Source organism: Pteronotus mesoamericanus, unplaced genomic scaffold, assembly GCF_021234165.1.
Source record: "Pteronotus mesoamericanus isolate MK-2021 breed Mesoamerican mustached bat unplaced genomic scaffold, CSHL_Meso_final scaffold_232, whole genome shotgun sequence".
Taxonomy (NCBI): domain Eukaryota; kingdom Metazoa; phylum Chordata; class Mammalia; order Chiroptera; family Mormoopidae; genus Pteronotus; species Pteronotus mesoamericanus.
In genome coordinates, this window is record NW_026555311.1 from 18834738 (window position 1) to 18978916 (window position 144179).

Below are 144179 nucleotides of genomic sequence, written 5' to 3' on the forward strand. Positions count from 1 at the left end.
TTTCAGAAATAATTCTATCCTGTTTCTGAAAGGGGTATATTGACCAAACAAATAATCACAACCTGAGTCAAATCTTCTAATAAATCTAATTCAAATAGGTAATATGTACTTGGTTGTATTTAATTATTATGACAGCTTCAATAAGCAATTTTGAAGCCACAGTTTTTAGTTTTGCTGCTTGACCGAGTCTTCCTTTTGATTGTTAGAGCACTTTTGGTACTGTCCGTGACCAGAAAACAATATACGCAATAGTTAATTTTATGACTTTAACTCTAAAAGAAGAATCTATGATCAACTGGGTTCAACAAAATTGACATAAGGTGTTTCAGAGTATAGAGATTGGAAAACAGGAGATGTGGAAGACAGCAAACCAAGAATAAAAATATTGACTATTCTGTGTCCTATCAGGGCCTCCCTACCTTTGTTTGTCAGTAAATTAGGACAATGGTTTTGGAAAAAGTGCTCTAAAATTCCAAGTTCAAATGAAATATTTGCATCCATATTTGATTTTCTGACACAAATAATAAATGACACTATAAATATAGGATTTCTTCAAATTTAATAGATAATTTTTTTCTCTTTATGGGCCTCACAGTACAAACTCTCATGGATGAACATTTTAGTTTCCCAATGATGATCTAAATCTTCATATTTTAAATTTTGGATCAATTGTTCTCTGTGCAAAAAAATGTCAAAGATTTTGTAATGCAGTCCTATCATGTTTTCCTCCACCTTTCATTAAGCTTTTAAAATCCTTATTATGAATAGACTTTTCTCTCTTGGGGCCTTTTAATTTTTAATCACTTGTCTCAAATGCTGATTATATTTATGAGAAATTACTTTATTTAAAAGATGTAGTAAGATAGAGTTGCCACATACCTTTTTATCTTCTCTGTGAAATTATTTGGAACTAAAGTTGTGGTGGTTACAATGTTGCTTCCAATAGGTTCTGTTGCCATGGAAGCAGGCTATTGAAATAGCAAGACCCACGATTCCAAGTCTTTGCATGTTTGTATTCATACTTACAAATATACAAATCTTAGCTTTAGGTGGCAAAATGTATACAATGACACTTTCTGACCATGCAGCACTTTTCACAAACAAAAATTATAGATGCTAATATAACAGAGCTGAGCTAATCATATTCATTCAGGATTCTTTTACACAGTAACTTGATGTGAAGTAAATTTTTAAAAAATTTAGGAGCGAGGGAGAAGTTATCATTCAGGATCTGAAATGAAAGAAAGAAAGAAAAAGGAGGGAAGAAAGGAAAGATGGAAAGAAGGAAGAAAGAAAACAGAGCCAACTATTCACCAAGCTCACATATCAAATATGTATGTGAGCTTATAAGGATAAAAATCAATGTCTATCATGTTTTCTTTTTGTGTTGTCATTGCTTAACCCAGTACATTACACATAATATTACAATTTATTTCTTGAATGAAGACATAAGCGTAATAAATACTAATGCTGGTAGCAAAGGGATTGATCAATAATGGTGTGGAGAATCCAAGGAAGCAAGTAGTAGTTTTCAAAGTCTCATGTGTGTGAAAGCAGCGTGACTCAACTAGCTCCTACAATAAGCAGGAGAGAGGTGCATGGGGAGCTGACCCACTGCAGGAATTACAGCAGAACTCACAATGCGCGGTGTTATTGGCCGCCTCTGGCACTGGTTCAGGCAGTCAGCTTAACAGGAGCTTAACATGAGGTTAACATGGAGCAATACAATCACCCATCATGTGGGTAGGCTCTAGGGCTGCAGGGAGTCCAGGCACCTAGTCACAAGCAATCTGACAACCATTAACAAAATGTGTTCCATGGGAAGGATATATACCATAACAGAAGAATTTCTACACAAATGTATAGATGTCTTTTCTTAGCTATTGCTGAGTTGTTTAAGGATTACTTTTTGACATGGTCACTCTTCACAACATAGATATAGTTTTTAATGGGTACATCAAAGAAGGGCATAATCTCTTTACAAATTTTTAACATTTATTTTGAAATAATTTTAGACAAAGTGGGAAAATAGTCGAGAGTTTCTATATAACCTTTGCCCAGCTCCCACTAGTGTTAGCACCTTACATAACCATAGCACAATGATACAGACCAGGAAAGTAACATCAATACAATAATGTTAACTAACCGAAACACCTTCTTCAAATTTCCTTGTGTTTTTTTCACCAACATCATTTCTCTGTTCTAGGACCTTACATTGCATTTAGTTTTTATGGCCCCTTACCTTAGTCTTTTCCAGTTTGAAGTCACAACCTTTTAAGAGGAAATTTTTACTTTTCATCAGAATGATATGTTAAAAATTAAATTTCAACTACTATTATTGGTGTTTCCAGGGTCATCCTCGATTTCTAGAGCACAAGAAAAGGAAATAAGAGGTTGTTTATTTGGGGGAAAACTTACATCTCTTTTCCTACAACACAGATTCTCTGATAATCACTTTGCATTGTTTTGCTTCATGGTTTTGAAGAATTGTTAGAGGACCATTCAAAACCACAGAACAACTTATGTATTAGGTAGTTACAAGAAGCATGAATGAGAGTAGATGAAAGTAGATGAGCAAAGAAGAAATCAGGTGGGTTTATTCAACGGGACATTCTGCTGGTGAGAACTGTATATATTCTAGTAAATAACCTAGTAATAATAAACTAGCAAATATTCTAGAAATAAGCTAGAATAGATATTACAAAAACCATCCAAAGGACAGAATCTAAGACAGAGCTCATGGGCTCCAGCACTAGACAGGTATTGTAAATAAGTGGAGTGGGTATAAAAATTAGGACGTGTTAGGCCAAAAAGCACAGTGTGTGATAAAAGTGGCAAATGTCACCCTGGCTCAAAGTCAGGAATGAAATGAGGGTATTAGCTACATTTAGAATTCACAACCAGAATGTAAGCCCAGTGTTGCAAGATCCTCAAATCTTTTATTCAAGAAAACTTTTCTTCCCCTAAGAAAATTTTGTGTAAAAATTCTTATTAAGTGTTAGTCACTAACTGGCCTGTGTGTGCCAATTTAACAGTCTTTCTTAAAACTCCCTTAAGTCCCTTTTTCAGTCAATCAGGGTATATTCTTCAAAAGCTGTGAAGATGAATAAAACCTGGAGTTTTATCAGTCTTCTCTTGCTTTTACTTCTCCCTGCCATGGAATTAAAGACAGATTTGAAAAGGTGCCGGTCTTTTGCTGTTGAGTGGTCCCTGCTGATCCAGATCTAAGGCCACACACAGCTGTCTCACTGAGTTCCAACTTTACAGCTCTCATTTCACGTTCCCATACTCACTCGTTGTTCTCCAGTGCCCAGGAACCACATTAGACTGACGATGTCCAGCAGAACTTCCAGCATCAGCTAGAAGCTGTTCCCATGACAGTTTTCCTTGACAAAATCTTTGCCATTTTGCAGATCTCTTGTTTTTGGGCCAGAATCCTTCCTTTATTAGGGTAGTTTTACTTCACTAGATCCTTTCATCTGTCTGCTGTCTACCAGTAAGACTCCTTAACTCTGTATTTTGAGAAATAGGGACAGCAGGGTTTGGAACTTCTTTTTTTTTCCTCCCAGGAAGCTCTACTAGGGTAGTTTTGCTAAAACAGTAAATAAACAAATAAATTGGCTAGTTACAACTTCTCGGAGGAAGAAGTATGCAGGTCACATAACATTTACATAACATTGCATTTATATAATGTTGCATTTATATAATGCTACTACTGAAAGTCCTGAAACTAATATTCTCTTTCTGCGTTTGCCTTTACCTCATTTGTAAAAATAATTTCTAAGTTCTCTTCTAGTTCTATAATTCCATGATTCCAAATAGCTTTCATATTTGGAAAATAATAAGAACACAAAATTTAAGAGCTACAACTTTAAACCTCAAGAAGATAGATAAATAGTGATTATCTAGCTATTGTATATTTGCTATTTCTGTCTTTTTGCTGTATTTCTTTCCCTTTCAAAACCTCTTGCTTTCTTCTCCAAAACCCTCAAATGAGATAAAAGCTCAGAAAAATATTAAACAAAATACAAAAGAACTGGTGATGGGGCAATAGCATAGGGGAGATTTCAATAAGTTGTTGAAAGCTGCAAATTAGATGGAGAAATAGTAAGTGAATTAGTTGAGCTCCACCTAAGTGCTTATAGTTGGGGGCCTACTGATGTGAGCTAATCACCATGCAGAGCCTATTAGAGATTTATCAATCAAAGGTACCAGGTATTATAGAGAATAAATGGGGACCCTTTCTCATGTCTCAGCAGACGAGAGTTTTATTCATGACTAGGAGACATCTGACATTAAGAATTTAGGGGTGAGGTTTAAGGACAAAAACATTATATTTAGTGAAAGTCTTCATGCTGAACTGAAGCAGCTTTAGTCACCTCCTTTATTCCTAGCATTTTTTACAGAAAACTCTGAGTCACCTAGAGAAACACCTTGAAGTACTGAAATTTGAACTTCTTCCCATGGAAAATGCCTAATCTGCTGAAAACCCATATCCTAGCACACTGTCATAAACATTCAGAAGAGCAATAAAGAAAAAAAATTGCTAAAGTCTTCCTGAAGGTAAAACAGGTCATGAATAAAAGATCAAGAATGGTGTTAGACATCTCGAAAACTACCCTCACGATTAAAGAAAGAGTAATTCCCACTTAACTAAGTGTGGGGATAAAGATATTTTCAAACTTTCAGGATCTCAAAATGTGACCACCCATTTTTCTTTTTTCCCCCCAGGATTCATTTGGAGGATATGTTCCACTAACATGAGAAAGTAGACCAAGAAAAAGGAAGAAGCAGAGTCCTAAAGAGAGGGAAGGCATTGTGAAGGGAATTATCAGTGTTACGGCTGTGTACCAGATCCCAAGAGCAGCCAGTCTGTATTTGGAACAGGAGAATGGAGGAACTGAACTGATAGATTCTCTGCAATAATAGAAAATTTGGAAAAATTTTTGCTAGGTCTGTTTGAATTTTGGGGTAAAATTAGGGATTGGCACATAACAAGCAAACAAAAGAACAAAATCATATGAAACATCAATGTAAAGTGTAGTATACTTGGCAACAAACAATATTTACACAGTCACAATACTGTAAACTCTGACAACTGATTTAACCAAACAATTGTAATACAAAAATAGTGGAAAGTAGAGGCTGGGGTGGCCTATGTCTATGAGATTAATAAATCTTTAACTATCTCAAATGCTATTTTATTTTTAAACTATGAATGTGGATTTCCATAATAAAATAGAAAATAGTTCTTAATATGGATATATCCATACTTTATACTGAGTTTCCAAAAATTTTCTTGAAAGGATCTTTTTAACTTAGAACTGTTACTTATGCTTTCAGAACTGATCAATACTGATCCAACTGTAAGAGCAAGAGCAAAGCAGCTATATATTTTAAGATACTGTAGGTAGATTTCAAACTTTTAAAAGAATTCATCTTTAGGTCCAACTCCATCTTGTTTAGATCAATATTCTTAAGCCACTGGTTTTCAGTGACTATGAAAACAACTAAAGTTCCATAGAGTCCTTGGTAACAGGTATCTTTAGCCTACATAAAATGGAAAATAGATAATGTGATGAATAAGGGTCCACTTTAAACAGAATCAAAGAGAGTTACATATCACATTTTTATTGTTTGAGCATGTTCTATGTCTTTTAGCAATCATATTAAGTTGCTTGCTCTTTCTTCTAACCCTTTGTTCTCCAGAGGTCTTGTCATGCTCTCTGAATAGAATATCTTTCCCCCTATTTGTCTCTCGATCCATATTTGTGCCTTTATCAAACATCCATTTAAAATAAGTTTTATACATCAAGTCCACTTGAATAGTTCTGCTCCACACTGATCATTCCATTATTCCATTTCTCTGAGCACTGATGTTTTGTGTTACATTAATTTGTACCTGTTTTCATGTCATCTTTGCATGTGTTGTTATATCTTTTCATCTGGATTGTGTTCCCCTATTATATTGTAAATTCCTTGAGAATGAGGACAATGTCTAACTTCATTTGCATATCTCCATGACATCCAGTAGAGAATGCTACTTGAAAGCAGCACTCATTAAATCACATTTTCACTGACAGAATCATGTTTAGCTTTGGAAAATATGGATTATAAAGCACTCAGTATAGTTGTTATATATATTTTCTCTTTAAAAGTCTTTAGGAAATATATATTGTATACTTACAATCCAGTGTACTGAAATATTAATTTCAGATAGCATGTAACAAAGTAACATTGATTGATATATATAAAACCGAAGGTTAGAAAAATAAAATTAATTCATTCCATTGATATCTTTTTTCCCCTTATAAAGTGATCAGCCTGACTGTATATTTTTATATAAAAATGTATGTTCAGAATGATAAAATTTGTAACAGACTTTGGCTCTCTATAGTATCCAGAATATATATATATATATATATATATATATATATATATATATATTTTTTTTTTAGCTTGTTATTTTTTTAAATAAGTTTGTTTCAATCTCCTTTTTAAAATCATATAAAATTGCATCAAATTCTCTGTCTCAGAATTCTGCTTCTTCCCGTAAACACAAAATCTTAAAATATAAAAACTGGAAGAGGTCATTTAGTTCTAACAATTTCTAAATATTCCAAAGCAAAATCAGGAAAGAATTTAGAAAACTGAATATCCCAAGCCCCATTCGCAGCAGTTACCACATATAAGGCAGGGCCTAGAAATTTGTTTTAACAAACACCCTACAATTTCCTGATGTATTGGCAAATCAATGAGTTAGTCTGTCTTCCTTGTTTGAAGATATAAATAAATGAAGACATTATACATGTGTGTGTATGTATGTAGGCACTGTAAATGCCATGCTGCTCTCCAAATCTAAAATTCTAACTACTAATCCTCCCTGTCCCCCATCCCCTGCTCTTGTGTATCCCCTGGGCATTCTCATCTTTATGGCCTTGCCCAGGCCTGGTCCACACTCTTTCCCGCTTGGAAATCCCTCTTTTTATTTCTTGCCAAATCAGTCTTTGTGGTGCATATCTGTCATGATGCCACCCCTGATCTCATGTTCATACAGTCCTATTTCTTCACTGAATTCTTTGCTGAACGATTTATCTGACACTATGTCAGATACCATTGGCATGAATGTTTTCTGTGGATAATATTGAATTCTACACTGGCTTGTGTTTTTATCAAACATATTAGAAATTCTACCATTGAACAAAATTCTACCACTGGGAGAATATGCCTTATTAATCTTTACTTATTTGGGGAAGGTGTTTAAATTATTGAAAAACCATATCAATAATCTGTATAGTCTGAAATTACCATGATATCTCAGTTTCTAAGAAAAGTCATTCTCACGCTTTGATATATAAATTAGTCACCTGTATTGGAATCTCTTAATCTGGTCCGGTGTATTTTAATATACACATATTATGTTATTACTTATCTTTTGATTGCATTTTATCTCTCATTAAATTTTAAATCTCACAAATCATTCTGTCTTCAACACATCCCCAAGCATCTGTGTATCATATACATAATAAGTGATTAATAAACACTTTAACTGAATAATTTAATTTGTCAAATATTGCTACCTATCTTTCTGATCTTAAATTTTTTTATTAAAGAGCAGTAAAGAAGAAGTTTGATTGCAAGAAATCTGAAATGCACCATGGGAAATCCTTACTCTTCTGTTTTTTTGTTATTTTTAAATTATACTTTATGGATTATGCTGTTATGGTTGTCCTGATTTTCCCGCTTTGCCCTCCTCTCCCCAGCACCTCCCATTCCCTCAGGCAACCCTCCCCACTGTTGTTCATGTCTGTGGGTCATGTGTATCTTGTGTATAAATTCTTTGGATACTCCATTTCCTATACTGTACATCCCCATTGCTATTCTGTGACTACCTATTTGTACTTCTTAATCCCCTCACCTCTCCACCCATTTCTCCACACCCCTTTCCCATCTGGCAACCATCAAAATGCTGTCCACATCCACGATTCTATCTCTGTTCTTCTTGTTTGCTTAGTTTGTTTTTTAGATTCAACTGTTGAAAGATATATATTTTTTTGCCACTTTATTTTTTATAGTTTTGATTTTGTTCTTTTTCTTAAAAAAGTCCCTTTAACATTTCATATAATAATGGTTTGGTGATGATGAACTCCCTTAGTTTTTTCTTGTCTGGGAAGTTCTTTATCTGCCCTTGAATTTCTAATGATAGCTATGCTGGGTAGAGCAATCTTGGCTCTAGGTACCTGCTCTTCATGACTTTGAATATTTCTTACCAATACTTTCTAGCTTGCAAAGTTCCTTTGAGGAATCAGCTGACAGTCTTGTGGCAACTTCCTTTTAGGTAACTAACTTCTTTTCTCTTGCTGCTTTTAAGATTCTCTATCTTTAAGCTTTGGCATTATAATTATGATGTGTCTTATGGATCTCTTTGTATCCTTCTTGTTTGCGACTCTTTGTTGTTCCTGGACTTGAATATCTATTTCCTTCACTAATTAGAGAAGTTTTCTTTCACTATTTTTTCAAATAGATTCCCAATTTCTTGCTCTTTCTCTTCTCCTTCTGGCACAGCTATGATATGAACGTTGAACCTCTTGAGTTGTCTCAGAGGCTGCTTATACTATCCTCATTTTTTGCATTCTTTTTTCTTCTTCTCGTTGGTTGGTTTTTGCTATCTTATGATCCAAATCATCTATTTGCTTCTCAGCTTCATTCACTCTACTGTTGCTTGCCTGTAAATTGTTCTTTATTTCAATTAGTGTATCCTTCAAATCTGATTGGATCTTTTTTTTATGCTGTTGATGTCCTCACTAAGTTCCTTGAGCATCCTTATAACCAGAGTTTTGAACTCGGAATCTGATAGATTGCTTATCTCCATTTCATTTAGCTCTTTTTTTCTGGAATTTTGATCTACTCTTTCATTTGGGCCACGATTCTTTTTCTCCTTATTCTGGCAGCCTCCCTGTGTTTTCTACTCTTCTGTTTATACCAAGAATTAAAGGTAATAAAAAGTAAAAGATGTCATTCTCAGAAAGGAACCTCCATAATATATAAAGAATGGGTTTTATTTTGCTTCCATTAACTATTTCTATGAAACTTGCAAATTAAATTAGTATTTTTTAAAAAACAAAATCATCAGTGGCAAATTTTGAAATTTAGGAATAATAATCACCCATGAAAGATCAATAACTGTTAGAATAAATGCTCTTCTCCCAACTGGCTTTAGAATATAACTAAATATCAGAGAGGCCTATTTCTCAAGGAAGAATTTTGTCAGAATCAGTTATAAAGGACATTTTCCCTATTATCATGTTGCTAATCAATCTGCAGCTCTTATATACACACCTAAATGTAATGCATGACTGAGGTTTAATGGATCACTAAAGTAGTAAATTATGAGTTCTATCTGACAAGGGTGCAGGGTTTTAAACCTATTGTAGTAGGTAATAGAAGACGCTCAGTGGACTTCAGACCCTTATTCCCACGTGACACCTTGCAGTAAATATTTCTGGAGATTCAGACTTTTTCAGATCTCCAGAACTCACTCAGACCACTGACTATCATAGTTTTTACCAAGAATTTTTTCTTCTGCATTAAGACTCAATATTTCATTTGCCGTAATCAAAATATTATTCTCAGTTTATGAATGTATGGTTATATCAGTCTAACTTAATTAATTTATGATTATTCTTCATATCATCTGAAACGCATATAGAAAAAAAGCCCAAAAAGTTACAGTTGTATAATTTTTAAAATTTTGCCTTGATTCTTCATTAAAATAGGGAGGCATTGATTTTGTTTGCAAATGCTATCATCAAAAGACATCAATTTTCCAGTTTACTTGAGAATTCTTTCCCTTGCTTATAATTATTTTATTAGTTACCATGGACAGCATCTCTAAGACAAAGGTTGGTACTGTTATCTTCATTTTATGGTTACTGCATTTAATCTATTTTATTCTTATTTTTGTTCTCAAGTTTAGGGCAATATGCATCCTGGCTAAAGAGTCCAGCTTTCCCATACTTCTGTGAAATGACCCAAACCCTTTGTTACAAATTTGACAATAGCACCCTTCTCTGAACCATACTATATCCACAGGTGCTGATTTCTGCAGGTTTTCTAGGTGTGAAGTTATAGGCCATATTTATTACCGTAAACATTAGCATTAGGCTGTAATCGAAAGTATCCCAAGTAGGATTTTATCCTTAGCATTCAATGATGAGAGTCCTTGCATGCATGCCTTGCTCTATCTGAAACTTTCAATTTTGTGTTCTCCCCTTCCCTATGTTATCCTCTGACAAAGAAATTCTCACTTGTTCATAGATGAATTTGATATTCTCAGCTGTAGAGAGGAGAAAAAGAAGGAAAAATAGAGAACCTGAGACACATCATGGAAGAAGGTTCAAAACAGACTGCAAACACATGGCCTGTGTAGTATCAGGATCTGCCATTAATAGCTGTGTATCTTGGGAAAGTTACTTTACCTCATTGTGCTTCAGTTTCTCCATCTGTAAAACGGGGATGAAAGCATAATTGTCCTAATAGAGTTGTTCTAGGATTAACTGAATAACTATTTTTAAAACACTTAGAAAGATGCCTAGAATAGAGAGTAATATATAAACAGATAAACAACAGTGTTCTGGGTGATTGAAATGGACAATGGGGAAATAACTGATTACAGTTTTTAGGAATTTACACCTTCTTAAAAATTTGAATCATTTCAATATACAACTTTATGAAGAAAAATCAAGGCCCCTATATGTCACACACTTTTTGTTGCATTAGGCTATTAGTTAAACAGTGGAAGAGTGATCACGATGGGTAGTTTCAGAATGTTGGAAAGGTTACTACCATACGCAAACATTTTTTTTGGAGATCACTAAATACATCTTGTAAATAAATAATGGAAATAATACTTGTTACTTCCTTTAGGGCTCTCTTGCCTAATTCAACAACATTCTTTGCCTGGAAATCCCTGTAAATAAGTCATTAACAATTTGTTAATGAGTGAGTCATTACATATATCAGTGGTTTTACCTACATGAGGAGAATAACCTTTTCTGAAATCTCTCCTTTTCTCAGGTGTGGCAAGGCCTGAAACATTCCTACAAACATTTAAACAGCACTCTCTCCTTCAGACATTTTGCAAAAAATTTAAAGTATATTTCCAAATCAGTAAATCTCTAGAAAAGTACTTCATGAATAAAAAATACCATGTCAGTGTCAAAAGTCACAGATTTAGGCAACTTATTTCATCTTCTGATTACAGCACTGCATATTCTTTGAACTAACATACTTGATTATGTGGGGAAAACCCCTACATTTAAACTGAAACCTCCAATGAAAAAAGCATGTGAGAAAAGCAAAGTTAGAAAATTTTTTTCTTTTCAAATCACTTTTTATTGTTATTCTATTATAGTTGTTCCAAATTTTCCCCCTTTGCCCTCCTCTGCCATCTCACTCCCTGCTCCCACAGTTAATTCCCACACAGTTATCCATGTCCATGGGTAACTCATACGTATTCTTTGTCTATCCCTCCCCTTCTTTCCACCATTATCCCCCAACCCCTCACCACTGATAACTTTCAATCTGTTCCATATTTCCATGTCTGTGGTTCTAATCTGTTCATGAGTTTATTTTGTTCATTCAATTCCTCTTATAGGTGAGATCATATGGCATTTGTCTTTCACTGACTGGATTATTTCACTTTGCATAATATTCTCCAGTTCCGTCCATGCTCTCAGAAAAGGTAGGAGTTCCTTCTTTCTTGCTGCTGCATAGTATTCCATTGTGTAAATGTACCACAGTTTTTTATCCACTGGTTTACTGATGGGTGCTGAGGCTATTTCTATCACTTGGCTATTGTAAATAGAGCTTCTATGAACATTGGGGTGCATAAGTTCTTTTGAATTGGTGATTCAAGATTCGTAGGGTATATTCCTGGCAATGGAATCACTGGGTCAAAAGACAGTTCCATTTTTAGTTTTTCAAGGAATTTCCATATTGTTTTCCATAGTGGCTGCTCCAGTCTGCATTCCAATCAAGAGTGCACTAAGATTCCCTTTTCTGTGCATCCTTGCCAGGACTTGTTGCTTGTTGATTTATGAATGGTGGTCATTCTGACAGGTGTGAGGTGATATCTTATTGTGGTTTTAATTTGCATCTTTCTGATAGCTAGTGATGTTGAGAAACCTTTCATTTGTCTATGGGCCCTGTGTATGTCTTCCTTGGAGGAGTGTCTATTCAGATCCATTGCCCACTTTTTAATTGAATTGTTTGTCTTCCTGGCATTGAGCCATATGAGTTCTTTATATATTTTGGAGATCAAACTCCTGTCTAATGTGTCATTGGCAAATATGTTTTTCTATACAGTCAGTTCCCTTTTCATTTAGATGATGCTTTCTTTAGCCATGCAGTAGCTTCTTAGTTTGATCTAGTCCCATTTATTTTTTTCCTTTATTTCCCTTGCCCTAAGAGATATATCAGCTAAAATATTGCTACATGGGAAATCTGAAATTTTCCTGCCTATGTTTTCCTCTAAGACTTTTATGGTATCATGACTTATATTTAAGTCTTTTAACAATTTTGAATTTATTCTGGTGTATGGTGTAAGTTGGTAGTCTAGTTTAATTTTTCATTTTTTTGTATGTATCAACTCAGTTCTCTCAACACCATTTATTGAAGAGGCTATTTTTACTCCATTGTATGCCCATGTCTCCTTTGTTGAATATTAATTGACCATAGAGACTTGGTTTATTTTTGGGTTCTCTGTTCTGTTCCATTGATCTATGTGTTTGTTCTTATGCCAGTGCCATACTGTTTTAATTACAGTGGCCTTGTAATATCATTTGATATCAGGTATTGTGATCCTTCCTACTTTGTTCTTTTTAAGTATATTTTATTGATTATGCTATTACAGTTGTCCCATTTTTTTCTCACTTTTATCTTCCTCCATCCTGAAACCTCCCCACCCTCTAGCATTTCACACCCCCTCCCTCATTAATTCATGTCCATGGGTAATACATATAAGTTCTTTGGCTTCTCCATTTCCTATACTTTTCTTAACCTCCCCCTGCCTATATTGTGCCTATGTATTATGTTTCTTATTTCCTGTACATTTTCCCCCCATTCTATTCCTTCCCCTCTCCACTGGTAACCCTCCATGTGATCTCCATTTCTGTGATTCTGTTCCTGTTCTTTTCCTTGTTTGCTTACTTTTTATTTAAGTTTTTTAAATTCACTTGTTGATAGTCGTGAGTTTATTGTCATTTTACTGTTCATAGTTTTTGATCTTCTATTTCTTAGATAAGTCCCTTTAACATTTCCTACAATAAGGGCTTAATGAAGATGAACTCCTTTAACTTGATCTTATCTGGAAAGCACTTTATTTGCCCATCCATTCTAAATGATAGCTGTGCTGGATAAAATAATCTTGGATGTAGGTCCTTGCCTTTCATGAATTTAGTACTTCTAACCCCTTCTTGCCTGCAAGGTTTCTTTTGAGAAATCAGCTGATAGTCTTATGGGAATTCCTTTGTAGGTAGCTCTCTCCTTTCCTCTTCCTGCTTTTAATCTTTAATCTTGAGTAATTTAATTATGATGTGTCTTGGCATGTTCCTCTTTGAGTCCAATTTCTTTGGTGTTCTCTGGGCTTCCTGAGCTTACTGGAAGTCTATTTCCTTGGCCAGATTTGGGGAGTTCTCCCTCATTATTTTTTCAAATAAGCTTTCAATTTCTTGCTTTTAGTCTTCTCCTTCTGGCACCCTTATGATTCAGATGTTGGAGCATTTAAGGCTGTCCCAGAGGTTCCTAAGCCTCTCCTCATTTTTTTTTTTTTTGAATTCTTGTTTCTTCATTCTGTTCTGGCTGGATGTTTGTTTCTTCCTTTTGTTCCAAATCATTTATTTGAGTCCCAGTTTCCTTCCCTTCAGTGTTGGTTCCTTGTATATTTTCTTTTATTTCTCTTTGCACAGCCTTCATTTCTTCCTTCATTTTGTGACTGAGCTCAATAAATTCTGTGAGCATCCTGATTACCAGTGTTTTGAACTCTCCATCTGATATGTTGTCTATCTCCTCATCACTTAGTTCTTTCTCTGGAGTTCTGATCTGTTCTTTCATTTGGGCCATATTTCTTTGTCTCAGCATGCCTGTTACATGTAAGGGGCAGAACCTTAGGTATTTGCCAGGCCAGGGCAACCCTCTTCCCTGCATTGTGGCACTGTGTGTGGGAGAGGGGTCAGAGAGGGAACAATGCTGCTTGCTTGGCTCTCGCCTCACTTTCCATCACTTCCCTCACTTCCCACAAGCAGATTGTGCCCTTTTGGGTGCTGATTCACAGTTGGGTGGCCTTGTGTACATTCTGGGACCCTGAAGGTCTCTCCAACAGACTCTCCTGTGAGATTGGGAGTTTCTCCCAACACCACAACCCCCACAGATTTTTACAGTCAGGCGTTTGGAATCTCTAGTTTCCTGCACTTAAAGCCTGGGTTGCACAGTCTGTCTTGCTCCTCCATTGTTCCTCCCGGTTTATCTGCGCATGAATGTGGGATTGCCTCCCCAGTCTGCCAGCTGTCACCTTGACACACATCCTCTCTGCCACCATCTATGTCCCTCCTTCCAATCTGGATAAAGAAGTTTCTTTAACTTCTTGGTTGTCGGACTTCCATGCAGTTTGATTTTCAGGAAGTTTTCGTTGTCTTTTGTTTTTAAATTGGTTCTTATCATATTCTTTGTTGTGGGAGGAAGCAAAGTATCTTTGCCTACACCTCCATCTTGGCTGGTTTCTACTTTGTTCTTTCTTCTCAAGATTACTGAAGCTATTTGGGGTCTTTTTTGGTTCCATATAAATTTTTAAAGTAATTGTTCCAGATCTGTGAAATATGCCATTGATATTTTAATAGGGATTGCATTTAATCTATAGATTGCTTTGGGTAGTATGGGCATTTTAATGATGTTAATTCTTCCAATCCATGAACACAGTATACGCTTACAATTATTTGTATCTTCCTTAATTTCTTTCTTTAGTGTTATATAGTTTTTCAAGTACAGGTTTTCACATCCTCAGATAAATTTATACCTAGGTACTTTATTTTTCTTGTTGCTATAGTAAATTGGTTTTTCCCCTTATTTCTCTTTCTGGTATGTCATTGTTGGTATACAAAAATGTCATTTATTTCTGCATATTGACTTTGTATCCCACTATTTTGCCAAATTCACCTATAAGGTCGAATAGTTTTTTGATGGAGACTATAGGGTTTTCTATGTATATAATCATGTTGTCTGCAAATAATGACAGGACCACTTCCTCCTTTCCAATTTAGATGACTTTTATTTCTTTTTCTTGTCTGATCACTGTGCCTAGAATTTTCAGTACTATGTTGAATAAGAGTAGTGAAAGTGGACACCCTTGCCGTGTTCCTGATCTTAAGAGGAAAGATTTTAATTTTTGCCAGTTGAGTATTATATTAGCTGTAGGTTTCTCCTATATGGCATTTATTGTGTTGAGGTATACCTCCATTCCTACTTTGCTGAGTGTTTTTTATCATAAAAGGGTACTGGATTTTATCAAAAGTTATTACTACATCTATTGATATGATCAAGTGGTTTTGTCCTTCATTTTTTTAAATGTAGTGTATCATGTTTATTGATTTGTGAATATCGTACCATCCTTACATCCCTGGGGTGATCCCCACTTATCATGGTGTATGATATTTTAATGTATTTCTGAATCTGGATTGCCAGTATTTTGTTGAGGATTCTAGCATCTATTTTCATCAGTGATGTTGGCCTGTAGTTTTCTTTCTTTGTCGTGTCTCTACCTGTTTTGGAATTGGAATAATACTGGCCTCATGTAAAGAATTTGGGAGTCTTCCCTCTTCTTGAATTTTTTGGAATAGTTTTAGAAGGATAGGAGTTCTTCCCTAAATGTTTGTCAAAATTCACCTTGAGGCCATCGTCCAGGGACTTTGTGTGCCAAGAGTTTTTGATCGCTGCTTCAATTTCACTAGTTGTCATCAGTCTATTCAGGCTTTCTGCTTCCTCTTTCAGTTTTGGAAGATTGTATGTTTCTAGAAACCTGTCCAGTTCACCCAGTTTTTCTAACTTCTTGGCATATAGTTGTTCATAGTAATTTCTTACAATCTTCTGTATTTCTGTGGTATTGGTTGTAACTTCTTTTTCACTTCTGATTTTATTTTTTGGGTCCTCTTTCTTTTCCCTTGATGAACCTTGTTAAAGGTTTGTCCAATTTGTTTATCCTTTTTAAAGAGCCAGCTCCTGAATTTATTGATCCTTTGAATTGTTCTTTTAGTTTCTATGTCTTTTAATTCTCCTCTGGTCTTGATTATTTCCTTCCTTCTACTTGTTTTAGGCTTTGTTTGTTGTTCTTCTAGTTTTTGTAGATATAGGGTTAATTTTTTTATTTGATAATTTTGTATATTCTTTAGGTAGGCCTGTTATTACTATGAACTTCCCTCTCAGGACTGCCTTCTGTGTCATATAGGTTTTGGATTGTTGTGTGTTCATTTTCATTTGTTTCCAGATACTTTTTGATTTCTTCCTTGATCTCATTTTTGACTCATTCAATTTTTAAAAACATGTTATTCAGTCTCTATATATTTGAATGTTTTTGAGTTTTTTTTCTTGAAGTTGGTTTCTAGCTTCAAGCCATTGTGATCTGAGAAGATGCTTGTTATAATTTCAATTTTCTTGAGTTTGATGAAACTTGTTTTGTGCCCTACCATGTGGTCTATCTTTGAAAATATTCTATGTCCATTTGAAAAGAATGTGTATTTTGCTTCTTTGGCATGAAAGGTTCTGTATATATCAAGTAAGTTCATTTGATCTAGAGTGTTGTTAGATGCCACAATATTCTTGTTGATTCTTTACTTGGAAGAACCATCCTTTGTTTACATTGAGGTGTTAAAATCCCCTATGATGAGTATATTGATACTGATATATTTTTTGAAGTCCTCCAAGATTTTCCTTATATATTTAGATGCTCCTATGCTGGCTGCATATATGTTTACAAGGGTTATAGCTTCTTTCCATCATTACTTTTTCAAACAAGTTTTCTATCACTTGCTCCTCTTCTTCTCCTTCTGGTATCCCCATTATATGGATAGTATGACTTTTCTGGTTGTCCTTTATTCCCCTAAATGCCTCTTCATTCTTTTTGAGACTTTTTATTTTTCATTTTTTTGCTTTCTGGGAGCTTTCTTCTACCTTGTCCTCCACTTCACTGATTCAGTCCTCTGCTTCATCTAGCCTGCTTTTGATTCCTTCTACTGTGTTCTTCAATTCAGAAATTGTATTCTTCATTTCCTCTTGTCTCTTGTTGATAGTTTCTATGTCCGTTTTCATGCCGATATATTTTGCAGTAAGTTCCTTGTAGTTTCTCTGTAGTTTTTTGTAATTCTCTCTGAGCTCAATGAGCTTCCTTAGAACCATTGTTTTGAACTCAGTATCTGAGAGTTTACTTACTTCATTTCATTCTCTTTCTGGGGATTCCTCCTTTCCTTTTGATTGAGGGTTGTTTCTTTGTCTTCCCATTATTTGTGAGACTCTTCTTTTTCACTTCTGCTTCTTAAATTGATCTGTCTTGACTTCCTGACTTTGTGGTGTGAACTTCTATGGTAGGTGACCTGTGAGATTCAGTGGTGCGGTCTCCTTGACCTCCTGAACTTGCTCCCCTTTGGATGACTTTTATGCCATTTATGTTGGCTCCCTGGAAGTAATTGGGTTTTGATTGTTGTCTGGTCATTCTTTGATGGATCCTTCCCTCCAGCTGGTTGACTGAGAGTCACTCTGCCCACCACTTCTTGTGCATTTTTGTGCAAGTGCTGCCAGAACAAAACCACAAAGCCCAGGAAACAAACTCACATTTGCAAAAAATAACTCACCCATGCTATCCCACTTACAGCAGCAAATGAACCAGTATTAGTAAGGCTGTAAAGAGATTAAGACTATTATAAGAAAGGAGAGAAATAAACTATTAGTATAAAATCTAATGACTTAATATGCACAAACTTGATGGACCCAAAATTAACATTAAAAAGCTATTTAGTAAAGAAAATATTGCAAATCATGGAGAAGACCACAGTAGATTCATCTCAGTAGCCTCTAGTATTTACTGATGTTTTTTTCTTTCTGGATCTGCTTCTGGTGATGTCAGATATTGACCCCATCTGACCTTAGGCAGCCTGTTCCAGACTTCCAGGAATCAACTGTCTGTGGCTTTCTCCTTCAGTTGTTAATCTAGTAACGCCACACTCAGCAGCCAGGCTTAGGCACCACAGGGCAAGGCAGAGTCCCTCCTGGGGGCAGGGCTATTATGTCCTCTCATGCTGATGCCACTCAGGGGAGTGGTCTCTGCTTGAGCAAGATGGCTGCTGTTGCATGGGGGATGAGTCACCACTGTGAGGATACCGCTGGCTACTTCCTCAGTTCTCTCCCCACAGCCTCCATCCCCAGTCTCTCCTCAGGTGTCTCTAGCCCACTCTGCCTCTGCCTTTTTTGGAGCCCAGGGTAAGCGGCTGCAAATAAAAATTTATGTGTTGGCTTTTTAAACAGCTCTTTGCATCTCCAGCTGCCCATCTCTGGCAGAAAGCAACCCTGCTGCTTTTTGCAGCTGGGTGTTATCTGTGTACTTTTTCAACTCCAGTGTTGTTGGCTGGCAATCCCCGCATATGGTTTGGATCCCACTCTTCTCAGGGAGATCCAACTGGCCACTTAAATATCCCTCTGGCGCTGCTGTGCATGGACGACCAGCCTAATTTCTTGAGTCTCCACCCAACTCATTACCAGTCAAATTGTGAAGAAGCTAATTCTTCTGTCTGTCTGAGGTTATAAGACTCCTCTCACTATTGTTTTGTTGTTTGTTCCAGGTGATTTCTCCATAACTTAGTGGTAATTCCAGATTGGTTCTGGGAAGAGGTCAGTATGACTTCCAGCCACTCCTCCCAGATCTTGCCATCCTCTCACTCATTTATAGCAGGGTTATAGCTTCTTGATGGATTACTCCCTTAAGTCTTATGTAGTGTCTTTCTTTGTCTCTTTTTATGGACTTTGTTTTGAAATCTATATTGTCTGTTATAAGTATTGCTACCCCAGCTTTACTTTCAGATCCATTTGCTTGGAATACTTTTTTCCATCTCTTCACTTTCAGTCTTTGTACATCTTTTGTTCTGCAGTAGGTCTCTTGTAGACAGCATATATGTTGTTATATATTTTTATCCATTCAGCTACCCTATGTCTTTTGACTGGAACATTTAATCCATTTATATTTAAGGTTATTATTTATAGGTACTTATTTATTGCCATTTTTTCCCCTTTGTAACTGTGTTCTTCTCTTTCTCTCTCTCAGTCTCTCTTTTCATTTTCTTAAAGTAGTCTCTTTAGCATCTCTTGCAATGCTGGTTTGGTAGAGATGTATTTGGTAGAGATGTATTCTTTTAGCCTTTTTCTTTTAATCTGGGAAACTTCCTATTTTGCCTTCCATTTTAAATGCAAGCCTTGCTGGGTAGAGTAGTCTTGGTTGCAGGCCTTTGCCCTCATGCCTTGGAATTCTTACCATTCCTGTCTAGCTTGTATTGTTTCTGTTGATAAATTAGCTGATAGGTTATCAGGTCTCCTTGTATGTTTTGCTGTTTCTTCCTTGCTGCCTTTAAGATTCTCTCTTTGTCTTTAAATTTGGCCACTTTAATTATGATGTGTTTTGGAGTAGCCCTCTTTGGGTTCATCTTGATTGGGACCCTCTGTGCTTCCTGGAATTGTGTGACTTCTCCCATCAAATTAGCGAAGTTCTTTGCCATTACTTTTTCAAATAGGATTTCTATCCCTTGGTCCTCTTCTCCTTCTCATATCCCTATGATATGAATATTATTATGTTTTATGTTGTTCTGCATTTCCCTGAAACCCTCTCTGTTCTTTTTGAGTATTTTTTTCATTTTGTTGGTCTGCCTGAGAGTTTTTTTCTACCTTGTTCTCCAGCTTGCTGATTCAATCCTCTGTTTCATCTTAGCCTGCTTTTAATTCCTTCTAATGTATTCCTCATTTCACATATTGCATTCTTCATTTCCTCCTGGCTCTTATTGATAGTTTCTATGTCCTTTTTCATGCTGCTGTAGTTCACATTAAGATCCTTGTACTGTCCTGGAGTTCCTTGTAGTTCTCACAAAGCTCCTCAAGTATCCTTATAACCAGTATTTTGAACTCAATGTCTGATAGTTTATGTGCCTCAATTTCACTTAGCACTCTTCCTGAGGGTTCCTTCTTTCTTTTTGATTGAAGGTTGTTTCTTTGTTTCCCCATTTTAGGTGACTCCCCTTGTTTGTTTCTTCATATTAGATTGATCTGCTTTGATTCCTTGTCTTTGTGGTGTGACCTTCTGTGGTAAGATAACTGTGGGACTCAGCAGTGCAGTCTCCTGGATCTCCGGAACTGGATACTCGTGGGATGCCCTTTAAGGCATTAATTTGGGCTCTCTGGTTGTAATTGGGTTTTGGTTGTTGTTGAGTCTTTTTTTGGTGGGTCATTCCCTCCAGGCATCTGACTGAGAGTCACTCCACCCATCATGTCTTGTATGCTGTTGTGGAGGTGATGCCTGAACAAAACCAAACAACCCAGGTAACAACCGACACCTGCAAAAGTAACCCCCATCTACTACCATACTATCAACAGAAAATGAGCAAATATTAATAAAGGTGTAAAGAGATTAAGAATATTATAAGAAAGGAAAAATGAATAGGAGATGACTAGCTGAAAGAAGAATGATTTTAAGAGAGTAGAGGGAGACAAGAAAATAAAAAGAAGGAAAGAAAAGAAAATTTACATCATAAATAAAAAAAATGGAGGGAAGAGGGAAGAATGGATTCAGGGAAGGGAAGCATATAGTATTAGGTTTGAACAAAAATTTTTAAAAATATATTTAGAAAAATTAGAACCAAATTGGAGAAAAAGAGTCACCACAGCAATATCAACAACAAATGAGCCAAGATTAATATAAGTGGAATGGCAATAAGAAGGAAAAAAGAAAGAAAAGCTTATGGACTATGTAGAAGAAAGAAAAGTGATTTTGAGAGGATAGAGGGAGAAGAAATACTAAGAGTGAGGAATGAAAACCTGTCTAAGACAGGGAAAAATTAAAATTTAAAATGCAAAATAAAAAGTGCAGGAGAAAAGCAAAATGGTGTAGGAGAGGAGAACAGTAAAAGTTGAAATGTGAAATACAAAAATAATGAAGATCTAGAAATAAAATTGAAGAAGTGCAATAACAATCACCATATCATCAACAAATAAGCAAAGAATGATAAAGGTGGAGAGAGATGGAGGGCATTTAGAGAACAGGAAAAATAATATGGGATGACTAATTACATGAAAAATGGTTTTGAGAATCTGGAGGTGGGAGAAATAGTAAGAGTACAGAATAGAAGCAAGTCACAGCAAGAGAAAAAAATTTAAAAGGAAAATAGAAGATGAGAGGAGTGTAAAATGAAGTAAGAGAAGGGAGGAGCAAAACATGAGATTTGAAATAAACTAAAATATAAAAACTAGTGAAATAATAGGCACAAACTTGAAGGAAAAGAAATGAATATTAAAAAGCTATGTTGGAGAGTAAATAATATAAATCATGAAGAAGACTGCAGTGGATTTCATCTCAGTAGAATCCAATGTTTACCACTGTCTTCTCTTTCTGGATCCACTCTTGGTAATGTCAGATGGGGTCCTAGTCTCACCCTAGGCAGCCTATTTGAGACTACCAGTGATCCACAGTCTGTAGCTGTCTCCCTCAGGCTTGGATGGTCCCCACTGTCCTGCCCTGCCAGCTTTCTATCAACCCAGGGCCCTGGAGTGGTTCTTTTAATGACCCAAGAGGACAGCCAGTACCTTCTCCACCTGTCTCCAGAGGGGACCTCTGGTGTGACCAGGAGGGTGGGAACCCTAGGTCACTCCCAGAGGTCACCATTCAGTCTTCAGGGAAGATGGTGGGAATGTTTCCCCATCCTCTCTCCACATGTCTTGATCTGTCCCAGATTATTTCCAATAATGTATGGTTTCTGATGAATTAGCTGTCTGTTTCCTGTGAGGGGCCAGTCTGTGTTAAAGGGGCAGCTCTTTCCTGCTTGGCACAGACAGCAGCTCTGTCTAGGCGCCAAGGCTGGGCCGGGCCCTGAACCCCCCTTGTTGCACCTGTCTCTAATTTCTTTTCTGCTGGTTTTAGAGGATCAGGGGCCAGGGACCACTGTAGCTTGTAGTGTTTCTTAAGGTCTCTTTCGGGGCTTTTTCTTCTTGTCCTGTGGAAATGTGCTCAGAAGGGTGCTCATGAGCCTGGCCTCACTGATCTGAAGAGCCTGTATGTAATCCCTCAGACAGGAGTTGGGCTTGTGTGTCTGTGAGGGGATCTGCCTGGCGGAAGCAAACCTCAAGCGTTCAGCTCCTGGCCTCCGAGTCCCTAGCCTGTGGCTCTCTCACTGGAGGCTCAGGCCTGAGTTCTCCCCCCTGTCCAGTCCCATGCTTGCCAGCCATGCTGGATTTGGTTCCATGGTCCCTTCAGCATGACTCTATCTCCCTGAGTTCTATGTTAGCAGAGCCGCTATGCATGTATGCATGTATACACGAGTACCTGAGTCCTGGGGGTCTGTTCTCCTTATGCTTCCCCACCTCAGAAATCACAGTCTCTCTCCATTAGGGTGGGCCGCCACCTGCCAGAGCCTCCAACAGTTTTAGATAAAGTTGCTCTCTGGATCTCGCCCAGATGGCGCTGGGAAGAGTCCTTCAGCGATTCTATAACCCAGAGCAGTGGTGGGGTGCTGTCCCTGCTCCCTCCTGAGATTCTCAGCCTGGAGCAGGCCTGCTCCCACTATGCTTTTCTGCAGCCTGCACCTCCGCACGGTCTCTCTTTCTATCCCTGGAGCTCATAGCTACTGAACCCATCAGTAGCTGCCCCAAATCTGTGTAGCTAGAAGTTTCGGTTTGGGCAGTGGTGGAGGGAGTTGCTCTGCTAAGAGACTCTGGGCCACACGTTCCCTAGTGCCCTGCATGCTAGCAGGCGCTTGCCCACTCATTCACACTCCCCACACTGTCGTCCACATATGCACTCACTCACAAATGCTCTCACTCACTCCCTGCTGGATTTTTGAGTTGATTGCTCTGTGGTTTAGCTACAAGACAGGTCCAGGTCTGGGAGCAGGTGGATGGAGCTTCCAGATGCTCTGCAGCCATCTTGGATCAGTAAAGAAAAATTTTTTTAATCATTAAAGGTAAAAATATTATATTCTGATTCATGAAAAGTATATCTTGGACGTATAAATTTCAATTCCTGTTTTAGCAAAGTCTGTTTTATCCATACTACTTCATTTTCCATGTGCCCGGTCCTGAAAATACTAGAAATGCTAAAGGCATCTGACTAGCTACTGTTTTTTCACTTTTAAAACAGACATGCAAATGTCTTTCTGTAATTTGAATTTGCAGCACATTGTAAAGAACTTCATTCAATTATAAGCTTGCGCAATTATGTTCAACAAAGAGAAGAACAACTAATATCATTTAACTTAATTTTAAATTTGTTTGTGGTGCTTCAAAAGTCAGATCTCACCTGTAAGTGGAACCTAATCAACAAAACAAACAAAGGAGGAAGATGGAACCAGGGACAATGGACATGGAAATAAAGAACAAACTGATAGTAACCAGAAAGGAGAGGGGAGGGGGATAATGGGGCAAAGAAGAGGAAGGGTCATCAAGGAACATATAAAGGACCCATGGAAAAGACAAGGAGGGGGAGACTGAATGTGGGACATGAGGGTTGTTGGGCATAGGAGAGTAATGGGGGGGAAATGGGGACAGCTGTAATTGAACAACAAAAAAATAAAATAAGTTGTTGCAAAAAGAAGGAGACATATGTCTTGTGCATATGTGTGATATATAAACATCCTTATGGATCTCATAAGCTGGGGGATAAAAGCACTTCATCAATACAATACAAATATCAATGCACTATACCAGTGAAAAATACTTGACACTACATACTTGACTCAGCCCTCAGAGATCAGAAGCTTAGTGATCTGTTTGTTAAACACACACATTCAAAGAGATTACATGAAGGATTGGACGACTGTCATAAAACAGGTCAGAAAAGTTCTATAATGGCAGGACATTAGGCTGAATTACTAGGTTGTCAAATCGTCACTAATTTTTTACCTTAGCCCATGGACAATTAAAACAATGTTAGGTATCCCAAGACCATCAAAGAAAGGCTTAAAAATTATGGAGATGGAGTCTAATTTTGGGTACCTGGAAAATTAACACTCTCAAAGAAGTACAATAAAACCCTTCTATTTTGTGAAAGAACCTAGGAGAAGCCTAATTTCCAAGTGGCAATTTTTTTAAATGCCTACGGATATCCCAAGTTTATTCTTAAGAGGCTTGAACTTGCATTTAAGCTCTCAAAGTATAGAGAAGCTGCAGTAAAACCTCATAAATTATGAACAAGTAATACTTTATAAAAATATAACTATTTATTCAGGTAATAGAAATTGTAGATAATAGAAAATATAAATAAGGATCTACAGAAACCTCATTGGTTAGTTGCATGCTAGAATATACTATGCAAAGGTAATTATCACTTGAGAGTAAGAGTGTTCAGGGTAGATCTTGGTTAAGTTTTATTACACTTGGGAAAATCTAATGATTTTTCTATGAGCTATAAGATTTACTGTAAAAAGAAAGATAGTCTATAGAAATATAAAGTGTTCATTTTTAAAAATCCAAATAAGCAATTTAAACATAAATCCATGACAATACATGTCTTTAATAAATATATTATGAAATATCAATGTGTTTCTTTAATCAAAATGGTGTAATCTTAGCTTGGTGAGAATAGATTTCCCTAACCTGAAAATATATTAATTAAAACTGTGAAGATAACTTGTTATTCTATTTAATCAGTTATGTCACCAAACTAAATATTATCAGAGTGTGAAAATTATTCAGAGGACAATCATCTTTGTTGATGTGGGACTTAACTGCTGAAATATTTAAGAACCCAAATCACTAGGCATGTTTTATGCCACCAAACTACAGATGCTTTCTGTGTCATACCCTGCAGCAACTTTTTAGGTATTCCATATGGCTAGCAGAGCTATTAACAAACACATGCAAAAAGTTGTGGGATGGAGTAAAACTGAATAATTCAGACAATTGATTTATGTGTGATAAATGCTACTCAAGGAATTTTATGACATTATTTCAATTAAATAATTGTATGGTAGGTGTTAATTCCAGCTCTAAAAATTACTGAATGATTTTAAACTGTTCAAATGATATCATGTTATGTATATTTTACCACATTAAAAAAAAGTCTATATAATTATCAGTTAAACAGTGAATCATACTTGAGATAAATATTATACTAAAGCTATTGCCTTCCCATCCAAGGCTGTTATAGCAGAGGCTCAAAGTAACCACCATTCTTGAGAGAAAGGGAGAAGTATTGAGATGAAAGAGTAAGGAAATACAGTGGGCTTGAAAACTGTGCCTATCAAAGAAGATAGATGATGGTTACTGGCACAGGAAACTGATGGGAAGCAAATAATTTAAAGTGTTTGAAGAAATTGTATTATCAAAGATAGGTTGGTCTGGCCTAGAAAATCCCATTTGTATAAAACAACCTTGGACTTCTTTCTTCCCCCACTTTATTGAGGAATAATTGACAAATCCAAGTTGTATATATTTAAGGCACATAACTTGATGTTTTGATGTAGGTATACATTGTAAACTAATCAGCACAATCATGTTAATTAACATATTTATCACCTCACTTTCTGACCATTTTCTTTTATGTGGTGAGAATACTTAAGGGTTACCTGCCCTCTTAGCAATCAGATCTCCTGTTGCAGTTAGTTATGACTTTTCTTTATCCTTTTTCTTTTGGAGTAGTTCCCCAGTCTGTCCTTAATTTTCATGGCCATGACATTTTTGGAGATTACAGGTCAAATAGCTTATACAATGTTCTTTCATCTGTGTCTGATGTTTCCTGTGATTAGATTCAGGTAATGCATCTATGTAGGAATATCACAAAAGAGATGCTGTGGTCTTTTCTTTGCATCATATGAAGTGGTACCTGATTTTGATTTATTTCATTATTGGTGAGGTTACCTTTGATCACCTTAAGGTGGGGCCTATCAGGCTTGTTCACTGTAAAGTTACACATTTACGCTCTGTAATTAAATTTTGTTGTGAGTTACTTTGAGTTAATGTAAATATTCTGCGCCTCATTAAATTATTTTCATTTATATATTATATCATTATGCACTTACAGATTTGTTTTATTCAATGAATTGTAATTTATTACTGTTATCCATTTTGTTGTTAAAATTGTGCTAGGTTTTTCTGGCATTATGTGCCTCCAAGCTGCCTTTGGTGTCATGGTGAAATGTCATCACTTTTAAAGAATTTCCTTATTTTTTAGCATAAAGTGTTCTAGGTTCATCTTGCATTTTCTTGGCTCCAGCCTTGGAATCAGCCATTCTTCCAAAGAGGCTTGGCTCCTTATAGTGAATGGTATTTAAGAAGCAGTATCTGGGCCCCAACTGTATGAATTGTTATTTTAGGGTTGCATCTCCTGGACTTTCTCAGTGTCCAGAGCTAGAGAACACATTCACACACACACACACACGTTCACATCTATATTTACTTATATTTCAATATTAACCGTATAGCTTCAAGGCCATGATTTTATTCCCACAGTTCTGATTTCACTCTAACACCCAGGGTTTGATCTAGTTTTCTCCCTTTCTAAATATGTAATTCTCATATCCTTCAGTGAGAAACCTGGGTCCCATAATTTTCAGTGTATTTATTTGAGCCATCTCCCAGTTTGTCACCAGTCTTATGTTGCTGCTGCTTTGCCCCACCCTACACGAGTGAGCTCCTGCCTGGGCTAGCACACTGTGCACTGGGCTATCACAGATCACTTTCCTTCCTCTCAGTCTGTCCCCACATTGCTCCTACTATGGATGCATATTTTCCTCAGCACCAATTAGTGGATTTTGGATTGAATTGTTTAGGAAGGAAAGAGGGAGAAAAGGGAAGGGAATGGGAGGGGAAGAAATGGGAAAGAAAGGGAGTAAACAATGGAAAAGAAAAAATAGGAAAGAGAAAGAAGCTGAATATTACAGATTCTTTATAGCCCAAAGATTGTGCCACTGGACACTGTCATGAGAGGCCATCTAATACTGATGCAAGGCTGAAACTCTGTTCGGAGGGCAGGAAGAATTCCTTCTTATCCCTTGTCTTTCACCCTCATGGGGCATTAATTCCCCTGTGTTTCTGGTTGCATCATCTGGTTTATGCAAGGCACCTTCTAGGGAAGCTACAGGCCCAATGTGCAGCAGTAGTGGTCTCTTTCCGTCAGGGGACACTGAATCTCATTCGGAATCAATGGCAATATCAACAGTAGCAACTGATCTCAAAGACACACAAGCCACTGCTGTAGCCATTCTAATGGGAACCTAGAGGAATTATTATACTGTTCTTGTACAGTCCATCTCTTTCCTGAGAGGAAAAATGGCAAGTCAGATTCTTCAAGCTAGTGGTCGGTTGCAATTTCCCAGAATTTAGCAAATCAAGGTACAGTTATTCTCTTGCCATTTGTCCCAGAGTTGTAATTGTTACCAATATTGTTTTCCTGCCCTGCATACATACACTAGATCCTCTTTTCAGATTGCATTTCAACAGCTTGAATTGCTCACAGTGGCATGACCGGGACCTCCATCCTCAAGTGGCTTGAGCCCTTGGTTACCAGTTCTTAAGGACCAAGGATTTTGCTACTGTCCATTAACAGTTATCTGGTCATGGAAGTATGACAACATCCCACAGTGCCTCTCCTGGATTCCTCATGGACATCAAGGCTGGTTACTGCAGTCTCTGCCTTTTGGTCTTCTAGCATAAGGACTCTGCTATGGCTCACTTGCAGCAGCCACTGAGTATGGAAATTTCAAGAGAAACTGTGGTAAATCCTAATTCTACATCTTTGTTTTCCAGACTTGTATATTCTAACTATTGCTGACACTGCATTATTTATCAGTAATTGATTCATTGCATATATGCATCCTGGAAGTCAGAGTCCAACTCCTACAAGGTATGATCCTTAAGATGTCACCTTATCTGAGTCTTCAACTGCCATTCTTTCATTTTAGAGTTGGCTCATAAAAACTGACCTGTGTGTTTTCCATGTTCTTTCCTCTTTTGGTTGTTTGATACTAAGAAAGTAGTGACTTTAGAGGCCATATGTTAAGTATGGCAGAGCCACATGATGAAAGGAACTGAAACACCACATGAAAGAGGTCAGTTGTCCATTAGGAACATCCATTTTGGATTCTATATGAGCAAAAAATAAACTTTTATTGTGTTTTTGTCATTGCACATTTTGAGCATTATTAGTTAAATCAGCTAGTGTTACTAGTAATGCAGTGTTTCACTGAGGCCCAGGCTCTGAGCTAAACTTCCAACTTTATGGAAAATCAAAATAATAATTACATGAAAATTAAACCACAGTGCACTTTAGTTGATACTTACCTGGTCTCTAGCTATTCACAACTGATGTCAAAGTTGTAATGTTAAAACATGAAGTGGTAGGTCTAGTAATGAATATAATATTAATAGCTTTAATCATGTAGACTATTCTATCCTTAATCTGCCACAATTGTCCTTACTGTTATTAGCAACAGTGGCAGTTATATTTATGTGTCCCATCTCGGACTGCTCTGAGGGAACCCATGCAAAGTAAAATCAAAAGTGCTTCCTGTCTTGAGGATGGGAGAACTATTTAAGCAGTCAATACTGACATAGAGAGAAAAGTTCAGTTTTATTTGTAATGGTGATGTAATGAGTGTAAAATAAAAATAATCTATACTCTACCCATACTAAATTAATTTCCTAAATAGTTTTCCATAACAACTTTGATTCTGAAGGATTGTGAGGAAGAAGGGATGGGCTTATTCTTCATTACTATTGATTTTTCTATGCCTTAGATCAGCGGTTCCCAACTGGTGCAATTTTGCCCCCAGGGGACACTTAGCAATTGAGCCCAAAATGTCAGTAGTGCTAAGGAACTCTAATTTAGGTTATAATATTTCAAACTTCCTTCTTTAATGTGACTTAATTTGTCGTTAAAACCCAACTCAGTACTAATCTAAATAAAACAAACCACTACAAAGTGGAGGAAATGAATAAGTTAATTGGCAGTTATAGTATTCCTGATTTCAAAACACAACTAAATAGATTTATCACTCTCTTGAGAATATGATATTATCTATTAAAACAGTAAAGCCAGCCTCATTTTTATGGTTATTTTGCACTCTTTTATAATCCTAGTCTTGGTTTACACAACAGAGCATCAAATATGAGATTTTTCCCAGGTTTCACATTCTCAAAATTTCCATTATCAAAAGTGAGGTAAAGGCAGAAACATGCTTCTAGCAAAAGAAAATCCCACAAAGGTGTGTGTGGCTAGAGAATCCAAAGTGCAGTGATCGGGGCGATCATAACCACACATGACCATAGGGGCTGGGGAGAAGAATGCCAACGTCTCCGGGTGTCCCATAGTCTTGCCAAGCTCTCACAGCTGTTTAAGAAACATTGGATAACACTTAGATATCCCACATGTCTATACTTTTCCGTAGAGCTCCTCTGGGATTAGAGAATAGAATTGTGTGAAAGTGTAAATTCACAATGTAAGGAAGGTACAACATGTACTTTCTTGTAACACAGACTCTGTTGACTTTAGAGAACCTCACCCTATTCTTACAGTAAACCTGGCAAGCATAAAAAAGAAAAGTCTGGCTCACCTAGTGTTTTTTTTTTCCTTTTCCTTCTCTTTCTTTTTTACCCCCTTCTCCAAGCGAGGCCGAGTTGTAGGAGGTGGTTCAGACTTGTCAGTCAGGAAAAAAGTTGGTGGTAATCCTGTTCAGGGCAGTGTAGCTGATACAAAAAGTTCACACGTATTTGGGGAATGTATATAACATAACTCCTCTGAGGATGTCACTATTTTTCACCAATTAGCTAGAAAAGAAGCATAAAATAAATTTATTCTTAGAATAGTCCTTTAAAAATTAAGTGGTCTTAATTTAAAAGCTTAATATTTGTAAATACAGTTATAAACATCGCTGACATGAACTAGTTATAGGCAAGGCCTGTAATAAACTAAAGAAATACTTAAAAGAAAAGCAATGAACTTCAAGTACTTAAAACAATTTGTAATAATGCCAACAAAATTCTTCTAAAGAAAGAACATTCCAGAAAATTGTGTTGGTGTTCTAAAGTATAATAAGCAGCATTTATCTTAATTTAAAAAGTTGTATGTTAAAGTTATTAAAATAGTTTGTGGACAATCAACAATGTCCACAGATGTGATATTTTTACTACTAATTTGTCAACCACTTTCTTTGAAGATTAGGTAAAGGAAAATTTTAGCTCAGAGTAAGGAAATAGATAAAAATTACAAGTTATAAGAACTGTCAATTAGTAAGATATGTCACACTGTGCAAAAGAGAGATTCCACTGAAAAAGGGATATTAAACTTGGCAAGTCAGCAGTTAGGGTTGGAGTTAGGGGAAAGAGAAATGAGCCAACAGTGGACCAAGGAGGATTTAAGGGAGAGGAGGCCAGGGAGGTGAGTAATAATGAAGTTTTGAGACAGAGAAGCCCGAAAATGAAGCCCAGTGATGGTCATTTTTTTCTCCAGGAGGTAAAACCACAGGATCAACTTTAAGCTGATGAAAATTGTAAAAGCCTGGAACAGTCATTCACCATGGAGAGGACAGAAGAGAGTTTACTGGAGAAATTAAATTTTTGCTAGTTTAGGCTGAAGACCATAAAAACACAACAACAAAAGAGAACCAATGATAGAAAAGTTTTAAAAAATCACATGAATGCATCTAGGACCTGTATTCATTAAGACAAATGTCTGACTCGAATCTTGTTTGATCTGTCCCATTTTAACAATCTTCTACTTGCGTCTGGGCAGTGGCTCCCTTCCACGCCAGCGTGGCAGGTGCGATGACCCCGCCTCAGTCAGTCACACAGGTTTCAGTGGCAGGCAGCAGGCCTTGGTTCTTGTCTTCCAAGAACTAGTGTGTTATACATCTAACTTGGCAGCTGTAGTGCTTTTTCAGTAAGACAATTCAGGGTTCAAATCCAATTTTAAATTAGTTCGTAATGTTAATTTTTACTTATAGACATTCACAAGATTTGGGGAAGAAAGGATGAGAGTAAAAGGAGAAAAACACAAACAGAATTACCCAAGCAACAGGTTTTGTGTCAAACTAGAAAATCATTCATCTTAATACAATCTTGGTCGAAGAGTAATTGTTTTCTTTCCACTATTTAACTGTCCATTTTTAATAGGACCTTGTTGATTCAGGACCCACTAATTGCTAATATTCAGATAGGTCCTAGGTTTAAATATATTTACGGTTCAATGAAGAAAGATTACGTTAAGCAAGATGACAGTATAAATAAGGTTGAAGAATGATTATTAAGCTACTTGAGAAAATAAAATATTTTAACATCTCTTCAAGAATTTAATAGGTCTTTATAGTATATGAAACTGAAATGCTAATGTAAAATAATCCATAGTTCCTGCCACAAAAAACTCTGGATTCAACTGGAGATAGTCACGATTCATCTTATCCATTTCTTTTACTCCAGTGTTTTACACCTCTAAGTGTATTAGACTCAATAATGCAAGATCCTGAACTATGGTGGCTTCTTGGTATCACCTGGGTATCTTTTAAAATTATGTTCTCCAGAGAGTCTAATTTAAGTTGTTGAAATGGGGTTCATATACTCCTTAGTTTTAAAATCTACTCAGATGATTTCAATAGATAGTTAGGTATGAGAAGAGCTCTTAGTATGTTGTAAAAGTAAATTGCTTGATCATAAATAGCATTTACAAAATAAAATGCAATATGTATGTAAGAAGGGTAATCTTAATTTGTGAAACTTTCGTGTTGGCTATGCTGGTGAGTGTCAGTATGTGGACATAAGTATTTATTTAATTGTTACCTAAAATTTCTGACTCTGGATTATACTGATCTATAAAAATATAAACACATTTTTGTTAAATAATACGGTTAGCCCTGGTTGGTGTGGCTTAGTGGATTAAGTGCCGGTGCGCAGACTGAAAGGTTGCTGGTTTGATTCCTGGTCAGGGCTCATGCCTGGGTTGTGGGCCAGGTCATCAGTTGGGGGCATGAGAAAGGCAACTGATCCATATTTCTATTGCACATCGATGTTTTTCTCCATATCCTTCTCCCTCCTTTCCCCTCTCTCTAAAAATAAAGAAATAAAACCTTTTTAAATAAATAAAAGATTAAAAGACCACATTTGGACTTAAGAAACAACAAAATTTTATTCTAGATAAAACATTATTTTACTATCAAAGGAACATAGCCAATAATGGACAAACTGAACTAAGAAACAAAATAGAGACAGGCTCATAGAGAGCAGGCTGACAGCCCTGAGAGGGTTGTGGGGGTTGGCGGGGGGGGATGGAGGGATTGAACAAGAAAGAAAGAGAAAGAACTCATGGACACGGACAACAGTGTGGTGATTGCAGGGGCAGGGGTGGAAGTAGAAAGGGCATGGGGGGATAAATGGCAATGGAAAAATATAATAAAAAAATATCTAAATGAAGAAAAGAACATAGCCAAAAAAAATGGGATTTATAACTAATAGTTTACTGGAGAAAGAGGTGTAAAAATTTAACCTAATTTTTCCTGATTGACCTGATTGACAAAATAAGTCCCAAAGATGTTGACTTTATGTGTTCCTGGTTGGTGCCTATGTGCAAAAACATTTAAAATCACTTCTATCTTTATTTTAGCCCTTTGAATGTTTTAGTTTTCAATACTGAAATTATTTCTGTCTCTAGTCAAAATTTGATGTGATACTCTGCCTCTTGAATGTTGTGTGAACATCCTATCATCTTTTAATGTTAATTCTCCTCATCATATGAAGCTGCCCTGGAAGATATTTTGTTTAGCACTTTTGATGTTGCAAGTAAAACCCAGAAGTAGGAAGGGTGAGTAAAATGTGTGTTCCTGTAGTCACTTCGGTAGATTTCAGTTTGGGATTTGAGAAATTATAGGCTCCATGATAAATATTTCAGGCTACTGACTACAATGAAAAGTAATTAAAGCAGCTATGACAACAGGTGCTGTGTGGGGGAAATGGTGCCTTTTATCATGAGGTTGTGGGTGCATGTGCTAAACGTGCTCATCATTTTCTCTTTTCTATTATTCACTGAATACCCTGGGGAGATTATTCTGTTGCCAGCATTTATAGGGTATAATGAAACCACATTAAATATGTATCTGATTGCTACCAACTGTGTAGAAGGCGTATGCTAACTATGGCTATGTACACAGAGTTAGACTCAGAGACCAGCGAAGTTTGACTTCACTTGTGACTGCTTTGTGCTTGACCCACAGGCCTTCACTGTTTGGTTGACCTTTAATTCAAGCATCAGATATCCTTTTATTTGTTTGTTTGTTTGTTAAATGAAAACTTTAAAAGGGTTGTAATGAGATATATCATTTTTTTAGACCTAAGGGTTCCCAACTAGGGAGCTCCTTAACATACGGCATATGAAAAACAATGATGGAAAGTGATTTTTATACTATCAGTTTTAATTACATATTTTTAAAATATCGAGCACCATATTTCACCCAAAATCTCATTTTAATTCCATCCAACTTATAAGCTTCTTCTTAAAAACAAAAGTATTTTTAAATAACGTAGTAGTTCAATTTTGGTTAACAAGGAATAATTCATATGTCTATAACTAATGTCTACAATGAGGCAGTAACAAAGTATTTCATAAAATAAAATGCTCTACAAAATGACTTGTGATAATGCTTTTTGAACACTGCCTTTTCTTAAAGGTTAGCCAAGTTAAAGTTTCTAAGCTTTTACTTTCTACTTGTATAGAAGATGATTATAATTGAATGGTAATCAAACTGCTGCTTTAAATGTAGAAGAGCCTTTTATGTATATATTATCCCTTTTTTATTATAACTTTTCATTTCAACAGGATACACATTCTCTCAAGGTTATAAAGGTTCTGAAATCACTTCTGTGTATATTTAGAGCAGCACTTGTTCATAGATGGCAACCATTTTGTGGTGTATAGTTAGGTTTACTGAACTCAGAAAAAAACCCCAAATCTGATAATCTACAGTAAGCTTTAATTATATTACTAAAAATCTAATGAAATAAATTTAAAGATCAGTTGCCTTAAATTTGCATAGAATATTGACATCTTTATGAGGTTTCAAATAAATTTGCTATCAAAGTACCTGAGAGCTTTGGAAATGTCACATTAAATTTGATGATAAACTATTTGCTGTATGTTGTAGCTTTGTGAATATAAGAAAATAAGAATGTTGTTAAAAAAGAGATTTTGAATATATTCTTAATTTTAAGTCATTTATTTAAGCAAATGTTCACAGTTGAGTACCTAGTACGTGTCAGGCATTAGGTCAAGTATTTAAGACAGCCAGGCTGAATAAGGGCACTTTTGTTGATCCAGACACTTAAGATACTGTTTTTCTTTCAGAGAGTTGAGGAGCCATCTCCTCAACCCTCTCTAGTGTAAAGAACTATTGATCTGAAAGGCAGAGATTCTCTCTGGTTGTAGCTGTGCTTCAGGGAGAAGTCACTGGGCATACACTTTGGACTCGGTGGGTCCTGCAATTAAGTAGGAATGGAGCCACTGAGAAGAAGGGAGATTTTTAATTAAAATTGACCTAGAATTTTCTGATGCTTATAGACATTATAGCAGAATTCTGTGGTTCAGGGATGGGCAAAAGTAGGTTTACGGTTGTGAGTATGTGAAACACAGAGTTAATAAAGCCATTGTAATAATCATAACCTGCGTCCTACATAATCAAAATCATACAAAAATTTGTATGTCTTTTCCTATACAAACTGTGAACCTACGTTTGCCCACCCCTGTATATAAATAGCAATCCTGCCTTCCGAATCATAAGAGGTTAACTAGGTTTTCTTATTTCTTTATCTGAAATCCTTTATTCATTGACTTGTGTGCTGGGCAGTGGGATTACAAGTGAAGGACAGAGACACCCTTCCTGCTCTCATGGAGCTAATGCAGATCTCGTTGGGAAGACAGATAAGGGAACAGCAGTTACAATACAGTGTGGTAACTGCTGTGGAAACAGAGAAGCAGGGTGCCTCGCTCAGACTTGAGAGTGGTCGTAGCCAGCACCCAGCAAAGGCTGTCTCGAGGAATCAATAGTTGAACGAAAACCTGTAGAAACATGTTAGGAAATTATGAGAGACTGGGAGAATGGAGGGAAGTGTTCCATACCAAGGGAGTAGCAAGTGGCCTTCGGGAAGGACTTAAGGTGAGATGCTTATGACTCTTAAGAAAAAGTAAGATCTGGTTGCCTGGATCATAGGAAGTGAGGCTGGAGGCAGAGTCAGGGATTTGTTAGAAGTTTGAATTGTGTTCTAAGGGCAATGCAGAACCATCTAAATATAGTGAGCAGTGCAAACATTTTAGAAAATCATTATAATAAGAAAGGAAAAAAGATAGGTGGCAGAGAGGGGTCACTAATAGACTGTGGCAATAATCTAGATGAAAGATATTTGAAGAGAGAGGTAAAGCATGGCAGCAGTGGGGATTCAAGGAAGATATATGAGCTGCTTAAGAGTTAGTGTGGGAGGATTTAATACTATTTATGAGAAGGATGCAGGAGAAGGAAGAGTTAAGTGTGACTTCTCGATTCCTAGTTGGAGTCACTGCATGAATAGTGGTGCTATTTCCCTATGTAAGAGGATCACAGGAGAGAAAAGGAAATTTATGTAATTGGTTTAAAATACTGAGCTTGAAGTGCTTCTGGGACATACAAGAAATACTTGGAGAGAAGCTATCAGATGTAAATAAAACTGTGAGAATGAGTGTATGCGATTGCTTAGAAAGAAGGTGCATAGCGAGGGGAAAGAATTAGGCTTGAATTACAACAAAATATAAAGCATACATAAATACAGAAGAGTCTAAAATTGAATTTGAGAATAGCCAGAGGTATAAAAAGCAAACTATGAAAATCCAGGATAACAGAAGCCAGCAGCAGAGTTTCAAAGGGAAGAAGTGGTTGTCAGCACACTATGTGGCCAAGTAAGATGAGTATTTTACAAATATTCATTAGATTTAGACACAAGATCTTTTGTTGCTTTGCCAAGGGCATATATAACCTCTATCTTATATGTTAGGTGCAGCCACTTTCTTGCTGTTCTAGTGCCATTATGTTCTAAGTACTACGCTAAGCATTTTAGATATACTACCTCATGTGATCTTCACAGTTGCCCTGTAATCTGGTATTATTGTGTCCATTTTACAAACAAGGAAAGTAAGCTAACAAAGCACTTGTGTTGAGCCACAGAGAGTTACAGCTGAATGTAGGTTTGTTTTTCCCTCAATATCACTCTGTCTCCTAGGAGTTCTGGCCGACTACCTGAGGATGTGTGATCAAGTCATAACTGTTGTGAAGTTGGTTCTGATCTGTTTTTAATTGAGTTTGTGCTGACACATGGTTCCCACCTGATAATCCTGTTTGGACTTCGGTGTTATTGTCCTCTGTCCATGTTGTGTCTTGGAAATCTTTGTAGAGTGGGGTTACTAAATAGCACTCCTATTGATATTTTGGGCAAGATAACCATTGGTACTGGGGCTGTCAAGCGCATTATAAGATGTTTAGCAGCATTCTGACCTCTACCCACTAGATGCCAAGTTGCACCCATTCACTCATAACAGTGACAATAAAAGATGTCCCCACAGTTTGTCAAACGTCCCTAGGGGGCAAAATTGCTCCCAGTTGAGGACCACTAGCCTAGGGTCACAGTGGATTCAAGACTGATGCTCTGTCTTATTCTTACAGTCCTTGCTCTCTTCCTCTTCCACACCGCCAAGAACCTGGAAACCAGTCCCTGACCACTGCACCAGCTGTTATGGTTGTTATGCCCCTATTCAATCACCACTGGCTCCTAACTTGGACTCTGAAGAGCCTTTTCCTGAACATACTGCTGCTGGGCTCCACCCCCCTACAGGGAAAATATGTCACACCACCTAATACCTCCCACCTGGTGGCCTTCACCATGTTTCTCTCTAAGTCGCTCTGTCGCTGAACTGCACTTCTTTATTCCCACAGCCAAATGACTCCCTCTCTAAGGTTTAAGGTCCAAACACTTGCTTTCTGTCTCGTCTGCTGTACTTAACCAGGAAGTTTCTGTCCATATTCTAAGGTATGAGCCTTTGTAACACTAATAATGATGCAAAAGTGTGTAAAAAGGCACTTTCCAAAGCAATTTTTCAAAGCATCTCTACTTTCCTTTAAAAAAAAAACAAACCCTATTATAGCTTCAGCACCCATCAGTTAGTTTAAACCCACTTTCAAACTTTATTTTCTGTATTATCCCTTTGAGTACTGTTTCAAGTAAAGTAGTTCTTCATTTAATATTTACTATGCATTAAATTGCCATTTGCAAATTCTAGGGTTACATACTAATTGCAGAATTAAGGATCTTAGTAAATAAGATGATGTCATTTGGCATTCTCAGATCTATGCCTCCAATCTTTAATTATCACACTCACAGGTTTTGTGTTTCAATTTTCGGATTTTTTTTTCTAGAGGCATTCTCCTATTCTTGATTATTCCACTTGCTATGAGTTTAATTCTCTCTTATTTTATGCTTCTTTTAGGCTTAGCAAACAAAACTGCAGGTGGGGTTCCAAATGCAGATCTACTGGGGTTTTACTTTGTCTTGTTTCTATATGAGTAAAGTAATATTGTCTGTTATGAACATTCTTTCTGTTGATTTTTAATACTGGGCCATATCAGACAATTCCATTTAAAAATATAAAACGTTAATTTATTCAGTGAAATATTCAGTCACTCTAGTTGAAGACCTTTTATGTTAAATTGCTTCTTCAACATCAGATGATTTATTTTGCTTGTTTATGTCACGAATCAACTATATCTACATGTCTTATACCTATAGGTATGTATTTCTAATAAAAATAATGATCATCTACCTATAGCCTGTAAGACAATTATATCCCTAAGATAAAGGCCTGGTCTCTTTTGAAAATGTGTCATTTTGGGTGTCAGTCATCCAGGAAAACTAAGTTATAATTTATTTAGGCAGGTGAGGGAATAATATTAAGTGTTTTGGGGATTTTATTCTGTTAAGCCTAACTTTGATGAATTTAACAGTAAGGGGAGTTCCTTGGTAGCAGGAATTAAGAATATAAATAACACTAGTCATACTGGAATGACTGTCATGTGTAAGGCCAATAAGAAATTTATAGTGTCATTTAATCTCATAGAAACTATAAGATGCAGGTGGGCACTATTTTATTATTTCTATTTTGTAGCTGGAGAAATTCAGAGAGTTAAATAATATGTCCAAAGTCACTCAGGTAGTAGATGGAGAACTTGGATATAAAGCTAGATCTGCTTAAATTCAAAATCTCTAAGCTAAGTCAATATATTACTAAAACTTCTACAATGGTTGCAGGCGAGGAGCAAGACAGGAACATTACTAGAGCATTGTATTAGAGTACTGTCTAATAGAAATATAATACAAATCATACATAGAATTAAAAATTTTCTGGTAGCCATTTAAAAATAAAAAAGAAACTGATAAAAATAATTTTATGTATTTTAACTTAATGTGGCAAAAATATCAACTTAATATGTAATCAATTATTACTGAGGTATTTTACATTCTTTTTGTCTGTTATGTCTTTGAAACTGAGTATGCATTTTACACTTTCAGCATATCTCAATTGGGACTATGCATATTTCAAGTGCTTAATACTTGTGGCTAAAGGCTACTGTATTATTACAGATCAAGAGGCCTCAACAGGTTTGGGGTAACATATTTTAAAGTTTGCCCTGTATCATGCCATTTTTTCTCACTTGTAAACATTTTCTGGCTTTGAGTAATTTTGTGTTTGAATGATCCACTCTTAAAAGGTTGATGAGTCTCAGTAATCCCCCCTCCCTTTACTAGTGCCCATGATAAATGAGGCAGATGAAACTGGTTAAGAATTCTCAAGAGAAAAGTGAAATCAAGTGACAAATTTTAGGATTTTAGATTGACCCTCTCCTTCTCCATCACAAATGCAAGAATTTTCTTTTCTTAGGAAGTTAATAACTGCCTAAAGTTTGTTACAACAGTTTAGAATTTCAATGATTTTCTGTATATTCATCTTTGACCTTTCTTCTCTTGCCTAATGATTTTTTATTCATCTGGTAAATTTACAAATAGAAGGCTTCCTGAAAAGTGTAGACACAGCCCTTCCTCTTTTTTCTAAGATTAATCCAGTGAGTTATCTGAGAGTGGACAATTAGTTCCCCCTCACCGGTCATGCCTGCCCGCTACCCTCAGTCAAACTGATGCCAAAAATGCCACAGTGTATGTGGCAACAAACCTCCAACGTGACTGTTATGCAATAGCCCTTTCTCTTTAGAAGTTCTAGAGCCACTGTAATTTAAAATCAATCCTAGAAACAAAATTCAGAGGTTATTCACAGGCATTTGGGCAAGAAAACCAGCCTCCTCCAACCACTGACAATATTTATGAATTAGAACTGGTTCACAAAATGAACAGTGTGTGACCAAAACAAAGAAACTAGGTATTTATGATGAAGGGCTTTAGCAAGGTGTTTTTTTTACCAGTAAGATAATTCGGGACATTTGTAATGTAATCATGGGTTTTGGACAAAGAAATAAAGGATGATAATTGTAAATTTTGCAATAAGTAGTTTTTAAAATTTTCCAGATTTTTAAAAATCTTGTACTTGTCGAAATTTCATTACAAATGGAATTGAGGGAGGAACCTGGATTCTACCAATTGAACTAAGACGATTTGTAGCAATGTAATATACATGAAAATGTGTATAGAAAAATATGCTCAATATTCATCCTCGCCTTTGGATGAATGAAATCTTTTAAAGCTCACTCCTTTTTTTTAAAAGCCCTCACCCAAGGATATGTTTATTGATTTTAGAGATAAAGGAAGGGGGAGGGGAGACAGAGAAAGAGAGAACATTGATCTTTTGTCTTCCTTACATGCCCCAATCAGGGAAAGAACCCACAATCTAGGTATGTGCCCTGACTGGGAATCAAACCCACAGCCTTTTGGTGTACAGGGCAATGCTGCAGCCAACTGATCCGCACACCCACGGCTAAAGGTTTTCCCCTTCTTATGTTATTCCTTGTTCATGACATATATATTTATAATGCAAAGGTAGATGGGAGTTTAAAGAAGATAAGCAGGGTGTGGAAAATAAGCCTATATTTGATGGCCCCTGACGTGATCAAGACTGGTACTATGACTTAGAAACCATAGGGAAACACAACAAAGACAGCTGAGAGGACATAATAAAACAAGCATATTTAATGATTAGGCACACATCTGATTCCGTGCTTTGCACCCAGCAAGTAACAACTAGAATTTGAAGCACCATCTCCAATATTTCTTGAACAGACTTAAAAATGGCAAGGAGTTGGCTATGAAGTGCTAAAGTTACTTGATTCTCTTTACTTTCTTCATGCAACCTTATCTTCTAACACCAAAGCAGATGTTAATCTGGGAAGCATTGCCGTTTAATGTCTAAGTATGTAAGGTGCTCTCTTCTGATAAATTTCTCTAATTTGCCCCACTGAGTATCACTGAAACTAGGTCCTCAACAAAACAATAACAACAGCCCAAAGGACAGTGAGAAATGCAAGTGGAGATCAGAGACATATGTCCTTTATCGGGTAGATTGAACAGTGCTGCTCTTCTTGCCTACTTTTTCTCCAATGAAAAGACAGAAGCCCAAGGAAATTGAAATAGACATTGTCCTTTCAAATAGGTCAGTAGTTTGAATCTAGCCAAGTTTCTGATTACTGCAGTTTTAGTCATTTTCTGGGAAATTTGAGCATAACCAGCCTGGAACTAGAAGACTTCTTAGAGAAGTAAAATACAGAAAGCTTTGAAGGGTAGATTCTTCCCTCTCTTTACTGCCTTTATGTAATCAAACAACGAAGCCTGGAAAGGGAGATTTTACTGACATCCTTCATGATAATGTTTCTAAGAAACCCCTCAGTCAACCTGCCCTGTTTTTGTTTTTTACTACCATTAAAACTTACAAAAAATTATGTTTAATAACATCAAGTCAGTTTCATAGTCCTTTGCATAACAGCTTTTACTTAGACTATTAGATATCTCATAGGGAAAATATTTTGCATCTACCGAAGAAAAAACTTGATTTTACCTGGATAACCATCCCTTGCCCTGGGCTGACAGCAAAAGGGCCAAGCTCTCCATATGCTGAACAACATTCCACAATGGCATAAGCACACAGGCAGGTTTTGTGGCTGTTACTACTTGTTCTTATAAGCGATAGGGACATTATTATTTCTCAAAACTTTTCTAAATGTTTTCTTTCTTTTTCTATAAAAATATTACTGATCTACATACCAACATAAATTTAATGGGAGTAAACTAGTACCTGTAAAGTCATGAAATCCCTTTTCTTCTACTTACATAGTCCTTTCTAAAACAAAACAAAACAAAACAAACAAACCAGTTCCTTAAAATGGTGCTGCATCTGATGTCTTGCGAGATCCTTGTTTTAATCAGTCAACCTGGGTTCAGCACATGCCACAATCACATCATTTAATAAACCTCTGTTTGTAAATGGTATAAATTGCCCCTTATAGGGTGAGAACTGCCAAAATCTAGGATACTCCTAAATCTGCCTCATTAATCTATGTCCTAGACAGAAATTCTCATTATTAAATCCTTTGTTTCACTTAGACTAAATAGGGAGAAATGTTGTCTGTAGGAGACTTTTGTTATTAGGGAAATATACCCTATATATAAGATACATAATTTTGCTTAAATTATACCTATTCATCTTTGATCTCTCCTATATAACAGTGAGTGTTGTGTGTGTGGAACCTCTACTCATTTACATGCTTAACTAATAATCTTTTCCACCATGCCCAGCAATCTACCAAATATTTGATCCTGCCGAAATAAAAGCATCAGAGGATTAGGGAATGACTTTCATACCAATCTACCTTTAAACTTTTCTGAAAAGTTAAGAAATTGTTCTATTTGTATATAAGTCTTTCAAAGGAAAACTTCTGACTATAATCCTGGTGGGAAAATTTATTCCATAATTAAGTTTAGAGCCACTATAAAAATAACAAAAAAAAAAAAAATTAAAAAGCAGTTAAAGACCCACAGGAAAAATTTTCCTACAAGTTAAGAAAGCCCAATGGCAATATTTTCTTGATGGCAAAATTATAACCCTGAATTTCTTCAAACTGAGTAATGAAAAGTTAACATATTTTTAGATTACCATATACTTGAATGTAATCTGTAACAGTGACATCTGGTGGCTTTTATTATAATGCTGTGGCATCTTACATGCAAAGTCACGCCATAATAAAATAGAATTGTAACATGTCTTTGTGCCTTTTGCATGACAAAATGAACAGATGCATATTCACTTTTTTCCAAAGTATGCCTTAGGAACTTGGTACCTCAAAAATATCAAATACTTTTGCAAGTTCACAAGTTTGAAACTTTCAGATAAAAATATACAAACTAATATTTTAACCTTAAACTTTTTAAGTCACACTACCACAAATTTGCAGCCTTTAAATTTATGTGTCTTTAACTTTCATTCATTTTCCTGGTGTTAATGGAGTGCAGGCTCAGATTGGCATACTCTTTCATAGCTGCTTCCAACACCAGTCTGTCACTCACAGTGGCTAAAACCCCAGGTCGTCTGGAATAAATTTAATTCATTGCCCTCTTGAGCTCCACCAGGGTTAAATGAAGAGGGAAGGGTGAATAGGTGAATCTCAGTTTTTCTCTCACGGTGTTAAATGTTAATGATGACCTTGACTTGTCCATGTACACATCTCCCCTCCCCCAGTCCCGAGGTCTAACAACCCATACTCTGAAAAACTTTCCAAACACAATGGAAAAAAACCAGGAGACTATATGTTAGTAATAAAGCCACTTTTAAAAATTATCATGTTTTATAGCTCCATAGAATTTTAAAATACTCTCCTTCTACTTGCACCTTTTTTACTGGCTGGAGAACAGTAAAGAGACTGATCTTTTTGGCAATTTCCAGCTCTTAAACTTCTTTGATGGTCTCTTTTGTAAATGTTGGCTGATGTAGGGCTCCTGTGCAGAAATTCTACCATAAAGGGACTTTTAGTCTTGTATTTTCTCTAGGTTGAGCACTCGGATAACTTATGCTAGATAAACTGCACTGTTTGATTTGCACTGTTAAGTTTGGAAAAGAAGTGTGGCTCAGATGGCAATATTTGCACTTGCGTGTGCAAATTGAAGGCAATCCAAGCATCAGACCAAACTGATGGTATTTCCAATTGAAATGTGCTATTTTTAAGTACACTCAAGTAAGCAAATCCATCGGCTGACTTCAGTAACCTGTAATTTCTGCTTTGTTTCTTTCTGTCAGAGCACATTATTTTTAGTAGGTAACAGTACTTATCAAGGGAAATACTTTATTAGAGAGTTAGGCAGGGAAAAAAACTATATTCAAGCAAGCTTTTCTTCAAGTAACTGAATTGCATTAACAACAATTTATTGTTTTTACAACACCAAACTGTGAATATATTCAGACAAAGAAAATACTAGATATAGAAGCCATTTTGTAAACAGGTCATGCTGTGGAGCTGTCAATTCAAAGAATAAATTGACACTAATAGTCAGTTTTGTTCTCTCTTAGTCCTTCTTGGGGCTAAGGAATTCTTTTTTCAGGTATAGATAACCTGTGAAATAATGGATCGGGGTAAGTGCTAGTCCATCTTTATGACTGTTTACCTCAGTCCCCATAAAAAGCAGAAGACTCTTTGTTGCACTTTTCTAGTGTGATGAACTATCTAAGTGTAGAAATCTCCCCATTGATAATCCCATGTTCTACTAACCTCCAGACTGATAACTATCATTTATCGGGATGTCTAATAGACATCTCAAACTTAACATATCCAAAAAATTTGTGATCTCCCCACCAAAGCATCTTCTCGCACAGTGTTCACCATCTCATTAAGTGATACTTTCATTCTTTTAGCAGCTCACTCCAAGTATCTTGAGTCATCCCTGACTTTTTTCCTTCTCTCATATCCCATAACCAATCTAATCCATCAGCAAATCTATTAGTTTTCTACCATCAAAATGCATCCTGATCCAATCATTTCTTACCACTCTTCCATAATTTGTCTAACCAACTATTTTTATTGGCTTGATTACGTCACTCTTTACCCTGCTGTATAATCTCATTTTAGCAGCCAGAAAAATCCTTTTAAATCTGTTATACCATGTCATCCTATTGTTCAAACTTTTCCAAAATAGACACTTCTTATGCACAGTAAATATTTATAATTGCTTGGAAGGCTCTAGCTAGTCCCTCTCTACTTCCTTTACCTTCTACTGTAGTCTCCTTTGCTTAAGCTCCAACATCTGGCTTTCTTGCTCTTACTAGGCTATACCATCATCCTGTTGGCTTTGGCAGGCCTCTACACTTTCTGTTCCCTCTGCTTGGAACATTCTTTTTCTAGATAACTTCTTTGTTTGCTATTTCACTTTTTGAAAATTTTTGTGAAAAATCTCATCATGTCAGAGAAGTTTTTCCTGACTCTCCTCTATGTGATTTTCTCCTTCCATCCACCCCTGTTCATGCTATCTTCCTTCTCTAGGATTTTCCTCTATTGATCACCAACTGGCATTTCATACAATTTATTTATGTCTTTGTTTATTACCTGTTTATCTCCCACTCACTTCCCAGTATATAAACTCCATAAGATTAATGTCTGGTTTGTTCACTGCTACATTACCAGCATATAGAGTAATGCCTGGAATATAATAAAAAGTCCGTAAATGTTTATCTAATGAATGAACGGATTGATTACCTGTAGCTACATCCTGTACATATATTTCCTCCAAGAAAAGAACTTTCAGGTTAACTGGATATGTGGCATCATGCTTCTGATTAATCTGCTTTAAAAAGCTATTGTTGGTATTATAGACTTCACCACACTGGACTTCTTCAGTAATTGAAAACTAGTTTGGGGAATCTTTGAATTAACAACCATTTCATTCTGCTTTTATTTCTATTAACTCCAAGAAATCCTTGAAATGCATTTCCTGTCTTATTCTTGAGAACAAAGAAAGATTAATTAGCAAATTAGGCACTTTTATTGTTTCAAATGTAACACTGCCTAGCAGGTTAGAGTCTAGTCACTTATTTTGGCTGTCTATTGCTGGATAACAAATCACCCCCAAAACATTAATTTGCTCATAAATCTCAACTGGGAAAAGACTTGGCAGAGGTAACTTGTCTTTGCTAGACTCAGCATCATCTAAAATGGCTCAAAGGCTGGGGCTGGAGTTATCTGAAAGCTCACAGGTAACATTGCCTATGGGCTGAGACCTCAGCTGAGGCTCTCGGCTAGAATACTTTGACATGCTTCTGCAGATAGTTTGGACTTCCTCGCCAAATTGTGACTGGGTTCCCAGGGTGAGCATTCCAAAGCATGAAGCTCAGGTAGAAACCATATCACCTTCTGTGAATCAGCCTTGGAAATCATGTAGTGACACTTGGCTGCATTCTATTTGTCAAGGCCACCAAAAGGCTTGTCTGGTCTCAAGGCAAGGAGAAAATGATTTCACCTTTGATGGAGAAGTGGTAAGATTCTGAAAGAGGAGGGCACCAGAAACATCATTATGGTAATCGCTGGAAAATGTAACTTGTCACAGCTATGCATGGTATTTGCAGTGCTCTGCATGGTAATGCAGAGCTCTGCATTAACTAAAATGATATTCTAGTGATAGAGCTCATGGTGAAAATGTAGGATTTCCATGTTGTTTTAAACAATCGGCATACTGCTATCATACAGAGGATAGTGTGGTAGTTTCAACATATGTCCACAAATCTTTACTCTCTACCCATCAAGAAGTGAAAACTTTGTCTCATCCCCTTGAATATAGGAGGCTGGCCTTTGAGTCTTGTTTATAACCAGTACGATTCAGCCAAAGATGCATCGTGAAATTCCAAGACATCTTTTACCTTTGTCACTGAAACACTTGTGTTTAGAACTATGAGCTGCCACGTAAGAAGTCTCACCATCCTTAGACCCCCTTGCAGTGAGGAAGCCGAAGTCATGCTCAAGAGACTTTGCATAGCTATTCTGGTTGACAGTTCAACTCAGATCCCAGTTGACAGCCAATATCCAGTGGCAGCCATGAGAGCGAGTCATCTCCGATGTCCAGCCCAGGTGAGCCTTGATAACTGCAGCCCTGCCTGCATCTGACTACAACCACATCCGGGCCCCCAAGCAAGAACTGACCAGTCAAACCATTCCAGAATTTCTGACCCACAAATCATAAGCAAAATAAATTGGCTGTTTTCAGCCACTAAATTTGGAAGTAGTTTGTTATTTAACAAAGATAAACAAACAGGTAGGGATAATGACCAAGAGAGTCTAATTTTTGTTTGAGAACTAATTTTCAGTTCTCTATTTGCTGGATAAAACATAGGTTCATTTTAATGATTAAAACTTTTATTACTTTTGTGTAGTAAAATAATTTCAAAATCAGAGTAAAAATCTCTTCCATTTATAGAATTATCAGTCCTAATCCTTTCACAAGATTATGAACATTCTGGCCTGTATACAAATAAATACAATGTTACTCTTACATAAATTTCATCTAAGTCTCTCTGTAGTTGGAGAATATCAACAAAGTGTATTGAATCCATGATTGTAATTAAAGTTAATTGCTTAATATTTTAACTGTTTTATTGTAATAAATCTGTATAATTGTTTGGTTGCTATAACTTTTTTGTAAATGTACACCTTGTTCTACTATTTTCATATAATTTTTATATTGAAAATGAACCTTCATTAGATCTTTTAAAAATGAGAATATAAGTAAATGTTAAGTTTTAAAAATGACATCCCTCACACAACAACAACAGTAAAATGCATCTCAAAGTTAGAGAAATATTGGAGTGGCAGACTGAAAATAGTGAAACAAATAAGAAGAAAATAAAAGTAACAATTAGTTCAAGAAGTTGATCTAGTTCTTTCTGTTGATGAAGACTTTTTAAAAATCATAGTAGCAATACACATATTTACTTTTTTTCATTGTTTCTCATTCAGGGCTGAAGTGTTATAACTCAACAAAATTATTTTTTCCAAGTGCAAACTAAACATTATTTTCTTGACATTCTGTTCTTTCTTGATAGAACAGAAACAAGGGGTGTGACTAGAGAATACTGCAATTAAGAGAACGCTTTCCTCCTGGTGTGCTTGTAAATGCTCCTGCGTTCTAAGAATTGTAGTTTGGGTGTGTCTAGAGCAAATCTCAATTGTTACAGTTATTAAATATAAAATCAAGTTTATAGTGATCCAACTTCATACAAATAAAAGGGGAACTATATATTTTCAGGAAAAAGTGTTAGAACCATAAGACTTGGGGAAGGTAAATGCTCAAATTCCTTCCTTACTTCCTTCCTTTCTTCTTTCCTTCCTTCGTTCCTTCCTTCCTTCCTTCCTTCCTTCCTTCCTCCCTCCCTCCCTCCCTCCCTCTCTTCCTGCCTTCCTTTCTTTTTACTATTTTTGACATTTCACATATATTTAACATATTTGAGAATCCCACTCCTCCCAAAAATGGTTCAGTTTTTTATTTTCGCATGTAAAATACAGCTCTTGCGTGTAATTTGAGGTTATTTTGTTACCCTTGGGATTCAGCTGAAATGGTTTACAATTTCAAACAGCTCCAAATCTCCATAGAGTGTGTCTGCGTGTGCGCCTGCACGTGTACGCCAGCCTGTGTGGGTAAATAAGAGGCACGCCAGGCTGCATAAAACATTGACTGCAGAGAGGTCCTGAATCTGGTTTGGCAAATCAGGATGCACTGTGTATGAGGGTATTACTTACACGAGCGGCAGCTGTTCTTGTGACTCTAACGTTAAACACATTGGCTAAGTATATTCTGAAGCCAGTGATAAACAAGTGTCTCAAAGATACAGCCATACAACAGCACATGTTTAGCCTTTTGTGCACTACAATGGGTGTCCCACATCAGCTTTCTTCTTCTTCAGGTTTCCTGCAGCCCCCTGACTGTCCCTGTCACCCAGTGCCAGATGGGAAGTGAGAGCTCAGCTGATCCACCTCTTTGTGGTGGAAACCCCCAGAGCTTCAGCTCCAGGCTACAGGTTACTGAAGCCGTCATGAAAAATTCAGAGCTGATATTAACAAGTCTGCTGAAAGTAAAGTGGGTGTCACATTATCCACTCTTCCTTTCAGTTAATACTAAAGCTACTGTCGCCAAAAGAAGAAATGCATACTTGCTGAGTTCGTGTTCAAAACTAGTTGGGTTGTACTTTGTAGATTCAAAACCAAAAAGAAAAATGTGAAAAGAAAGAAGAGAGAAAGATCAGACAGTTGAATTACTGAGAGTGGTGGAGAAGAAGCAGAATAGTGAGTTGGAAGTAAGTGGCCTCCTAATATTTTGAATGAAATATGGAAATATTTTACTGAAGTTCCAGTTCTGTAGCTTCATTAAATAATTAAACATATTTATGATTATTTATATACACATTGCTTCAATATTTATCCAGTAATAAGTCCATTTTATAAATGTTCTTTTAAAAAGACTTACAGTCCTCCAGAAAGCTTTTTGAGATGCTCAAAAATTAATTACTAATTAATTGTGTCACCACACAAGCCAATAAGATATCTAGCATTTATTATGAACACCATTTTACAGATTAGGAAACAGAGGCACTGGAAGGTCAAGTAACTTGCCCTGGTCATGAAGTAACTGGCAGCTTTAAATTTAGGCAGTCTCTCTAGGTCCTGTAAACTTGACCGCTGCTCTCTCACTATTCTCTGTATAATTTTAAAGAATACAGAGAAATTCAAAGGTACTGTTATACCCAAATCAATAGAGGTTTAATGCCTTTAAAAACAAAGTACTATTTTTACAGAGGAAGTTGAAGTCTTTGTTGGCAACCAACTTCAACCCTATTATCCATGAGTTTTCTTCAGAGGCAACTATATTCATGAGTTTACCTGTATATTTTAAAACATGGTTTTATATCAATTCATACATAGTATATATACCTCACTATAAATATATTTCTACAGCTTTCTTTTTTCCCCTCAACATTTAATTTTTTTGAGATCCATTCATATTACATATAAACCTTTACAAGTATACAAGTAAGCCTGGAGGACTGTGTGAGTTTGTGAGAATTTAACTGGGAGGAAAAAAAACCAGCAATAATCCAGCCATAGGCTACAGTACATATATTACCTCATGGGCTGAATTGGATTTAATGGGAGCACATAGGAGGTCTTAGCATGAATGCAATGATTTAGTAGCTAGACATACACATCAACCAACTGTCAACGTCCTTTGATTCCCTCTCCCCTTTCTAATGAAACAAGGGGGCCAGACTTCATCAGAAACTTTAAAGAAAACACATTGAATCTCTTTACCATTAAGACATTTCATTTTTTTATTTCTTTCCAAAGTGTACTCATTTATGTTACTGTCGGATCATAGAGTCATTCCTGGAATTTCAGCAGGGTTAAAAATGTTTCTCTCCTGAAATTTCATTAGGGTTAAAAATGTTTTTCAACTCCAATGTTATAGCACATACAATTTAAATAAAACCAAGTAATTGTGAAACTCTCCTAGCGAAGATTCCAAATAGCTCAGAATATAGACAAGTTTCCACCCTGCTTCCAACAGATAGAAGCTAACTGGTATCAGGGAAGAAAATATTAAATGAATTGACTATACATAATTTGCCCATAACCCAACCCTGTTAGTAATCTAAGCAAAAGCTATTTAGTTGTAAAAGCCCAGCACATTATCTAGGACTCGTCATTCTTAGTCTAACTCTTTCGCTGTTTTAAAACACAGTCTTTAAAGATAGGAAGGAGGAGAGGGGATGGGAGGGGTAGGCAGAGTGATTAGAAATATCAGGAGATAATATGACTATTATTTTCTAGCACGTGTGAGTTTTATTAGCATAAACAAGCAGTATAACAAAGCTGAACTATACCATGTAATGAAATATTTCACCAGGAAACAATTATAGGATTTAATTTGTGCTAGTTATTACCACTTACTCAAAATTTATCATTTGAAGGCCAAGAATAAGATTTACCTATAGCAACACTAGAGTTTCACATACATTTATCTACAGCCCAATTTCAAAATGAAAATAGCTGTACTATGTTTGATTTTAAGAGAATAATTTCTTCTGAGAGTAATGTAAAATTTCAGGTTAATTGCAAGAGCTGTGTAGGTTGCTTGTTCATCATACATTTTGCCTTCATTTGCCAAGAATCAAGTAAGCAACAATGCCAGAATTACAGCTGAATGAAAAAATAAATTCTAATAGTTTTTTATTTCATTGCATGGGTTTTTACCCTAACTTATTTGTCAACATTTGTACTTTATGACAGTGTACCAGAGTGTGATCATTCAAGTACAATCTAAAACTATAGTAAGTGGAAAAGGAGAATCTTTTTCTTCCTTTTCCCTTTATCTGATGAACAGTTTTCAGTTACCCTAATACTAAGTAAAGTTAGCAAGATAGTTTTTATTTTATTTTATTTTATTTTTTTTATATTTTTAGGGAACAGAGTTCATTTTGTTGTATTTTATATTTTTACCATTTATACATGTTTAATTTAATTTTTAAATTATATTTTATTGCTCATGCTATTACAGTTGTCCTGAAATTTTTCCCCTTTGCCCCCCTCCACCCAGGACCCCCAACTCCTTCAGGCAGCCCCCCACCATTGTTCATGTCTGTGAGTCATGCGTATCGTGTGTATAAATTCTTTGGCTCCTCTGTTTCCTTTACTGTACTTTACATCCCTATGGCTATTCTGTAACTACCTATTGGTACTCTTTAATCCCCTCACCTCTTCATTCATTGCCTTACACACCCCGCCCCCCAGTCTGGCATCTATCAAAATGCTCTCCATATCCATGATTCTGTCTCTGTTCTTCTTGCTTGCTTAGTTTGTTTTTTATATTCAGTTGTTGATAAGTGTGTATTTCTTGTCATTTTATTGTTCATAGTTTTGATCTTGTTCTTTTTCTTAAATAAGTCCCTTTAACATTTCATAGAGTAGTGGTTTGGTGATAATGAACTCCCTAAGTATTTTCTTGTCTGGGAAGCTCTTTATCTGCCCTTCAAATTTAAATGATAGCTTTGCTGGGTAGAGCAATCTTGGCTGTAGGTCCCTGCTTTTCAGGACTTTGAATATTTCTTGCCAATCCCCTTCTAGCCTGCAAAGTTTCCTTTGTGAAATCAGCAGACGGTCTTATGGGAACCCCTCTGTAGGTAACTAACTTCCTTTCTCTTTCTGCGTTTAAGATTCCCTCTTTATCTTTAACCTTTGGCATTTTATTTATGATGTGTCTTGGAGTGGCCTTCTTTGCATCCACATGTTCAATTTTCACTCGCAAAAAAACATAGTTTACTAAACTGAAAGTTTGAGGAAGATTATGAAGGGAAAGGAAAGATCTTATTTCTATCAGAATGGCAAGATAGTCATTTTAAACGTTACTTGAAAATATGTTAAGGATAATGTAATCACTCACCACTGAATTCATCAGTTGAATGTTTCTACGTAGTGGTCTCTAACTTCTGGGAGGTAATTAAAAAACATAACCCCAACTTCAAAGATTCAACACTTGAAGATAATTCTAACCCATGTCCAATGCCATTTATGATAGGCATTATTTTATCTCTCCTTTCATGACAACCAACAGGAGACCTTTTGTTTTATTTAAGAATCTAATGACTCAGATGACTTAATCCCCTGAAGCATTCAATATTCTCCTTTATCCAAATAGACTGACAGTTACCTGAGGACAGCCCTTCTATTATACGTAGTAGGTGCTCAGTGAATTTTTAGATATTGGAAAATTTTATTGATTTAATTTAGAATTTAAATTTATAGTTTATATTATCATTACATTTTAAATCAGCAGTAACAGATATATAATTTACAAGTCCAAATTTCTGTGATTGGATTATAGGCTTTGAAGTTTTCTTTAGCTTTCACATTACCAACTTAGAAGAGGTAGGCAATATTGATTATTTTATGTGATAAATAACATACCTTGAACTTATATTATGAGTTCTTCTTCATAATTTGGGTTTACAAATATCAGTTCTTATACCTTAAGTGCAGGTCCATGAAGAACAGACACAACTTTCTGTTTTTTAGATATAAAAGTGAGTCACAGAGATGTTTAACAACTTGTCTAGTATCACATATTCATCCCTCCTGAAACCTATGTCTTCTATTGCCTTATTTATATTTAATTTTAAAATGTTTTATAGCCTATATTCATTTAATAGAGCTGTATTATGGTACATTTCCAATATACTGTACATAAAAGTAGGAACATTAGAAAAATATGGTCTTATTTAGGGGGTAGTTTTATCAAAACAATAATCAGGTTTCTACTACTAAAGTAAATTATCAAAATAGTTATCTTTATAATCAATATACTTATAAACTCTTTTTGTATGAAGGCAGATTTTTACAATAAGCTTTGGAAGTGACCTTCAGACATAAAGACCTAAGTTTGTTTGTGCCAGCATGTTTGGAACATTAGTTCAATTTGGTGGAGGAAAAGGTAGATGAGGACCAATACTTTGAATCAGTAATCTATTTAGAAAAAATTTGACACAAGGAGAGCAGGCTCAACCCAGGCATTCTGGTGTTATTTCACCCCAATAGAGGTTGAAAATAAACATACATTATTTTATAGAAATAAACTCATATTTTTACACAGGCAATCAGTCAAAAATTACATACAAACAGCTTCTGTTATATGGTGGTTGATTGTTAGAACCCTGGTAGAAGAAGGCCATGGCTATTGAGAATTTGCAGAAATCCTTTCTTGTCCAACTTTGTGAAAAATGAGCTAGTTAATTGGCTTTAAAAGAATCTACTTATATATACTACATATGACCTGATATAGAAGTAACCATGAAAATCACTAATGGGAAGAACTTGAATAAACATATTGATGCTGTCTCCACTATTTTATAGAAGTACAGTCACAGAAATATTTGTAGTGCATTTTAGTGACAAAAAATTCATGACAGAAATTATTATTTCTATCATAATGAAAATATGAACTGGAAGAGTTTCCTGTTGAAATTTTTCACTTTTAACTAAAATAACTGTATAGTATTTTTCTTTGAGTCTACATTTCTATTGTTTAAAAGATCATTTAAAATATTGCCTTAGAATAATCTCTTTGACAATGAGACTGTTAAGTCCAAATGCAATGGATGTGCCCCAAAAGTTATTAAACTTTTACTACCTAAAAATTTCCATGATTCATCTCACATTCTGCTGTCAAATGTTGGTGCAATTAACATAATGAGACCAATTAATAATTCACTGACTTTTTTATTTAAGTTGTGCCTTTGATGGTTATAAATGACACCGGGTTTTTTTAATTTTATTTATTTATTTTATTTCCTTACTACTTAATCTGTTACGAACATGGTCCTGGCAGCTTTTATTCTCCTTTATTGTTTACTGAATAAATAATTGATAGTAGATCTATAGAACTTCCTTTCCCATTTTTACAGCCCTTCCCTAGAAATGCCATTTTCAGCTACTTTCCATTGCCTTAGGTTTATAGTCCTGTAGGTAAAGTACAAGTTTGGGGCAAAAAATAAATAAAAGTAAAATAAGGTTAATATTCTAGCTGAAGATTTTATCTTCCTGAAAAATTCCTAAAAGATCAATAGGACTAGTGGAACAATAGTTTTCATGATCAAACACAAATTTCCAATTATGCAGGGATGAATAAGATGTTAGAAAGGAACTGAAAAGCTAGAAGAAAATGGTAAGAACAAAGGATTTTTATTATGTAGGTCTTGCATTGTGAAAGAGCAGGTAGTGGGTATAAAGAGATAAATATTGGATATGTCAAATTTCAAATTATTGAGGAGGAGCACATCTGACAAGATTCACCATTAATACTGAGAATAAGTAGAAATCAAGGTCTTTGAAATTGCAGAGATCCAGGGATGTCTGGGTGTTTGGATGCATCATTAACAGCACTGTATAAATCTTAATTATTACTTGCATGCACAGCCAGTAAGTGCCAGGGTTAGGATTCCAACTCAGGCAGTCTGACTTCAGAGTCTTTTTTTAAACACTTTTATATCATGAGCCTTTACATAAGAATGATGCAGTTATGTTATGATGGGCAACGGAGAGTCAGGATAAGGAAAACACTTCCTGGTCTTGTACTCCCGGGCGGTGAGAAAAATGAGCTACTTCCACTGGAGAGAGATGTGGTGTAAGAAGCGTCCTTGATGCTGAGTTATATTCCAGTCAAGTCATTCTGCAGAAATGTTCAGTGAGGAAATAGGGATATTTGCCTACAATGGAAGAAGTGCTCAGGAGAAAGATTTTAAAAGAGTTGGAAAGAAAAATTTAACAATTATAAGAAAAGAAAGGGTAGACTATGCTCTTTTGCCCTTCCATGAAGTTGAAAAAGGTGGCGGTGGGGAGACGATGAAGAGGGCTGGAGGGAACGGAAGGGCAGGTGTGAGAAAGAAGGGCAAACAGTCACAGAAGCTGTGTGCCCTTCACAGAAATACAGATTTTAAATAAATCCAAACATAAATATATTCTATTTATATGAACATCATGAACATCTGGTTTGCACCTAGGAGCTGCCAAAGCATAACTCAGAACCCTTTTTTTCTTGGCCCCTCATAAGCTGGTATATCACCTGGATATTTGTGGTCCAACAGTAATACACAATTCATACGTTTGAGATTTTGCATATGGTACATAAGTACTCAACAACATCTATTGAATCTGAATCTAGATGCAAAAAGTAGAAAGATAGAGAAGGAAGGGAAAGTAAAAAGGAAGACCAGAGCTGACCGGGACTGGTTTCCACCTGACTCGGAAGTGCACTCCACTTCCACATAAATCATGGCCCAATTAGATGAAGAGAAACATCTAAAAACAAAAGAATTATGCAATGCATTCTCATTCACCACAATATCTCTTAGGTGAAAATGTTGATTTTCAGAAAGAAAATGATTTATGAAGATTGGATTTGCTCCCTATTCGTAGTTGAATGCCCATTTACTTCAGGTGGGAAAGGGGAGTGGTGGTGCAGGGCGAAGAAACTGTCATGTGCTTTCAGAAAGGTGCATGGCCTGGCCTCCCCATCCTCTCCTTTCCTCTGTAAGCAGTTCTTCTGGAGCCATTTTCTTCCTGCGCTTCTGGTCACAGGACTCTTTTATTATGAGGGAGGTAGTCCGTGAAGTTTAGGTGGGACAGACTTCTCCCCACAAAGGTGGGCACGTGACCCAGCCTGGCTAATTAGAGCAGTGCTTTCCCTTGGCTACAGGGATTGGTTCAACAGTCAAGTGACTTGAGCAGAGTCACTCAGAACTTTCTCTGCACTTTGCCGAGGAAATAGGAAAGAGGGATCCTGCCCTCTCTGGGACTATAATTAAAAGCAATATAGTCCAGAGTTCACAGTGGTCATTTAGAGAATGGAGAATATTTTAGAGTGGTAAAAGAATAGAAAGAAAACAGAGAGAGATGGAAAATTAAGGCTGGAAAGATAGTCAGGGGTATGATCGACTGCAAAGCATTTATGTGACAAATAGACATATTAAATGTCCTTTTGTAGATTTGGTGGCAGGGGAGCCTGAAACTGTGGCCGGTCAACTTTTTGGGGGGGAAATAACTGTCATTAATGTGGGGAGAAGTAGGAATATGAAGAGGGAACAGACCAGTTCAGTGACTATAACTATTTTCCTTACAATAAATGAGAATAGTATGGACGATGGCATTAACAATGGTGCTGGACAAAATGGTGCAAGATTACATTGGTGATAGAATTAATGAGGTTTTTCTGTGATCTAATAAATAATCATTTAAGAAAGAGAGAAAAGAATCAAGGATCTCACAATTTTCTGGCTTAGGACAGTATAACGATGTGAACCATAAAGAGAGATTGGGAATAAAAGTCAAAAAAGCTTGGAAGGGAGCTGAGAACAAACAATAAATTTGGATGAGTTCAGCTATAGAAGTCCTTATCTTCCACATGAAAAAGTCCTGAAATCATTATGAGAGTGTTGTAAGTCCGAAGCCCAGAACCACAGAAGTTAGGGTGGAATTATAGAAATAGGAGTCATGAACATATGGATGGTAAATAAAGTTGCTGATGTAAATGAGATTGCCCAGGGAGAATGGATTGCATAAGAAGACAAGATTGTCAGAGGAATAAAAAGTTATTACAGAAGATAAAGAAAATCAAGAAGAGCACTGGTGACATGGAAACCTAGAAAGAGAGACTTTCAATAGCAGTGAGGAAGCCAAGGAATTTAAGAATTAACAGTATCCATTAACTTTGTCACTTAGGAGTTTACCTTGACCTTAGAGTGAACTTTCTGTGCAGTGATAGGGTGAAAGTCAAATTACATTGGTTTGAAAAGAGAAGTAGAGGTGGAAGACAGTTATAGACTGTTAAGACTTAGATGTATTGTAGATGAAAACCGGGGTAGTATGCAGAGAGAAACAAGAATGAGGAAGGGGGAGAAAGAATGCAGAAGGGATTTTGTTGATTTGTTTAGTTTTTTAGATGTAAAATTTGAGGGAAGAGACAATAATCGATGAACCAAGATCACTGAGAAACTGAGATGAGATCTAGAAAACAGAAAGATTCTTAAGGTTTTTTTTCTACTGATTCCTCCATGTGACCAGGTTATTATCTGATTTTAACTTCTGTAAATAGGTCATTTTTAAAATGACTTTTCATGAGAACTCAGTTTTCTGTTGTCAGTTTTATAGCTTTTAGACATGACTATAGTAGATATAAAAGAATTATGTGCACTCCCAAACACCCTATCAGTATGTGTATGTATATCACATACACATGTTATAGTTTCAGTAAAACCATAAGCAACTGCTATTACAGCATATAATTTTAAACACTAAATTGTAGAGTCTTTATCATACCGGGGACACTGCATTTATGTTTTTGTTCATGTTTCACTTACATCTTTTAAAATCAGATCTTCTGCTTAGGAATATTAGTAGCTTCTATTCTTTAAGCTCAGTATTTGAGTTTTAATTTATATTTATTTCACTCTAGTCATTTTTGTCTGCCATTAAACCTAGAAAGAGCCAAAGTGCTTCACTTCTCACATCTAGAGTAGACATTTAGTTTTCCTAATAGGTAATATTTTGGGGGGGTGCTTTATTAACCAGTTGAGATCTAAGTAAAACCTGTTTTTGTTACTAATTATTTGTTTTCAGTTTTTTTTAGTGTAATTTTCTTTCATAAATATTTATCCGAAAAATATACATGCTTTCTGCTTCAGGTATTATCTATGTTATAGTATATACACATTATATATAAAATATATATGATGGCATAAATAATTTACAAAGCAGTCTTGGTCTATATAATGCAAAAATATATTATTCCTGGCAAGTCCTTTAAATTGAAATGGAGATTATCTTTGTAACAACTTAAATATTGGGTCATACTACATTGACATATCATGGCAGTTTAATAAATTATATTGCTCAGAATTAACTTATATCATTTTTTAAATTTACATAAGTTGATTTCTTTAGACACAGTTTGCACACATGTGTTCACTAGCCCATAAAATATTGCTGCACTTTGTTGATATTCAAAAAAGTTAACAGATGCAGCTTTAAAGTTCACCTACTGATATAAACACAAGTAATGTTTTGTTTCTGGCATAAGCTCATAAGATATAATTCAGATATGGTAAATTTATGTCAAATGACAGTCACATAGATCATTGTCTGAAAGGAACATTAGTAGAAGAAAGAGCAAATCTAATACTGAAACTGACGTCTATTGAAATAATCTTATCTAAATTGCAGAAACAAAGACTAGTTTACAGTGTGCACTTTACATAAGAAGTTGAAGTCCTCCCTAGTCTAACTAACAATAAAAGAGCTCTTGACCGAGGAGGGTATGCTTTGTTTCTATTCTCCTTTCCTTTTCAGCACCATTGGTGCCAGAACACATAAGAAATCATTGTTAGAAGGAAAGAAAAAGCATAGAATATCTGAATTTCAGGAGACTGAAATGATGGTTAAACACTGGAGGGCTGTCCATAAAGTTTACCTGATGCTGGTTATTGTTTAGTCTCAGAATATTTTTCCATGGGGACAGGATGAAACAGAAGCATACATGGTTACAAAATGTAAGAAAAAACTAAACACTTTTATAATTGCGCGCTTAAAAACACAAAAACACCATATAATTACATTTTCTTGGGATAAAAATATATGAGGAGATTGAATTTGGAATACATGTGAGCATTCTGAAACAACTTGGACTGGTGATCTTAAAATCTAAGAGTTGTCTTTGTTCTTTAATTGACTCCTTCACGGATGAGAGAAAGCTCAGCCTCTCATCCCTGCTGTTTGATACCTCCATGAGCTTTTGTGCCTTTTAGCAATGTTCTTATATCACTGGCCGAAAAACTGAACACGTAGTTAAAGAAACTGAATTCTGCAGCCCCTCTCCCCCACGGATCAGCAGTACATGTATACACAATGAATGTAGCTTGGGTCTAAATCAATGATTCTGTTTCCAATTAATATCTCTTGCCCTTAATATTGATCTCCAAGAACAGCAGATGTAGCTTTCTTTTCTTTATTTCAATCTTTACATTTTAGGGTGGGGTCAGGGTACAGATTTTTCCAAACAGCTGGAAGAGACAGTAAGTCATCAAGACAATGGTGTAGCTTTCCCTTACAGTAAAGGCCGGGGCAGCCTAGAGGTTCAGGTTTGAAAATAATTTATATACAATCTCGTTATCCTTTATAGCCCTTACCTTGCTTACTCTTTCCTTGCCGTAATCTTCTATTGGCCTCCAGTGTAAAATGGAACTGCAGCTCATGGTTCTGAGAAAGAAGAACTTAATTTAGGCTCTTTAAAGATAAGTAAAATTACATATTTTTAAGCAATATAAAGTGATGAAGAATTTCTTCCTCAAAGAAATCATCTTATAAGTAAGAGACAATTCCAATTTGACTATAGGACTTAATATAACTAAAAAAGGTAAAGTGCTTTACAGTTTACAAAGTATTTTTATATATATTATCCTGTTTAATTTTTTACAATAATGTTGTAACTTAGTTAAGACAAAGATTATTATCTCTGTTTTACAGAAGAGAAAACTGAGGTCCAGAGAGATTAAATAGTCTGCGAAAGACCATTCAGCTGGTAAGTGTATAGCATGCATTTAGGGACTTAAGGCCAGGTCTCTGGCTCCAAATCAACGCTCTTCCACTCTATTATGACATCTCCTAAAATGACCTACTTCATCTCATTTTAATTAAAATGATCTATTTTAATTTAAATGATATTTTTCCCTTAAGGTCCACATTTAAAAAAAATTCTCATATGAAGTTGTATATTGGGGACACTGAGGAATGTACTATACAATGTCCTCAACAGCATCTGTGCTGTGAATGTTCTATCAGTTTTGTCAGTTGTTTATTTGTTTATTAATTTCATCCCTTGTGTTGTTACTTCTAAAATGATCTAGAGCACATCAAATATAACCTTCCCTCAGAAAACTGTGAAATCCTTACCTAAAAGTCAGTTCATATTAATAGTTAAAAGCATGGACTGCATACAGTGTGACTGTCCAGATCAAACCCTGGCTCTATCACTTGCCAGGTATATGACTTCAAGCAAGTTATTGAACTTCTTAGTGCTTCAATCCTCTCATTTGTGAAAAGGAGGAATTTGTCAGAACCTACCTCAGGGGATTGTTGTGAGGATTATGTGAGATGCTTTAAAGCTGCTATTATAATGGCACACATTAAGTGCTCAATAAATACTACCATTATATTCTTAAAAGGAAAGTGTTAAAGCCTCAACTTCTCCCTTGGAGCAGAACTTGGCATTAATTTTTTTTCTTTTTTTTCTTGGCAATGCAGGCTTTCTGTTTTGTGATATCTAAGGCCCAGGGCCATTTCTAGATGATGCAAACTTGAGGAAAATTATCCTGTGCGCCCAAATCCCGATTCCATCCCCAATATCGTCAGGTAATTAAATTTTATAAGAGTTAAGGAAGACAGAAGAGATACAATTTCAACCTCAGCCTCACCGATAACAAATGAAGGCTGTGTATGGGTTGATTATATGCATGTAAGTCTTTGGTCATGTTTTAATCTCCTGAAAAAAGCACTTTTTGCCTACTGGCTGGCTGCCTTTCTGATTGTTGTCCAGGCGTGTTCAATGTGGCTAACAGATTTCTGGTCTCTGGCCTCGCTTCTTCTCAATAAAATCAATGTAGACTGTCAGTAACCAATTTCAAATATGGTTTTGATCCTGTCATTAAACTCATAATCCAGTAGTTTTAATTACTCATTTCATAAAAATAGAAGTTTGTGGATGCTCATGAACCTTCACAATGTAAACTGTTAGTCAGCGCTAACTAGTCACGACCCTCTGCTTTCATTTTCAAGTGTTATATGAATTGTATTTTGACAGATAAACATATTTGCTTCTCTTACTATTACTATTTTGGGTTCTTCCTCCGTTCTGCTACCACAGGAAATAATGATACTTAAAATATAGAAATTAAGTACCAACTACTGTCCTAAGCACTTTACATAAAATGTTGCATCTAACTAACACTACAACTCCATGAAAAGTAAGCATTGTTCCTCCCATTTTATGGAGTCTGAGGAGGGATAAGTGACTTTGCAAAAGTTATACATTGTAAGTAGAAAATCCACAATGCAAAGCACATCTGTTTGTTTCTAAAGTCATACTCCAGGTTTGCATTTGATTACATGAAAGACAGGCCTATTTTGCAAGTGACAAAAATCTAAATGATCTGGCTAACCTATTGAAGACTAAATGAAAACTTTCATGGGCTGCAAAAAAGGACTGAAATAAATGAATGCAATGAAATAGACCTAAATATAAAGTCCTATACTGCCGTTTAAAAATAAATTAAACATGAACAAGACACAGAAGACCTTCCTTAACTATAAAAAATATTTCTTAAAATGCCCTCATCATTTTGTCTGACTGAAAGGTCCATTTAAGTCCATAGTGCAACTGAGATCTTAAGATAGCCAATGTAAATGTTGACTACTTTAAGAGCATATTGCATAGGTCAATAAAGTAAACAAAAGTAAAACTCCATTGTGTCATGCAGAATTATGACTAATTCTGGGTGCTTCCCTTTAAGAAAAACATTGATAAAGTTAAGATCCATACAAAGAGCACAGAGTTCAGTAAGGGGTCTAGATACCTTGTCAAGTGAAAAATTATTCAGCAGACAGGGATTTGTTGGTCTAGGGAAGAGAAGATTGGGGAACGAAGGATGCAGAGATATTTGATAGCTGTCCTGAAACCCTTCAAAGAGTAGACTTTGTATTATTTTATAAAACAATAAAAGAGTATGATAGGCACAAAATATAATAAAGTTCAGCCCATTAAGAGTATCACCCTATTCAGTTGCTCAACTTGGGAAGGGAAAGCAACACAAAATAATGAGGTTTGTATTTGTTTATTTTCATAATACCTGTTCAGAGAAGTCTGGATGACTATTTTAAAGGATTCTCTCAACGGAAAGGATTGAGTGCCATCCAGCAGTTTTCCTTACACAAGGAAATTGAACCAGATCATCTCTAAGTAGACCTCCCCACTTTAAGACAGTATAAAAATTATTTTTTCTTGCTCAATTATATTTTCCAATAATAAATTTTGTTAGGAATGTTATTTCATTCTTCATCCTTATATAATATCCTTTTTCTATATCAAAGTTCTATGAAATGATAGTATTTATTTTTTTACAGTTGACATTCAATATTATATTAGTCTCGGGTGTACAATATAGTGGTTAGACATTTATGACTTATGAAGTGATTCCCTTTGATAAGTCTAGTACCCACTTGGCATTATACATACTTATCACAGTATGATTGATTATATTCTCTATTCTGTACTTTCTGTCCCTGTGACTATTTTGTAATTGTCCATTTTACCTCTTGATCCCTTCAGAAATGATAGTGTTTTAGTAAAATTGTTCTGATATGTCTCCACCTGGATTCATCCACTCCAGTCACTCCCTGATTTCCATCAATGTCACCAACTCTTTCTTTTGTAATTTCAACCCCAGGTTGTACCTTCCATTCATAATGTAATTTTTCACACATGTTTTTATAACTTGGATTGAAAAAGATATGAGAAATTAGTGTTAACTTGTAAACTTTAAGAGCTTCTAGTAAACAGCTGATTGCTGATATTGATGTTTTTATATATTTGCTTTATTACTCTTCAACTATTAGATGCTAAGTTTCTGGGAAGTAATGACTTTATTTTAAAAAGAGTCCAATAATTAGGAAATATTGTATTCCCCTTAAAAATTTTTAAATAAATCCATTGATGTATAAGTCATGGAAACACCCCAAGATGACCCCAAGTTTTTAGAAAGTATATATTTGGAAATATTCCTGTTACATCGTTTGCCAGTTTAACAAAAGATACATACTCTTGAAAAGTTTTTTTACAGATTTTTCTTACAAACCTTTGAATTTTTTGACATTAGGATTTGTAATGGATAATAATCTTTGCACAGTGAGGAGGAGTTAGTTTCTAATGAACCACATCTCGTTCATGGAAAACACAGAGCTGAACAATTTTGAGCACTTCTGAAAGCTTAAAGTTAATGTTTAAAATTACTGAAGGGAAGGTGGAGCCTTTTTTCAAAGCCATAAAAAGGAATAATTGCGATGACACACCACACTATGCATTTTATACTGTTGAATGATGGCAGCTTCACTTTTGGCTCCCTGCCCCAGAGGCGTAGCACACCCGGGGAGTGTTGTAAAGGCTGCCTAATGCACACCCTGGCATGTGTGCCCGCTTTTCCAGCAAGCAGTAACTTTAAAGGAACATACAGTACCTACTAGGAAGCATTTTCAGGAGACAAGATATAAATAAATAACGATAAAAACCTTTTGTGTAATAGTATTACTAATAAGTGAATAAATAACAATCTCATTTTGAAATACCTAATCAAATGGCAATTATAAATTGTATTAGACCCTTTATTGAAATATTTAGATTCTAAACTCTGATGAAGGTAAGAGCATAAAGATTTGATTATCTGGATGAGTAGAAATTGTTTTCTCCTACTTTTCAGTCTAGAGTCATTTAATTGCCACATGTAGTACCACATTTTTCAGATGACAATGAGTAAGTTTCTTTTGCAGATATAATGTCATACCAACTTCAGTAGAATTGCTAAAACTCCTTTACAGTTAATATTTTATCACCCAGAGTGATTAAAAACATCTTAAAATCTTCTAATTATACCAAAATAAATAATCCTTCATAAATAAAAGAAACGAAATCTGACTATCTTGGACAATTTTTTTTCCTTTATCAACTCGGTGAAACTCCGCAACAGTTATAAGAATGTACCATTGATTGGGAAGATTCTGACTTTGTGTACACTTGAGTTTACACAGTCTGGTGGGATTGGAAGTTGTCTCTTCAAAAACAGAAATACACAGTTAGATAAGTACTTAAATAATTAAGACTTAAAAATCACAGTAAGTTACTGGATACTTGGAGATGCAGTCTACTGTCTTCTTAGGTGTCTTTAGGTAATATCTAAAAAAGAAGTTTATATAGAAATGCATCCTGATTGCAGTCTGTCTTTCCTTCTCTACTTGGGACTTTTCACAAGTCCCAGTAATAACAACTGCTCAAGGTGCCTGCACAAGAGCAGGGCCCTGAAGCTTAAGATCTATTCGTTTCATGGTAACTCTGCTTCTATTGGTGGAAACTAGTCGTATTGTTTCTGGCCTTGCCCCCTTCAAAGCTATATCAGAGTTAATATTTCTAAGTTCTCCTTAAGATTGTGAGGAAGATTTGGAAAAAGGTAAAGAGCCCATTTTTAGGGGGAAATTGTTAAAATGTTTATATTTTACAATTTTGACTATATTTCATTCCTTTGCATGCTATCATGGGAGAGATTAATGATCAGAAATGGGAGCAATTCACCTTTTCAAGGACTCTGACTCCAAAGCAAAATATGAACTAGGAATATTGGAAGCATTCTTATTCTTAACCATCTACAGAGGGCATACTTATGTATAACTTCATAATTATATTAACAACACAATAATAACGGGTTTGTAACTCCTGTCAATGAATCCTCTAAGAAACCAGATATCATTTTAACCTGATGGTCAAATTTTAACACATTTCCTCCTAATGAATTCCCTCCCCTCTATACTTTCTTATTTTCCGTATTATTTTCTTTTAAAGTTTTCCCGTACCTATTTATCACTCATACTTTCTTCAACTTCCACCTACGCCTCTGCCCTCCTCAATCACCACACTGTTGTCCATGTCCACGGGTCCTTTTTATTTTTTGCTTGATCCTTCCACTCCGTAATACCCCCTAGAGCAGTCGCTCTCTATGAGTCTTTCTCTAATTTGCTTATTAGTTCAGTTTGTTATTATTTCCACATGAGTGAAATCATATGGTACTTGTCTTCCTCTGACTGGCTTATTTCACTTAGCAAAATATTCTCCAGGTTCATCAATGCTGTTTCAAGGGGTAGACTTTTCTTCTTTTTTATGGCCAAGTAGTATTGCATTGTGTAAGTGTACCAGAGTTGTTTTATCCACTCATTTACTGGTAGACACTTGGGCTACTTCCAAGTCTTGGCTATTGTAAATAATGCTGCAATGAACATAGGGGTGCTTATATTCTTTCAAAATAGTGTTTTGGGTTTCTTTGGATAAATTCCCAGAAGTGGAATCTCTGGATCATAAGGCAGCTCCATTTTTAATTTTTTGAGGTACCTCCTTACTGCTTTCAACAGCGGCTGCAGCAATCTGCATTCTCATCAACAGTGCAGAAGTTTTCCTTGTTCTCCTCATCCTCACCAGCACTTGTTTGTTGATTTCTTGATGATTGCTATTCTGACCTGTGTGAGGTCATGCTCATTGTTATTTTAATTTGCAATACTTTGATGATTAGTGACATTGAGTATCTTTTCATATGTCTATTGGTCATTTCTATGTTTTCTTTGGAGAAGTGTCTATTCAGGTCCTTTGTTCACTTTTTAATTAGATTGTTTTTGGTGTTGAATTTTATAAGTTCTTTATAACTTTTGGATATTAACCCCTTATCAAATAGATTAGTGAATGTGTTCTCCCATTCCATGGCTATCTTTTTATTTTGTTGATAGTTTCCATTGTTGTGCAAAAACTTTTCAGTTTGATGTAGTCCCATTTGTTTATTTGTGTATATGTCTCCCTTAACTGAGGAAATATATCTGATAAAATATTGTTATGAGCAATGTCTGAGATTCTGCTCCCTATTTTTTCTTCTAGAATTTTTATGGTTTCAGGTCTAACATTTAAGGCTTGAATCCATTTTGGATTTGTTCTTGTGTGGCATAAGAAGGTGATCTAGTTTCATTTTTCTGCATGTATCTATCCAATTTCCCCAACACCATTTATTGAATACACTGTCTTTAGCTCATTGTATGTGCTTGCTTCCTTTGTTGAATATTAATTGACTATAAAGGTGTGGGTTTATTTCTGGGTTCTCTATTCTGTTCCATTGATCTATGTGTCTGCTTTTATCCCAGTACCATATTGTTTAGATTACTATTGACTTATAGTATATTTTGATATTAGGTAGCATGATTCTTCCAACTTTGTTCTTTCTCAAGGTTGCTGATGCTTTTTGAGGCATTTTGTGGTTCCATATACATTTTTGAAATATTTAATCTGCTCTGTGCAATATATCATTGGTATCGTGATAGGAATTGCATTAAATCTACAGATTGCTTTGGGTAGTATCAACATTTTAATGATGTTAATTCTTCCTATTCATGAACATGGTATGTGCTTCCATTTATTTATATCTTCTTTAACAGTTTATTTCTTCAGTGTCTTATAATTTTCCAAGTACAGGTCTTTCACATCCTTGGTTAGGTTTATTCCTAAGTATTTTATTCTTTTTGAAGTAATTGTGAATGGGATTATTTTCTTAGTTTCCCTTACGCATAGTTCATTATTGACATATAAAAATGCAACCAATTTCTGGCTATTAATTTTGTATCCTGCTGCTTTCCTGAGTCCATTGATCACTTCTAGCAGTTTTTTGGTAGAATTTTTGGGATCTTTTATGTACAGTATCATGTCATCCACAAATAATGACAGTTTTATGTCTTCCTTTCCAATTTGGATGCCTTTTATTTCTTATTCTTGTATGATTGTTATGGCTGGGATATCCAATACTATGTTGAATAAGAGAGGTGAAAGTATGCATCCTTGTCTTGTTCTCAATCTTTAGGGAACGCTTATAGTTTTTGCCCATTGAGTATGATGTTGACAGTGGGTTTGTCATATATAGCCTTTATTATGTTGAAGTATGTTCTTTTTATTCAAACTTTGCTAAGAGTTTTCATCATAAATGGGTGCTGAATTTTGTCCAATGCTTTCTTTACATCTATTGGTATGATAATGTGGTTTTTATTTTATTTTATTTTTTAAAGTATATTTTATTGATTGTGCTAATACAGTTGTCCCATTTTTTTAACCCTTTTATTCCCCTCCTCCCTGAAACCCCCCTCCCACCACCATCCCCCACCTCTGAGCTTAGTTCATGCCCATGGGCCACACATATAAGTTCTTTGGGTTCTCCATTTCCTGTACTATTCTTAACCTCCACCTTTCTATTTTGTACCTTCCATTTATGCTTATTATTCCTTGTACCTTTTCTCCCATTCTTCTCCCTCCCCTTCCATGCTGGTAACCCTCTATGTGATCTCCATTTCTGTGATTCTGTTCCTGTTCTAATTGTTTGCTTAGCTTGTTTTTGTTTTTTGTCTTTTAGGTTTAGTTGTTGATAGTTGTGAGTTTGTTGTCATTTTACTGTTCATAGTTTTGATCTTCTTTTTTTTCTTAAATAAGTCCCTTTAACATTTCATATAATAAGAGCTTGGTGATGATGAATTCCTTTAACTGTACTTTATCTGGGAAGCACTTTATCTGCCCTTCCACTCTAAATGATAGCTTTGCTGGGTAGAGCAATCTTGGATGTAGGTCTTTGCCTTTCATGACTTTGAATACTTCTTGCCAGCCCCTTCTTGCCTGCAAAGTTTCTTTTCAGAAATCAGCTGACAGTCTTATGGGAACTCCTTTGTAGGTAACTGTCTCCTTTTCTCCTGCTGATTTTAAGTTCTCTCCTTATCTTTAATCTTGAATAATGTAATTATCATGTACCCTGGTGTGTTCCTCCTTGGGTCCAAATTCTGTGGGACTCTTTGAGTTTCCTGGACTTCCTGGAAGTCTACTTCCTTCACCAAATTGGGCAAGTTCTCCATTATTTTTTCAAATACGTTTTCAATTCTTGCTCCTCCTCTTCTCCTTCTGGTACCCTTATGATTCAGATGTTGGAATATTTGAAGTTGTCCCAGATGTTCCTAAGCTTCTCTTCATTTTTTTGAATTCCTGTTTCTTCATTCTGTTCTGGTTGAATGTGTATTTCTTCCTTCTGCTCCAAATAATTGATTTGAGTCCTGGTTTCCTTCCTTTCACTATTGGTTCCCTGTATAATTTTCTTTATTTCACTTTGCATAGCATTCATTTTTTCCTTTATTTTGCGGCCATACTCAACTCTTTCTATGAGCATCCTGATTACCAGTGTTTTGAACTCTGCATCTGATAGGTTGGCTCTTTGTCACTTAGTTCTTTTTTTTGGAGTTTTGATCTGTTCTTTCATTTGGGATTATTTCCATATTTCTTTATCTCAGCATACCTGTTATGTTGTAAGGGGCAGAGCCTTAGGTATTCACTAGGGTGAGGAAACCCATGTCACTGTATTGTGGCTCTTTATGTGGGGGATGGGACAGAGAGGGAAGAATGACACTTGCTTGGTTCTGGGCTGGCTTTCAGTCACTTCCTCTGCTACCCACAAGCAAATTGGGCCCTTCTGATGCAGATTCCCAGGTGGGTGAGTTTGTGTCCATTCTAGGACCCCGTGGGTCTCTCCAACAAACTCTCCTGTGACACTGGGAGTTTCTCCTGCTGCCACATCCCCCACAGGTTTTTACAGCTAGAAGTTTTTAGACTTTATTTTCCCATGCTGGCATCCTGTATTGTGCAGTCTCTCTCGCTCCCCTGTTGTTCTTCCCAGTTTATCCACATGCAAATGTGGGACTGCCAGCCTACATCTTGCCAGTCCAATCCTCTAACCACCACCTTGCCACACTTCTCCTATGCCCCGGCTGCCTGTCTCCACCCCTCCTACCAGTCTAGTGAATGTTTCTTCCTTAAATCCTTGGTTGTTGGAGTCCCATACAATTTGATTTTTCTGGCAGTTCTGGGTTTCTTTTTGTTGTTTTTAAATTTGTTGTTGGCTTTTTGGTTGTGCAAGGAGGCAAAGTGTATCTACCTATGCCTTCAGCTTGGCCAGAAGTCTCTCTCTGATCATGTGGTTTTTATCCTTCATTTTGTTTATGTTGTGTATTACATTTATTGATTTGCAATGATATACCTACTTGCATTCCCAGAATAAATCCCACTTGTTCATGGTTTATGATCTTTTTGATGTATTGTTGTATTTGGTTTGCTAATATTTTTGTGATGATTTTGGCATCTATGTTCATTAGGGGTATGGGTTTAAAATTTTCTTTTTTGTAGTGTCTTAATCTGGTTTTAGAATTAGGACAATGCTGGCTTGGAAAATGAGCTTGGGAGACTTCCCTTCTCTTCAATTTTTTGAAGTAGTATGGGAAGGAGGGGTGTCGGTTCTTCTTAAAATGTTTGGTAAAATTTACCTATGAAGTATCCTGTCCAGGGAGGGCTTTGTTTGTTGAGAGTTTTTTGATTACTGCTTTAATTTCACTAGGTGAAATCTGTCTATTCAGATTCCATGATTCTTCCTGATTTAGTTTTGGAAGCTTATATGTTTCTAGAAATTTATCCATTTTGTCCAGGCTATTTAATTTGTTGGCATATAGTTGTTTATGTCAGTTGTTATTTCTCCTCTTTCATTTCTGATTTTCTTTATTTGGATCCTCTCTCTTTTTTTCTTGATGAGTTTGGTTAAAGGTTTGTTAATCTTATTGGTCTTTTCAAAGAACAAGCTCTTGGAATCATTCATATTTTTTAGACTCTAGTTCATTTATTTATGCTCTGATCTTTATTATTTCCTTCCTTCTATTCACTTTGGGCTTTGTTTGTTGTTCTTTTTCAAGTTTCTTTAAGAGTAAAGTTAGATTGTTTATTTTATTTTTTTCTTGTTTCTTGAGATAAGCCTGTAATGCTATGAATTTCCCTCTTAGGACTGCTTTCCCTGGTCCCATAGATATGGGGTTGCTGTGTCCTCATTTTCATATTTTTAAGATATCTTTTGATTTTTGTCCTTGATCTCATTGTTGACCTATTCATTTCTGATAACATGTTAGTTAGTTTCCATGTTGCTATGTCTTTTTCAGTTTTCTGCTCATGATTGATTTCTTGTTTCATTACATTATGATCAGAGAAGATGCTAGATATCACTTCAGTTTCTTACACTTATTGAGACTTGCTTTGTGATCTAACATGTGTTCTATCCTAGAAAACATTCCATGTGCACTTGAAAAGAATGTATATATATGCTTCTGCTCTGGGAGATATCAATTAAAGCCACTTGATCTGGTATGTCAACTAAAGCCACTGTCTCCTTGTTAGTTTTTTGTCTGGAAGATCTATCCATTGAAGTCAATGGGGTTAAAATCCCCTACTTTGACTGTATTTCTATCAATTTTTCCCTTTATGTCTATCAAGATTTGCTTCACATACTTAGGTGCTCCAATGTGGGTGCATAAATGTTTACTAGGGTTATGTCATCTTGTTGGATTGTTCCCTTTATCATTATGTAGTGTCCTTCTATATCTCTTACTGTAGCCTTGGTTTTAAAGTCTATTTTGTCAGATATAAGTATTGCTACCCCTGCTATTTTTTTCCTTTCCATTTGCATGAAATATCTTTTTCCATCTCTTTACTTTTAGTCTGTGTATATCTTTCATTCTGAGGTGGGTCTCATCGAGGCAGCATATATATGAACCTTACTTTCTTATACATTCAGCTACCCTATGTCTTTTGATTGGAGCATTTAAGCCATTTACATTTAATGTGATTATTGATAGATACATATTTATTGTATTTATTTTTAAACTATGTTCCTTTTTTTCCTAGGTCTCCTCCCCCACCTCCCCCACCTCCTCCCCTCCCCCTCCTCCTTCTTCTTCTCCTCCTCCTCCCCCTTATTCTTCTTCTTCCTTCTCCTCCTCCTTCCTCTCTTCTTCTTCCTCCTCCTACTCCTCCTTTTCTCCTTCTTCTTCTCCTCTCTTCTTCCTCCTCTTTTTCTCCTCCTTCTTCTTCTTGCAAGCCCTTTAATATTTGCTGAAACACTAGTTTGGTGTTCAAAAACTCCTTTAGCTTTTTCTTGTCTTGGAAGCCCTATATTTCTCCTTCAGTTGTAAATGATAGCCTTGCTGGGTAAAGTAGCCTTGGTTGTAAGTCCTTGTTTTTCATCACCTTGAATATTTCCTACTGATCCCTTCTGGCCTGAAATGTTTCTGTTGAGAAACCAGATGACAGTCCAATGGGAGCTCCCCTGTAGGTAATAACTTCTTTTCTCTTGTGGCTTTTAAGATTCTCTCCTTGTCTTTAAGCTTTGCCATTTTAGATATGGTGTGACTTGGCATGGGCCACTTTGGGTCCATCTTGTTTGGGACTCTTTGCACTTCATGAACTTGTGTGTCTTTTTCCTTCACCAGGTTAGGGAATATTTAGGTCATTATTTCTTCAAATAGGTTATCCATCCCTTGCTGACTCTCTTTTCTTTCTGGTATCTCCATAATGTGGATGTTGTTATGCTTCATGTTGTCCCAAAGTTTTCTTAAACTCTCCTCATTTTCTTAAATTCTTCTTTCTTTTTGTTGTTCTGCTTGGGTGTTTTTCTACCTTGTTTTCCAAATTGCCGATTTGATCCTCTGCTTCATCTAACCTACTGTGTATTTCTCCCTGGGTATTATTATTTCAGATACCACGTTCTTTATTTCTGACTCACCCTTTTTTTATGGTTTCTATGTCTTTTTTCATGCTGTTCAGTATTATAATCCTTACTCTAAACTCTATATCTGATAAATTGCTTGCCTCCATTTTATTTAGATTTTACTCTGGGGAAATCTCTTGTTATTTTATATGGGGCCTCTTTTTTTGTCATCCCATTTTTGCTGCCTCTTTGTGTTTGTTTCTATGTATTAAGTTGATCTTCAAAGACTCTGGTTTAGTTCTTTGTCAGACGCTGCCTGCGACTGGCCCTGGGCTGTGAGGGACCTCATCCCACAATGTTCCCCAGAGCCACAGATGAAATAAATCTACCAACACATGATCTGCGTGGGGAGAAAAGGCTGGCCAATCTATGAGAGGAGAAGGGCCCTGATCTCTTTTTCCCTAGGCTTTTCTTGAGTTCAGTAGGTAAGGGAGCACATGGCATGCACATATAGCTCATCAATTAATGTTACATAGTGTTGATCAAAGGAGAATAGATGTTGTTCATAAGTAACAATTGCAAGAACATAGGGGTCTCTTTAAATCAGGGTCTGTTAAACAGCATGATGCTAGATGGTCAGGACAACCTTGTGCTTAGTAACTGAACATCTAGTGTACGTTAACTTGATTACCTAGAAGACATTATTCTTTTTTTTTTTTTTTGCAATTACTTTTTATTTTATTTTATTTTATTTTATTTTTTTAAATTTATTTACTTTTTAAATACATTTGTCTCTGCCTCCCCCCCACCTCTTTCCCTTGCCCCCTCTCACCTTCCCTCCCTCAGCTCTTCCCCTTTGGTTTTGTCCATGAGTCCTTGCTATATGTTTCTTGACTTTCCCCTTCCCTTCCCTTTCCCTGCCCCCCCTTCCCTCTTGTCTCTGTTGATTTCTTTTCCTTTCAGTGTTGCTGGTCATATTTGCCTTGCTTCTTTGCATTGTTGGTTAGGTTCCGCTTATAGGTGAGATCATACGGTATTTGTCTTTCAACCCTTGGCTTATTTCGCTTAGCATGATGCTCTCCAGTTCCATCCATGCTGTCGCAAAGTTTAGTACTTCTTTTTTTCTTTCTGCTGCTTAGTATTGAAGACATTATTCTTAGCAGGAGAGGCTTCAAAGGAAATAATGCACTATTTTTCTTCAGGCCTGATTTCCCCAGGGGGCTGCCTGTGCCCATATTGGTTCATGCCTGCTGGCCAGCCTTCCTGGTTCTCCAGTTGAGACTTAAAGGTCAGGTTTTTCTCACGTGGGGCTACAATCCCTGATACCAGGCAGGGCAGTTCCCCACACTGGGCAACCTGTTTGGAGCTATCAGTGATCCACAGCTTGTGGTCCCTCTGCTGGTCCTGGTTGTATGCAGAAAGAACCAAGCTGTGCACCAAGTCTGCCTTTTACTAGCACAGGGCTTGGGGGTGGGTCAGCTAATAGCTAAAAGCTTGCAGAAATCTACTTCCACTTGCAGGCTATCTGTTAGTTAATTCATAGCTTATTCATGGAAGGAGCCTCCAGCTGTATTCCACAGCACCTTGGCTTAAGTTCCATACGTTGGGGCAAAAGGGTTTCTATGGATGGGGCTATTGCTTCCCCTCAGGCTGATGCTGCATGGAGAGGAGGGCTCTTTCCCAGAAAGATGGTTTCTGCAGTATGGGGAATGACTGAGCTCAGCGATCCTTGAAGCTGACCCTTCAGCTCTCTCCCCTGAGCCATCAACCTCAGACTCACCTCACATTTCTCTAGTCCACTCTGCCCACCCTCTTTTGGAGCCCAGGGAAAGTGGCTGCAAACAAGATTTTGTGCATTGGCCCTTTAAGAGGGTCTCTGCACCTCTACTTGTCTCTCCCTGGCAGACAGAAACCCTGATGCTTTTCATGGCCTACAGTTCTAGTGCTGTAGGCTGGGGAGCCCAGCTTGGGGTTTAGACTCCACACTTCTCACAGATAAGCCCCCTGCTGCTGAAATGTCCTTCCAACATTTCAGCTGCTGTGCATGAGAGTCCAGAGAGCCCTCTGGCATCTCCTCCACACTTCCTACCAGTCTCATTCTGGTGAAATGGTTTCTTCTCTCTGTCCTTGGTTATAAGGCTTTTCTCCAGCTAGTGTTCAGTTGGTTATTCAGGATGATTTTTCTATAATTTTGTTGTAATTCCAGTTTTGTTCTGCAAAGAGGTTAGTGTAGCTCCCACCTTCTCTGCCACTATCTTGGGTCTCAGAAACCAGAGGCCATTTTGATGCTATAGACACATCAAGCAGGCATTAAACTTCTGAGAGGATTTTAGTAAGTCAGACTCACAGGACTGGAGCCCACCCTAAGGAGTCATATCGCTTAGTTCTTTGCCACTGGGCAGGTTTGGAGGGGTTCAGGATTAGAGCAAACAGATATCAGGAATTTAGATACTCTGTGCAAAACAAACATTAGTGTGTTTTGAGCAGAAGGGTGGTATAATATGACATGCTTCAAAAAAAATAACACTTTGTTATTATGTTGATAATAGACTATAGGAGGCAAAGACAAAGCTAGGAAGTGGCTATTACTGCAGTTTAGACAAAAGAGGATGGCAGTGATTATATTCCAGATATACTTTTAAAGCAGAGCAAACAGGATTTATTTGATGGATTGTGTGTCAAAAGTGAATGAAAGAGAGGAGTCACAGATTAAATAAGACGTTTAACCTGAACAATTGGACATATTACCTTAAAACAGGGAAGACTACATATACAGCATGTTTAGGCAGGAACAATCAGGAAGTCAGTTTTTGACATGTTAATTTTGGGATGCCTATTGGACATCCAAGATGACATGTCAAGTAGAAAGTTCTGTAGATGAAGCTGGAGTTTATGGAGGAGATCCAGACTGGAGGTATCAGATTATGAATAATATTTAAAGTCATATGATCAAAGGAGCTCATCGAGTGAGCAAATATAGAGAGAGATGTCCAAAGATTGAGCCCTGGGACACTGGTATTTAGAAACCAGGTGACAAGCTAAGAACTAGCAAAGAAGATTGAAATAGTATTGCCAGTAAGGTAGGTAGAAAAGTTGGAGAATGGGTACTGAGCACGTACAGGTGGAATGTTTTGATCCCATATACACATTAACTTGGAAAAAAATTTGTTGGTGGAGATTCTAGAAGAAGATGTGATAGCAGGTCCCATCACACTCTTACACAGTGCACAGGGACCTAGGAGAGCCAACTGCCTTATTCCAGGCAAGGAATCCCAGCCCCTATGCTGCAGGCTTAAAAAGGTACACGACTAGAGAAGCCCCAGCTTCCCCCTTGATGTAAACAGGGGCTCTGATCCAAGAAATCTGTGGTTCTATCTGTAAAGTGTACCCAAGGCCCCCAATCTTATCGGTGTGTGTGTGTGTGATTAACCAGGGAGAAAGGAGTAGGAGGTCACATGGAAATGTAGGGAAGGCAGCTTATATGATCTCTCTCCTCTAAAGATTCCATTCCATTTCATGACTTTAACTCACAGAAATGTTCAGATGACCTACCGATTCCTCATGCATTACTCTTTGAGCTCCCATAAGCACCTTATATTCAGTATGTTTAAAATAGAGCCATGACCACTCCATCCCATCATATGCTACTGTACCACTTCACAATATGTATTTCTCCTAATGTTATTTTCTATCTTTGTGTTGTCCTGTTTAAGCTTTTTCTGTGTAAAAAAAAGAGCCACAAAATCTTAAGGATATACAACAATAAACACTTATTTCTCACTTATGGGTCTGAGGTATAGTAGGCAATTTCTGCTTCAGGTTGTGGGTTCAGTTCAGATCTGTTCCATGGGTTTCATTGTGGGACCAAACTGAAGGGGTAGAGGCAATCTCAGGCACATTTTCTCATGGTTTAGGTAACAATATACTGTAAGAGTAAATGATGCCTTTTAAGTCTTAAACTCTAATGAGGACCCTGTTATTTTCCCCACATTTCATTGGCCAAGTCAAGTCAAAGTGTCAAGGCCAGCACCAATGATAGTGAGGATATTCCTATGGAGAATGGTTGTGGGGAGTGAGTGGATATTTCCTGAATATAATATGATCTTTCACAACACCAATATCCACCCCATTTTCCTTAACCACCTTTTATTCCTCAAGTCTATTAACTAATCTGAAATGCATTCGAGCAGTATTATTTCTCTTTGGGATTATCTAATATGTTTACCCTCTAAGTCAAAGTGAACGGCTTATGGTTCCCTGTGTTCTCTTGTGCCAATTTCAAAAGCAAGAATAGAGAAACAAGAATAGAGTCTCTCTATCTTGAGATGCCAAGAATATATTTGGAGAATCTATTTTTTCATCCCTCACTCCAGCATTCAACAGTGATGAACTATTCCATCATGTCATTACCATCATGTTAATGGAGTATTTATTTATACCGGGTCATGAGCTAAGACTCTACATATATTTCCCCCCTTAGTCCTTGTAACTGCCTTAGGAAGTAAGTACTATTATTCCCCCTAATTTTTGTGATGTAGAAACTAAGATTAAACACAAGATCTTCTCTAAAATCACAGTGACAATTTGTAGAAGTATCCCAAGGAGTTTTTTCTGACTCCACAATTCTCTTTCCTAATCACTGTGTCTTATGTTGCTTTTTCTATTACTTTTTCATACCTAGTGCTAAGGATGGTGTTTGTTAAGAAATCTGAATAGTTGACTATATAGTCTAACTTCACCAAATGACTACAAAAACTTCTATTTACTTTAATATACCTCAGAAACTACTAGTGTCATCACTCTTTTCTTTATATCAGTTTAGGTAGCTCTTTATACTAAATATTCCATATCAAAACTTTTCTGATTATAAATGTTTCTGTAAACCAAATTTAGTTGAGATGATCAATATTTCTTTCAAAGCAAATGACAACACTGTTGTAAGATAAATAAATATACATACACACACACAAACACATATTCTGCAATACTTTTCAATCTTTTATATCAAAGGTAGAAGAGAATGCATAGGAATTAGATTAATATTGGATATTTTCAGTTATTTATTACTGAAATTCTATTTGAGTGCTTTATTTCTCCAGTAAAGGAGAGCCAGGAAAGTGTTGATCAATAAGTTATAAAGTAGATTTTTTAAAAAGACAGAAACCTTATTTTGACTTTGTCTTACATTTTACATGAATACAAAGCAACTCTTTACAAGGATAGTAACAATTTTTGTGAATTTTTTCCTAAAAAACATGGAACATTATTAAAGAATTTTGTTTTTTTCCCTCAGACTTAGAATGCCAATTAAATTAAATTAGAAAATTTAATAAACAATTTTAGCTCTGTACTCTGTACTAATTTTGCTGTGAACTTAAAGCTGCTCTAAGAAGTAGCCCATGGACACAAGCAACAAGGTGGGGAAGGCCAGAGGAAAGGGGAGGGGCTGCTGCACAGAGGGAGGCAAAGGGAGGAAATATGGGCAATATCTGTAATAGTGTCAACAACAAAAAGGTCATCTATTAATTTTTTAAAGCCACCTAATTTTAGAATATTTTAGAATAATTTTTAGAGAATTATTATGAGTTTATTTGAGCAAAAAAAATGACATGCTGAGAGCAAGATCTCAAATGCTCTTACATTAATTTTTAACTTAGATCTCGGTTTATTATTAGATTATAGCAAAGTCTAACAGTTTGCTTTAGCTCAGTGTTTTGTTTTTATTTTTACTTATTGATTTTTGAGAGAGAATATGTGTGTGAGAGAGAGAGAAGATTGATCAGTTACCTCTGTTATATGCTGACCGGGGACAGAACCTGCAGGCTGGGTATATGCCCTGACTGGGAATCAAACTTGCGACCTTTCAGTGCATGGAGCAACACTCCAACCAATTGAGACACATTGGCCAGGGCTAGCTCACTGATGTTCAACCCTATGTATTTGAATGTTAGAAGCCTTGGAGCTATTAAAAACCTGGGTACCCAACTCTCTGAATATTACTTTAAATAGTTAAAATTTATAATATGTGAAATATATTTCAAATAAAACAAAAATTTTAATGTTGGTGCTGACATTTCACTCAGGACTAATTAAATTGGGTTCATTCCAGGAAAGGTCAAGGCACCCAGGTGATTCTAACGTGCAGCCAGAGGCGAAAACCACTGATTTAGCTTGTCCTATTTAGTTAAAAAGAGTAGTCCACATCAATCATTCTTAGGACTTAGTCTGGCAAATTAAGTGTTTAAAATCAAAATGGTTTCAATTTCCAACTTAGTTCACATCCATTGTTATTTTTCAAAATTGAAGAATAAGAGTAAAAGCCTTTGGAAATAACAGAAAGCAACCTAATTGCTTTTAACTGGATTCAATGTGATACGGGAATATGTTCATTTGAAACTCGGAGGAAAGGCAGAATTCTGGTAGAACTAATTCAGAACCAAAGCAAATCTTCTGGAGAGGGTTTGGGGGTACAGGTGGTATTCTCACTGTGGTCCAGAAGATCAACAAAACCTACTACAAGGGTCCAGACTAGACTGGCTAGTGAAACTTCTCTGTGTATGTAGATGACAGATTCTCAATGATCCAGCTCCAGCACAGTTACCCTGGACATGATGCTGAGAATGTGGTAGATTGTGTCCATGCCATGAGTTTTCTGCTGCAGAGTTAAGGGTCTGATAGTAGAATATGCTCTTTACAGATCTTTTCTCCTTTTCTTTTCTGGCATCATCTACCTTTCCAGATACCTACACTCTTCAGAACTACCTATAAAATAATTTGCTCAGGCCTACGCTTAGTTAGTGTACCAGCTCTGGACTGCTTTCTCCATCTATTAAAGTCCATCATAAGGCCTACACAGTGAACATTGCACCTGTCTCCCCTAATTTCAACCTTTTCCCATTGTAACAAAGATGGGCTCTAAGGTTTATGTTATTCAAGTTAATATCATTTCTCTTCCCATAATGATTGGTTCACGGGTAAATGTATATATATTCTAATTTAGTCTGATCGGAGCAGAGCTCAAGACTACTATTACATTATTAGGGGAAAACACACTTTCTCCCTCTAGATATAAATAAGCAAGCGGTAGCACTGTGGACCACTGAAAGCTGTATTGTTTGCATTAAGGAAGCCAAGCTGAGAACAAAGCCAACCCATGTTAGTGGACAGAGCTGGGAAAACTAGAGTGAACATGAAGAGTCCTAATGACGTTGTGAAAATTTGGATCAAACCACATCCAAACCCTCACTGATCCCAGAGCTTCTCCATTAGGCAAGATGGTAAGTTCCCTGTACTGTATTCATTTTAAGGGAGACTTTTTGTTCCTTGCATATAAAAACATCTTACCTACTTGGCTATTATTTGTGAAACTTCTTTTAATTTCTTAATTTAAAAAGTAGAATTAATATAACATTTTGGTATATTAGGCACTTTCTTGAGGTATGTGATTTAAATAAGGAAATGCCCAAACCATTAAAAAAAATAAAGTGAATAGCCCTCAGACTTTTGGAATTTTGCATACAGAGGCTTTTTCACATCAAACACTTCTAAGGAGGACTATCTGACCTCTATACTGTGTCCAGCAGAATTTGCTTTCCTTTCGATAATTACTTCTGTTACAGCTACAATGGTGCCTACTTGTCCAGCTACTACCATTTCACTGATCATCACCAGATATATATCTCTCTCAATCTATCTCTGATTCTCTTTCTCCCCTTATTGTTTTTTCCTTTTTATTCTAACCCTCCCTGTTGTTCTAAGATCAGATTAATTTAAGCCTTTACTTTTAGCTCCTGAGTGCCATACCTTCAGGACACTAAATAACTAATAAATTAATTCAAGTCAATTTTCTAATGGCTAGATAGGTTTTCCCAGATTACACATTAAATTTTAACCATGTCCCAGGATCTTCCTTGTTTAATCTAAAGATTAGTCTTAATGGCAGTACTCTGGTGGGAGAAAACACCAAGAGAAGACTGGGGACAACTTTTGACGACATCTTCAGACCACCCTGAAGGAGCTGATGCAACAAGGAAGAAGACTTGGCAAGGAGACTGAATTAGACAATTCTGGAAGAAAGAAAGTGAAGTACAGTTTGGGAGGAGTTTGGTATTCAAGTGTGTGAGGGTGAAATAAAAAGAGACAATGTATTTCTCAGTTGAATAGGGGAGCAGAAAGAATTTTGCTCATTGGTGAAGAGGGTAGGAAAGAGGATTATTATCATGATCTCAGAAAACTGGCAATCAGACTCAAAACTATAGATATTCAACCAAAAGTTTAATGATAATTTTTACATCTAAATATATCACGAAATAATAGAACAAAAGCCATGTAGAAATTAAGGTGCTAGCACATGTCATCACTAGCTATGATTGATCAAATACAACTATTAAAAAGAAGGGCAACAAATAAATTAGAATGGGTAGGTCACTACTAATTTTTACCATACCAGATCTCCATCCTTGGCTTTGTTTTTTAAATATACATATTTTTCCTTTTCAGACACCAGAATAAAAGTTTTATCTTTATGCTTTTTATGATGATTTAAAAAAAAGACTGTTTAGATTCACTCTATGAAAGGGCCACATCCTTGAGAACACCTGCCCTGCTGTTAACTGATTATTATTAAGCAAGGCAAATGACATGAAGTCAGTTACAATAAAGTGTAAATAAAAAAGTTTATGGCAGGGTGTGTAAAGCCAAAAAAAATAAAAAAGAAAAAGAAAGGAAAGAAAAAAGAAAAAAAAGAAATTAATTACCTAGGCAAAGCAAGAACATATCCAAAGGTCATTTCTTTTTCCACTAAAATACCTCATTAGATACCTTGACTTGATTAAAAATTGTGTTCATATTTCAAAACTTTTAACTTATTGGGATCATAATTGATTAGCTTTTGTGTGACTTCTAGCAAAACAATTATATTCATTTTCAAACAAAATGTGTTTCTAATAAAATGATCTTTTCTCTATAAAGAGTCTGAGCAGTAAATATCAGCCAAGAACATCTTAAATTCTTAAGATGTTTTACTTTGAAGTTGTAATTTTTTCCAAGGACATAAAAAATTCAGTTTTCTTTGCTCCTTCTAACCAATACCTATGTTTTATTGAGAACCAGAGTTATTCTAAGAATTTAACACGAGAGAGAATTATGCCTTGATTGTCCCCTTTTCTCAATGTCTTTTGTACCCTATCTTACATGGCCTGATTTTCTCTGACAATTTAGGAGACAACTTAGAATTATGGGAAGCATTTTACTTAATTTCAAATGAAGAGTGTTAATTAAGCACTTACTACCAGTCAGTGTACTCAGTGTTGCAGGGGGTATAAACCTAAACTATATACGAGGTCTGTCCAGAAGGTATCCAGCCATGCAATATGAAAAATAGAGACAGTTATTGAAGGAGATACAAGATACAAGAAACATTGTGCATGATGACAGTGGCGCCTCAGTCCCCTTCAAAGTAGGTACCTTGGGACCTCACACAGTTCTCCTAGTTGCCATCAGCTGCCCTGCTGTATTTTCCTGAATCTCATAGATGGCTTGAAATCACTTCCCTTTCAAAGGTGATTCTAGTTTTGGGAGAAGCTAGAAGTCACAGGGTGCCAAATCTGGGCCGCAGGGGGACTGAGTCGCCTGAGTGATCTGATATTTAGCCAAAAAACTCTGCACCAGATGTGATACATGAGCAGGCGCGTTGTTGTGATGAAGCTGCCAATCACCAGTTGCCCATAACTATGGCCTTTTAAATCACCTGAAGAGCTTCTGCATAGGAATTTTCAGGCTTAAAGCAAAACTTGATGCAGATTCATTACTCTACTTGTTCAGTCATTTTGAATGACATAGCCACACAGTACACATGCTCACTCAATGGTGTCTACTGCCCCTACTGACTAGTATAGTGAAGTCGCCATTGTTTATACTTGTGCATTCCAAGTCCTCTCTCCTTGGCTGCCAGGTTACATCGATATTGCGCAAACCATTCTCATTATATTAACAATGGCTGGACTTTTTCTGGACAGACCTCATGTCTTGTATCATTGACCATTTCAGTGTGTGGTTATGGTGTGGTTAGATCTACCACTATTTCTGTTAGTCTGTATTACCGATCCCAAATCAGCACACAATCTAAAGAAAAGCACTACATCTAATATTTTAAAGTAATTGCTACAGACACCCTACTCCAGCTCTACCTCTACTCCTGACAAGATTATCAACTCTAAGGCTCTTCTACATTGGCTCTTGTACTGAAGAAACTCAAGCAATTGAGCCATATCAGTTAGGGTGCTTCTTTGCAATTTTCATTGAATAATTCCAGCTGCATCATCAAAGCATCTATTTATTATCTTTTCCTGCCTCGTTTTTTCTCAGGAAAAGTTAAGATTTTCCTGGTGCTTATATGGCAAGTAATTTTTAATTGTACTTTAAATTGAATAATGGGTTGACTCTGGGTTTACTTAAATCTTAAAAGGAAAGTGTTTTTGTTTGTTTATTTTGATTTTTCCCCTGTATTCTGTGGTCCAAATGTCATTTTAGTTTTCAAGTTGTCCATAGTGCTATTAAGATCAATACCATGTGGTGTGCTATTTAGAGTCAAATCCATGTATGTACAGCTCTTACATGAGTCCAGGAGTACATACACAACTTTATAAGTTTGACTTCTTGATTTTTCTCTTCACCATGATCTCCTTAAAACCTCTGACTCCCGCAAAAAACTAGGGCTTCGGTTTCTTCTGTCTGCCATGTTCTTCTCGGGACTGTGTCTGCCCATACTGCCAAGCAGCTGGAGGACAGAAAAAGCAAAAAGCAATGGGGATCCACTCCATACTCTTGTGATTATAAATCTCTCTTTATAGCTTTAGGTACCTCCCTGGCCACTACCATCACCTGAGGGCTAGGAGAGGAGAGAAGGGAGAAATAATAATTTAAATAATTTTAAAAGCAGGAATTTACCCCACTCTCTCTGGCCCATAGGATTCCTTTTTCCCACAATTCTTCTGCCAGAAAGAGAGGGCTTTTCTTAGAGCTATTTTGTTCCTCACCCATGCATACTTCTTGTTTAGAGCTTCCCTTGAGTCTATGCTAATGAGGCTGCTTGAAAAATACAGGAAATTCACGGCTGATTGGTGTAACTTCAGATCATGGCCTCTTTCTTCACTCTTCCTGCTAAAACTTACTTTCAGCATTTTCATGTAGCTGCTTCAGTAGTTATACTTGCTTTTAGTGAGAGAAACATTATGCAGTGTGCCTACCCCATCTTTCTTAGAACTGCAAGCTTTCTCAAGCACTCTTAATCCACAATTTATTGTCTAAATTTTGGGGTTTTTATTGTGCTGTCATAGTTCTTTACAGTTTACAAATGGGTTTATAAATTTTAAAATACACTTCCCATGAATAATATCATTTGATCCTTATGACAAGCTTGCAGGTTTGACTAGATAAAGGAGCTAAGTTCAAGGAATCTATGTTTATACTGGTTAAAACTTAGCAGCGAAATGTCTAGAGTTTTGATATCCCAATTCGAAGATGAGTTCTTCACATCATAATTTCTTTTTAGGTTACTCTGATACAAATGCCCTCTTGATGGTACTAATCTAGTGTGAAAATATAAATGAGTAATGTACTGGAACTTTAACAGACTTATTAAGTGTTGAGGAATTTGAGCAGAGAGAAGAGCACATATCTTTCCTTTTCTCTGGGCTCTTATTTTTATGCAACATAACTTTTCTCACAACTCTACAGTTGAAAACCTACTAAATCTCAATTACTTATATAAAACTATTCCCATTATTACTACGTGGATTAGCTAGAATGATGACTAAATGGTCAGCTCTAGGGGAGCGGTTCATCTTCCAGCCTTTCTCAGCTCCACTCAGCTGCAGGCTTTCATTAATTAAATTACTATATTCCAAATGCTTTGCTGGGGTATCAGGTAAAAGAAGGAGAGATACCCCTGTGTTTAACGAGCTCTTGGTCTAGGAAGAGAGACAAATCATGTTAGTGTTTTGACAAATACTGACAAATATTTATTGTGTATTCATCGTGTGCAGTGCACTGTGTTAAGCCCATAACTTGGATAAATCTATCCAAGTGAATGAAAATTCAAATGAACAAATGAAAAAAACAAAACTCTGTAGAGAGGTTAAGTGTTCACGGTTATGTCATATGGTAAGTGGTGATGCCAGCATTTGAACCCAGATGCCTAAATATGAAATGATTAGATCCCAGCTATCCTAATGATACATTGGATTCTCTCTACTATTGCTTCTTTGAAGTTAAACTTTGTTTTATTTTTGTTCAAACAAATTCATCATTCTGACTCTAAGCAGAGAAGTTGCTTAGTGCTCCTTAAAGAATATTTAATGTGTCCAAAATTGAGCCTCCTTCCAACCACACCAAAGCTGTTTCCACTGATGTGTTTCTTACCTCAGCTAATGGCAAATCCATTTTGATAGTTGCTCAGACCAAAAACTTTGGTGTGATCTTAGTCTTTTCTTCCTCTCACATTTTACTTTCAGTATTCAGCCAACCTTGTTGTCTATACATTTAAACTATGTTCAGAATTTGACAAGTTCTCACCATTCACAGTAATTACCTGATCTAAGTCATCATTATCTTTCACTAATTTGTCACCCCAGCCCTAAAATCTTAGGCAAAATGAGTCTGTTTGTGAATTGAGACATAATTTCACAAAGAGAAATTTTCCCAGAGGAGAGGTTATCAGCATTTTATGATTTTTGATCCACTTTTCAGTACTAAAATGAGCTCTTTCTCGTTCCTTTATCTCTGGCTGATACTTAATTTTAGAGATGATTGCTTTATTCATTAATTATAGATACAGCAATTATATATCCTTTTTTTGCTCCTTCAATAGAACAGAAAAATGTATTGTTGTATCACGATCTATTTTTTTAAGTCAGATATCTCAGCAAATATCCAAAAAGCCTATAAGTTAGGAAAATTGTGATCTGGCTCCAATCTGTGGTTGGATGAGCCTTGTAAATAGATCTGACAAGAATTATGATCAGAAGAGACATGTTCCAAGCAGGTAATAAGATTGCCTCCAGACTCTTCTTTCCTGCTGTATCGGGTAACTAGCAATGTTTGAGATGATGGCTACACTGTCATTCTAGGTCTCTTTATGATCAAAAGCTAAGCCCCAGCTGACCTGTTATGGTTTTGTATCATGAACAAGAAATAAACTTGTGTTCTTCATGTCACTGAGGTTTTGGTCTTGTTTGTTACCACAACATAACCTGGCCTAACTAGACTGACACATATATGTTCTCTTATATGACCTTATGTGTTAACTTAGAAAATATATATATATATATAAATATAACTATATGATTCTCACAATAACTTCTGAGTTAGGAAGCTTAGGTTTAGTTGTTCTTTCCACTGTTATAGAAACGTAGGCTCCAAGAGATGAATACTTTGCGCTAGGTACACTTATTAATTTAATTTCACTTAAATTAATAAGTGAAAAAACTAGGAATTAAACTGAAATTTATTGACTTCACATCTATAGCTTTTTAAAAAATATATTACTGTAAACACAGAATTTTCTAATTCTTGACAGAAGCATTTTCAACTTGAACATTTCCAAGTTGAATGTTATGTGTCATAATTTATATTAAAAATATCATGATTGGATACAATATCTTCTATTACCCCACATCTGTGATAATTTGCCTTGGCCTTTTAATTGGTCAGAGTAACCATGAGCTAGAGAATACAAGAAGGTGATAAATGGCACTTTTTAAAGTACATACTTTGAACTACTGGCTATGTTTGCATAAACTTTTAAAACAATGTTTATTCCTATAAAGTGGAGCCTTGATAGCCCTAACCTTGTGTTCATAACCTAGCCATATGACAGTCTTATGTTATGAAGCTCCATTCTTTCGAATGGGGAAACTACACACCAGTTCATCTCTTTCAGGAAATTATACCTTACGAGGTTTCTGAAAGTAAGGAAAACAAAAACAGTTTACACTAAGATAAGCTGGTTTAAAAACACCACCACCAACAACAAAAACATCTTACCCACTCTCTAGAATTTGGTGTATGAACAGAATTAAAAAAAGTTTTCAGACCTGGATCTTTCAGTAATTCTTGTTTCTGAAAGCCTACACCCTGTAAAACTATTCTAGAGCAATTATTAACCACACAATGAGCCTGCAAGACAGCAGATGCTAGGCTCCCCTTTCCCTCCCTTTTTACCTCCCCAGTCAAATATATTTGTTGAGTACATATTTATCTACTTTAAAAAAAAAGGGAAAAAAAACCCTGTTACCTCCCTTCTAACAGGAAGTAAGCAGGACTTCTCTTCATAGGCTGTAAAAATATTGACAGTAGATAATGGGCCTCTATTAGATACTGGTGGGAAGTGAGTTAATAATCACAGGATTGAACTGCAGGGAGCTTCAGATGCTGCCTAAAACCAGAAGGCAATGAATACTTTTTTTGTTAATAACTAGCTGGTGACAGAAAGTTCTTTCAACCTTGCTTTATTGGAATTGTTAAATACAATACCAGAGAGATATATAGTAATAAGATATACCTATCTTATTTATATCCATGAATTAATGTTCTATGAATATAATGAAGAAATAAGCATCATCTCTATGAGAGAAAAAGGCCAGCTCAGTAAATTTTTATAAATTAAAATGTAATTAGCAGTAATTAAAACTATTTAAAATACTGCAAGAAATTAAACTAATTTAGCCAAATGGTATCACCAATTCAATGGTCTAGAGAATTTTCCCTTTTAAAAATGTTGCTATAGTTTAATATTCACATAAGCCTTACATGTTATAAGAAGTTTTCATAGAACCTAAAAAGATAAAGGTGATTAAACTACATACAGGATCAGAGTTCTATAACATAGATCAATGATTTCTACATTTCCTTAGAAATTAAACTTCCAAAGGACTCATCTACACTCTGAAAATAAATTTTTTCCTTCTCCTGAAGCACAAATCTTTACTACCCTTCTGTATAAACCAAACTGAAAAGATATGATGCATCATTTTCTATAATGATTAATCCCCTATTTGCCAGCTGTCCTGGTAAATACCTCTAGAGTTGAGCAGACATTAAGCAATCACAAGTCATACAGGTGCAAACCCTTTTTGCAAGTTTTGCTGTAGCCGTCTCTCTCTCCTCCTCCCCCTTTCACGCTCTCTCCCTCCTTATTTTAACCCAAGTCTTATTCATTCATTTTTTAAACTTATAATTGAAAGCTTCTGTTGTTCATGAAACATACAATGGTGAAGCCATCGGTTAGAAATGAAACTAGTTTTACTGTTGAAAAATTCAGGAGGACCCAGTGAAAGGATCAATTACCTTGGTAAACTTTAGGACACAGTTCTCAATGGTTCATGTCATTTCCTCTATTGTTCTTTGTAAATGTCCCACAAACCAGTTTACAAAGCATGATGGACAAAAATTATTCCCATGGACTGAAGACCAGCACCTTTGGGAAAATTTCATTTATTGCCTGGGTGAAAATAAACTGAAAAGGGTGCATGACAAAAGGAACCAAAAAGAACTGAGGATTGTTTTTAGAGAGAAATTATCCTGAAATTTTATTGCTTAGTGGCGACCTAGTGTTGAAGGCAGCAGCACGTTCTTTGGGTCGCAGTCAAGGTGAACGTAAAAAGGAAACTCCTTTAAAACCCTCGAGTCTTGCAGGCTGGAGGAGGGATCCTTCTTAGAAAAGACATGTTGATGAGCTCTGATGCTAACGATAATGGGAGGTATTACAGGAAGGTTACTATAGCAAGGTGCCTGCCGGGGAAGAATTCTGACCGAAGAAGAAATAGAGATCTCTGACTCTTGATCAAACAGATAGGCTGATGCTGACCTGCTTCAGTGATCCCGAGTTGATTAACCGAGATTAGGAGGCGAAAGTCCGCAGCGCAGCTCCCGAAACACTGCTGGGTGTTTTTGTCAGAAGAGAGAGAGGAGGGGAAAAGAATAAGGGAGAAAAAAACCCTTCAGTTCACACAGACAACAGATCCGGTTTCCCCAGCTCCCTGCCGCCCGCCTGCACCACCCCTCCTCCCCACCTCCGCTCCGGTCCTCCTCCAGGGTTAAGGGCCGTGCCCGCAGCTGCTCCCGCAGGAGGCGCTGCAGTTTTCAATCCCTGCAGGAGACCAACTTGTAGCCGCCCCGGCCAGGGCCTCGGGGAGCGAGAGGTGCTGCGGCACCACCCCCCACCCACCCCGGCCGCGGACTGGCTGTCCGCGTCTCGCCCTGACTGTGGGAGGCTGAGGTGAAGGCGAAGAGGGAGAACCCGAGGAATGGAGACTGATGAGTTTAGGGTTATGTCGACAAAGAGCAAAGACATGAAATTAAACCACCAGGAAAGAAGGGTCAGTAGTATAAACAAAGATCGAGGGCGAGAGGGAAGGAAAAGGGGTCGGGAAGGGACCAAGGGAGGACACAAGAACTAGGGAGTAATGATAGGGAAGTGGAAACTGAAAGAAGAGAATGAATGAGAAGTGTGTGAGAACTCACAGAAAGGAAAGGTGGTACGCAGAAATGAAGACTGAAGTAGCAAACTCAGGTAGCGAGAAAAAGGCAGGGGAAACAGGCGGATCACGCCTCCCCTGATCAGGCACCGTGCGGTGAGACCCCAGCAGCAGTGCTTTCTCGGTCTCCGCGGTGCGGCAACACCGCGCGGCAGCTTCCCAAGGCTGGTCTAAGGGCATTTATCGTTCCAGATACAGCCTGGAAGGGCATATTGGGGGTCTATGAGCTCTATACTAACGTAAGAACTTAACCTGACTCCAGGAGTTCCCATAAAGCGCTCCCAAGAATAGTTTCCACGTCGCTTGTTAGGAGAACCACTGGAGCACACAGGAGCGAGCACTAACCTCGATTTAGGCAGCTTCGAGTTGGGCAAAAAAGTTGAAACTCCTACAAAGGCCGTTCTAATAAGGTAGGGAGAAAGTGTTTTCAAGACCAAGAGGTTCTAGTGTTGGCTACAGTCAATTCAGAGTCTAATTTAAAGAGAAAATGAGGCAAGGAATTGTGCGACAGAGCACACAGAAGCGAGGGCGACTTTCATCCTCACTCCTGTCTTGCACGGGCATGATCTGCCTACCATAGGGACAGATATGGGTTCCTATCCTTAAGGGGCTGGCCCTTTAAAAATAAATCAGCAATTCCAGTGAAGTGTGCAGAGCTGTGCACGGAAAAAGAAAAATAATGAATCTTCACTAGACCTTGAAGAATTGGGGAGGCACCCAGAAGGTGAAAGAGGTGAAAGCAGAGGTCTAAGGAAAACCCTAACAAGACAGATTATTTTCTTCTTTACTTCCCAAGAGCGTGAGACTGGAGAGGGGTCCACCAAGAGGGACCTGCACATAAAATGCCTGGCAACTGGAAAAACTGCTCCAGAGACGCTTCCAAATGGACTCCACTAAATCACTCCCCCCCCTTCTCTAGTCCCAAAGAAGCCTTGGCCTCCCTCATTAATATAGTCTATGGCTGAGTAACCATGCTTCCCTGCCCCCATCCCTCCTATGAATACCTATGAGAAAACATTGAAACAAAACCAATGCCATTGGTCTGGGGAGATCACACACCTCCCTTTGTTGATAGCAAGACGGACACAGCAGAGGAACTACATATATTTTTGTAACCTGCCAGTCTACAGTGAGCCCTTTAGGGTCATTTCCTCAGTAAGGCTAAATAGAAAAGAGCCTATAAACAGTTTTTGTTGCCTTTCTAGAAATAGGAGCCATATAGGTGTTCTAAAATAGGGGAAGTTTGGCCAGTGTGCCATCTGGTACCATAATGCAGGACATATTAGGAAGCAGTGTGGGTTTATGTCTTGGCAAAAAGAGGTCTGAACTGAATCCTTAGAAGCTGTTCTGGTATGCAGGTGGGGAGAAGGAGCAATGGGGGACATACATACTATGGGAAAATATCTAGGCGTGACAGCAGGTACAAAGTTTATCCCTTGGTCCTCAAATGTGGCCTATATAACTGCTTGTAATCTTTCCTTTTTTGATTAGAAATAGATTCTGCTTTTCAAATACCACCTGCTCTCCACTTTACTTCTTGCGGGTGTTGAAAGCACCTAAGTCACAAATAATATAGAAGAGATTGCCTTAAACCAATGAATAGAAGTATTGTAAAATGGAGTATTAACTTATTGTAGGTAAAGAACAGAACTTTTCAAAATAGAGAGATGCTTTTCAAACATTGAACCACTCAGACTGTGGTAAATGTTTTGCAAAAGGTTTAAAGGGGAAAGCCAATAAATAGCTCAGGTGACCAGGTGAATAAAAAATGTATGTTATCACTGAATGAATCCACAGCTACAAATGTAGCAGGTTAATTTACTTCCCCCTCCAAAAGAAACAATAAACGTTATAGCCCCATTTTCTCACCATCCTTACAAGCATAGAGCTAGAATTTTGGGAAATGGCCTGCTTTGGGGACATTACTCCTCAGGACATAGTTTCATATAACATTCTTAAGCCTTATCCCCAACCTACATGTGCTATTTAGTATCTGGATGCATTTTTCTAGATGAAAGCAGAAAGAAATGTCTATATAGAGTAAGAGGCACTCATATCCAGTGTCAGTAAATCAAAGAGGACAGCTGGCATTCTATTTTTTAAAGATTTTAATTTTATTTTTGGAGAGAGGGAGAGAAACATCAATGTGCGGTTGCCTCTCATGCGCCCCCTACAGGTGACCTGGCCCACAACCCAGGCATGTGCCCTGACTGGGAATGGAACTGGCGACATTTAGGTTCGCAGGCCGGAGCTCAATCCACTGAACCACACCAGGACAGTTGGCATTCTAAATGAAAACGATTCCAGTTGATGCGAATCTATCACATGGAAATGGAGCCTGAGCCATGGCCATCTCCAAAGAATTATACCTTTCTGGAGCAAGTGTAAAAAGGAGGAGTTCAGATATCTCTGTCACTGAGAAGTCTGACCAAGAATGGAAGGAGTGGATGTAAGCTGACTGGCTGAAAATAAGCCCGTGAGGCAGCTGTGTGTTGTGGGATGAATACAAGAACACTGAGCCAAGGCTCAGAGCAGACCTGGGTTGCCATGTCCATGTTTCTGTGGTAACAAGGCTACATTACCTTTAGCAGGCAATTTAATGTCTCTCAGTACCTCAGTTTCTTTTGGTATGACATAATGACTACACTTTCCCTAACAACTTCTAAGAAACAAAATAAAGGTATCCTCCGAGATCTAAAGGAAGAGGTTGGGACTGTGGTTGATTTGAAGATTAGCACTGAGGATTTCACACCACTTGGAATCTCTACTATTTTTTGAGGAAAACAATGAAGGCTATGAACAGGGTACCCTTGGAACTGTGGATGAAATAATTTAATGACAAGCGTAAGACTGCAAAGTTGGTTGGCGCATATGTAGCAAAGAATGCCATTTGCACCAAGGGGATGAAGCTCCTTTTCCATGTTTCACTGTGAACTTTCACCAAATGTACGGTACTCTGAGGGTGGGGGCTCTATTTCATTTCTGTGTATCTCTCATGGTGGTTAATCCCAGTGTGACTCTGACATCCAGTACCCAGTAAGTGCCCATTCATTGATCAAGGAAAGGGAGAGATGTGGGAATATGAATAAGAGGCAGTGGAGCAAGACTGGAAGGAATAAAAGAATTACTCACCAAAGGAAGTCACGCTTATTTCACGAGATTGTTGCCTTCTATATTATAAAATTGTTTTTTTTCTGTATTCCTATTATCATTATCAACACATGGGAACAATTACTATACTACTTCAGTCCGGTTAGAGTTGGCTGACCCTTCCATTGAAGTCGATGGCTCAATAAATTCATGTTGAGGTTACTGTGAAGGGACCTGACTTAATCTGCCTAGCTTAAACTAAGGGCTTCGTAACAACCTGACTCTGTCCCTGCTTCTCTTAGCGATTGTGTTGCCCGAGAAAATGTTTACTCCCTATTATTTTTACAAGCACTCACTGGTTATGATTTTGGTTCCTCTCACTGAGCCAGGGGGCAGCGGTCTTCTATCTCCTGGTCTGACATTATGCCTCCAAAGGCAGCTGGTATCACTTTAGAGGCCTGAAGTATATTATCCCAGGCCCCATAGCCTGAGAGCAACAAAGTCAGGTTTAGGGGCTCCAAGAAGCTGTTTGCTTCTCTCTTCTTGGAAAAATGACTGAGTATTACAAAAGGAGGCAAATGGGGATTACTTAGCAAGTGTTCATTTTCATATGCAATTTCAAAAGGAGGACCTAACAGGAACTGCTTCAGGTCAGTGCTTTTCATAGTGCAGTCCTTGGCTGCACTTGCACCAGATTTCCCTGGGAATCCTGTGTGCATACTCCGGTGCTCTATTTTGACCTACTGAATCAACATCTCTTGGATTATAAGAAAATTTAAAGAAAAGATACTGTGCACATTTCTACTAGGTTGTTTCTTGGAGCAGATATAAGTTGCTGAAAATGGAAAGAACTGACCTTCCACCTTCCAGGTCAACTGGGGGTCCGATGATATCAGATCTCTCCCAGTCTTGTGGGCTTTAAGGTCAGGCTACACAGGATACTCACTTCTTCCTCAAATGTTACCTCACTCCTGCCTCAAGGTGGAAGACCCTGTCCAATCTTAACCCTTCCTCCACCAGCATCTCAGCATCCAAAGTTTCTAAGAGTCAGAAGATAGGAAGGATTGTGAGGAACGGTCTCTAGAAGAGAGAAAAAGGTGGGCTGGTGGCCCATAAGTGCAACAATATCTATTGGCTTGAGAAATCCCAGGACAGCCCCCTGGATCCTAGCTCACACCTTCCTTCATCATTCTGTCAGTAGTGAGGCCTGGTGAACTGGCTGGCCACCACATCATTTCTTTTTATTAGACCTTTTGATTCTTTACACAGAATTGTAAAAAAGTAATACTTATATTGGAGATCATCTTGTTTTTCATCCTTATGGAGAGAACTCTGGCTTCCCTGTGAAAAGGTATGAATTTGTAGCATGGGCCTGCAGCCCTGCAGATTAGGCAACAGAAAACTATCTATTTGCTCATTTTGGGCCCGAGAAAGCAGGACTGAAGTTGGAAGAGGAACCCTGCGATGTAAAGAAGTGCAAAATGTTTACACAATGCTTAATTCTGCTTGTCTTTACTTAAGGAGCCACAAGAAAAAAAAGTCATATACCTGTGTCCCAGCTCTGGATTGTGGTAGACAAAGTCGGTGCACTCTGTTCAGAGAACGTTTAAACTCTGGATAAGCCTCCACATATATAGAGAATATAGATCATTTTAGGATAACGGAGGGGCTAAAGAACTGTATCTTTGACTAGAAAAGGTGAGTGGACCTTCCACTGCAAACTCTCCGCCGCGTAGTCGCGAGGGTTGGCGGGGAGCGCGTTGGCAAGGTCCCTTGCGCGGGAGGATGCGCATGCTTCCTGGTCTCGGTTCACTGCTCAGGTCCCTCAGCCCCCAGCCTAAGTTGTCTTGGACAACCCCGCAGCTCTGCGGCCGCCGCCTCCTCCAGCTTCCCCTCCCCTTGGCATTGCTTGGCTTTAACTTTGAGCTGCTTTTTTTTTTTTTTCCTGGCGGGGCTGGTTGCTGGGAGGTGCAGTGGGCAGTGGCGGCTCCCGCTGCGAGGCTAGGGGCTGAGAGGGGCCCCGGCCGGGCACGGAAGGCGGCGAGAGATGCTCGCTTCTGTGAGTTCTGCCGGTGGGGGGCCAAGGAGGGCTGTCGACTAGAAGGAGGCCGAGGTTGAGGAGGCCGGGCAGGGCTGATGATGGTGTTAAATGTGGCCGCGCAGCTCCCCGGGGAGGTGCCTGAAAGGAGAGTGCGCTCACCAGCTGACAGCGCGTGCTCCGCTCCAGACGCTCCGCACCGCGGCCAGGAGCCTCTGCCAGCCCCTCTATTGTCAACCGTTCTCTAATTAAGAAACACTCACATTACGGCAAACCACCCCCACGCTTCTTGGTTCCTCTCCTTTTCTTTATCTTCCCCCGACTTCTCTCCTCCCCTGCTTCCCAGAATTTAACCCATTCTCCGCTTCATTCTCCTTTTCTTGTTAGGGGCCTAACAGAAGGGAAGGGCCCTCAATGGTTGGCGTCTGAGGCTCTCTGGTCAGCCTAGAGTGAGAGTAGTCAAAAAACAGCGAGGGAAACGTACAACTTTGTTTTATAACCCCTCGCCCCCCAGTCTTTGCCCCTTCTTACAAAGCCAACTGCAAGTAATGCAACTACTAGAGGTCATCTTTAAACTCACTAGTACATACTTGCTTGTTTTTCCAGATAGCAATTGACAAGTCTAGGTTGCAATTGACAAGTGGGTCTGCACTTTTGTTTCCAATTCTAACTGACGTTTGGAAGAGCTAAAACGAAGTTGATTATCTCCTCTTGAACTTTCAAATAAACAGAGGAGATAAAGAATTACAAAATATCCTTTGATAAAAAGACCGGTTACTTGGTTCAGATTTAGAAGTCCAAAATCAATAGACAGGCCTCAGGAAGGCATTGGCCTGGCTTTGGTTAAGATTAAAGAAATTAACTCACCCTCTTTTTCTGGTCAAGCTGGAACCCCAGTTAGCAATGTTCCATACGGAAGAATATGCTTAAATTTGTCAGTTGCCAAAAATAATCTCACTCCAACTTTTTGTGAAATCAAATAAGTTCCCAAAATGTGATGAGCTGAAACCCTCCACAAATAAAAGTGATGGTGGGGTAGAAGGCAAAGACAGCATTTAAAGCAAGTGGCTTCAAGTATATAAAACTAGAAACCACCAGCAGTGTCTCAAAAGACTAACCCGATTTATCTATCTTCATTACTTTAAGAAATGCTGCCTCTTTGTTTGTTTGGGTGATATTAAGCATGCTTAACTTGCACACATAGTTGATTCCTTTGCTAGTATCTTAGATACTTGGATCTGACTTTGGAAGGTAGAAGCTAATTGCTAATAATGGAGAGAAAGGATCCAGTCAGCATGGCAGGAGTGGTCTGGCATATGGGGAATGAGCGCTCAGAAATACTCAACATTCAAGTTTCCAAAATATTAATGAGATTATAGCAACCTGCAGCTATATGTTACAGCTTGTTAATGGTGTGTAAGAGAGCGAGATGCCAGACGTTTGTTATGCAAACTCCAGAGCAGAACCTTAAAATGGAAATGTGATTGTACATCTCTTTCAAAGAAATGCCAGCATAAGAAGAAAGAAATAGAATGAAGGAAAGAAAAGAGGTTAAAGTCCTCATTTGAACTTTGAACACTTAATTTGCCACAAAGGGATTTGGCTTTTTGTACGCGTCTTGATGGGTTAGAAGAATTCATCCACATTTTCAATCTGTGTGATACGGAATTTCCAATCTGATATTTTGTTTTTCTCATGAGAAGAACTCTCAAGTGATTTCCTTAAATGATGTTGGCATTGTCTCCAATTAGTATATAATGCCATTAACATTTAAAAATTAAATATTTGACTATTGTTACAAGAAGAAAGAAAAACCCTCTGAACATTTGCATAGTTGACCTCCTATCCACAGATTTTCTTAGAGAAAAATTTGTGGGTGGGTTAACCTGGTGGAAGGGAATAGTAAGACTCCATTCTAGATATTGACACTTTTTGTCTGTGTAATTTGGGAGCAGTCAGGGACAGGGGCACTTATAAAAGATGGGAATGGTGTTCTTGATGCCTTTCTATTTTGAAATTTCTGTAAGTCCATGAAAATAAAAGTAATAACTTTGGAAGTCTTTTTTCCTCTGATTATCACAAAATTTGAGCATAAGGTTTTTGAAAACGAAATATAGTTTTCTTTGAGGAAAACAGTCACTTTATTTTCCTTAGTCCTGCCCTTCCCTTACTCACATTCATAACCGGTAGAAGCATTCTCCGTCTCTCTCCCCCCACCCCAACTCTCTCTACACAGGCACGCAGACACACCAAGCAAAGTAACTATAAAAATATGTGTGCATTTATCCTGTAAGGCTGCTGTGTGTCAATGCCTGTTGAGTCTGCTTATTGAGGGCGAAATGGGAATGTGTTAGAAGCATTCGCTTAATTTATTCAGCAGCCAGAAGATTCCTGATGTTTATCGTCAGCACAGCAAACTCAGTGGGAGCAAAATGTTATCTAAGGGGCAGGTGCATTGTTTCTGCCCCTGTAAAGTGTCACGAGCCGCCGCTCACTTCTCCTAGAGGGCTGGCGGAGGTTTTCGGCTTCTCTGGATCTTACACATCAGCTGAAAGCCATGGATACCCAGGTGGTCAGTTAAAAGCTGGTTCTCTAGAGCAGAACTTCACTCCTTCGCGCATTTCTTTTTCTCCGCGCCTCCCTCACCCCTGCCCCGCCCCGGGTTTGTGGCGCTCTCCTCTTTTCAAGATGCTGCGGAGAAAGGGGAACACAGGAACGATTAAAATAGCTATCTCTCACTTTTTGCCCCTTCTTCCTTGCTGTAGCAAATTGTCATCCCAATGAAGACACAAAATTATAAAAGATTTGGCTTAAAATCAACCTCTCAAATTCCGCGATGCTCATCCAGTGAAAACTCGCCCATCTTTAGTTCAATAAATAATTCTACTTTTACGTTTGCCAAATACATTTTTAAAATTCCTCTTTCTACTCTCCACACACACATTGTGTTAGATTTTTTAAAATGTATGATCTCGAGACCCAGAATAGGCTATTCCTTAGTGAGAACTCCAGGGTGAAAGAGTGAGCGCACCGTTTAGCTTCTAACTGACTAAAAAATGTAGTTAGATGTTTCCTACGTAGAAACTACTTCAGTAGGACAAAGTAAAAGTAAACATTATCATCTACATTGGAAGAAGTAGAATCAATTGTAAAGAAAAAATGAGTGGAAGTCAACAATTTCCTAGGACAATTGCAAGTTTATAGTTTTTGGATCAACCTCATCCGCTTCCCCTGAAGTTCTAATCCATTGTTCTCCTCTTCTCTTTGCCTTCAAACCTCCCCCTCTCCAGAAGAGCGGAGGAGAGAGGAAGGGGGGTGTGTGGAGAGAGAGGGATGGGAAGAGAGAATGGGCTTGTGCTGTGAATCTGACCTTAACAAGAAAAGCTTTTAGCTTTGCTAAAGTTTTTATGAAGTGGAATAGTTAACCCTAGTAAAGGTCACTACTCCTTGCGAAATCCTAGGAGAACTGAAACACGTGCCTTCCCTCCTAGAGGTTGTTGGGGCTAGGAGTGAGGAAGAATGGAAGGATCCTGACTCTCCAAGAGGCAAAACTTGCAAATTCGGGAAAGGCCCTAGCTCATTATTTAATTACTGACCAGCGCTTTTTTATCCCTATGGTTTCTGGTCCTCTTGAAGGTACAGGTGTATATCCGAATTTTCCTCCAAAACTCTTAGATCGCATAAATTCTCAATTAATAGAAGACAGTTCAAGTCTTTAAGGTTATTTTTAAGCTGTTTTCAATGCTTATGATAGAATGGAATAAATGACAAATAAAAGCTATTTTCAAGTTTATTTTTATCATTTGCAAAAGGAAATACATAAAACAATGGCAGTTGGCTTTGCTAACTTAAAATAAAATGATCTCGAGTAGAAAACGTAAAAAAAAATGAATCAAGATAAGTAGAAATGGTAGCAAACACTCAATAATAAATAACTTTTCTAACATTAACAAAGCAAAATACAATTGACCAAATGCTTTTGACACTACTGGATACTTTTTAATTTTATTTTTTTAAACAAACATTTGCAAAGAGCTTAATTAAGGATTTTAAGTGGCCGTGTTTAAAAAAACATAACTGGTCTGCAATTGGCAGTTGAGTTTGTCCCAGAGCCACAGCAGTAGCGGCTGATAAAGTGCGTGCGCCAGGTTTCCTGAAAGACGCCAACTTTCTCGCGATCCAATATACATACAGGGTACATTTATACAATATATAAACTTCAAAGTTCCCCATTTTCGAACGATTCCATAGTCAAAAGTAATTCACTTTGGAAGTCTCAACTTTGCGTTTCATAATGCATTTTGGGAAACAATTTAGGGAATACTAACTCTCCCAGGCGTGAGTGCGCGCAACACACAGGGATGGATGCCCAGGGCATAAAATAAATTAAACACAAACCAGCCACAGAGAAGATGCGACGTTTTAGCAGCGTATTGGCAGCAGGGAACAAGAATAATGATGCCATATATGGGTACATATAATCAATTATACCTTTTCTGTGTCTACAGGGGGAGAAGAAGGTGGGAGGGAAGGAAATAACTTTAACAAGTTTTCATCAAACAATATTGGACGACAGGAAGTTTGGAATAGCGGCGGCTTTTGCAAAGCATCACATGTAGCTGCCATCTGAAGCCAAGTCGTTGCTAAACAACGACCATCGCCCAGCAAAAATTAAAAGGGTGCGGGGATCTTTAACCGCGGGGCTTCCCGCGCACTGGGAAAGGGCGATTTTGTTTCTGTCTCAGTTTTCAGGGTTTCTGTCACCTTCCTAACTTGCCTCATCCGAATCACTGTAATGGGAATGGGGGGAAAACTCCCCGTCGCTTCTGTGAGACCGGGGCGAAGTTTTGCTACTTTCCTCCTGCACTGGCGGCAGGATGCCCCCGGGCAGCGAAGGCGACAGGTTCTTTTGCGCCATCATCGCCGTCAGGGTGCTGTCCTCGAAAGTCGAGAAGTGCAAAGCGTCCAGCTGCACTGAATATCCTCCCGCGGAGGCCGGGGCTGAGAAGCGAGTCCGGCAACTTCCAGGCGGGGCTGGCCGCTGGCCCCCTCCGGAGCCCGGCTGTGCCCCAGCTGCGGTCGCAGTGCCCGCGCCGCCTTCATAGGGGACGGAGGTGCGAAGGTGGTGGTGGTCGTTCTTGCAAGACGCTGGTGGCGGCGGAGGCTGCTCCCCGCCGCTGGGCGTTTGTAGAAGCTCGGACAAGGCGTTGATATAGATCTGGGCCATTTGCAGGGTCTCATACTTGGACAGCTTCTTGTCGTTGTTGAAAGATGGGATAACGTTGCGCAGCTGGTCGAAGGCGTGGTTCAGCCCATGCATCCTGCGCCGCTCCCTGGCGTTGGCCGCCAGCCGCCTTTGCTTCTGCACCCCGTTCACCTGTTTGCTGGAAGGGGCACGCTGGCGGCTGCAGCCCAGCTCGTCTACCACCACCCCGCCTTTCAGCTTGCACAGCTGTTCGCGCACTTTCACCGGGCCGGGGCTCTTGTTACTGCTGCCGCCTCCACTTCTCCTCACCAGGTCCCCGCGGCTGTCCACCTCCTCCCGAGGCGCCGCGGCCTCTGAGGCACCCAGCTCGGGGGAATGCAGCAAATACTGGGCGGCGCGTGCCGTGCAGATGCCCTGCAAAGTGGGGGCCAGCCAGGCGCGTGGGTCGGTGCTATCCAGGAGGGACAGCTCGGCGGGGTAGACAGGATGCTCTCTCGTCTGCAGGGTCGCAGGTGGCTGTTGCGGCTGCGGCAGGTGGTGCGATTGGGGATGGCGATGGTGGTCCCCTAACTCCTTCACTTCAGCCCACTCTTCTACATGCAGCAGGCGGGACATTGCACTGAAAAGGCTCGAAGGCGCAGGGTCGGAGGAGGCACAGGCAAAACAGCTCGACAAAACAAAACAAAACAACAAAACAAACAAAAAAACCTTCCCGGGTCTCTACTGCAATATCTTTTTTTTTTTTTTCCTCCTTCTCCACCCTCCCCCACCTACTCGGAGATCACACACCCGGTCGCGTGCAACGAAGCTTCTCCGGTTGCTGAAGGCGCTGCGCCCCTTTAAAAAGCGGCACGCGCCAGTGTGGCTCCCCCCCGCTCCTCTCCCAGCCCCCTCCTCGCGCCGGTCGCGTGTCTGCTCGGCCAATGGAGGGCGCGGGCAGGCGCGTGCGAGCAGCCAATCAAAGAGTTTTTACACCCAAAGAAAAGTTCCGGGCGTACTAGGGACTACGGCGCCCGCTCTCGGTTCTTCAACTCCACTCCCGCCTTCTTCAAGTTCGTTAAATTCATATGTTAATTGCAGGTTGTAATTCGACTCCGGTGTTGTGTCCCAGTGCCAGAGGCTGGGGTGCGTGAGCCGACGTGGAGCGGACTCCTGGTTGGAGCCCTAGCGGAGTCTGGTTGGACTGGCGCTGCCGCGAGAGGGCTGGAGACCCCCTGCGAGGCTGGACGGGCCGAGCTTGGGCAGGGCCCTTGCGGTGGGGAGAAGCGCTCCTGCCCTTTGCTGCCTCCAAACTAGGATCGCTGCTCCCACCGTTTGTGGCCAAACATTTAAACTCTCTCATATGTAATATATACATACGTGTGTCTATGCAAATCTTCCATAGATATGTAGATATGTAATTGCTAAATGATTATTACCTTTTAAAATCGATGGTAGAATTTTAAAAACTGACAATACGTTTCCCAATTTTCATCTCTCGCTCCAGATCGACTTTATGTAATCTTTTTCTTAATGGAAAGTAAAACTGGAGTACAGGTATAGAATTCCAGGTTCGTCCGTCCGTCCCCTTCTCCCAACACCCCGCGACCAACTCGGGTGGTAATATGCAGAAAACTCTCTTCTGAGTAGTTTTAGGGCCAGGATAATTTACAGCATGTACAAACACACTAGGACTCCTTACTAAATGCGGAGCCAGGGAAGTGTACCTAAAGGAGAATGAAAAGCGCCTGCGTACCTTGCAATTGTGAACACTTTCAAGGTACAGAATCCCGGAGTTACCAACTCATCTGCTTCAGAAACTCTGTTTAATACCGCGCGCGTGGCTTCTCCGGCAACACCCATAAACCACAGCCTCTCTCCCCACCACCCTATGCTCCGTTAGAATGTTTTCTCCCTCAGGGTTCCTCCCTCCTCTCCACTCCCCTGGCCTGAGCGCTAAAGCCCGGGAGGTCCTGGGCTACGCTGGGACCTATCTTCCAGGTGAGCACCTCAATCCCGTCCCAGTAGCCCAGGTCTCCTGTGTTCGCAGTGAAAAGCCAATCAGAAACATCCCAGCCCTGGGCACGCCCGGCTTGCGCGCGCAACACCGCCCCATCTCCGGCAGCGTGCACCCTGGGGCCCAGTAATGGGACCCAAGCAGCTGGTGCTGGTTCTGCTCTCTACTTTAGTTGTGGCTGAGGTCAGGATAGGAATCTCAGGCACCAGAGAAGGTGGTCAAGAAAAGCCAGCAGAGAGAGCTCCACGGAACCAGAAACGACGGTGCCCAGAAATGACTGAAAGTTGTTCTCGCTAGTATTTGCAGGGACTTGATCTAACCTGCCATTTAGAACTCCTTGGGCAAAAGAATCTGTAGGACCCGGGGGAGGCAGGGGATATATATATATATATTTTTTCTTGTAGTGTGTGTGTGTGTGTGTGTGTGTACACACACACACACACACACTACATTTTTTTTCCTGTAGTATATTCTACCTATATATTTTATACCAGCGATTTTCAACCGGTGTGCTGAAAGAATTTAAAAAAAAATGCAACACTTTACCACTTAGTCCTGAGTGCTGACCTCTTTTCTCTTAGATTGTCAAATAAAAAATAAATAAAAATGACAGCCAATGCTATAGCCATCTTGTGTAAATGTATAAAAATTATACCTATTTTTTTTGTCAGGTTGGCAAAAAATATTTTTTGTATATGTTGCAGAATTTTAGTAATTAGTTTATGTGTGTCATGAGATGAAGAAGGTTGAAAATTGATGTTCTATATTATATACTATATTCTACCCTTCTATACCTTTATGAAGATAGCTATAGATAATCTTCATAAAGGTATATAGCTACAGTAGACTAGAGTGCTAAAATGGTACACACTTAATACATCATTCTTCACGAGTTTTTCCATCAATCTTGTGTGTTTGCCAGTGGACAGGGACAGTCCTAGGCTTTCCCATCTTAAGAGCCAGAGAGGTCAGAGCTGGATTCTTATGTGAATATTTAGGTTCTGCTGTAAATACATTGACTAAGATGAACAGACACAGAAGCAAAAACAGAAGATCCCAAACCTAATTTGAAAATCATTGGTGAGAGTAAAGAAAAGGTGAATAGGAAAAAATCATCTAATTCTTTTTGGGAGGAGAAAATTCTCTAATTTTTTTGCCGATTGGAATGGGCGCTTTCCGAATAAACTAAGGATGCTATTTCTATAATAGTGCTACTTCAAAAAAATAATTGTTAATGGTAGTGGATGTCAAAAGGTGACTTTCAGAAGAATGACTGACCGTATTCTACATGTGTATGGCAGCTTTAGCTGCTAGAACCTGGAATTATCAGCTGTTTATATTACATTTGTTCTTCATGCATTACTTTTCCCAAGTGTATCAGCTGGAAGTTACTCCTGGAATTCTTCCACATAATATCACTTTCAAATATATGCCCACGTTTTCCTAGGCTGGCATCATCCAGACTTTTTGTCTGTGTTTTAAAACTGACTGTGTAACTGCCAAAATTCATTTTCCTCTGAGCTTAAGCAGTTTATAGGCTGTAGCCAAATATTTGCTGAATACCTGGTATATTGATCCCAATTTGTCAATTTTTAAAAAGATTATCATTAGCATTACTATTTTTTTTTAAACAAGTCTCAATTTTTAGGTGAGTAAAGTATTCCCAAAATGTGAAGGACAGTAGGCTGTTTTTGTTTTTGTTTTTTGTTTTTAGTTTGTGGTGAAATGTATTTCTTTTGCCCTTAGAATCAATAAGAAGCTATTTTCTTTGCCCCCCCACCCGTTTCCTTCCCTTCTCCTCTTCCATGATGCGGGGCTGAGAAAGCGAGACATCTGGGTGGGGAAGGTGGCAGAGCATAGTGCATGGGGTAGGAGCTCAGTCATGTGAGCAGGTGTCCCTGCTTAGGTTTTGTGGCATGGGATGTCATACATCAAGTAACATGAGTGTGTGTGAAGGCTGGGTGGTGGCAGCAATAGCAGACTGGGGGGTATGGCAGTGCGCTCAGAGAGAGGAGGGCTTGTCTGTGTGTGGACAGCGGGATTAGTTACATACGGAGGGATTAATGAACAAGAAAATATTTGAGGACCATAGGAGTAAGGTTTTCGCTGTCAGAAAAGGGAGTTACAAATATGGAAATGGAGAAAGCCGTAGAGTTCAGTTGAGTTGGTGATTTTGAGATGGTTATGGTTTTCAATGTATATAAAAAGATTATAAAGAAATAGAGATGTAAATGTAGGGTGTGTGGATATGTGTGTGTGTGTGTGTGTGTGGTGTACCTACATATATTCCCTAGCTCTTTTCATTCTCAGGGCCTGGGATCAACAATGAGTATATCTGGCTCCCAGATTTTAGTTTCTAAGTAAAATTTTCCACTACCAGAAACCAGGGTTCTTAGGAAAACAGGCTGATTCCAGGAATAACATAGAAGATGAATATAAAACATCTTGTTAGAAATAAGGAAGTACTCGAAGAATGGTGGAGACATGTCGTAAGACCCCAGGAGCCTGCTTGAAGCCGCTTCCACTGACAAAATATAGGACAAGTTTTAGCATCAAAATGTATGATAGCAACAGATTACCTACCATTGAGAAATAGAGGAATCTATGAATCTTTACTAATATAACGTAATAAGTGAATGTATTGGTGGTTTAATGAATACCTTGTTACAAAATATGTATTGATTACAAAGGAAAGATGATTGATTCTACTGCTATAGTGAAATATGGCAGGCACCAGCTTAAGTGATCAAAGTTAACATCACCAGCAATGGGACAAATCAAATGTATGTGCCATTTGTTAGGATGCAGAAAACATAGCACCGCTTCTGTGGTATCCCTGCCAAAGATGCATATCCTGAATCCAATCAAGAGAAAACATCAAACCAGCCCAAACTGATGGGCATTCTAGAAAACAGCCAGCCTATTATCTTTGAAGTGTCAAGATCCTGAAGGGCAAAGTCTCAGGAACTATTCCAGGCTAGTGGTGGATAAAGGGACATTATAATAAATCTGATGCCTGATTCTAAACTGCATCCTTTTCTAATTGGGGCAATTAAGAAAGCTTGAATGTTGCCAGGGAAATAGATGGTGGCAATGTTAGTTTCCTGAGTTTGGTGGTTTTACTGTGGTTATATAAAAGAGGAGAATGTTCTTATTTTTAGGGAATACTCACTAAAGTAGTCGGGGATGATGGAGAAGCTTACTCTCAAATGCTCTAGTAAGAAGGTTCTGTGTATTGTGCGTATAACTTTTCTGTAAGTTTGAGATTGTCTTGAATAAAAAGTAAACAAACCAAATGGGCATATTTACTTTGTTCTTTATGAGCCTAGAGTTACTAATTCAGGTAATCCAAGCATGAGGCCTAGTGTGTCGAGGCCTGTAGTTATTGCTGAAACTTTGAGTTACATGTTCCCCTGCCTCTCAGGGGTCTGTGAGCCTCAACCAGAGGGCAGGCCCTTGTGAGAGTAAAAAGAAGAAGCAGGTGATCCTGTATCCAGGAGACAGGGACCATTGGAAGTGGCTTCTGCAGAAGTTCTCAGCCATGAATCATATGATCTAAGGGACAAAGATGTTTGTTCCATAGCTTAAATCTGCTACAAAGTCACACACAAAATTAGTTGCTGTCTGAGTCAACCCATAAATGTCAGAGCAATATTCCTACATGTGGCATGTGCTCTCCCAAATCCAAAGAGGACTTCCAGGCATAATGCTTTTCTCAGTGCCAAAAGGTACAGAGAGTAGCAATTCGCCCATTTCTTTGTGGGGGGAGGTGTTTCAGTATGTCACAGACTTCTGGAGTCTTCAACACATCATCAATTTGTCAGGATCCTGGGTTTTCATAAGGTTAACCTCCCACACCCTGGTCACATCTGCCTCCCAGAAGCATTCATTGTAACGCCTCTTTCTGTTCTCTAACTCCAATTAAAATAATGTGATCAGTAGAATGGACCCCTATGATGGTCTACAGAAGGTCCAGACAAACAAGGTCCCATTATCACAAGAATGTTAACATGAGCCCTGGTCAAAATTGTGAATGTACTGTTTTTCATCCAAGTGAATCTGAACTGCTTCTAATCATCCTTCCTGGTAAATTCACCAGATCAATAGCTGCACAATAACTGCAGCAGTGACCCAGCAGCCGAGATCGGGGCTGCCACTTGGTTAGGTTCACAGTAGTCTATTGTTACCTGCCATGATCCATCTGATTTTTGCAGGCATCAGACCAGCAAATTAAATAGGGGTGTGATAGGAACACTCCTTGGACATCCCCTGGTGCACAACTTTGAGAGTGACACCAAGTCTCTGTAGTTCCATCCAATATGCAGCATTGTTCTGATTTACTACCTTGGAGGGGGGCACACTTTCAGAGGTTTTCACTTGGCTCCTTCCGCCACTGTGGTTTTTAATCCAAGGGTTAGGGAGCAAATGTGAGGTTTCTCCCTAACAGCTGCTAAGCATATCCATCTAACTTATACACTTTGGGACTGGGGAAATGACCACAGTCGACCGCACTGAACCTCCCTCAGATGCACTTGAGAAGGATTCTATTTCTCTACCTGACCTTCAAATGGTCCCACTGTAATAAAAATCTATGATAACATTTTGGTTCTCCTAATACAGTGTCAGCTCGCATCTTTTATTCAACAAAAACTTTAATAGTCTGTGTAATTTTCTTTTCCAGGTGTATTTCCCAAGTAAAAGTAGTTTAGATCTGTTTGCAATAGGATTGACAGAATATTTACAGGGACTGAGTGTCCCTTTCAAATGATTGGCTCAAATTTGCTCAGATGTAGAAATTAGAAAAATATTAGTAAATTTTTAATTTGATGGCTGACATCAGTTTTCAGCCTACCTACTTTTGGTCTTTTCTGGTTACATAAATCATGTAATATCCTTATTAGCTACCTGTATTCATTTTCTGTTGCTTTTATAGCAATGTTTTGGTTAGGGTTATTCAGGAAAACAGACTTGACAGGAGATTCTATATATAATTGTGTATTCTAAGGAACTGGTTCACAAGACTGTGGGGGCTGGCGAGTCTGAAATCTGTAGAACAGGGCAGCAGGCTGGAGACTCACACAGGAGTTACTGCTGCTGGTTTAAGGCAGAATTTCTTCTCTGGGAAGACACAGTTTTTCTCCTGAGGGTGCTAACTAATTGGAGGAAGCCGACCACCATTATTGAGGGTAATCACTTTTATTGAAAGGACTGTAAACTGATTGTAGATATTAACATATATACAAAATACTTTTACAGAAACACCTAAATTAGGATTCGATTGAATAGCTGGGGTATTGTAGCCTAGCCAAGCTGATACATATAACTAACCATCGTAACAAATCATAACAAACATAGTGGCTTCATGGAGGTTTGAGGTCTGAGATCAGTTTCACTGGGATAAAGTCAAGGTGTTAGTGGGCCATGCTCTTTCTGAAGCCACTAGGGGAGAGACCCATTTCTGTGCCTTTTCCAGCTTCTAGGGGCCACGTGCACCTCTTAGCTCATGGCCCTTTTCTTCATCTCAAAGCCAACAGCAGAGCATCTTTAAATCTCTCTCTCTTTCACCTCTGCTTCTGCCATGGCATCCTTGTCTCTGAGTCTGCATCTTGCCTCATGCCTGCTTTACCTTACCTTACTGAGCACACCCAGATAATCCACGATAACCTCCCCATCTCCAGATTCTTAACCCCAATGCAAACTCCTTTTGCCATGTCAGGTAACAAATTCATAGGTTCCATGGGATTAGGACGTGGACATCTCTGCGGGTTCCATTATTGAGCCTACCACACTACCCATCTATGGTGCCCCTGGAAACAATGTGGTCCATCAGCTATTGGCACAGATCCATGGGGGTCAAGATCTCTGCTTTCTGTTCTGGTTTTGATTCCCAATACAGTACAGGTATACTTCATTTTATTGTCCATTGCTTTATTGCACTTTACAGATGTTGCAGTTATTTTACAAATTGAAGGCAAGGCCCTCCACCAGCAAAAATATCGCAACTGCTTTATGGAGATACTTCCTTCATTGCCATGGCGTGGAACCAAACTTGCAATATCCCTGAGGTATCCTTGTAATTACATCCGTCTTGCCTTTGACAGTGAAGAGACACCACTTGGCCTCTGCTACTCCAGAATTATGCCATCCTGTTGACACTGATGAGCTCGTTCCATGGCAGTTTCCCTGACTGTACATTCCAGCTTAGAAAAGTCACTGAACTTTCTGAACAATGCCAGTGCCCCACATGAACACTCTCCTTTCGGATTTAGTGCAGTGAGTTTCTTCTTGGCTCTTCTGGTGAACTTAGCTAATAAATTCTTTGGTCTTAAGCATTACATTCGTTGAAGTGTATCCTCTTCACTAAACCTTTTCCTCCTTCCCGAAAGCTTTGATAAAGTTCTTCTGTTATTTCCATGTCATTCACTGTAGGCCAATGCTTCTCCCAAGTTTAAGAACTCCATCCCAGCATAATGTTTGGACTTCTAGGACATTAAATCCTGAGTTATAGGAGTTCCCTAGGGATCGCAGAACTTTTGGTAAGTAGTTCCTTTGCGTCCACAATAAGAACAGTATTTCTCTAGGTGGGCCATGCTGAATCTTGACCCTAGCTCTATGCCTACAAAGTATGAGAGAGGTGAGGCACCTCTTGATGGCTGCAAGAATTCTCTAGTAAGGCACCTTACTCACACGAGGTCGCTGCATGGTCAGGCAGGGGGTGAGCTATTCTTGAATAATGGAAAGTAGGGCCACTTCAGGAGGCCCAGATGGTCCAGGGGAGGATGGGGATCCAAGCAAGCACCCATATGTTTCCATTCAGTCCTCAGGTTCCATTCCTTCTCTATCAGGGCCTTGAGCTTAGCATAGTAAATTTGCCAGGGCTGTATATTAAGCCTTCTCTGCAATACTGCTCCTCTCACAATTAGGTTGATTTTCAGCTTGACTTGCTCTCTGGCTCTAGTGAATGTGGGTATCATAGATGTTTTCTGGATTTGACATTGTGTCCTGAGTTGGTGGTTGGCTGACTTGAGTCCATCATTTGTTTTCAATGGTGTGTCCACGATATTGAATCTAGCGGTCTGCAGTCTTTTATGATAACTACTGCTGCCATCTCTGTCAAACGGTAGAGATACTGCATAAACTCAGCATATCCCTTTCTTCCTGCATCCTGTTCCAATTCACCATGGATGAGACACTTGGATCCTACAGCCTGCCAGGGGTTACCACAGTTCACTTATCACTAACAGTGCAGTCTTGTTGCTATCTAGCCAGTGAGTGATCCAATTCTAGAATACCACCGGAGGTTATGCCTCCTAGACCACTTCCAGGATGTATTATTTTAGCTTGGGTTCTCCCGTCTCCAAAAGTAGATCCTTATACAAGGATTCACATTGTGGTGAAATGAGTATTGCTTTTAAATTATTTGTTAAGTTGTTCATAATTACATGTTCATATTTTATGTATTTGACGGCACACATGCTACATTTCTCAATTAATTTTCAGATCACTTCTTGTACTAAAGAATGAAATAAGTTCCAGATGAATTAGAAGTTAAATATAAAATCATAAACTTATAAACGTATCACCCTGACCGGTGTGGCTCAGTGGATTGAGTGCTGGCCTGCGAAACAAAGGGTCGCGGGTTCGCTTCCCAGTCTAGGGCACATGCCTGGGTTGTGGACCAGGCCCCTGGTTGGGGGTGTGCAAGGAGCAACAACACATTGATATTTCTCTCCCTTTCTCCCTGCCTTCCCCTCTTTATAAGTAAATAAAATCTTAAGAATTTATAAACATATCTAGAGGGTAATATAAGTAAATGTTTTATTGACATCAGGCTAAGTAAGGGTGTCTATGCACAAAATCACTGGAAGATTTAATAATTCAATAATTCATTAAATAATTTAAAATTAATAATTTTTAATCATTAGAGTTCCACCAACTATAGTACATAAAAACTAAAAGAACATTTTTCGTGTACAAAAATCATAAAAGTTAAAAGTAAATGACAAACTGAAAAAAATATTTGCAACAAATTTTATACAGTGAGTTAATAAACATAATATAAAAAGAAACTATTAAATCTTATACGAAAATGACTAGTTCCTGATAGAAAAACAGTCAAAAGATAATAGTAGGCAATTCATGAAGGGGCAGTTAAAAATAGTCCATAAAGATGAAAAACATATTCAAACCAGAAATGCAAATTAAAACAATATGAAAGTGGCAGTTAATTGTTTCAGATTAAACACACAGATGCCCTTTTCAAACATCACTAATATGCCAGGGAAAGCGTAGACCCAAAGAGAATGGCTAAAGAGACAATAATAAATTAAAGATGTCAACTAATTTTACAAAGTGGAAACAGGTGATAATTGACTTAGCCGAGCTGAGAAAACCTATACCTTGGTCTGCATGGAAAGCCAAGGAGAAGGCCAATTCCTGCCCCAAGTCCCTGAAGATACGCAGCTGCTGGAGGCACCTGCTATCTCTGAAGGTAGGGATGAGGAAAAGGTTGATGGAGGAGGGTCTGCAACCTAATCTCGCTATTGATGTGCATGCAAATTTAGATATCTCTATATTTCTAAGTTTCCTTCATTACCTCTTTCCATTCTAAATTTAGTCCCCACCGCTTATACTATAATAATAAATGGTAGTGATTCTTGTGTTTACTCTCACAGTTTGAAAATATTTCAAAATATTTTCATCTGTACAGCTGTTATTGGGAGAACTTTTGTATCTGTTTTAAAGACACTTTCTATGCGCAGCATGCACTTGATAAGGCTGCAATACTGATACTCTTGGCACCACTTGAATGTGCATCTCACAGTGCCTCTTTAAGTGGAAGTTTCTGAGTAATGATTCTGATAATCAGTTCAATTTAGGAAAACATAATAATAGTTCTCTGGGATATTTTGTGGAAAATAAAAAAACTTTCCTGAATTTATTCAGTGTGTACACATCGAGCGCTCTGTGTACAACACAAGGCAAGCAAATTTAAGACTAGACTTTTGCTAAAATCTGCAAGTCTTAAATTTGGTTTCTGGATTCTCTTAGACTGAAGACCATGTTCCTCAGTGTGGCCTTTCAGACTCTGCATAGGTTTGTTCTCACCCACCTCTATAACATACATCCTAACCTTCTCATCTTTGCTTTCAGGGCTCCCTTCGACCTGTTTTCAGTTCATTGAGCCGCATTAGCATTTCAGTTCTCAGATGAGCTTTGCTTTTTCTCACCGCGGGATGATTGTTCGTCTCTCTGCTGGAAATGCTCTATACTCCCCACATTCCCCACCTCCTGCTCCCACCCAAACTTGCACTTACTGTTAGCTCAAGCTTTTTACTTCTTCCAGTAAGATGTGTAAGACCTAAATAAAATTAGGTTAGCTTTCTTTGTTATATACCCTTATTGTTTTTTATTTCTTTTCTTCGGGGAATTAATCTCAGTTGATAATTACATGTTCATTGGTATAATCATTTGTTTACTGTCTTTCTCTGACCCCGGAATGTGAACTGCACGATTTTTCTCACTATGTTATGTCCATTGCTTAACACAGTGTCTGGAATATGGATGGTACTTAAACAACATAAATTGAAAGAATACCTTCAAGTTTAATTTTGTTTTATTAGTTTCTTCAAAGAGTGGTTCAGTTGCTGCGAACTTTTGATCTAGTAAAAAAAATAGTATTCTCTATGTAGATTTTCAGCTGAAAGATATTTGGTTTTCTTTGTGGGAAGTGAAGGTGGGAAATTTGGGATTTTACTTACACTGGGTGCTGCTATACCTATCTTCTTGGGGTAATTTGTATATATTCAGCTTAAAAAATAAAAATTTTAAGTAAAATTTATTTCCACTTATTTGGGTTTGTCATTCTATAATATTGATTGTAATCATCAGTATCTGGTTCAGATACTAATAGGTACTCTGTTAACATTGAAGTGTTTATAATTTCCGGACTTTATAAAGACCTTAAAAAATCCAGTAGAGAAGAAGTGAAATCACACAAAATATAAAAACCAGTTGTAATTTACTAGGCAGACAATTTAAGCATAACTATACTTACAGCGTACTGTCCTTACACATGGCTATATTCCTCTGCTAGTAACTTTCATCTCTTATGCTAGAGAGCTTTGTAGATGTGTCTTTCTTGGTACCATTTAGATTATTTTCTTCATTCTTAACCCAAGGGCTAGAATCCACTGACTTTTTTTATTTCCCACACTTATTCCTGCCTTAACAGGTTCAGTAAGAACAATCATTAAAAAAAAAATCAGTCCTTGTTGCCAACAGTAAAGTTCTTAGTCTGCCTGAAAGTGTGCAGGGGTCAGTCTTTTATTACAGAAACTTCCCCACTCTCCCCACCATTGTGCCTATTGGCCCAGTTCCATCTACTGCTGAAACTTCTAATGTGAATTCTGTGAAAAGCCTGGCACTTCTGCCAGCTATGGGAAGAGGCTGGTCTTAGCATTCAGCTACCTCTTTCGGCAAAATGCTGCCTGCATTATTGTTTTCTATCCTGTGGTCTGTCTTTCACTTGGCATTCTTTTCAGCCTGATGTAGCAGTGGGAGAGTTGATTGCCTCTGACTTTTGGGAAAGAGGTACAATTTGCAGATTGAGGTTAAACTGGAAAGCACACTATGTGTCACTATCAAACATCTCCTTGGCTACCCTTGCCTGGTGTTTGACTATGGTAATTGTTTCTAGCTCATCTATGTGTAATCTATGTGAAGAAATATCTTTTCTCTGCCATATAGCCCTGGACATGCAAGGCGGGCAAACTATTAATTAAAATAATTCATTTTCATTACCAATTTGTACACACCAAAGAAGGAATTAGAATTTAACTAGGGGAATAATTTATCAACAAATTTTTATTGATAAAATAATTTACCAGAAATGTATGAAAAAATTTAAAATCTCTAAAAAAGAAAATTATATCAACCAATATAGTAAAGGGGAATATCTGTGGGTAAGGAAGGGTTTTCTGTTTTTGGCTGGCTATGGAAGTGACATAAGTGATACTGAGGGTTTTACTCTAGAAAAAGAAACTAGGATGTCATATTGCAGCTCACAAGAAAGGCTACTGTAAGACAAACACTGTGTGCTCATAGGTGACTTCATCTCCTGCCAGCTGCATTCATCCTGATACCTACTCCAACATCTTAATCTGTTTCCCAACTCGGATAAGTCTATTCTTCTTTTTCAGCTACCATGACCTGAAGATCATCTTATTTCATATGCTTGGCCTGTCATTTTAGCAACAGCTTTTCTTCCTGGCGTGGGCCTGCTCTTTGCTGGGTCTTTGGCTCAGTGCCTCTGACCTTGGGTGGCTGGTACTCTGAGTCTCTCTGGCTCCCTTCCCACAGCAAGTGGTGACTATAAACTATAGACACTGTTTTGATTTTTTAATATTTAAAGAGTATTAAAATGAAATGTTAATATCCTTGCCTTAAGAAAAGATTTGGAATTTCTCAGTTCACTGAGTTGGTATATTAGATTCAGCAACTCTGACATATAGCAAGAAGGCGATTGTGAATTATTTTTCCCTTTCATTTAAAAATATTTTAAAAACATATAAAAATTGAATCAATATTTTTCCTATAAACTTCTTTCCTTCCTCTTGGAACCTAAGGAATGGATCATGGCTGAAATTTTCTATTTAGGCTTGAGATCTTACACCAGAACTCCTGGGTGCCAATTCTAGCTGATCTTTTGCTACATAACCATCATTTTCTTCCCTCAGGACATTTTTTATAGAAACTTTATGCTAGTCCTGAAGGTCCATGATAACATGCTCTTATTCTGGGAAAGCTGGTGTGTTCTAAGTTGAAAGACAATTTTTTTTTTCTTAAAGGATTGCTGGGTGTCGTATGGCTCAATAGGCACTCTGTTTGAACTTCTACTCTGGATTGAGAGTCAGCATTCCAACCCAGGATAGAGTACTCCAGTGAAATTCAACTCAAATTAGATCAGCCAATGCAGAATTCATTTTGAAATACCAGGATTGGAAGACCAGGCTAAGGTTTTGCCATGTAGGATTCCTCAGTAGGGCGTGTGTGTATGTATAAGAGATACATATGAGACTTGTAAGCAAAGAACATGCCGTCTCACAGGTCTGTAGGACAGACAGGGAATGGACATGTCAAAATTAGAGAGGCAAGAACCAGGTAGGCCTGAGCATCACCAAATGTGCTTAAAGAAGAAACGTGTCACCAAATCTTTGCTTTAAATGAAATGTCTAGGAGTTTCCCTTGCCAGTCCAACTATAATAGGTCAGGCAGTCAGGGATGGCTTGTGTTTTCTAAAATTTTTTTATTTGGGCCAGAATCTTCTTTAACTAAGTCCTCTTGCTCTGTCTTGGGAGGCATGCTCTCCCCTGGAGTGGCTGGTGATTCCTTTGGCAGTAAGAGCTCAGGTGACTCCCTGAATCATTACTGTCTGGTTAGTGTCCAGGGGACAAGAGTGGGTTCTCTACAATGGGCCCTGAGGAAAGCTTTCCATCAGGAGGGTGGTCTGGTGTTTGGCTCTAATGGTGTGCTAATGCTGGAATGTCTGTGTGGCAATCAGGCCCTCTGGATTATATCCTTGTCATCTTTCAGGCATCATAATTTCCATTCTGACACCAGATATCCAGGAAGGCATGAACTTCATCTTCTTTGTAGCATTCAGGAATAAGAGCATATCCTTCTGCTAAACTATAGCATTGTATTTAGTAGGGAGAAGGAAAATCTCTTTGAAAATGGGGGTGATTAAAAAATAAAAAAGTTACAAAGTGCTTTCACATACATTTTCACTTGATTCTCACAACAACCCTGTGAGGTAGGTACAATATGTAATGTTTTATTTTTGTTTTGCAAAGAAAGACACCAAAGACTAGAGATCTTAAGTGATGTGCCCACAGTCGTGGTAAGTGCCAGGACCCACACTTGAAGCCGTGTCTTCCAACTTGATCACAGCTTGATTCCACCTCTCAGCAAGTACAACCTGAGGGCTGCCAGTTTGATCCCATAATGAGGAAGGCGCTTAGTAAGTGAACATTAAAAGTCAGGTGGTTTAGAAATAATACATTAGTAACCAGAATCCATAGGATCGCCACTTGCAGGGGTTCCCCCAGGCCTGAAGCATGTTGGCTTGAATCTTGTGGGTTGCTTTGGCATATTAGAAGATCCTCTGTGGGTCATCCTGGGCATGAGGAGCTCCCTGGGTGGCCAAGGAACAGAGGTGAGGGGATTCTTTGACCATCGTGACGATGCTGTAGCACTTATCATGCTGTTTAATTGTCTGACTTCCCCATTAGACTGTAAACTTCTGAGAGGCAAGCACTGTGACTTATTAACCATTATGCTCTCAGAGTTTAATACAGTGCCAGGCACATAATAGGCCCCCTATACAAATTGGTTAAACTCTCAAGGGATTGGGATATTTCATGGAATGCTTCCATATCTAACTAGTAAGAAATTGATTTGCGTGGATTCTAGATTGATTCTAGATGAATATGGAACTGGGTATAAGGGAAACTCAGTTATTTTAGTGGGGGGGGTAGTATACACAGGCACTGCTATTCCAGGGTGTAATCTCATCGTTCAAATGATCTTTGTCTACAATGACAAATTTACCCAACATGGATTCAAACTCATGGCTCTACCATATTCAGGGATCTGTGCAGAATGTAGGTATTTGGTGGTCACCAGGGGTAAAGAGGATGTCCCTTGGCACGGAGAAAGCAAATCACTTAGTAAATACAAGATCGCATTGTTTTAGTAATATGGAGAGAGCTTAGTGATACAATTCTCCAAAGACGATTAATCACAATCACCAGTGGTTCAATAAGGGTTGAAAGAGGCCTAAGTCTTTTTCTGGTTCAGTTCTGCCAAAGCACATTCTCCTCGGTCCTCCATGCCTTCCTGTACACTTGGCCATCAGAAGTTCTAAGACCAATAGTTGAGACTGTGGTAAATCTTGAACAGGTAAAAGTTGGAGGACAAAGCTGTTGTGGCACAGGCTTGGGCCTCAGCATGAACGCTCCTAACCAGGACACATGGGACACACATCCACTGCATAGACACATCCCTCCCAGGCCGACAGGCTGGCTCCAGTGAGACCCGGGACCGGCAGCTGAAAGCAGCAGTCCCGATGTCACTCTCCCATAGGTGGATTATAGCCAAGGTTTTGGGTGTCACGATCTGGTGAGTTCTACTTCCTTGAACTGAGTAAGAATTTTTAACCTAGAATACAGTACATCAGCTCACCAGTTTTGGGTGCTCAGGATCTAGTTTGTGGGTCCTGAAATCAATAGGCAGGGAAGAGATCAGCAGCTCTGGTGCTGGCTGAGGTTATGGGTCATCCAGAGGTCCTCCTAGTTGTGATGATTGGTGAAGACCATGATTGGATGCCTGGCTTCTCCAGGTATTGGTGCCAAGTTTCAAACGTGGCCTTAATGACCAAGCATTCCTTCTTTCCGATGTTGTAGTTTCATTCTGCAGGGACGAAGCCTGTGGGAAAATAGAGTATAAGTTCACATCAGGGTTGATTTCAGGCAATGTTTGACTTCCCCATGGTCCTATCATTACTCATAAGGCACCGACTCTTCTTTAAAGGTCCTTTGTAAACAAAACAAAGCATGATGACAGCTGTTGCAAACCTACTGTGTAGGGCTTCATAGGTTTTCTGGACCCGAGGAAGCCATGAGAAAGCAGAGCATACTGGCTGCTGGTTCACTAGAACCTGTTTCAGGGAGGGCCTTGGGGTTCAGCAAGGTCTGGATTAGGATATATTGGTAGTTTACACTAGATGAGGCCTTGAATAGCTTCACCAGGAAGTAAAGTCAGCATTGCCCTCACACGGGGAATTCTTGGAGCATTCTATCAAAGTTGGTCTTGCTATTAGTTACGTACAATATCCTGGAGCCTGTTTCCTTAGATCTTAAATTTCAGATCTTGACTTTTAGTTATTAGTTTTAGACCATTCATGAGCTTTAAAGCATTAATAGTTAATGATGAATATATAAATTCTACCAAAGTTGTAATCATTAATCGTTTGATACTATTGAATGCATTTTAACTTATTTAAATATATGCTCTTAACTGAGGAACTTCTCTCTTCTTGAAACCTAGGGGGTAGTCCTCATCATTCAGCCATATATAATATAATCATAAAAATTTAGATCAACAGCAGAAACTTTGAACCCAGGCACAAATTGTGAAGCTTAACATTGTTTGGCTTCAGATGGGATCCGTGTGATTCTTGCCTCTGTGTCCTTCTGGTGAGAATTTGTACCTTGATTCTGTGGTTTTGTACCTTGATTTTGCTGGTGTTACAGAATTAGAGAGAACTAAGAGTTCTTAATGGTGTTAGTAGATTGGTAGCACTTACCAGTTAATTGAATGCAAATGGTTTGAGCTAAAAATAGAAATCAGCTCCAAAGACTTTAGAAAGCATCACCATTTCCCAAAGTGGGCTCTGTGAACACTAATTTCAAGAAATGAATTTAATATTAAGAAGATTTGGGAAACACTGCATAATATCTACCTCCCTTGAAGACTTACACGTTTTAAAGGTTCTGGGCAGCCTTGTAGTAACTAATCTTATTTACCTATGCTTGATGTAGTATGTCCCCAATATTTCAACATGGAGTAAGTTTTTGAGTAATACTCATTAGCACCTTGTAGAATTGGTGCTACACAGAGAAAAATTTAGGGAATTCTTATCAAATAAGGTGAAAAAATGCTCATTTAAAAAATATACATTTCCTTATCAAAAATAAATAAATTAACCAATCACTAATTATTTATTACTACAGTTGTCTTAGAATTAAACTACATCCTTTGGAAAATAGGAAATGCATTTGTATAAGACATGAATTCTGCTCTTATCAAGCTCATAATCTTGTTAGGGAGATAAGTCTATCTCACACACATATACACATACACACACACCTGAAGATTCCATATAACCTAGTATCGAGGTAAATAATGCAGACTAATAGATTTGGTAGTTCTAGAGAGGAAAGTCAAGTATTGGAATAATGAAGGAGGAAATCATGGAGGAGGTGGGACTGGTTTTGTGAAAATGGCTAGGCTTTTGACAGCTTGTGGGCAGTTTTAATTAAGGACAAGAATACACAAACTTTTAGGGCCCTATGGCTTGTAGAAGCAGGAAGTAATGTGACAAAGAATGCTTATTACATTGTAATCATTTACTTCTACTATTATATCTTGAGGTCTCTCTACTCAGGGACAGAATGTTCTAGCAATATAGTTTTATTTGTCTTGTATTTCTTTAGCTTCCTTACTTCATATATTATCATGGGTTGATTACTTGTCTATTGTTTGTGATAGTTTCACTGATGGCAGAGAAAATAATATTTTTTTTTATTTTTATGTCCTTGGAAAATAATATATTTGTATCCAACTGGTCTATGGTAGACCCTTAATAAATATTTGTTGACTATATGGGGGAATCAATAAAAAATTATATGGCAGAAAATTATCTACAGCAAGTTGGATTGTGCATCAGGGAATAACGAGTAGAATTAGGAGGTGCAGGCCCTTGAAAGCCACGCGGAGGGTTAGGAAAGAGGAAATCAGTAAAGATTTCTGTAACAGCAGTAGACAGAAAGCATTATTTATGAAAAACCAAATGGGCAGTGATGTACAGGTTGAATTGGAGAAAAAAATCAACCAGGTGATCAATTGAAATAACTGTTAAAGCAACCTAGTTACAAGGAGCTAAGGTCTAGAACCAAGTTATTAAGAATATAAGGGAAGAGGGCACAAATCCCAAGCTGATGGCTCTCTGAAGCTGGCTGATATGAAGGATCCAGAAGCATGAGTGAAAGATCTTTTTTAAGTTCAACAACAGCGAAAATTGTTTCTTGTTTCTTTCTTCTCTTTTTTTTATTCTCACCAAAGGACATGCTTATTGATTTTAGAGAGAGGGGGAGAGAGGACAAGAAACATCAATGTGAGAGAAAAACATCGACCGATTGCCTCTGGCGCGTGCCCCTAACAGGCTGAACCCCCAACCTTGGCATGTGCCTTGACTGGGAATTGAACCTGAAACCTTTTGGCCCCAACCAAAAGTTTAGGGGATAATGTTCCAACCAACTCCGCCACACCAGACAGTGCAATAATTGTGAAGATTTATTAAATGATTGTTACAGGTTTTAATAGTCACTTTGATTTAGTCTCTAAGTCAATTTCATTTATTCCCCACAGTAATTCTGTGAGGTGGGAACTATTATCATTTTTATTTTACTGATAAGGAAAGAGGTTACAGCAACAGAGGTTTAGAAACTTATTCAATGTCACCCTGCTAGTTAGTAATCAGTGGAGTCAGGATTGGAACCAGGTCCATTTACCGCACAGCTCATTGCTCTTAGCCCCAGTCACCTCTGGAGATGGGATGGATATTTGTTCTTTTGACAAACAGAAACAGTAGATGAAAAGAGATGTATTTTGAATATTCAAATTTTGAGATGATCATATACTATATCATTGGAAAAGACTACCATTATATCTCCAACAGTTTAGAGTTTGATTTAATAAGTGATCAGCTTTTCAAGTGGTCGATTAATTAATATATTGTTTAAACTATAGCTCCACCACCAGTCATGTGGAGGAGGACTTCTGTGAGGACAGGACACCTTAGGAGGCCTGGAAATGCCTAGCATGAGTACACCCAAATGTTGTTGCCCAAAGGCAAGCTGCTGCCTCCTGAAAGCACCATGACATTCAGGGGTGTTTGGTAGGCAGATTTGGGCTTTTTTTTTTTTAAAGATTTTATTTATTTATTTTTAGAGAGGGAAAGGAGGGAGAAAGAGAGGGAGAGAAACATCAGTGTGTGGTTGCCTCTCGCTCACCCATACTGGGGACTTTGCCTGCAATCCTGACATGTGCCCTGACTGGGAACTGAACTAGCAACCCTTTGGTTCACAGGCCGGCACTCAATCTACTGAGCCACACTAGCCAGGGTGACCTTTGGGCTTTTAAAGCGTGCAGTTAGAGGGAATTGTTTGACCTGCAGGATTCTGAGGGCCACACAAAAACTATGTTGTGCTTTCTTCATTCTCTTTGACCACCTCACTGAGGCTCCAGGGGCTTTTCATCCTGGAAATATCACACATCACCCCTGGGTCCTGGATGTAATGTGGTGGGTGCAGTGTTTTATGTTGTTTGTAATCTTTGGGAAAGTTTTCTGTCTGCTTTTTCCATTGTGTATTTATACTTTGTGGTGGTTTAAATATTAATCACAAACAACATATGCAAGTAAATATGCAAACACATAAAAGCACACAGTGACTTTGTGTGGTATAATTGACAAGGGGCTGATTTTGAAGACAGAAAAAACTTGGACCAGGACTATCAATATTAAGAATTGTAACTGGTGTTTGATTTTTCTTTGTCACTTCCCTTTCTCTTTCTCTCACTCACGTTCTCTCTCAAGACAGGCTTTCTGTATAATTCACTGTAGAAATTTGGGTGAAATCATACAATTTTACTTTGATATTACTGATGTACCTGAGTAGTTTGAGATCTGAGCCTTGAAATCTGAGTTGTTTGAGATTTTTGATTCTTTTATTTGCTTAAGAAAATGGAAGAAAACTGAAACAGAGAAAATGTCTATAAATGAGTTTAAAAGGTCACTGCAGTAACGGCTGCATGTTCTGCTGTACGTGAGCAGGGCACAGCGATTCTACCTTCCCTTCCAGACTGCAGGCTGACTGAAACCCTTTGTTCGAGGGAGGCTGTTGGAGCCATGTTTGGCATAGCCCGCTAAGAAAACCTGACACACTCACCTAAATGTGCTTCTGACCCGTTGCAAAATCTTTTTTAACAAAGCTTAGTGTTTATAGTGAATGCCAATTAACAAAAGCAACATATGGTAATTATTATATTATAATGAATGGTATGCCAGTAGAGAGACATAAAAGTAATGCAAACAGAGTAAAGCAGAAACTAGGAAGTCTCAGGTAAGTACAAAATAAAATAAATATTACAATCTTGGTAGATACACACTACCGTTTAATTGATCTGTTAGGATGTCAGTATCACATTAGATTAGAGCTTCCTATGCTTTGGACACGATCTTTCACCTATTATTTATAATACTCATTTTTGATAACAAAAACTTGTACTGAAGTTCTAAATGTGTCCCTTACATATTATTTCTAAATCTTGCAAATAAGAAGAGTCCTTTGATAGATAGCGCCCTCTCTCCCTCTCTCCCCTTCTCTCTGTCCCTCTCCCTCCTTCCCATCCCTTCTCTTTCTCTGAAGTCCACCTCTTGCCATTCATCCGCTATTGATTTACTTACCTCGAACCACCAAAATTCCACTACAGGACTACAGTGAAGTAAGACCTGATGTTATACTTTCTATCTCTAGAAAATTTGTGCAGACATTCAAGACTCAGTGGTATGTATAATTGTTGGAAGGGATATGTCAATTGGAAATACTTTCAAGGAACACAGAGAGTCAGAATTGGTGGGCACTGATATCAAAGATGAAATTAGCACACATTAGAAAATATTTCCCTTATTTCTTCAGTGTTTTGGGCTATTTACATTTTAATGGTTTTTTTTTATCTACTCATAGCTTCTATCTTGTTGCAGAGATTTTGACCATGAGTTTTGCCCCTGAAAAACAAAATATGTACAAAATGTTGCAAGTAGGAGTGGAAAATCTCACATGCTTTATGAAAGCAAGTACAGAAGGTACGATACAAATACTGCTGCAAAGAGGTTAAAGCAACTTACAGTTAGATTTCGATAGAAACACTATAGATTAGTTAAGTGAAAACCATGCTGAATTTATTTGCTTGGCACTTTGCTAAGTGTGTTTTTAAATGTTTTCTTTTCAGTTCTTGTGAGGTAACAGTGATACCTCGTGAAATCTGTTCCTTTTTGTGTACAATACATATCACACACACACACAGAGTCAAAGTCAATGGCAGTGGGTGGTTTATGTCAGGGCTGGTTTTGACGCTCCTCTCCCAGAATAAGATAAATGTAAGTGATGAAGAGCTCCTGGGGTTGCTTGAACTCATTTTGTATTCAGCACTCTGCCTGGCCCCTTTCTCATCTCTTTCTCCCTCTTTGTATGTTCAAGCCTACTTGAGTTTCTTTTTTCTTTTGTAGAACTTGGTTCTTTTGATGTGTTTCAGGGCACGCCCTGTGGCAAAGAGAACTTCCCAGGAATCGGAAACATAAGCACACAGGTCTGAAGCAGCTACTGTGCAGGAGCCAACGAGATTCGGGCCCAGAAGCAGGGTTTTCTTTCTTTAAAAAAGCATCAAAACAAGTAACAGGGGACACACATGCAATGTATTCTAAATACATGATTTTTAAAGAAACTGTTCTACAAAAGTTCATTGCAAAATAGGCATTTGGTGAGATCTTTAACCTGAATTGAGCCTACTAGAGTAATTTAAGCTGAGGTATGTCTACATGCATTTATATATTTGTTAGTTTAATCAATTTCCCCTATAATTATAAATTAATTTGTTTCTTTTTCACTGCAGTTATGGCATCAACATATGTGAGATTTGCATGGTATGTGGTTCTTAGATACCCATTAAAAATAATGTGAGACGGTGCAGTGCTTTAACTATTCACTTGTTTATAAAGTTGAAAGAAATGTCACTGTAAGTATTATAAAACTACTGTTAGAAATCACTACCTATAATATTAATAGAAAGTCTACATAGGATGAGGAGTTAATTATTTTATACCTCATATCAGTATTTCTATCTTCATAAATTAGAAATTTTAATAAAAGAGTGTTATGTTTTATTTAAAATATCTCTGTTTACTCACATATTGTACTTTATGTGGAAAATCTTTCAGGATTATGTCAGTGAATTAGAACTTGGAACTGAAAATAAAAAACAGAAAATAAGGAAAAAATGCAATTTTAGTTTACACATACACAAACTTATCACCTTAAGATGTTCAAATATTCATTACATTCAATTTATCCAAGTCTCACAAAGAAGCTTTTTTAAAAACCAAAACAGTTGGAAAAGCAAACAACTAGAAATTTGATATGGTTTGACTTAGAAAACCAACCTATATTAATTAGGTATATTGTTACTTTTATGTAAATAAGTGAGTTCACTTTCATGCTTGCATATTTCTAGGCCTACTGTGTTACTAACTGAATAATAGATCTAGAAAAAAAGTAGAAATTTGAACAGCGAACAGTTGAATTTTTTCAATAAAATCAGATGCACTTTAGTAGAGTGCTATTTGTGTGCATGCTAATGACTTTATCTGTTAACTCCTAGGGAAATAATTAGAGGTATCACTGAATTCATTCAGCATTTTCCAAGGAATTTTATGCTTAGATAACCAATCAAACAGCTAATTGACACAATTCATTTTAACTTTGGTCTTTATAACCACAGATTAGAAGAAAGAGAGAAAATGATTTCTGAAATGATTGAATTATTAAAATATTAGTCAAACATATATTTTAAACAATATTTTGGGAGGATTATTTCAACAAATTAGGAATAACTATAAAATGACTTTTAGAACTACAACATCTCTTGAGTTCCTTCCACATGTGTCCACGTTACTGTTCATGAACATTTACATCAATATCTATAAATAACAAAAGAAAAATTTATTTGATAATAACAAAGTCTGGGAATTCATAATACTCACTTATATGCTACCTGAAAAGTTTAAAAGGACTTTTTTACTTAAACAAAACTCAAATTTTTAACACAGTACAAATACCCATAGAATAGTACAAAAGAAGTAATTTTTATCTCTCCAGTGCAAAATAAACCAATCCTGTTTCTTTCCTTAATATGGCATAATATTTCTAGGAACTAGATGCTTCCAAATTATTTGATCCTAAATTTAATAAGATATGCAGGACCATATCAGACATTGCTACATTTTCCGGTGCACAGCGGTGGCTGCACACACAGGGCCATTTTCTGTCCTCATCTTGTTTATAAATGTCAGTGAAAGGCACAGGTTTGGAAGCAGCACTGCACAGGGTCTCCCGTTCACACAGGATCGCTGCTGTCACACTACATCACAGCAACTGTCATGTCATATAGTGTCATGGTGCTGGAAATCTTGTCTTGCTACAGTTACAGTTGCTTTCTACCTCTTCCTTCTCTTCTGCTCAGGTGTTATCTTTGACCTATAAAATGACATTGGAATTTGGCATGCCAGGCATCAGACTAACACTCTTCACATTAACCCCAACCCCAGTGCTTTTATGTTTAAAAAGACATGAATTATAAGAAATTTAGCCTTTTGAAAGGATTGACAAATTCTATGCCTAGCAATGTTTCCACTTATTTGATTTATGACTAAAATATGATTTCTTTAGTGTCTCACTGAAAACTATTACAGCCAGGTTTACAGAAACCACTTGGGAAAACAGATACCTATGAATTTTTTCAAATATTTTTCTTTTTAAACAAAAGAAAACATAGCAATTGGATCAGAAATTAGTTGACTGAATTCAATTGGGTTTTACATTTAATTTTTAATTACATAAAGAGTAAAAGGGTATACTTGAGATATAACATCTACCCAAATAATACTGACTGATTAGTTATTTTTGTTGACTACATTTTCCAGATTACCACATAGTTTCTATCTCACTACTGGAATTGTGAAATGATTCAATTATTCAAAAGTTTAGTATTGGCTAGCTTCTAAAAACTTTATTTTAAAAATAAGCAGTAGTTCGACTCAATTTAGTATTTTCTGTTCTTTTATTTCTATCCCCCTTCCTCCAATAGCTCTATGCAGATGTAATCAAAATCTTTTCCAAAAGAACATTGGACTTGTTCTGTACAGTTCCCCTTGAGCTCACAATCAATTTTTAAGGACTTCAGTGATCATTTATTCCAAACCCCTCATAAAGGGGACAGGCTCGGACACTATACATGACTTTTATCACTCAGATTTAGTAGCATAGTAGGTCTTCAACAAAGATGTGTTGACTGAAGGAATCGATGTTGAATCACGTAAATACAATATCATAGTATTTAAGATATTGCACTGCAAAGACTTTTTACAATAATCAAATTTCATAAACATTATCTCTTAGCTACAATACAATGAGGTAGGTACCATTAACAGATTCTACAATTGTAGAAACTATTTAACGAATGGGCTGAGTTCAGGATCACCAAGTGTTTTGCCCAAGATTGAACAATTAACCAGCGGAAGAGCTAAGATTTTAACTCTTACCTTCTGGTTTCTGAGCCTGGCTGAGTAACCATTGTGCATACTGCCTTAAAACATGCTTTTCTCTGTCTTTCTCCTTCCTCCACTCTGGGATAGAACGCAGGAAGTAGTGTTTTTTGTCTTTGTAAGCCTAACATACCTAAATAATAAACAGTGCTTCATAAATAATTGCTGTATGAATAAACCCAGGACTCAGGCTTACAGGTCCAGCTCTCTTTTTTCTACACCATCTCCATTCAGGGGATGGGAGGTGGCATCTGAGATGACAGAGGAAGACAAATCTCTAAAGTGCAGACATGTTTCAAATAATTGAAACTAACAAAATTAATACTATGTCTTCAATAACTTAAGCAAGAGAAATATTTCTTCCTGAATGTGGCTTTATGAGGACAGAATTTGTTAGTTTTCTCATGTACCTGGTACATAAGGACTCAACATCATGTGCACAATGCATGGTCTGCAAACTCACTTGTGATTTCAGCTTGACTCTATGAATTCAATCACAGCCATTAGGGAAGGTCCTCTAGCTCCCCCACATGTGCCCTCCAGTGGAGTTTGTGCTAAGGTCCTGGGTCCTTAAATGCAGCCATTGTGTCCAGGAGGTTCCTGGGGTCATGGGTCCACACTGGTTTTCTAATGAGACACTCATGTCCCAGGCTGAGGGAAGGTCTTTTTCAAATCCAAAGGCTTTGCTGCTTCTGTTCGTGTTTTGCATTTAGGATTATTTGGAGAGACTGCAGTCTTGGACTACCGAGATTCTTCTCAGGATCCCCTTTCACTGACTGCTTCCTCTCCCCAATCCTTTGGTCTCTTCCCTCCTTTCTTTATTTTGGGGACTTTTTCATCCCTCTTCCTTCTTAGTGCTCTCAGAGTAACTCCGGCGGCATCTTTGTCTCTCCAGCTCTCCTAACAGCGCCTCCCTGAGAGCGCCTCCCTGACAGCGCTGCACCAAAAGCAGGAGGGGCACCTGCGAGCTCTGCTTCCCACTTCACAACATCCCCCGGCAGAGACATGAAGCAGCTCTGTGCTTGGGGTTGGGAAGGAGGCGAAACTGTGGAGAGCAGGGCATAAATTTGTACTTCAATAATAACCCACCCCAAATGCTTTTTTAATTAATGCATAAGTGGTTTTGAACACAGTCACTACCAAGATAAAATTATAATTGTTAGTTTGTAAGGGGCTTTCTTTGTGTCTTCTCAGGGACAAACCACCTCGACATCTCCCCAAGAACAGCTGTTGAGACATTTCTCTGCGGGGCCTCTAGGAAAGGCAGCTCTCAATGCAAATACTTCACAAGTGCTCTGTCCTGGAGGAACTAAATCAGAGCTTCTAGAGAAAGAGGTTCTATTTAAAAATAGGCATTATAAGTAGCAACATATTTTGTTATGAAAATCAGTAAACACTTCAACCTATAAGTGGAATTATAAAAATATATTATTATTAATAATCACTGTATTAATAATGATTAATAACATCGAATTTGCATAGCAACACAATACCTTTTTGAAATGCATTCCCAAGAAGGCTCAGTCTTCGCCCTACAAATCTCCAAATATTTCTGCTCTAGGGAGGTCTTTTCTGACCACTCTGTCCAAACAGGTTCCTCCCTTCTCTACCTCCTACTTTCTGCCCTTCACAACGGTTTCACTACCTGTGCAGTCGTGTGAGAGGCAGAATTCTAAGATGGCCCTCAAAGTTCCCACATGCTGGTGTATGGGTTCTATCTAATCCCCTCCACCTGACTGTAGGCAGGACCTGTGAATATGATGAGATATCAGTCCCGTGCTTGGGTTACTAGTCACTTAAATTTGGGTTAATCAGAAGTCAGGCGATCTGGTTGGACCTGGCCTAGGCAGGTGAGCTCTTACAAGGGCCTAGGCCCCTCCAGAGGTCAGGGAGAGTTGAGGCCAAAGAGAGCTATGGAAGTGGCCAAATGGAAAGGAGCCGTGGGCAGCCTTTAGGAGCTGTGAGTGGCCTTGACTAATAGCCAGTGAGAGAACAGAGGCTTCTGACCTACAACTACAAGGCACTGGGGTCTTCCAACAAGTAAACTTGGAAGAGCACCCCCAGCTCCAGAAAGCAGCGTTTCTTAACCAACACCTTTATTTCAGCCTTGTCAGCCCCTGAGCAGGGAATGAACTTGGATCCTCCACACATGCCCTCAACTCTTTCCCTACCAGTTGTCACATCATTGCCTCAAAGTAACCCTATAAAGTCAAAATAATACGCAGACCGTTTCCTACTTGCTGTTAATATACTTGCTTTTAAGACTCTTAACTGGCTGCATCATGTAGATAATCCTATGTAAATCAGATTTTCATATCTCAAGGTTAATAATATTTACAGAAGTCAAGAAGAAACCTATATTACTCAGCCAGTATTAAGAATTATAATAAGATATATTAAAGAAATAAAATACTTTTAATTAAAAATTATATTAAGCACTGAAGGTAAATTGGAAATGTTATATTATTAGGGATTTATTGGTACTTCTTTAAATAAGTACTAAGTTTAAATTTAAATTGCAGGAGCATGTTTTTTAAATAAATGTACACTGTTAGCTTTTAGTTTATTTCTTACGTCCCTTAATTTTTCACATATGGAAACCTGTAATTAAAGTAGAAAATAAGCAGTTGTATATAACTTCCTTCTGATAAGTATTATATATATAAATACACAATATTTTCTTTCATGAGGGTTTAGCCTTATTATGATTTCCCCAAAGTACTTTTCTTTAAAAATTTCTCTTATTTTTGAACTTTTCCTTCTGTTACAGACACAATATTATATACTAAGATAAGAATGTGTTAAGAAAAAATCTACCTTTAATACTATTCAAAATATTTAGGATTATATATATCATCACTATTTATGATTCTGCTCATTGTGTTAGTAAATATTTGTATCTCTATACTAAAAATATCTTACATAAAAAATATGTTAGTCATACTTTAAACTCATTATGGGTCTTAGTTATCAATTCTGATCAACTAGGACATTTGTTTTCTAAAGTAAATGAGATTATAATAGTATTTTATAGGCATACTTAAAAATGATGAATTGAGGAGTGTGAAAATGAACAGTTCTCATCCTCTTCCTGCAACATTCTCATCCCAAAGTTTCTCCTGAGCCCTTCATTCTCAGAGAATATTCTAGAACAACAGATGCCAGGAGTTGTAGGCAAGGAGGGGGATGGGAAGAAAAATAAGAAACTGGCCAGGCACAATTTAAATCCTGAGGGCATGTGGCCGTGTTATTTAATTTGAGCTGCATTATGCAAAACAAAACAAAAATTATCTGCAAGTTGGCAAGCTTGCTGAAAGTGCAACAGGAGGATGGAAGTGAGGGAGCACACAGCAGATTTAAGACATGCTCGCTGAGTGGCTTTGAAGAAAGCCAGCGGCACGACCCCCATCCTTAGGCATAAATAAACTCCAAACAGACTCATTTGCCATGAAAGATGAAATGTGGAGGTACCGTGGCGCCTGGGTCTCTGCCTCTCCACGGCTCCTTTACCCAAGTCGTTCTGGTGGGTTTTTGTGTCCCAAAGTTGTCCCTATGCAAACAACAGGTTGAATATTGTAGGTGTGGGTTATTAAAGTGTCCCTGGGACAATGGCAGTCTGTGTCCCATTTGTAACGCTTGGATTAATCTTTGGAAAGTGCACACAAAATGTGACATGATGTTGGCTTCCAACATTATTCAGTCTGCATAGCAGCAAATGCTGCCCTGTCTCCCTGGAAATAAAACTCCACAGACGTATCACTGCCACCCGAAAAGGAACCTATCATTTATGCTCCGGATCAGGGGCACACTGATAGAATTTCTGTTAGGAGTTTGATTTTATAGTTTGGAAAAGCATTTAGTATGGAAACACAATATATTGTCATTTTATTCATAATCTCCTTAAAAAATCTACAATCTGGAATTCCATACTCTTCCATATTCCAATACAATTCCATATTCTTTTGGTGGGGGTAGGGGACTGTCAGTGGGAAAAATAAGAAAGCCTTTATCTTTTAAAGAGCATTCCACATAAGTTTGGGATGATAACCCAGGAGTGGTCCCTGAGGAGAGGCAAGATTCTTGGCACTTTCCCTCTTCTCACCTTGTTTTCTTTTTTTGATTTTCCAAGCTAGAGAGGGAGGAGAGGCCAGGACATGAAAACTGGATAAGGAAAGCATGCTGAGAAGTGAGGGTGTTTGTGGTATGTCCTCCACCTTCTCCCTGGAGCTTGAGAAGATTCCAGACTCAGCTTCACCTCATTGTTCATTAGGAAAATCTTTGTGAGTTACGTATCTTGTTCAAAAAAGGACTAGGGTAGCTTTGTGGAATCTTGAAAGATGTTCTCTTGAATCATTTGTTTTTAAGTGCATCTCAGAATTACAATTTTAGGAGACAATTAGAACTAAGATATTACAAATAGGGAGAAAAGGCATGTTAAATTATAGCTACCTATTGATGAAGATCTGAATTCTCACAGAAGGAAAAAAAAGTCAGGGCACAGTTCTAGAACAATAGCTTTTAAAGTATGCTGTAGATCAATCTTTGCCTTCATTATTAGAATCTAGCTACTCAAGTGTAATTTTTTTTGACTCAAGGAAGTAGGGCATCATCAAAGCAGGTTAGGAAAATCTCTCAAATTCTGCATTATAGACACTTTCTTACGCAGCAGGTCCTTGAACAACATTGTTTGGTGATAACATTGATGAGAAAAAAAAAGGAATCAATTCCATGTCTGTGTAGGGTTTGCACGTTTTCCCCATGTCTGTCTGGATTTTTTCCAGGGACTCCGGTTTCCTCCCACATCCCGAAGTTGTACACGTGAGGAGAATGGCGTGCCTGCACTGTCCCAGTCTGAGTGCTTGTGGTGTGTGTGCTTCCTGCAACAGAAGGGCATCCTGTCCATGGTTTGTCCTGCCTTGATCCCTGAGCTGCTGAGAGTGGCTCTAGCCACCTGTGACCCTGAACTGGAATCAGTGGGGTGGAAAATATTGATCTTCCTGTCTCTCTTCAGCTTTTAAAAATTTTAAAACATTTTATTTATTTATTTTTAGATAGAGAGGAAGGAAGGGAGACAGAGGGGGAGAGAAACATCAGTGTGAAAGAGAAACCACCGGGGACAGAACCTGAAACCCAGACATGTGCCTTGATTGGGAATCGAGCCAGTGACTTTTGGCTTTGCAGGGCAGCATCCAGCCAACTGAGCCACACTGGCCAGGGAACCTATTCATCTTTCTTAGATGTATGTATAACTCACACTTATTTCAGTATGTTTGGTATTAGAAGTATTGGGGTCTTTATTTAGAAGTTAGTGATGTTTCAGGACAAGAAATATGCTTAATAACTCTTGCTGATATTAATTAGTCCATGGTAAAATTGCTTTTGTTATGCATAATTTTCATTAAAATCATAGTTTCCAAGAAACTATTGGAGACATTTGTGTGGACTTAGTGTACTACTTTGTATATGGGCCTGTGAAAACACCAAAATAAGTCATGCTCGGTCTTTGGTCTATAGCAGTCTAGAATAGATGATTTTCATCATTTATTTCCTCTTAGTAAGTAAGTTTCATAAATTTTAAACTATAAAGTAAATTCATGTTTAAAATACTGCTTTAATTTATTTGGCATATTTGGGAATCAACATAAAATTTTGTTTGGAAAAGAACATAGTTTCCATAGGAAAAATAAGTTAAATGAACAGTTAAAGAGGATTGCAGCTAAACTGCATAAACCCTGCTTCACAAGTTATCTAGAAGAGGTGGGAAAATCAATGAAATCTGAAGTCTGGTGCTTCGAAGGGCTTCTCTGGAGTAGAAGTGGCATTGGATGGGGGACAGGTGGCACCTCCAGCCGAGGCACTCATATCATGGATTTTTCTCCCCTCCCTCTCTCACTCATCAGGAAAACATGAGTGATGCTGAGGCTGCAACGTGGGCACAGGTGCCCTTGTTGTAGACTCTACCATGGCATATTGCCTCTTTTTGATGTGTCTTCCTTCTTAGACTTCATTATTCACCTGCAATATGTCTACCTGGACCCAGAATTCCAATATTTGCACTTATATATGTTCTGATATTCCCTTGCTCTGATAATCAGAATGGAAGGGGGTGTAAGGGGAGTTGTGGCGATCCCCCAGCATGATTTTTATTCTGGGTGAGCTAAAGGTAAAAGAAAAATACTGATTAAAATGTAGATGGGGAAGAAAATGTCCCAATTCATAGTTTTACATCAACCAATTCACTTTTTAGTTATCATCTTTGGGGTATAAATCAGACGAAACCCTCACTTCCAAGAGAAGGTGGTTTAAGGAGATCAACAGAGTATGTAAGAGAGAGTCAGGCATTCTGGATAATTAGAGGCAAGAACGTGTGTGCATCACCAAACTCAACTCATAACATCACTTTTAGGAGGAAAAAGCATTCTCACCAAGAACTGAGAAGGTTAGAGAAAGAACTGAGATAAAAACTGAGTTTACTTTGGCTGAGAAAAGCTACCTCCTTTTTTTTTTTTTTTTTTTTTTTTTTTTTTAACCTGAGGATTTGAGCAGTGGGTTAGAGTTAGGAGATATATACTTTATATATAAATTATGGATATATAAAAATAATGTGGACAAATGATAGCTATTTCTTTTTATTTTATAATGATTAACTAAGAAAAAAACAACATGAAATAATATCACTGCCTGTTCTCAGTATTTCAGAAAGTATACTACAAGTCACCTATATTTTAAGTTTTAGATACATCCTTGTAAAGAGAGTAAACATTAAAATAACCTCAAGGACTTAAAGGTCGGCTTACCTACCACTAAAGAGAAGAAGAAGGCACTTTTAAAATACTTTCTTTTTCAAAAGTGGGCCTGAGTCTTCACACACACAAAAACCCCCGATATCACTTCAAGACTGAAGCGAAATCTTGACAAATGGTACCACAGCGCCACCCTCTGGCTTTGTAGAAGACAGCATGGAGTCGCAATGTAATAGAGGAGGAAAAAAGTTAACTTTCCCAGGAAGAACAATTGGAAAAATGGAAAGAAGGGACTCTCTCTCAGTGCAGCCTTGTATTTGTCACTCCTTCAGCTAACATCAAATGCCTATCATGCCAGAAACTGCCTCTATTTCTGTTTCTATTTTAATTTGGAAAATGAAAATATTTTTAGTCGATAAAACCTTAACAAAAAACAAACATCTAATGTTAGCAGTCTTTTATTTTTCTTTTGTAATTGTAGATCTAATTTAAAAGTTTGTTTTCTTTGGAATAAAATATATACTTCTGAATTTGAATGTTTTGAAACTTTTTTTACTTTAGAATTTATCACCATAGAGATGGTATTTAAAGCTACAGGAATGGATGAAATCAGCTAGGGAGGGAGAATCGAATTAAAAAACAAAAGGACTTAAGAGGAAGCCCTAGGAAATTCGAACCTTTGGAGTTGAAGAAGATTCAGGGAGAAAGGAGGCTGAGAATGAGGCTGGAGATAGAGAAGAAAATCAAAGTACAATGTCAACAAAGCCAAGAAAAGAGAGTTTTGAGAAAAACAAGTGGTTAATAAGTGTCCACTACAGTGACTATTGTTTTGGCAACAACAACAAAAAGCATCCTAAAGGAGAGCCGTTTTAAACTCCACAGCAGACAAGTACAACCACAGGTTACATAGTAAGAGGAGATATTTTTCTTCCCTTCTGAAAAAGCAAAAAGCCGCCCCTGACTGCTGGGACCTGATGCTCACAGCCAGGCCATGCTTTTCTCCTGCTGGACAGAAACTCACAGAACATCAGACATGATCGCTCCGACACCACGACAAAGTGAGCGAAAACAAAATCACCATGCAGCCTACCAGATATCAAACACCCCCTGTTCTCGGCTCGTTTTAATCTGTCTTCCTTATAGATAGATTGATTTAGGCACCCAGTCAGAGAACTGCTCCTGCTTTTTGACAACACCCAATCTAGAGTAAGCCCCTGCTACTTCCCCGAAATTACCCACTCAAAGCTTATATCCTATAGTTTCCTTCTAACATTCTCTTTCTGAGGGGCCTCACATTCCCTGCAGTAAGCATTCTCTACCAGGGAAAGCAATATGCAAGGAGGCCCGGTGGTCTTTCACTAAAGGGAATTGGTATTTCTAGTCCCTTGAAAAACTGGCAGTCCATATCTGGTAAACACAAGTAACTTGGTTAATAAAAACATTGTTAACCAGAAAAAAATGTTTCACAAGATTGTACAAAATTGCTAAGTATCAGAGGGGTTAATGCATATATTTTCATTCATACATTTCTTTCAATAAAGATCTTACAGAATTGGCTTGGAAGATAAAAATGTTAGCTATTACAATATTTTGTACTCTTGCAACATCTGCCTTTTGTTAATTCTTGCATTATATTAAACAGAAACGTGTACAGAATAACACTATGACACCATTTTAAGCCTATTGCTATTTTAAGTGTGTTGTAAGTAATGTTAAGACATTATATCCTTTTAGCAATACTGTGAGGAATGTTCTATTACTATTCCCATTTTATGCATGAGGAAAATGAAACACAGGACATTCATTAAGTTGTCTAGGGTAACATGGCTGACAAATGACAGATTTAAACCCTGGCTCTTAGACTCTATGTTCTTGATAATGACACTAAATCTATTTTCTCAGGATACTAGTATTCTAAAAATATTTAAAATTTTATGCTCTTTCATATCATTGTATTTTATTTTAATAAAAAATATAGTAATGTAAAAATGATGCTTTTGAAAATTTTAATAAAAATATTTCAACAATAGCCCTGGCTGGTGTGGCTCAGTGGACTGCGTGCTGGCCTATGAACCAAAAGGTTGCTGGTTCAATTCCTAGTCAGTACACATGCCTAGGTTGTGAGCCGGGTCTCCATTTGGGGGCATGTAAGAGGCAACTGATTCCTCGCATGTTGATGTTTCTCTCCCTCTCCTTCTTCCTCCCCTCCCCTCTCTCTAAAAATAAATAAATAAAATCTTTAAAAAATATTTTGACTATATATAATAATAGGTTAGCCTAAAAAGCAACCTTTCTTTACTTCCTATGGAATAATACACCATGTGTTCAAACTAAGGGACTTGTAAATGAACTTCTGGTAATAAACTCCTTATTAATTAAGGGCTGATTTTATTTTATCTTATTTTTCTATCCTAGCTTCTAAATAATCACATTTTTATATTGAGATAATTCATGTTCATTAGGGAAGCTGCTGTTCATATTTTGGCTAAAATCAGGGAAACTGTTCAGTTTTTTGATTTTTGCTAAAATATTTGGAATTTCCTAAAGTTCTCTAGAGGTTTAGATATTTCTAAAATTCATACTTTATCAATTTTAGAGAATCTATAGATATTTAAGTATTTGTTTTGAAAAAAAGTTTTTTTAAATTTATTTTTAGAGAGAAGGTAAGGGAAGGATAGTGGGAAACATCAATATATGGTTGCCTCTCAAGCGCCCCCGACTGGGGATCTGGCACACAACACAGGCATGTGCCCTGACTGGGAATCTAGTTCTCAAGCATGTACTCACTCCATTGAGTGACATCAGCCAGGGCAATATTTAAGTCTTATATAACAATTAGCCTCCAAAACTACTCTCAAACTAATCTCACTTGAATTTTTTTCAAATGTAGTACAGTAGGTTCCATATTATTCTAATGAAGATTGAAAAATATGGGGCCATGTGGGGTATTTAATTTGTCAGTGTTTTATAAAGAAAAAATGGAAAAATAATACCCCAAAATGTCATAAAAATGTACGTGTGTGTGTGTGTGTGTGTGTGTGTTGTGTGCTGGATTGGAAAATTGATTTTGACCAAGATCATGTTGGGGTCACTGGCTAAGTTACCTTTTGGTATATAGATAGGAGGAAACATTAGCTCAATATCAGGCTCACTATTCTATGAAGTGAAGTCATACTGGACCATTAACATTTCTTCATTTAAAAAACCCCTAATTATTAGTTGTTGTAGAGCTTGGATATTATCTTCAATATTTTTAAGTATTTTTACATATAGATATGGCATTAATACTTTTACTTATTTACTGTTAAATTTCATAGTAGCTAATTTAGATGAAATTAAAAATGTAAACATTTATAACAGTAATTACAATTATTTATATGGTTATTTACTGAAAATTTGAATTATAAGAACTTCAGGTCATCTATCTAGCATTTTTATTTGTTGAGCAAGACTTTTGCCAGTATTGCTGTTATCCACTTGTTTTATTATTTTGGAGGTAGGATAGATATGAAGAGGAGAAAGCTTGTGAGAAGAAAAAAGGGCATTTCTTTGTTCCCCAAGGACATAGGTGAAGAATAATAAAAACATGATTTGTTCTTCCATCTTGTGGTCAAAGAGTAGTTCAACTCAGGACTCCTTGGTCTGTGGTCCTGTTTCTGCCTAGAACAACCACAAGATGGTGGAGATGTGGATCATTCTTCAACCATAGAATGATGAGAAAAGTTTTAAAATTCTTTTGGGTATATAATACCCTTTCTATTAAGTGCATTGAAATTGACTTAAATAATGCTACACAAATTTTCCTTTTAGAGTATTTTTGACAGAATTAAGTTATAATATTTTTATTCTATCCAATAGAAAGTCACTAAATAAGTTATCCTCGAATATCTTTTGGATCGTACAATTTGGCTACTCAAAAATTTCATTGCCCATTAAATGACTTTCCATATTCTTACCTTGAGACTTCAATTCTGAATGTTTTGGCTAAACATAGGCTTTACATTTTAATGTCTTGCTGAATTTAGGATGGGACAAAAGTAGGTTTACAATTGTTTGTACAGAAAATAATGCAATAATTAATATATATAATAATACAAGAATAAACTGTTTCATGTACTCACAACTGTAAACCTACTTTTGCCACACTCTGTATATCCTCCTGCTTATTTTACTTTCATTTCAAATTGGATATTTCTAAAACAGAGTATCTTTTTTTCTCCACCTACAAAATATTCTTACTGCATCTACTGTTCCTCTAGATATCTAACCTTGAATCTCTGTCATGTGTGAGTTTTCCTTCACTTTCTTCATCTAAGCCAGAATTAGTAAATATGTGCATATATTTCGCATTTAAACTTGACCTCTTTATAAAGGACCTTGTTAATCTCATGACATTCGGTCAAACAGTGATAATTCAATAAGCCCTTCATATACCCGACACTGTTTTAGATACTGAAGGAAAAGCAATGAATAAAATAGTGAAAACCCTTCCTCCAATTTGTTTACATTATAGTGGAATGTGTAAGACAATAATAAGTAAGTAAATTTCATAGTATGACAGAAAGTGATATGTGTCATGAAAAAAGAATTGAGCCATGTAAGGGGAATGGGAAAAGGGGTTGTAATTTTACACAGGACAGGTTGTAGACAGGTTGTAGGACTCACTGATCCGGCTATTGACCTCATAATTTTTTTTTATTTCTCAGGAACATGCTTATTGATTTAAGAGAGAAGGGAAGGGAAGGAGAAAGAGAGGGGGAGAAACATGATGAGAGAGAGAAATACTGATCAGTTGCCTTTCGTATGTGTCCCAACGGGAACTGAACTCACAATCTAGGTATGTGCCCCATGACCTTTAGGTTTACTGGATAGTGTTTCAACAGACTGAGCCACACTGGCCAGGGCTGACTTCATAATTTTTAAAAATTCTGTGTCAGAGAGAACCTTGTTTGTCATCCCTATTCTAAGCAATCACCAAATTCTCTTATTTTTTTCAGAAAATCAGTGTACTTTTCTTTTTATTTCGACTGTGCTTTTTTGTCTTGTTTAGTCTATTATTCCTTCATGTTTAGATTATTATGGAGCTTCCTTGACTATGTGCTTCTATGGCAGGCATGCCAAATGCTTACCCAAACTGTTCCATTGTGGTCACATGACAATCCAATGGAATGTGGGTGGAAGTAATGAGCACTACTTCTAGATCTGGTGCATTAAAATTCCCACAAATATCCATATTCTTGCCCTACCTCATCTGCCAGCTCCTCAGGGAGCTCCAAAGTCCTTGAGCACAAGAGAACCACCAGATAGAAGAAACCTGGGTTCTGAATCACCACATGGAAGACAATTTTCTGTTTGTCTTTGAAATTTAGGTGAATGCAAAATTATTTTGTTAAGCCACTGAACAAAAACTTGCTAGGGTTGAGAGGAAATATATTAAATAGCAGGTAACATTATTTACCCTAACTAATATGGCCTTCCTCTATATTTCATATTCCACTGGGACACCCCATTAAAGTGAACTTTTGTTTAGTACCACATTGGATGGTCATGCAGCTGTTTATTCATACATTTATAAAATCTACAGCTGTGGTTAAATCCAACTATTTGTTTTTCTGTGACTGCACAGAACCTGCTGAGAATGGCCGAAAAAAAATTATAGCTGTACAGATCAGGCCACATCAAGGTCACGGACTCCAGCCTCAGCTGAGCCCTCAAACACGGTCCAACTGTGTTGCTCCCCTTCTTTATTCTTCTGATATCTCTGACACTTGACTCTCACTGGTGATCTGCTCCCTTCATCATACAGAAAATAGAATCCAATAGCGCTCCCACTAAATGTCCTGCTATTGAACCTAGAAATTTACTTGCATTCACATGCATGCTTACATTTGTCTATGAGGTTACAATAAAATGTGTCCCTTCTCCTATTGGTGACTAATTGTGCCCTGGTTCCTATCCCTTTTTACATTTTGAATACCCCACTTGCTAATTTACTTCAACATTGACCTCACTACTAGGTTCTTTCAATAGGAAGCATCTTCTGTTGAAATGTGTTCAAGTTTCTCCTGTCTTGGAAACAAACAAACAGCCTCCATGGATGCTATTTGTTCCTTTAGGTATACCTCCTTTAACCTGCTCTTTCATCACCATATTCCTTGCAAGAACAGTGTTCTGAGGACCTTTATGCTGCTAATTCTAATGGGTACTTTTCCTTTGCTGAGTGGCACTGGAAACACACTGAACACTCTGTTGAAATACTCTCTTTCTTGACTCTACGACTACTGGCTCCTATGGTTTTCTCCCTTATTCTCTTTTAGCTAGTTCTTCTGTCCATTGATCAAATGTTGATCTTCCTCAGAGCTCTGTGTCCAGGCTTTATTTTCTACTAAGTAGACTCATTTATTTCTTGAATAATTTTATTTACACTAAATACTTAAGAAAAATACCTCAAGCCCAGACCCCATTCTCACCACAGCTCTCTAGAATATTTCCATTTCCTTTTTTTTCTGCTGCTATATCCTGAGACTAGGACTATACCTCTCTTGTCAGGTGAGATTCCTGGCTGGTCTACCTGCTCAGTTTTTGTCCTACTCCAAAACTTTCTCCCAGGGCAGTTAGAGTGATTCCTTAAAATAAGAGTGCCATTAGGTCCCTATTCCATTCTAAGTTTTTCTATGGTTTTCTAGAGATATTGGGAACTTTACCCCTTAAAAATACAAATTCTTTGAAGTAGTTTATGAAGCATTTCAAGGACTGCTTTCTACCTCTTCATTTTACTCTGTTGATATTCTGCTTTCCCTCTAAGTTCCAGCTTGGCTTGACTTCAGTCCTGGGGAACAAATCTTGTCCTCTGGCTTCAGGTCTTGGCATATGCTGGCCACCTGGTCTGAAGAACCCACATTTCTTTTGCTTGGATGACTCTCAATGATCCTTTAGGTCTAACTTGGAGTCCTAGCTAGGCAGCTTTTCCTCTCCTTATTCTGGGTTGCAAATCACCTTGCATTTCCATTACTATAGCACTTACCACAATTTATTGTCATTGCCTGTTAAATTGTCTGTCTTCCTCAGTAGACTGCAAACACCATTATATTTCTAATATTCACAGCTGTTCAAAGATGGAATAGACTGTAAAAGAGATGAGACTTGAACAGTAGGTAGGTGGTTGGATTTGATTTTTATAGTTTTGTCGTGTTATGTCCTTACTGTTCTTCATGGGCCATATGTTACAGCCACATTATTTGATCATTTTCAAATATACCCTGTGTTTTCCTCCTCTGTGACTTAAATCACATCCTTCCCTTTGCCTAAAAACGTTTTCTCCCTAATATACATCTGTGGAAATTGTGCTCCTTTTTAAGCCCAGTTTCTAAACTCTCTTCTCTGCCAAAACATTTTATTACTCTGGTGAGAAAGGATCGTGCTTTTCCCTGAATTCTCAAAACCACTCTGGACTATTTTAAGTTCCTATCATATATCATATATCACTTAAAATTGCTGTATTTCAATAAAACAATATATAGAAAAGTATTACCTCTCCCTTCTCTGAATTCCTATTATGTTGTATCAGTTTTATGGAGCACATTATACTTTGCCTTGCATTGTAGTTGCGCATGTACACGACATCCCTGCCGTAAGAGCTTCGAGAGTCTTGCATGTCTGCCCGCAGTGCACTGCTAACATCTCGTGTCATGTACATATAGACAATTGACTTTCAGAATATAATTGTGGAATAAAACAATAAACCAGTTCAGTTCTTCCACCTTATCTTCTGTCTGTCTCCATAGAACCTCCTCTTTCAAGCCAAATAGCCTTATTCTCAGTCCTCAACTTGTCAATTCTATTTTTCCATTTCTTCTTGGCACATTGCCTTTATAATCTACATTCATATCTCTAATCATCAAAATTCTATCTCCTTGGCACAGATGTTGTTTCTCTGTGAAGGCTGCCTTATCCTTCCTGCCAGAACAGATCTTGGCTAAGGTGCTTAGTCATTAGTTAGCAGGCCATAGAAATACCATAGAAAAAATTCAAAATGGAACCACCTGACCTGAGGATCGATTTAGAAAGATTATCTGGTAAGATGAATGGGTGGGATGTGATCTGAGAAAGAGTAGAGCTGGGAAGACGTAATGCAATTGTTCCAGGCAGAGGCAAACATGGGCTGAAACCTGTCTAACAGCAGTGGGACTGGGAAAAAGCAGGTCAGGTAGTAGCATGTTATGTAAGTTGACTCAATAGGGGTTTGTTTTTCTAATGTTTCCGTAAGAGAGACTCTAGGAAAGAGGGGGGTGAGACCGGAGAGGTCCCTGGCACCATTTGCAGGTGAAGAATGCAGGATGACCAGCAGCTTTGCAAGTCTTTGCGCAGTCAGTCTCTGTTGCAGACGCTCGCCCGGCAGGCTATTTCCTGGAATCTGTTTCCATTTTTTAAGCTATCACAGCGCAGGCAACATCGATATTCATCTTTTATGAACATTTTACCCACCACTTGTAGTTTCTGTATCAAAAATAATCTCATCCAGTGAGGACCAGCCCAGCATTATGACTCCCTGTGCTGTGTGCACAAAGCGCTTTGCGGCAGTGAGGGGCTGCCAGGGGCCCCTTATCTCCCATCTCTTTTTGGCTCTGGGAGCAGCCTGTCGGGGTGGAAAGGACATGGATTTCTTTTCTTAGATTGTTATCCTATTACAGTTGTCCTGGTTTTTTCCCCTTTGCCCTTCTCTGCCCAGCCTCTCCATGCCCGGACGTGGGTTTCTGAGTTAAGAGACATGTGGGTTTGAATTGTTTGTTCGCTTGGTAATTGTATAAGTTTGGCCCAATTACTTTACTTTCTAGAGTCTTATATTTTATTTTGTTTGTTTTTAAACTGTCCCGTTAGTATCAGTGATAGCCAAATTACAGAAACATTATGAGAATCAAGCCAAGCACACATACAGTGTCTGGCACGGTGCCTGCACATGGTCTGCATGCCTGCCCTCCCCATGGTCACTGTATTTAGGGGAACACAATGCTGGCCCGCAAAGAAAGAACTGAAGCAGGAATTAGAAATGTACTTCTTCTTCAGATGAGAATGGATTAAACTTCCCTACATTTGAAATAATTCTGATGTATATGTCGTGTATTTTTGTTAAGGGCAATTCAGAAACTGTGCCGCTGCAAACTATTTTGCAATTCTTACAGTGAATACATATTCAGTACAATATGTGTACACAATTTGTGTTGTACTCTCTTATAGGAAAGAAAAATCAGTTGTGGGTGTGTGACTGCGACTCCTGGTTTGTATTTTTAAGCTGAGGTTGTGGAGCAAGAGAAAATTGCATGGAATTATATTCTCAAACAATTTGAAAAGTAGGTTTTACAAAAGTAATTCTAAACTCATAATGACACATACTACCTTTTTCTTTTATTTGATATATGACATTTCTTTATCTATAGAACTGAGAAATCATCTTTGACCTCTTAAGAGTGAACCACTATCATGACCTCAATGTTGGGAGATAGTAAAAGCCAGCAGACAATATCCTGAATCAAATCCTAATAGTCTTTTTGATGGCACCTGCTTGGTGAAAGCTCACTTCTTAAACTGTCAGAGGATAGGATTGGTGATAATGAGTATTACAGACCTACCTTTTTATTCTCTTATAGTACTCTTAACTGTGTTAGAGGTTGCCTTCTGAACTCTCAAGCTGAAATTGACTCAGGACTAAAAGCACATAGCAGTTACGGGAATCAAACACAGTTAGTTCCACAGGCATTTGATTTGACTTATAGTGCCAAGTATACCAGCGTTTACATAGCAGGTGTTTGTAATGTTTGGGCTAATTTTACTTTGATCCTTTTATAAGACAAGGGGACTTTGCTCTAGCTCATTCTTTCCTTAAGGACATTGAAGACACTGGGTCTATTTTAAGCCCCAATTATTGAATTTGAGTCACTGTCCCTACATCACAGGGCAGCTTGGTCAATTATGGGTATTCACTGTGTAGGAGACATGGTAAATGCTATGTGGGAAAAAGGGATAAAACTTGCTGTATAGCATTTCAAAGATCCAGTAGGGGGCAACTTTCAACACAATACAAAGACCACTGTAAGAAGAATAATCTCACAATTAGACAATTAAAATTATGGAATACTATAATAGGCTGCCTCAGAATACATTTGTGCAAGGTTTGGGTCATTTGTCAGTAACATGTTATTGGAGGGTGAGGGAGATCTTTACTGGAAGTCGAATACATGAGCTGTTCCCTCTGAAGCCCAGGGGGGCTCGCCTCACCCAGCAGCATCCCCATAAATCCCGAGAGAAGCCCCTAGGGGTTGAAGAGCACAGGTCAAAAATCATGGGCTCTAGATGAGCCCGCTGGTCCCCTCCACCCCTTAAGATCTATCATCCAGGCTCCTAATGGAGGAAAACAAATAAAGAGTTGTCAGTTCTATAATTTCTCCCCCTTAAACCTCCAACTTAAAGAAAAATGATGATTAACAAAACAGATAGTCTTCTGACCTTAGCATTTTTTGGTAGAATTATTTTCACCTTTCTAGCATTTGGCTTTGAAAAATCAGTCATATTTGACTTGTTTTTCTCTTTCATATTCTATTCAGTCAATCAAATTCTCTTGATTCTTCCTTCAAAATGTATCTACCGTCTGTATCTTCTTTCCTTTTTTGGGTTGCCAAAGAGTTTCAGCTCATGCCTGAACTATGGCACATGTCTTTTGTCTTTCTTAAATTAAATTTATTGGGGGTGACAGTGGTCAGTAAGTTTATATAGGTTGCAAGTGTACAATTCTATGACCCATCATCTCTGTACATTGCATCGTGTGCCCACCGCCCAAAGTCAAAGAGCAATCAGGCAAGAGAAAAAAATAAAAGGCATCCAAATTGTGAATGAAGTAAAATTGTCACTTTTTGCAGATGACATGATTCTTGATAGAGAAAGTACCAAAGACTCCACAAAAAACTATCAGAAACAATAAGCAAGTATAGTAAAGTTGCAGAATACAAAATCAATGTACAAAAATGCACTGCATTCCTATGCACTAACAATGAAATTTCAGAAAAAGAAATGGGAAAAAATACCTTTTGTAACTGCAACAAAAAGAATAAAATACCTAAGAATAAACTTAGCACAAGCTTTTAATTGGCCTCTTATCCATTCCACTCTATGAATTACTACCAGCTTCATCTTTTACAAAAGCTCTTTAAGAGCACGTTTCTCCTTCGATCAAAATCTTCAGTCGCTTCCCACGCCCATGATGGAGGTCTCCACACAGTCTGTGGTTGTGAGCCTCTGTGAACACCAACCTCTCCGTGGCAGTTCAAGGGCTGAAGTTCAAAGGGAGACATGGCCAACTGCTGGCACCCCCATACCACTCTCCCGGAACATTCAAAATGGGAGCAAAGAATTAAGCCCAACGGAGGGTGGGACAGTGGCAGACCTTACGTTCCCAAGATTGATTTACATCTGGCTTTGCAATCAACATTGGATCTAGTGACAGGCATTCTCTTCCCTCAACATACTCCAATGCTTTGTCTTGCAGAATAAAAGCCCAGATCTCTACAGCGTTCTATTAAGCCTTATAAGGTGGGTTCTGTGTTACCTCTCCGAGCTCTCCTAGCACCCTCCTTCCCATCACCTGTTCTCTTCCAGCCACACTGATCTTCCCTCTTCAGATATGCTCAGCACACTCCCACCTAAGAAGCTTTGTCCTAGATCTTTCCAAAACCTGCTATGTTCTTTCAAAGAGAGCAACAAGGCTAATTCCCTCACTCCCTTCAAAGCTTCAGTCAAATGTCAACTCATTAGTGAGGCTTCCCCTGGCCACTTTATTTAAAATAGCAAATCTCCACTTCCACTGGGGCCTACCTGCTCCTCCTCTTCACTTTTCTCTACAGCACTTAGCACCTAATGGACTATCCATTTTCACTTCTTTATCCTGCTTATTGTCTGTCTCCTCCAGTTGACTGTTAACTCCAGGAAGGAAGGATTTCTGCCTTGCTTACTGGTATGTCCCCAGCACCTAGAATAGCATCTTGAACGCAGTGGGACTTCAGTGAATGTATGTTGAATACATGAATACACGAATGAATGACTGTACAAGATTTAGTGTAATCTCTTGAGCCCAACCTACAGGTTTTTCACAACCTCATACAAACGTTACTTCCTGCTATTTCTTGACATGAGACTCATGTTCCAGACATCATGGGCTACTGCTCCTCTGAACATTCTTTACCACCCTGTACCTTTGGTGGCATTACTCGGCTTGGAAGCCCTTTTGCATTCTTCTGACCTCTCCATATTCTCTGTGATTAGGCTAAATTTCCACTTATTCCATGAAATCATCCCAAGCCAAGCAACCGCATTCTTCTCTTCTCATAGAATATTTTCTCTATGGCACTCATTTGACAATTAAATATACGCAGAATCATGATATAATTTATGCTATTGTCTTCTGATGTTATTTAATCCATGAATTTTTGTTTAACTTCTCAAATGTTTGTACTGTGTTTTTCTGACTTCAGAAGCTCTCTGTGGAAAGGCCAGGTGAAAATGAGGAGGACTGCTCGTGGGCAGAATTCCAGCCCAGGGCTTCACCCCCCTCCCTGAGGGAGTTGGGATCAGTGCTTCAGCACTAGAACCACTTAGGCTAGGAGCTTGCCTTAGTATGCCAGTTAGAAAATTTCTGCCCTAGGGTGCCTTGCTCATAGTAGGTGCTCAGGAAGTATTAGTTGATGGAATGATTGATCTTTTTTCCCAATGTTTAAAAAAATTTTCAATTACACTTGACAATCAATACTATATTGTTTCATGGACTGATCACTCTTGTGTGATTGTTTTGTTCCTAATATTCTCTCTGCAGCCTTATTTAAGTTTATGTATAAATACTAACAGTAGCTTTTTATAAAAGGAGACATGAAATCATTATTATGAAATTGGAATTAAAAACTTCATTTAATGATGATGAACAAGAAAGAATTAGTTAAAATATATTAATTGATGGTTGACCTGTATTATAGGACTTACCATGTTAAGTGACACACCATAAATTTTGGAGGCTACACATGTGGGGAGTAGTTTTGTGCACATTTTGTAAAGTCATTTTTACCATGGTATTTCCTTGGAGGTATCTGAGTGAGTGTGCATTAAGTTTTAAAATGTTTAGTCATGTAGCATGGAATCTGGGAGCCCCAATTACATGTATATGTTGCTGTACTGCTTCATTATTTTTAACATGCTGATTTGCAAAGAAGTATTGCATTCTTTCAAAACCAGTATGGGTGAATGAAGTTCTTCTTCATTTGTTACCTAATGTCAATATGATGTTGCTATAATCCATCTAACAACTAATGTTCAATGCTTTTCTTAAACATTGCCTAATACTTGAGCATATTAGGTATTCAACAACCACTTCTAGAGTAGAAACATCAAATTAGATGAGTGGCACATGTGGTGCCTCTAGTTTCAACTTAATTTTAGTGTGCTTTCATTTCTAAAAATATTCTTATAGCTGAATTTTACATACAGATATTAATAGAGGGCTAGCATTAATTTGAAAATCAACTTCTATATAATTCTGGAGAGGATTTTAATGTTAACTATCAACTCCTAATTTATCTAGTACGACATAGGTATCATTGTTCCAGGAAGTGCCTGTGCTCTTGAAAAGTTTTATATAACATACTTTTTTTTTGTTGTAAATTGAATCTTATTTTATTAAATTAGAAAGTAATTCTTAAGGATCTCCTCTGCTATCATGAACATTTTGTGTCATAAATAAGCAAGCTATGATTTGTTTATTGATGTCCAATATTGATGTTCAATTTAAAAAATTAAAAATTAGCCACAGAAGTAGGCCACCTAGTTGCTAAAATTTTTCAGTAAAGCCAATTTAAAAATAAAATATAACAATAAAAATTAATGTTTTCTTTTTTTCATATCATATTTCAGATATTATGGCAGGCAAAATATTTATTAAAAATAATGCTTTTCATCCTTTCTCTGGTTCTGATGTTATTTCATTCTTTGATTTTGTGACATATGTTTCTCCTTCTAAAGCAGCTGTTATGAAAGCTTAATTAGTTTTTAATTAATGACGATTAATGTTGTCC

General features: G+C 37.8%; 1 protein-coding gene across 1 annotated transcript; it reads right to left on the bottom strand.

Moving 5' to 3' along the window:
- Positions 1-97676: 97676 nt before the first annotated feature.
- Positions 97677-98729, bottom strand: ATOH1 (atonal bHLH transcription factor 1). The gene has a single exon (XM_054591546.1). It carries the CDS (start codon positions 98727-98729, stop codon positions 97677-97679), a length of 1053 nt encoding a protein of 350 aa, XP_054447521.1.
- Between the last annotated feature and the right edge of the window lie 45450 nt (positions 98730-144179).

Excerpts from the sequence above, each read along its gene's own strand:
- ATOH1 (XM_054591546.1), bottom strand. The coding sequence starts at position 98,729 with ATGTCCCGCCTGCTGCATGTAGAAGAGTGGGCTGAAGTGAAGGAGTTA.